This window comes from Staurois parvus, unplaced genomic scaffold (assembly GCF_062004578.1).
Source record: "Staurois parvus isolate SC_StPar_1 unplaced genomic scaffold, SC_StPar_1.0 ptg000090l, whole genome shotgun sequence".
Classification (NCBI taxonomy): Eukaryota; Metazoa; Chordata; class Amphibia; order Anura; family Ranidae; genus Staurois; species Staurois parvus.
This window is the reverse complement of record NW_028317886.1, coordinates 14,119,461-14,263,639: the sequence shown is the minus strand read 5'-3', so window position 1 is coordinate 14,263,639 and position 144,179 is coordinate 14,119,461. Positions and strand designations below refer to the sequence as shown.

At 41.5% G+C, this 144,179-nt stretch overlaps 1 protein-coding gene across 1 annotated transcript; it reads right to left on the bottom strand.

Moving 5' to 3' along the window:
- Positions 1-35,620: 35,620 nt before the first annotated feature.
- PLRG1 (pleiotropic regulator 1) lies at positions 35,621-112,987 on the bottom strand. The gene is made up of 15 exons (XM_089670432.1): positions 112,883-112,987; positions 78,865-78,971; positions 75,873-76,006; positions 72,681-72,734; positions 69,970-70,063; positions 64,120-64,210; positions 61,739-61,840; positions 60,569-60,661; positions 59,377-59,526; positions 49,122-49,223; positions 48,904-49,006; positions 44,640-44,748; positions 41,604-41,743; positions 41,300-41,493; positions 35,621-36,217 (listed from the first exon to the last, which is right to left on the bottom strand). Exons 1-15 carry the CDS (start codon positions 112,910-112,912, stop codon positions 36,158-36,160), a joined length of 1,563 nt encoding a protein of 520 aa, XP_089526558.1. The 5' UTR covers positions 112,913-112,987; the 3' UTR covers positions 35,621-36,157.
- Positions 112,988-144,179: the final 31,192 nt, after the last annotated feature.

The window sequence follows — 144,179 nt, the reverse complement described above, 5'->3', positions numbered from 1 at the left end:
GAATTCGGAAGCTACAAGCATTTCATCACTTCAGTTTCGCAGGATATAAACAGTGCCATTTGTAAATTGGGAAAGCATCTGATCACACCGATTTTGGTTTGATTAGATAATGTAAGGGCAGAGGAGATATCTAGAGTCTGATAGACCCCAGATTTCTCAAAAAAGAATATATGACAATGCCCATTGAAGTTATAGGGGTTATTTGCATTCCCTGTTATAGCAATAAAGTGATAAAAAAAAAATGAAAGGCACAAGCCTTGACCCTATGCCGTTATGTAAACAGCGGTTGCACCATGCATGTGAGGTATTGCCGTGAACCTCAGATCAAGGGCAGTAATTCTAACACTAGACCTCCTCTGTAAATCTAAAATGGTAGCTTTTAAAGGCTTTTAAAGCTCTGCCTATGGATATTAAAAATGTTTGCAGTTTGTCACCATTACACGGGGCATGCGCAGTTTTAAAGCATGTCATGTTTGGTATCTATTTACTCGGCATACCATTATCTTTTATATTTTATCAAACAATTGGCCAATATATTGTGTTTTTGTGCATTAAAAGTAAAAAAAGTGCATTTTTTTTTTTAATTTGCTTTTGAAAAATTGCTGCGCGAGTACTATGCGCCATAAAAAATTGTAGTACCCACCATTTTATTCACTAGGGTGTCTGCTTTAAAACAATATATAATGTTTGGGGGTTTAAATTCATTTCCTAGCAAAAAATACTGATTTTTTTCATGTGAACAAAAAGGCTTGGTCTTCAGGTGGTTAGAAGAGAGAATGATGTGTGGCATAAACTTCTAATGCTGGGCATAAAACGCCCCCACCCCCCAAAACGACCCCTTTTTGGAAAGTAGTCACCCCAAACTATTTGCTGAGAGGAATGTTGATTCAATAGAAGAATTTATTTTTTTACCACAAGTTTTTGGAAAATGTCAAAATTAAATATTTTTTTTTTTACACAAAATTGTCACTTAAATGATTTACTGCTCACACATGCCATGGTTATATGTGGAATTACTCACCAAAATACATTTTGCTACTTCTCCCGAGTATGGGGGTACCACATGTGAGAGACTTTTTGGCAGTCTAGCCAAGTACAGGACCCCAAAATCCAATAAGCACCTTCAGGCTTTTAAAGGGCTTTATTTTCTCATTACACTTCCTGACTACTTCTACTGAGTATGGGGATACCACATGTGTGAGACTTTTTGGGAGCCTAGCCACATACAGGAGCCTGAAATCCAATGACCACTTTGAAAGCCTGAAGGTGCGTAACGTCCTCATTACACTTCCTCACTACCTATCACAGTTTCGGAAGGCCCTGAAATGCCAGGATAGCACCTAACCCACCCCAAATTACCCTTTTTTGGAAAGTAGACGCCCTAAAGAATTTGATAAAAAGCACGGTAAGTATTTTGCAGATCTCATTTGTTGCCACAAGTTTTTGGAAAATGAAGAAAAAAAACAAAAACATTTTTTCAATTTTTTTTATATTTCAAAACCTTGTGAGAAAAAATGAGACCTGCAAAATACTCACCATGCCTCTTTTTAAATTCCTTGGGGTGTCTACTTTCCAGAAAGGGGTCATTTGGGTCTATCCTGGCATGTCAGGGTCTTCGAAACTGTGATAGGTAGTGAGGAAGTGTAATGAGGAAGTTACACACCTTCAGGCTTTCAAAGTGGTCATTGGATTTCAGGCTCCTGTATGTGGCTAGGCTCCCAAAAAGTCTCACACATGTGGTATCCCCATACTCAGTAGAAGTAGCAGAATGTATTTTGGGGTGTAATTCCACATATACCCATGGCTTGTGCGAGAAATAAATCATTTAAATGACAACTTTGTGTAAAAAAAAAAAAGTTTTTGTCATTTTCCAGAAACTTATGGAAAAAAAATAAATCTTCCATGGACTCAATATGTCTCTCAGCAGATAGCTTAGGGTGTCTAATTTCCGAAAAAGGGTCATTTGAGGGTGTTTGTACTATCCTGGTATTTTAGCACCTCAAGAAATGTGATGGGCAGTCAGAAAGTAAAAGCTGTGTAAATTCCATTATCTATACCATAGTTTGTAGACGCTATAACGTTCACAAAAAGCAATCAATATACACTTATTGGGATTTTTTTAACCAAAAACATGTAGCAGAATACATTTTGGCCTAAATTTATGATGAAATTTTAGTTTTTTTAGATATTTTTTATGACCAAAATGAGAAAATATTGTTTTTTTCAAAAATAATTTTTTCCTTTAAAACTTTTTCTGGTTATAGCGCCAAAAATAAAAAGTGCACAGGTGATCAAATACCACCAAAAGAATGCTCTATTTGTGGTAAAAAAAAGGACATAAATTTCATTTATGTACCATATTGCATGACCGCGCAATTGTCCGTTAAACTAGCGCAGCGCTGTATAGCAAAAAAATGGCGTAAATTGCAGTATCTATACCATAGTTTGTAGACGCTATAACTTTCACACAAAGCAATCAATATACACTTATTGGGATTTTTTTTACCAAAAACATGTAGCAGAATACATTTTGGCCTAAATTTATAACTAACTTTGAGTTTACTATATATTTTTTATAGCTGAAAGTAAAATATATTGTTTTTCTTCAAAATATTTGGTCTTTTTTTGTTTATAGCGTAAAAAATAAAAAGCGCACAGGTGATCAAATACCACCGAAAGAAAGCTCTATTTGTGTGAAAAAAAGGACATAAATTTTGTTTAGGTGCAGCATTGCATGACCGCGCAATTATCAGTTGAATTAGTGCAGTGCCGAGTAGCAAGAAGAGGCCTGGTCATTAAGGGGGGTAAATCCTCAGGAGCTCAAGTGGTTAAAAAGCCAGTTATAGACCTGGGTAGGTGACCAGTTTTTTCTTTGAATAGTGGTACATATCTGCCTTTAACTTAAAGCGGTATTAAACCCAAAAACAAAACGTAACATATTGCAGCTTACCAATCCTTAAATATGTTGGCTGCATTAGTTTTCTTTTTTGGGGTTTATTTTTTCTTTTATTTACACCTGGTGATCCAGCCAGCAACACACATCCGATCTTAGAGTCACTCTACTGTAGATGGTGGAACAGCAATGCATCTTTGGAGAGCAGCATTGACAGCAGGGTAGTGTTAGATGCACCAGCAGAGGTAGATGGACTCAACTAATGAATTGAAGCTGAACTCCAGCTATCATTTTTTATGCAGTTACAGCAATTTTTTTTCTAAGGTTTTTAAGGTTAATGTGCAACTATACCTAATAGAGAGAAAGAACTGCTTCCCAAAACAGTTACATTTGGAAATGATTGGTCATCCTATTGCTGTGACCACTACTTTTCTTTGTGCACATCTTTCAGATTATTTTCCCATCATAATTACTTTTTTGCAGGTAGGCTTTATTTCCCTTTATAAGTAATATTTCTCTTCTCTTGCTTGTCAAACTCCCTTCCACTTTTTCAAGTATCACGTCAGATTTCATGCCTATAGAGCTACATACTTGCTGCAAAAGTCATCTATCACTCTCTTAGCATGGTTCTCAGTTGGTGCATAAATACAGTTAAGGCATTAATCTGTTTTAGCTGAATTATCCAATTATTTATTTTGTTGCTGTGGCAGCAGGAATTATATGAACATTCTGAATGGGATTGTCTTATAAAAGGGCATTGACATAAAAAAACAGCATGTAATTCAGTCTCAGAAAACACACTAAAGCAATTGTAACCTGAACTGTAGCTGATAACTGCTGTGGAACTTCTTCATTTGGTACTGCTGTATTAACCTTCTGAAGTGTGGACAGGGTTATAATGAATATTCATTAATCCAGAAGTGCATGGGGCAGGCATCTTGGCTGCCTCTGATTCAATCCTGGAGGTGAATGACTAATGAAACAGAGCAACGTGTGTGGGTCTGCAGGCTGATGAGTAAAGGGGAGAGGACTGTCTTGAAGCAACCATGTGTGTAGGGAAAATAATGTGCTACTGCTGATTTCTGAATGGATCCCTGCCATAGCTAACCACAATTTAGATGAGAACTCAGAGAAGCAAAGAGACAGAGTACTTTCTCCCTGGGAGGATGTGAGGTGTGATTTGGATGCTGGTCAACGGTGGCCAGTGGGATAAAACTGAGACTGTTATTAGAAGTTGTAACTGTCTTTATATAGTATACTGTTGCTAGGTAAATGCAGTTCAGTTCTGTTAATTACTGGTAGTCAGAATACTGAAGGTGTTTAACCAAACCTCTCAGAGTAATGTTATTGTCTTATTGATTGTTTGTATAAGTACATTTGCTAATCCTCTCTCCTTTTAGGCTGTGTTTAACCTCAGCAACCTGAACCCGGCCCATCTCCACCCGGCAGCTGACCGTCCGTACGACAGTATCCTTCCACTGTCATGCCCTGACCTGGCCACTACTGCGTACAACGACTCACTGTTGGCTGCCCTCGACTCCCTGGCACCCCTGACCACGCGTAACATCAGACCCCGACCGCTTCAACCTTGGCAGAACGACCATACAAAATGTCTCAAATGACGCAGTCGCGTGCTGGAGCGATTATGGCGCAAAACCAGATCCCCTCGTTCGTTCTCCCACTACAAATCCGCCTTCCTCACCTACAGCACCTCCCTCCACGCCGCCAAGCAAGCCTATTTCATAACCCTCATCAACATCCTCTCCACCTGTCCTCGCCGGCTCTTCTCCACTTTCAAATCCCTGCTCTCTCCCCCCCCACCTCCACTCAGTACCTCACTCACCACCCACGAGATTGCCAATCATTTCCAAAACAAGATTGACGCAATCCGTAAGGACATTGTCAATTCACAATCTACCTCTCCACCTAGCCCCCCTCCCTCCATCACCCCCTCAACTCTCCCCTCCTCTGACCTTGTAACCGCACTGCCCCCCACCATACCTAACGACCTGCACGCTATCACCTCCCCAACGCTCCGCTCCTTCAGCCCTGCTAATACTGAGGAGGTCACTAAGGTCTTCACTGAAGCCCTCCTCACCACTTGCCCCCTGGACCCTATCCCCTCACAACTCCTTCAGTCACCCCCTCCTCCATCATTTGCTCCCTCACCCGCATCTTCAATCTCTCCCTCTCTACTGGCACATTCGCCTCCCCCCTAAAGCACGCACACATCACCCCCATACTCAAAAAACCCTCCCTTGACCCCACTGACCTAAACAACCTTAGACCCATCTCCCTGCTACCATCACTTCCAAGCTCCTTGAGCGCTTAGCCTACAATCGCCTAAGCACCCACCTCACTGATAACAACCTCCTTGATCCACTACAGTCTGGCTTCCGTCCCCTACACTCCACCGAAACTGCCCTACTTGAAATCACTAATAACCTGCTAACCGCCAAAGCTAATGGCCACTACTCCGTCCTCCTGCTCCTCGACCTCTCCGCGGCCTTCGACACAGTCGACCACCCCTTCCTCCTTACCAAACTGCACTCCTTTGGCATCAGGGATTCTGCTCTCTCCTTGTTCTCCTCCTACCTATCCCAACGCTTCTTCAGCGTCACCTATAATCCTGCCACCTCCCCCTCTCTCCCCCTCTCTGTTGGTGTTCCGCAAGGCTCTGTCCTTGGACCCCTCCTCTTCTCCATCTACACCTCCTCCCTTGGCAAACTGATACACTCCCACGGCTTCAACTATCACTTCTATGCCGACGACACACAAATTTACCTCTTCACCCCTCCCCTCTCTCTCCGCCCGCATCGCCCACCTCCTGAACGACATTTCAGACTGGATGTCTCATCATCTCACGTCTGGACTACTGCAACTCCCTTCTTACTGGCCTACCCAAACAAACGCTATCCCCACTCCAGTCTATCCTGAACTCAGCGGCTAGACTCATCCACCTCACCAACCGCTCTACATCTGCCACCCCCCTCTGCCAATCCCTTCACTGGCTCCCGATTGCCCAACGCATTCAATTCAAATTACTAACTCTGACCTACAAAGCCATTCACAACACCGCCCCAAACTACGTAACTGACCTGATACCCAAATACCACCCTACCCGTGCCCTTCGCTCCTCACAGGACCTCCTACTCTCTAGCTCCCTGGTCTCCTCCTCCCACGCCCGACTCCAGGACTCCTCCAGGACTTCCCCCATCCTCTGGAACTCCCTACACCAATCCATCAGACTGTCACCTACCCTCCTCACCTTCAGGCGCACCCTGAAAACCCATCTCTTCAGGGAAGCCTACCCCACCCTGACCTAACAATTAACCTCCTCCACTCCTACTGCCACTCCATCCCCCACAGCCATCTCCTCCTGTGCCACTATCCCCTGCCTCCTAGATTGTAAGCTCGAAAGAGTAGGGCCCTCGAACCCCTTGTGTATTGTATTGTTACTGTATTGTCTCATGTTCTGTCCCCCTCGCTATTGTACAGCGCTGTGCTGGGTGCACAAGGTGTGTCAGCTTCAAGTGTGCAGAGAAATCACAAAACAGTTCAGCAGCCCCCTGTAGGGGTAGCACTACACAAATATGTTTTTGTTGGAGTTTAACTCTATCTAGCAAATAATTGTGGTATGAAACAAATATGAACAAATTTTCTTTCACCCTTCCATGAAAAAAGAAGAACCCCTGATTATCTCTAAAATAATTTGTAACTAACCCATGTAGTTAGTGTCTATTATTGTTTATTCCATATTTAATAAAATCAAAATTTGCTTTTAATTTTTGATTCAACAAATAAAACTAGCGTAGAAAAAATAAATTAGGTTCATTAAAGGAGATGTATGGCCAAAGTAGGACCTCATTTGGCCCTACTCCCCAGGGGTTCACACGAGTGCACTTCATTCTCTGACCTGTTTTCAGTTGACAGCACAGGCTAAAGTCTGCTGTCGGCGGATGTCACTCAGTTTGTCTAGGCTCTGAAAAGATCCTGACTTTAAAGTCGGGATCCATTCAGATTCTTTACCAGCAGCTGGCTACACCCGCTCCAGCCCCCTCCATAGTCCAGCACTCCATCGAGCACTGGAGGAGAACAATGGAGAGCAGGTGTCTGACAGTCACTGGCTCTCACTGGGAACTGAGCCATCAGCAGTCTTAGTTCTAGGTGTAGAGGTGGTGGGGGACAGATGCAGCATCGGATCGTGCTGCATCCACCTAGGTGAGTATGACTTTTTGTTTTTTTATATTCCAAACTTCTCTTTTAACCTAAAATTATATTCTAAACTTCTCTTTTAACCTAAAATTATATAACACAACCTTTAGAGGCAAGCACTACAAACACGCAGTTTCTTTAGCTCCCAGTGAGAGTTCCACAAATGCCAACAGGAGTTTGGCCCACTCTTCTTAAACAAATTGCATCAACTATCTCAGATTTGAAGGGTGCCTTCTCCAGACTGCATGTTTCAGCTCTTTCCATAGATCCCCTATAGGATTCAGTTCATAGGAGACCACTTCGCAATAGTGCAATATTTTTTTCTTATTCATTCTTGGGTGTTTACCTTTGGCATGGTGTTCTTTTGTTTGAAAGCTTAATTTTTCCATCTGTGAACATACAGCTAATGAGACTTGTCAAAAAGCTCCAGTTTTGGCTCATTTGTCCAAAGGACATCCTCCCAAAAGCCTTGTGCCATCATAGCAAATTCCATTCTGTCTTTTTTTATGTTTTTCTTTCAACTGGAGAGTCCTCTCGGGTCTCCTTCCTGTTGAGCCAATTGTCACTCAAAAATTGATGGATGATATGATCAGACACTGATGTACCTTGACCCTGGAGTTCAGGTTTTACCTTCTTGGAAGTTTTGTCTGTATCATCATCCATCTGTATGATTAATCTGGAGTCAATTGTTTTCTTTCAGCTCCTTCCAGGGAGGTTAACTACACTCCCATGGACCTAAAACTTCTTAATAATATTTGCAACTGTAGTCACAGGAACATCAAGCTGTTGGAGATGGTCTTTACATCTGACATGCTTGCCTACTTTTGTATTTTTGATCTCCTCAAACAACTCGCTGCTTTGCTTTCTATGGTCCATATTCAATGTAGTGCACATGATTATACCAAGCTGACTGCCTGGCTACAAGATTGAAGACATGTTATACTGATTGCAGAAAACAAATTGTTTAAAATATCACTATGATTTCATTATTTGTCATCCATTCTAGGCGTATCAACAAGTCTGCCCAGAATTTCTTTATAATAAAAAATATTTCTCCATACTTTTGCATTTACTGTATGACATACAAAAGGCATGCAGGCGTACAACATCATTTCTTTTAATTTTATCCCTATTCAGGGGGAATAAAGCATTGTTTCAATGAGTTGTAAAGGTACAAGCATATTAGTCCACATCTGTAATTCAGTGTTCCCCAGTTCCCCTTTTTTAAGTATTAACAATGCATGTATCTACAGTATCACATTGGAGCACAGCTGTAATTAGTAACATTTAAACCACCCACACTAATAGCATATCTAAATAATAGAGCTTTTAAACATACACTGATCACAAAATAAAGGTCTGCATTGAATCGTAAAGCCTAGTTTTAAACAAATAGAGCAATAAAATCAGGCTACCACAAAATACTGAGGTGAATATCCTACTGTTGATTTGCATTACTAAGCTTCAGCAGCTCCAGAAGAAAATTTCAATGCTCAATTAGGTTCTGCAACCAAAGACAGCTGAACTCTGTTTGAGAGCAACGTTCTCTATACAGTGGTATGACATATCCCCCATAGAGACGCTGCTACAGCTCTGCAATCAGTAGGTTGCAAGAGCAAGAAGATTTAAAGTAATGCTCTATTCAAAATGTAAAAATAGACAAAAAGTACTGGTCTTGTGTTTTTCACTCAGACATTGTTGTAGTAGTACACCAGTTCACTCTGCCACTCCATTGCCTTGTTACTGTACTTTTGTGCTCTGAAAACACCAGAGCAGATACTCCCAATCCTGCTCACTGTAAGTATTTGACTGCATCTATCTAAGCTTAGATCTTTCCAGCAGAACATATGACTTTATGTAAAAGAGTGTCAGTATTTTCTTATTTACCTGGTTCCCGTCTGGCCTATTGTACAATGACGGCCGGGCAGAATCGCTCTTATTCTGGGAGGACGTCATATGACGACCTCCCAATCTTGGCGCGCAACATGGTGATTGGTGTTAAGCTGTGTCCCTTGGACACAGTTCATCATGATCAGGGTAAAGAGCCAATGACGTTGGCTCTTTACCATGTGATCAGCTGTGTCTAATCACAGCTGATCCCATGTAAACAAATGCTGGTTATCAGCGTTTCCTTTCCTCAGCACTGTCACTGTCTGACATAAGGAAAGCTGATAACCAGCTTTCTTGTGACAGGGACATTTACACTGATAATTAGGGCACTGATAATCAGTGCTCACCAATGCAGCCCCATTAGTGCAGCATATCAATGCCCATCAGTGAAGCATATCAGTACCGAACAGTTCAGACTATCAGTGCCCATCAGTGCAGCCTCATCAGTACCTCTTCATCAGTGCCGCATCATCAGTGGCCATCAGTACCCTTCAGTGTCGCCTCATCAGTGGCCATCAGGGCAGCCTTATCAGTGCCCATCAGTGCAGCCTATCAGTGCCCATCAGTGCAGCCTCATTTTTTTGTAATGGTTCCTTACTATTTAGTCAGGCCTTGCTAGTTAATTACTTAAAAAAATGGCAGTGAACTCTGGTGATCTTTGATCTCTTTCATGCTGTTCAGGTAGATCTCCATCTCTTAAAGGTCACCTACCTCTTTTTTACACTCTGTCCTTGGAGAAAAGCATTGCAGAATCACACTGCTTAGGTACAGTAACTCAGTAAACTCAGAGGAACTGGGCCAGCCAGGCAGGGGCCCACCCAGGCCTGTCCTTGGCCCTCTGAGTTTCCTGTTCCACCTACACAGGGTGATGCAGCAAGCATGCAGTGGAAGCAGCAGGTGGTAGTGAGTAGCCCAACTTTTGCATCAGGGGCCAAAAGCTTCAAGCTACTGGAAAGTGCCCAGTACTTACCAACACTCCTTTTTTTCACCACCATTGGCTCCGGGTAGGGGAGCAAGCACCTGTACTCACAAGCACTATTTAGTAGACATGAGCACACTGCAGCTTGCTGCCCGGCTATCTCTCTGTATGGGTGCATGTGGGTTCCAGCTGGGAGCACACGCAAAAGGTGTCTCCATTGCACCCTGTAAGTGGATGGAGCCACCTAAAAACAGGATCCATTTTGAGATATAGAATGCAAAGTAATCAAGAGCTTAAAACAAAAACACACACAGCAAGGATGGTAGGTGCTAGGGTTTACAGCATTGTGGGGTTGATCTACTAAAACAGGAGACTCCAAAATCTGGTGCAGCTGTGTATGGTAGCCAATCAGCTTCTAACTTCAGCTTGTTAACTTAAGCTTTGACAACAAAATCTGGAAGCTGATTGGTTTCTATGTAGAGCTTCACCAAATTTTGCACTCCCCAGTTTTAGTAAATCAACCCCTATGTGTTTTTTTCATGTGTGGGTTTAATAACACTTTGAGATCTAAGCCCTAACTGGATAAAACGTATCTCAACTTAATTTTTTATCATCTTTATTTTTGCATCTTTGTGCTGCTGTTCTTATAAAGCCTCTTTTAGCCACTTCCAATCTCCATTTAGTGGTTTCAGCAGTGGCTGCGTATCATTGTTCCAGACCTTGTTTCTGATAGTGACAGCAGTGGGTCATGCCTGCACAATGTATGTTGGCTTGGCTTTTGGGTCTCCATTAGCAGTGCATGTGACAGGGTGACAATGAAGAATAAGCAATCATTTCACACCATACCAGCCTGGACACTGAGATTTGCTGGGCGACGTGTGATGGTGGTTGGGAGATGCTCCATTGCTGCTGTATAGAAAGGACAGCACTGGTCCAATATTTCTCTGGAATAATACTCCAGGCACTTTTTTTCTGTTGTACAGCAAATATTCTTTGATGCCTGGATTGGATGCCCCCCTCCGCCTCATGTGTACATGTCCCTGTTGGGTGTTGCTGACCTGGGCTCATGTCCTATTCCACTATTCGCCTCCCCCCCCCCCCCCCCCCCTTTTTCTTCCATGATTAAGCACCATCATTGGTTTCCAACATACCAGATCACCTAAGGATCCCCTGATGAAATACAACCTGTAAAACACGTTGGCATATAGCAGACTCTGATGTCCTATTCTAGTTTTCTGGAGCTTTATCTGTTGTTATGCATTTATATACGACCAGCTTGTTACATATGTAATCATATAGGAGGATGATAAAAGATGTCTGGTACTATGTACTGAGATTGTGGGGAACTTTGACACATACAGTACTTTTATTGTGTTTTTAATATATTTGTCACAATATAATATACTGTATGGGATTTATTGGCAGCACCTAAAAAGTCACATATCTCCATTTTCCTTTTAGGGATGTGGTGCTTATAATGCCCATTCATGTCAATCTCTCCAATAAACTAAACACTAATTTAAAGACACTATCCACCAGTTTTGTTACTATATGTGTCCTGCATGTCTATATAATATTTTGAATTGAAATAAATAAATAAAAATAAACATTGTTTATCCAAGGTGACAATGCAAGAGCACAACTGGAAGACTGTGATGAAGCATTGCCACCTTACATTTGGAAGGCAGAATCATCAGGTATTATTTTAATGAAACTGCAGATTTAGAAATTGTGAAGTTACATAAATGTGTAATTTTCTCTTATATAAGATTTTACTGACATATACTGTACATTAAGCTGAGAAGCATTTGTTCTGGACATCACGAATAGTGCACTGATTGCTTTCACCTCTTGCCTGGAATAGCTCTTTAAATAGCAAATATCGTTTATCTTTTTCATTAAAACAAAAGGTCTGATGATATGTATGTACGGCTGTACTAACAGGTAGCTAAAAAAAAAAGAAAGAAATTCAGAAAGTTAATTTGTCAGAAGAGCAGCTGCTAAGCAAATGATCAATAATTTAGTTTAGGACACTGCAGTAGATTTATTTTGCAGTAAATTGCCAGGTTTGGACTTGTTATAGATAGGTATTCTTTCTGCTGTTTCTGTATTCACAGCACTGCCTCTGAAACAACATGTTTTTGAGCAATGAAAACTTTATTTTCATGCACTTCTTAATGAAAAGGTAATCTGAATTAGAATGTGTGGAGACTGCAGTCATTAAACTTTGCACCAATCTTAAAAATATAAAAAGACACAAATTAGTGCAAATCTGTAATCCTTAGAGCAAATTTGCACTCCTAAGTGTATATGCAGTAAAGCATGCTTGTTTTACTCACTAAGGAACCTAAGGGGTTAATACCTCTACATTGTGTAAAAAGGCTGTTTGATCCTGTCTTCTCTGATCCTCCCCTTCTTCTACTGTCCCCAATCCATCTGCTAATAAAACAGAGCCTTGGGGGCAAGCTGTGCTTAGCTTGGTGTGTATTGTTAGTTTTTTTTTTCTTGGGAGAGTTCATGCGATCAGCACAGGGCCAATCAGCACTGTCCAGACTGTCCAGAAGGGAGAATGAAAACTCCTCCTACAAGCTTGAACTACTTCAGCTCCACCTCATAGCCGAAATACAAGGCGGCAGCTGCGTGCAATCTACATATATATATATATATATATATATATACATGATTTTTGCATTTCCGGGCAGGTGGCATGCACAAGGCGCGCACCATAGCCGCGCCGCCATTCGCAGCTGTCAATCACTGGGTCCCGCCCGGTGATTATTTGCCTGTGCCTGGTGATTGGCTATGATCCCTGGGGGGGTTGGAGAACTGTTCGTAAACAAAACAGTTCTCCTGCCTGTCAGCTCAGCACAGCCATGCAAAGCAGTGTGCTTACAGTGAAACATAAACACAGTTAACCCTTTGATCTCCCCATGTGTTAACCCCTTCCTGCCCAGTACCACTAGAACAGTATCAGTGCTTTTTATTAGCACTGATCACTGTATTGGTGTCACTGGGGATGTCAGTGACACCAAGTCAGTTCCCATCAGTGTCAGATTGCCCGCCTCAGTCCCGCAATAAGTTGCTGATCGCCACCATTACTAGTGAAAAAATTAAAAAAAAAAGGCCAGTAACAGTAATACCGCCATTTGTAAATGCTATAACTTTCACGTAAACCAATTACGTGACATGTAGAAGAAAACATTAATTAATTTTATTACTGGACATGTTTAATAGCAAAAAGTCACAAATATTGTTTTTTTTCTCAAATTTGTCGGGCTTTTTTTTTATAGCACAAAAAATAAAAAATATACAGGCAATCAAATACCACCAAAAGAAAGCTTTATTTGTGGGAAAAAAGGACGTAAATTTAATTTAGGTGCAGTGTTGCCTGACCGCACAATTGTGAGTTAAAGTAACACAGTGTCATAACGCAAAAAATGGTCTGGTCGAAAAGAGGTGTAATCCTCTGGAGTGAAGTGCTTAACCAGTGCTCTGATGAGAAAAGGTATTTAGCAGTTTATATTTACTAAAATAATTGTAATTCCATGTTGTGTGTACTGTGGGAGACCACATCTAGTGAATGCAGGGTCCTGGGTTTAGTAACACTTTAATACATCATTGAATGTATTTTTAAATGCAAGTAGAGCTGGAGTGTGAAAGAAAGAGGCAGTAAGAGCAGACAATCAGTTCATGTGCTAACAAGGAGCATGCTGATAGGAAGCAAAAGCAGAGTGACCGAGAGATGAGCTCATCACTGAGCCACTTCTCATTTCACGGTCTAGTAACAGGTTGGGACAATGAGGAAGGTTGAAAAATACTGGCTATCAGACTGAAGACATCAACTGTCACATAACATCCAACAATTACGCGTGTACTCAATTTCCAGTGATAAGTTCCCATTAGCATTCAAACTATACCCAAGGAGGTAAAAACCTACACAATTCCGTTTATTAGGGATTAGAAACCATTTTAGACATTTGGGGGAAAATAGTAAAGGATCAGGTTAGCAAAATAAAAACCCAGTACACGTCTCTTTGAGCAGCAAAGGGGAAGAGAGGAGTGTCCCTGGGTGACAGTCTCCATTTGAGGATTCAGTGGGGTATAGTTTAGGTGTCTGGTTGCATCCTTCCCGTCTGAGGGAGGGGTGTCTGTGGCTACCTGTTGCTTAGTAGTGATGCCAGGGCATCCAAGTGATTCTAAATTTCTCCTCCATATTGTGCTGTTTACACTGTCTGTTTATACTTTCTTGTTGTTACTCAAGTAATATTCCATAAAAGACATGGGTTCCATGCACTGCGCTGATGATGGCCAACACGTCTGAAACAACTGTATGAAGTTTGTATTAAATGGCTCTATGATATTAAGCTATATCTGTGCTGTAGACCAGTGGATTTGTAGGATTGCCTATATCAAAATTGAGCAAATGCAGGATTTTTTGTGAAAAAAAATAGGAGGTTTATTTTGACCACATACATTTTGGGGCTTATGAAGTCACTATCTCTATCCACAATTAGTGCAGTAAAATTTACATTTTTAGGTGACAAACTAGAGGTCTGCATTGGGAAAAAGTACTGCGGTTTTAGGCCAGGAGATGACAATGTATTTCCAGTACAACTCCTGTACTTTACTTATGTGCAGTAGTTTCCCATAATAAAGACCTGCCAGTGCCACGATCTCTTCCTGTAGAGGGTGACTGGTCCCCAGAAGATTGCAGCCTGTAGTGGGGGGGCCTGCACCCACAGTTCTCTTTCCTGCACAGGCTATGTACATTGATGCCACAGCTATGTTTATAAGGTAATATCAGGGTTTGCACAGATTTTTGATGCACACATTGTAAATTGTCACTATTGAATACTATATTTAAATGAAGTCCCAGGATCTAAACAAAGTTCTTAATGCAAAATTCTCAGGAGCTCAGTCTATTCTTAAACTCAGTATATTTGAAGGTATATTTTCTTGGATAAAAAACTAATATTAAGATGAAAAGACCTTGATGTTTAAACCCCAAGCAGCAGGCTATCTATAACCAATAAGTAAAGTAAAGCTGCAACTCTTTGAAAAAACATTGAAGTTCTTTTTTACAAAATACTTTGCTGTTTTAAACACAGGAGCTCACAATTCCCACAGTCAGTGTACTGAAGCTGAAACAAATGAGGCAAACTGCCAAAATACCTTGCATGTTTGATTAAAATATTTGATAACATTTTTGCATGGACTGTACCAAAAGCTGTATTTGAGGGGGAAAAATGAAGGCCTGTTTGACAGGATACCTTGCTGTATTACCTGAGCTAATACTATAGTTCCTCCTTTTCTTGGACCCTTGGAAGCTCCCTTAATCCCTCTAATACTTCATAGAATTTGTCTTTCAATCCATACTAGCCTCCACACTCATTTCCCAGAGGACAGCTAACTGGACTAAATTGCTAAACAGGGATTTCAAGGCTACTGGTGTTAACATCCAACTTATTGATCGTGTTGACCAGGTCGTTGTATTGTACTTTACTGTATGTGCAGTGAAGTGCTGGATGTTAGCCTGTTTCAGGTATCCCTTTAACTTTTATGTTTCCCTGCCCAGATCTGCAAGGCCAAATGGCTTAAGTGCTGGTTGGTAGAGCAACAGAATAAGGCAGCTTTGTTATGACTACTCTTCATGGGAGTTTTTTCAGCTCTTCACTGGATGAATTCATTTAGGGATGGTTCACACCAGATGCATTCTATTGTGTTTTCTGCAATAAAAATGCATGAACAGTGTTTAACATGGATTCCAATGGTCTTATATCATACCAGAGCGGTGAATTCCATCCATTCCATATTCCACTTTACAATTTCTTGTGCCCAAGCAATGTCAAACGAACCTGCTTATAGTTCCAAAACTCAAAGGCGGTATTTGCGTAAACTTCAATTTTATTACCTCATTTGTCCTGAAATGTTTCAGATGAAATGTATTTAATCAGTTGTTGACTCCCTTAACCGCAGACGTTACTTATCATTCATCAACATAAAGATGCAAATTTACACATTTCCATCTTTCTAATTTTTTCTATTAGTTTGTGGAGTGTTCACAAAGTCTTTGCACTGTGTTTGGTCTTCTTTCTCCCAGAGGCATTACAGCCATTGGATACCTGGATGATATGCTGCTGTCAGGCCTCTCTGAACTTGGATTTGAATGTGTCAACCACAATGCTGACCATGGAAGACTTCATTTGAAACCTCAACTCATCGCTGATTCTACCACATCACTTGGAGTTCTTTTGACCTTCTCTTGGATTTCTTTCAGCCCAAAGTCTTTTTGTGTCACTCTTACTGTGTCACACACAGGTGGAGCTTGAAGTATGTTGGGTGGATCCTGAAATTCAAGTGGTCATCCAGAGATTCTATCACATCACTTGGTGTTCTTGGACCTTCTCCTAGAAACCTTACAGGCCAAGGTCTTTCTGACCCAGGAGAAGTTGACAAAAATGCAGATTTAAGTTCTGCAGCTTTAGTACTGGCTGGTCATCTGGCCTGGGTTTAGTTGAACAATGTCATAGCTGTAGCTTACATCATTCATCATGGGACACCAGGAGTGTTGTGATGGTGACAGTGTCTATACTGTTCTAATTAGCATTTCATGTTCCAGCAATTTTGTGCATGCAGATGTTCTTAGCAAATAGTGTCTGGAATAGGGAAATGGTCTCTCCATCCAGTTATTTCAGGATTTATGTCTACATTGGGGAATGTGAGGCTGTGGACTGGCTAGCATCTTGTTTCAAAAAGAAGCTTGGAGCTTTGTTTCTGGCATATGTGACCTGGTGGCGGATTTAGCAGATTCCCTGGTTGCGCTGTGCGATCTGTATACCCTGATCTATGTCTTTTTTCCCTTGTCTGCTTTTCAGTCATTCATTGCTTCACAGTCTTTGCCTTTGTTGACCTGGCTGTTCAAACTCAGGACTAGAAAAACCAGTTGGTCCTTAGCACCATTAAAGGTCAGGTGTTTAATCCTTTGCACATTCATATTCCTTTGCCAGGGGTTACACATGTTGTCCCACCGCTAAGCCTCCAACTGTTGCGTAGTAGAAGTCATCTAGTATCGTTGGTGGTACAAAGATCTTCTTTTAAAGTCATTTGGGAAATATCTTTGAAGTTATTATCCCATGTACCTTTTTTAGGCCAACATTTTGGCCAGAAGGTTTTCTGAGTTCTCAGCTGTGTCTTGTAGGAAGCCACCTTTATTCTTACAAGTTTGGCCAACTGCACAAAAAATGTCAACCGTCCCAACCTATAACCAGACTTAGCAATAAGGTGCACATGGAATGGCAATGCACATCACAAACAAAGGATTTCCCAGCAGCATTTACCAGCCACCCTGCAAAACAACCAGTTTGGCCCTGTCTAACAGTTTGTGTTAAAAACAGTGTTTTGTTTGCACACTTTTGCAAATATATGCATAAGCCACAGTCCCTCATCAAGGGTCCTCTCTATACTGTGGAACTCTAAAATGTCTAGAGCCTCCATAGTAGGAGCACATATATCAATGGACAGGTTAAGGGCAGGTGTGCATGGAGGAGCCCATTCCTCTTTAAAAGGTACAGGGACGCACGTAATGCCCAGCTAAAGCAAAATGACAGCAAAGGCATCCAGTGCGTCTCTACATCCAAATTAGTCAACCGCACACAAAAAATGGCAGCTGTCTCAACCTATAACCAGCCTTAGAAGTAAAGTGCACATGGAAGGACAATGCACATCACAAACAAAGGATTTCCCAGCAGCATTTACCAGCCATGTATTTACAAATGTGTACAAACAAAACCCTCTGTTTTTAACGCAAAGTGTTAGACAGGGCCAAATTGGTTGTTTTGCAGAGTGGCTGATAAGCGCTGCTGGGAAATTCTTTGTGATGTGCATTGCCCTTCCATGTGCACCTCAGTGCAAAGGCTGGTTATAGGTTGTGACGTTTGCCATTTTTTGTGCAGCTAGCTAATTTGTAGTCATTTTGCAATAGCTGGGCATCACATGTACCTTTAAGGTGGGATGGGTTCCTCCAGGCACACCTGCCCTTAACCACTTGCCTACCGGGCACTTATACCCCCTTCCTGCCCAGGCCAATTTTCAGCTTTCAGGGCTGTTGCACTTTCAATGACAATTGTGCAGTAATGTGACACTGTACCCATATGAAATGTGTATAATTTTTTTCACACAAATAGAGCTTTCTTTGGTGGTATTTAATCGCCACTGGGTGTTTTATTTTTTGCGTTATAAACAAAAAAGAGCAAAAAATGTGAAAAAAAAAATTTTCTTTGTTTCTTTTATCAAATTTTGCAAACAGGTAATTTTTCTCCTTCATTGATGAGGCTGCACTGATGGGTGGCATGGATATACAACAATGATGGGCACTGATAGGTGACACTGCTGGGCAGCACTGATGGATGGCATTGATGGGGGGCACTGCTGGGCACTGATCATCAATGCCAATCTGTTTTCTGACAATTGCCGGTTATCGGCTGCACTTTCCTCATGCTGTGACAGAGTGAGGAAAGTGCAGCAGATAACTGGCAACTGCATTGTGTCATTGGACACAGCTGATCACATGGTAAAAGGCCGCTGTGATTGGCCTTTTAGCACATCACGTGATCAGCTGTGTCTGTAGGACACAGCGATCATGAAGATTGCCGGTTGCGTGCCGCTGGGGGTGCATGGGAAGGCACGTTTCGGGACGACGTCATACGATGCCCTCCCAGAATTGGACAACAGCGTTGTAGCCGTCGTTCGGCTATAGCACGGTTGGCAAGTGGTTAACCTATCCATTGATATAGTGCTGAGCATAAATGAGTACATTTCCAAAACTGAGTTGTATAGAATATTTATTTAGTTCATTCCATGAAAGTAAGGTTAATAACATAAATTAGATTACAAAATCTTCAGTTTTACTCAAATAAATTGATACAAAAATGAATACACTCCACAACAAAAAGTACTACATCTAGTATTTTTTATGACCTCCATGATTTGTAAGGATAGCACTAAGTCCTCTAAGCATGGAATGAACAAGATAGTGACATATTGCAACATCTATATTTTTCCATTCTTCAAGAACAACCTCTTTTAGAGCCTGGATACTGGATGGAGAGTGATGCTCAAGTTATCTCGTCAGAATTCCCCATAGGTGTTTGATTGGGTTCAGATCAGGAGACATACTTGGCTACTGAATCACTGTCACCCTGTTCTTCTTCAGAAATGCACAAGTAGCCTTAGATGTGTGTTTTGGATCATTGTTGTGTTAGAAAAGTGCACTCATGCAGCCCCACAGAAGGACACTACCACCATGTTTCACTGTAGGCACCATGCATTTTTCTTTGTACTCCTCACCTTTGCGACACTATACAGTTTTGAAGCCATCAGTTCCAAAAACATTTATTTTGGTCTCACTACTCCAGAGTATAGAGTCCCCGTAGTTTTCTTTTTTTAGCATGGGCCCTGGAAAATTCTAGGCAGGCTTTTTTGTGCATGGGCTTCTTTCGTAGACGACACCCATGCTTGCCATTCCTCTGCAGTGTATGCCATATTGTGTCACGGGAAACAATCACTCCCGTTTGACTTTCTACTTCTTTAGCTAACTGCAGTGAATTTGCATAGCAATTTTCTTCAACCCTTCTCATCAACAGACACTCTTGTCGAGGTGTTGACTGCCATGGATGGCCTTGACGTCTCTGTGAGATGGTTGCAGGTCCATCGTTGGTAAATTTTTGGATCACTTTTGCTACAGTATTCTGACTGATAAGTAAAGCTTTGCTGATCTTTTTGTAGCCTTCACCTTTGTTGTGTAAAGAAATTATTTTCTTTCTCAGGCTTTGTAACATTTCTCTTCCTTGTGGTATCATCGCTGACAGAATGAATTAGTATTCATTTTTGCAACATGGTCTTGAATGAATTTGTCAGGAAAAATACCTTTTTGTGAATGCAAATTAACAAACCTTGTGTGCAATTAATGGCCCCCATTTGTGGGAGTATTTTGTAGTATAGTGTACCATAGAAAATGTTGATTCTGAAAGGAAAGTAAAAGGTTTTCTGACAAATCTGTTGGGTTGTACTCATTTATACTGAGCACTGTATGTGCTTCTACTATGGAGGTTCTGGAAATTTTAGTTAGGTCCACAGTATACAGAGTACCCTTGACGTGGGCCTGTGGCTTAGCATTGTATTTGCAAATGTGTGTAAACAAACCCTGTTTTTAACGCAAACTGCTAGACAGGGTCAAATTGGTTGTTTTGCAGGCTGGCAAGTGTTGCTGGGAAATCCTTTGTTTGTGATGTGCACTGCCCCTTCCATGTGCACCTTACTGCTAAGGCTGGTTATAGGTTGAGACAGTTGCCATTTTTTGTGCAATTGGCTAATTTGGGTACAGGGACGTACTGGATGTCTTTGGTGACATTTTGCTACAGCTAGGCGTCACATGCATCCCTGTACCTTTTAACCTCTTCCCATCCACCCATTCTACATAGAAGGCTGACGAGAAGCAGCGCCGATTCAGGAATGTCAGCCCGCATCAATGGCTCATCGATCACAGGGCTCTGGGCTGTGTGTTCTGTGTGTCGCCCTGAAACAGGGGATCACATTACCGCTGTGTTTGGGCGATCACATTTTGTTTTACCATGTGATTGCTGTGACCAATCACAGCAGTTACATGGTAACTGCTGTGACCAATCACAGCAGCCACATAGTAAACAATGAAACTGAAAGTAAAGATCACTTCTTAGGCTGCTTGTACACTCACACACTGCAGTGCAAGCCACCCCAGTGCCCCAGTTTAGTGCCCCATGTGTCCCTGATCACTGCCCCACAATTCCTATATTAAATAATACAGCAAGCCCCTGGCAACTGTTCCAGTGCACACAAAACACCCCCATACACCACACCAATGTCCTGATCACCACCATACCCCAAACCAACACCCTGATCACCGTCATACACCATACCAGCACCCTGATCAGTGCCATACCCCATACCAGCATCCTGATCACGCCATACCCCATACCAGCGTCCTGATCACCCCATAACAGTGTCCTGATCACCACCATACCCCACACCAGCGTTTTGATCACCACCCATACCCTATACCAAAATCCTGCTCACTGCCATACCCCATGCCAGCATCCTGATAACTTCCATACCTCATGCTAATGTCCTGATCATCACCATACCCCATACCAGCATCCTGATCACTGCCATATACCATACCAACGTCTAGCATTTTAGAATCTCAACTGATCAATTATCAAATATATATCCCATAGTTTGTAGACTCTATAGCTATCACACTGACTAAATAATATAAATGGTTTGGGGTTATTTTTACCCCATAATTGTAGCAGAATACATTTTGGCCTAAATTTATGAAGAAAAACTAATTTGCTAAATTTTCTAAAAAAACCTAAGCAAAAAATTATTTTTTTGCCCCTAAATTTTCAGTATTTTTTCATTTATATAGCAAAAAAACCCCAGTGGTGATCAAATACCACCAAAAAAAAGCTGTAAAAAAAAAAAATATATATAAAAATTTCATATGAGTACAATGTTGCATTACTGAACAATTGTCACTCAAAGTGTGATAGTGCTGAAAATTGGCTTGAACTGGAAGGGGGTGAAAGTGTCCAGACTTGACGTGTTTAAGGATGGATGGGCTACTCTAGGCACACCTGCCCTTAACCTATCCATTGATATATAAGGCTAAAAATTTTTAGTGTTAGGTCCACAGCATACAAATACCCTTGACGCGTGACTGTGCACGTATTTGCAAATTAGTTGTTTTGCAGGCTGGCTGGTAAGTGCTGCTGGGAAATCCTTTGTGATAAAATACAAGATTGTCTCAAAACCAAGATACTTTTTTTTTTTAACCCAAAAGTGGTTTATTTGTCTTAATGATGATATTGTATTGCCTGCCATGGGCATGGCACTGCTTAACCCCAAAGTGATTCATCTCCATTGCCTGGTCTGTGGTGAAGGCCTTTGGGTTTTTCTTTTCTGCCAATGCCCTTTTAGGTAGACTTTCCCTTTTTGCCATACCAGATGGTCTTAACAAAGGTTCTCCCTCCAGATTCACTATTCCAAGTGGATTCCAAAGGTTATTTTGCAGCACTATGCATTTCTAGAGTGTCCATTTTCCTTCTTAAAGCCCATTCGACTAGGGCATAAGTATTTCTTGGAAGGTTTTTCATCACCAGATGTCAAATTGTAATGCTGCAACCTGGTCTTCTGCACAGACATTTTTTTACTACTTTTTTTTAGTTTTACCTAAGATTATACAAGTGGCTATCTAATGCCCTTTGGTTTTTTTGGCTGGGATGGATTGCCTCTGTTGTTTGAGTGCTCTTGTCCTTCAGATTGGACTGCCAGTAACTGGCAGTTTTTGGTAGAAATGATATTTCTACATGGCAAATCATTTACTAGCAGGTGTAGTAGAGTAATAGAAATCCAACAGACCCAACAGTCATGACATGCATGCTGCTGATTCTGTGTAATTGAATCACTAATTGAAAGGGGCATGTTCAAAATAATAGCAGTGCGGAGTTCTATTAGTGAGGTCATTCATTCTTTGAAAAACAGGTGGCAATTATTGCCCTTATTTAAGGAAGGAAGGCAGCAAATGTTGTACATGCTGGTTACAGTGCATTTCTCTCTGACATTCTGAGGAAAATGGGTCATTCCAGACATTGTTCAGAAGAACAGCGTACCTTGATTAAAAAGTTGATTGGAGAGGGGAAAACATATAAAGAAGTGCAGAAAATGATAGGCTGCTCAGCTAAAATGATCGCAAATGCTTTAAAATGGCAACCAAAACCTGAAAGACGTGGAAGAAAGCAAAAAACTACCATTTGAATGGATAGAAGATTAGCCAAAATGGCAAGGACTCAGCCAACAATCAGCTCCAGGAAGATGAAAGAAGGTGTAAAGTTACCTGTGAGTACTGTTACAATTAGAAGATGCCTTTGCGGGGGCTTCTTGCAGATAGCTTGGCTTCACAAAGTCCCACTGTTGAAAAAAAGACGTGCTGAAGAGGTTACAATTTGCCAAAGAGCACATTGACTGGTCTAAACAGAAATGGCGCAACATTTTGTGGACTGATGAAAGATTGTTCTTTTTGGGTCTAGTGGCCGAAAACAGTTTGTCAGACAATCCCCAAACACTGAATTCAAGCCACAGTACACTGTGAAGCATGGTTGCACAAGCATCATGATATGGGGATGTTTCTCATACTACGGTGTTGGGCCTATTTATCGCATACCAGGGATCATGGATCAGTTTGAATACATCAGAATACTTGAAGAGATCATGCTGCCTTATGCTGAAGAGGAAATGCCCTTGAAATGGGTGTTCCAACAAGACAATTTATTCACTTTTTTCAACACACTGCTATTATTTTGAACACAACTGTATATGCAGCCACTCAGAGTGTGGAACTTACCGCCAAGAGGCCACATATATGCAATCCTGTTAAAACTACTTACCATGCTGACAGTGTGCTCCCTGCACATTCCAAGCACAGTATCCGGTAGTGATCTATAAACTCTCGATGCATACTTGCAATTGGGAGCTTTATGATCATGTGACTGCTATGACAGCCAATCACAGCAGTCACACGACCTGAAGGCCTCCAGGATTACAGAACCCTTAAAGGGCCAGGAGGTGGTTGGCACCAAAGGGTTAAAGAGTAACTCCCTACCCGCGCCGGCAATCACCGGGTCCCGCCAGGTGAGTACAGAGCATCTCCGATGGGAAGGAGGACTGCTTTGTTTACTAACAGTCCTCCTCCCTGTCAGCTCGGGCACACTGCTCTGCATGGCTGTGCACAGCATAGCCATCCAGAGCAGTGTGCTTACAGTAAAGAACCAACACAGTGCCCCCCAGTAAAACACTCCCAGATCCCTTTGATCACACCTCATGTTAACCCCTTCCTGCCCAGTGCCATTAGTACAGTGTCAGTGCTTTTTATTAGCACCGATCACTGTATTGGTGTCACTGGGGATGTCAGCGATACCAATCAGTCCCCCCCCCCCCCCCAGTGTCAGAATGCCCGCCGCAGTCCCACTATAAGTCGCTGATCTACGCCATTAGTAGAAAAAAAATTTCCAGTATCTATACCGCCATTTGTAAACGCTATAACTTTCACGTAAACCAACTAATTTACACCTATTGGGATTTTGTTTTCTTTTCGCAAAGGCATGTAGCAGGATACATTTTGGCATAAATCTATGATGAAATTTGATATGTTTTTAATGTTTTTACTAGACACGTTTAATAGCAAAAAGTCAAAAATATAGTTTTTCTTCTCAAAAGTTTTTTTTTTATAGCGCAAAAAATAAAAAGCACACAGGCGGTCAAATACCACCGAAAGAAAGCTCTATTTGTGGGAAAAAAAAGGACGTAAATTTCATTTGGGTGCAGTGTTGCATGACTGCGCAATTATCAGTTAAATTAACGCAGCGCCGTAATGCAAAAAATGGCCTGGTCAGGAAGGGGGGTAAATCCTCAGGACATCAAGTACGTCCGATCGAATTGCAACAAGCTCAACGCCATCCATGACCTCTTTATCTCCCACTCCCTGAACCTCCTAGCGGACACTGAAACCTGGATCCAAGCCACTGACTCCACCTCCCCTGCGGCACTCTCCTATGGAGGCCTCGCCTGGACCCACTCACCCAGACCGAGCGGTCGTAGAGGTGGTGGGGTCGGCATGCTCCTGTCACCGCTGAGCACCTTCCAGGTCTTCCCAAACCCCCCCTTTCTATCCTTCTCCTCCTTCGAGGCCCACTGCATCCGGCTCTTCTCCCCCACCCCTCTGAGGATTGCAGTAATCTATCGGCCTCCTGGACCCGTATCCCGCTTCCTCGACGACTTTTCCGCCTGGCTACCCTTCTTCCTCTCCTCTGAGCTACCCACCATCATCCTTGGTGACTTCAATATCCCTATCAATGTCAACAACCCAGCTACATCCCAACTCCTCCACTTTACCTCTTCTTTCGCAGTCACACAGTCCTCCACCCACACCGACGGGAACACCCTGGACCTTTTTTTCTCTTATCTCTGCACCCTCCACAACTTCACTAACACCCCCTTCCCTCTCTCTGACCACAACCTCACTACGGTCTCCGTCTCCCCATCCTCTAACTCCCCCCCCCGAAAACGTCAAACCATCACCAGCCGCAACCTCCGCAACCTAAACCTGAACCCGGCCCCTCTCCACTCGGCAGCTGACCGTCTGTACGACAGTATCCTTCCACTGTCATGCCCTGACCTGCCCACTACTGTGTACAATGACTCCCTGTCAGCTGCCCTACTCCTTAGCACCCCTAAGCACGCGTAGCATTAGACCCCGACCGCTTCAACCCTAGCAGAACGACCACACTAAAAATCTCAAACAACGCAGTCGTACGCTGGAGCGATTATGGCGCAAAACAAGATCCCCTCGAGCATTCTCCCTCTACAAATCCACCTTCCTCACCTACACCTCCTCCCTCCACGCTGCCAAGCAAGCCTACTTCGTAACCCTCATTAACACCCTCTCCTCCTGTCCTCGCCGGCTCTTCTCCACTTTCAACTCCCTACTCTCTCCCCCCCACCCAGTACCTCACTCACCGCCCACAAGATTGCCAATCACTTCCAAAACAAGATTGAGTATTGGCAATGTCCTTACGGATTGCGTCAATCTACCTCCCCACCTAGCCTCCCTCCCATTACCCCATCAACTCTCCCCTCCTCTGACCTCACAACCGCCCTGCCCCCCACCACACCTAACATCCCGCACACTATAACCTCCCCAACACTTCGCTCCTGCAGCCCTACCACTGAGGAGGTCACTAAGGTCTTCTCAGAAGCCCGCCTCACCACTTGCCCCCTTGACCCTGTCCCCACACAACTCCTCCGGTCACCCTCCTCCTCCATCCTACGCTCCCTCACCCACATCTTCAATCTCTCCCTCTCTACTGGTGTATTCCCCTCCCCCCTAAAGCAAGTGCACCTCACCCCCATACTCAAAAAACCCTCCCTGGACCCCACCGACCTGAACAACCTTAGACCCATCTCCCTGCTGCCATTCTCGAGCGCTTAGTTTACAATCGCCTAGGCTCCCACCTCACTGACAACAACCTCCTCTACAGTCTGGCTTCCGTCCCCTACACTCCACCGAAACCGCCCTACTCAAAATTACTAACGACCTGCTAACCGCCAAAGCTGATGGCCACTACTCAGTCCTCCTACTCCTCGAGCTCTCCGCGGCCTTCGACACAGTTGACCACCCCCTCCTCCTTATTAAACTACACTCCCTTGGCATCAGAGACTCCGCTCTCTCCTGGCTTTCTTCCTATCTATCCCAACGCTCCTTCAGCATTACCTATAATGCTACCACCTCCCCCTCTCTGTTGGGGTCCCCCAAGGCTCTGTCCTCGGGCCCCTTCTTTCTCCATCTACACCTCCTCCCTCGGCAAACTGATACACTCCCACGGCTTCAACTATCACCTCTACGCCGATGACACGCAAATTTACCTCTCCACCCCTCACCCCTTCAGTCTCCACCCGTATCACCCACCTACTGAACGACATATCAGACTGGATGTCGCTCCATTTCCTCAAATTGAACCTTTCCAAAACCGAGCTCCTAGTTTTCCCCCCATCCTCTCCATCACGACCAACAACGCCACCATCAATCCCACCCCGCAAGCCAAAGTCCTAGGTGTCACCCTAGACTCAAACTTGTCCTTCCAACCCCATGTCCAAACGCTGGCAAATTCATGCAGGCTCCACCTCCGCAACATCTCCAAGATACGTACGTTCCTAACCCCAGACACTACTAAACAATTCGTTCACTCCCTTATTATCTCACGCCTGGACTACTGCAACTCCCTTCTCACCGGCCTACCCCAATACAGGCTATCCCCGCTTCAGTCTATCCTGAACTCAGCAGCCAGACTCATCCACCTTACCAACCGCTCCGCTTCTGCCACCCCCCTCTGTCATTCCCTCCACTGGCTTCCGATTGCCCAACGCATTAAATTCAAACTACTAACATTGACATACAAAGCCATTCATAACGCTGCCCCAAACTACCTCACTGACCTGATACCCAAATACCACCCAACCCGTACTCTTTGCTCCTCACAAGACCTCCTACTTTCTAGCTCCCTGGTCTCTTCCTCCCACGCCCGACTCCAGGACTTCCCCTATCCTCTGGAACTCTCTACCCCAATCCATCAGACTTTCACCTACCCTCCTTACCTTCAGGCGCACCCTGAAAACCCATCTCTTCAGGGAAGCCTACCCCACCCTCGCCTAACAGCCGATCTCCTCCACTCCTCCTACCACTCCATCCCCCACAGCCACTTCCTCCTGTATCCCTATCCCCTCCCTCCTAGATTGTAAGCTCAAAAGAGCAGGGCCCTCGAACCCCTCGTGTATTGTTTTGTTACTGTATTGTCTCATGTACTGTCCCCCTAGTGTACATTTTAGTAAATGTACAGCGCTGAGCAAACCTTCTGGTGCTATATACTGTATAATAATAATCAAGTGGTTAAATAGTCGTTTGTTTCCCCATGTCATTCGGATACTGATTCTGAATGGAAGTGACAGGTTCATTATAATCAGCTGTTGCACTCAGTATGCTGATGAGAAAAGCTGCAGGGTCTGCATCCCTTTAGAAGTAAATCAACCTTTAGGGAGTATATCACTAAACTTGATTTTTTTTTTTTCTTCGTTGCAGAGGGTGCCTACAATCTCACAAATGAAATTGGTGTAGGCGTTCTGTACAGCAAAGGTGTACAAAAGGCCTCCAGGTTGCCACATTGAAATGAGTTTTACAGAAAATTACAGTACTGCAAATTGAAATGGAAAGGTCATTTTTTTTTAAAACATTGAATTACAATATGGTTTGTGTAGCAATTGTATATGCTATATTATTTATTTTTTCCTATATTAAATTATTTTCCACAAAAGTTACCCTTTAACGTATCAAAATGTGTTAACCATAACAGACATCTTGTCACAAAGTCAGTGTTCAGACACTTGGACACACAGGAACTTTGTCCCAACTGCCTTAATATAACTAATTGACTGATTTCTTATTACAAGAAACCAAACGTTCTGGTGCATTGAATAATTTGCTATATTACGTACAGTGGGGATCGAAAGTTTGGGCACCCCAGCTAAAAATTTGTATTGTGCATAAAGAAGCCAAGGAAAGATGGAAAAATCTCCAAAAGGCATCAAATTACAGATTAGACATTCTTATATGTCAACAAAAGTTAGATTTTATTTCCATCATTTACACTTTCAAAATAACAGAAAACAAAAAAATGGCGTCTGCAAAAGTTTGGGCACCCTGCAGAGTTAATATCGCGTACTGCCCCCCTTTGCAAGTATCACAGCTTGTAAACGCTTTTTGTAGCCAGGTATCTTTACCCATTCTTCCTTACAAAAGTCTTCCAGTTCTTTGAGATTTCTGGGCTGTCTGTCACGCACTGCTCTTTTAAGGTCTATCCATAGATTTTCAATTATGTTGAGGTCAGGAGATTGTGAAGGCCATGGCAAAACCTTCAGTTTACGCCTCTTGATGTAATCCCCCGTGGATTTCGAGGTGTGTTTAGGATCATTATCCATTTGTAGAAGCCATCCTCTCTTTAACTTCAGCTTTTTCACAGATGGCATCAAGCTACAATCCAAAATTTGCTGAAATTTTATTGAATCCATTTTTCCTTCTACTCGTGAGATGTTTCCTGTGCCACTGGCTGCAACACAACCCCAAAGCATGATTGATCCAACCCCATGCTTAACAGTTGGACAGAGGTTCTTTTCATTAAATTCTGTGCCCCTTCTTCTCCAAACGTTCCTTTGCTCATCCCGGCCAAAAAGTTCAATTTTAACCTCATCGGTCCACAGAACTTGTTTCCAAAATGCATCAGGCTTGTCTATATGTTAGTTTGCAAAGTTCAAATGATGATTTTTGTGGTGAGGACGTAGAAGAGGTTTTCTTCTGATGACTCTTCCATGAAGACCATATTTGTACAAGTATCTCTTTATAGTGGAATAGTGTACCACAACTCCAGTGTCTGCCAGATCTTTCTGGAGGGATCGTGCAGTCAAACGTGGGTTTTGAATTGTTTTTCTCACAATCCTGCGAGCTGTTCTGTCTGATATTTTTCTTGGTCTTCCAGATCTTGCTTTAACTTCCACTGTTCCCGATGACTGCCATTTCTTAATTACATTCCGAACAGAGGATATTGACATCTGAAAACGCTTTGCTATCGTCTTATAGCCTTCTCCAGCTTTGTGAGCGTCAACTATTTTCAGTTTCAGTTTTCTAGACAACTGCTTAGAAGAACCCATGGTGCTGATTGTTGGGGCAAGGTCAGATGAGTCTGGGCATTTAAAACCTTTGAGCTTGACATCACCTGGTCTTCCCAGACGATGATTGAGAACAATCCATGACACTGGCAGGTCTCAGCTTTGCAAAGGGGGCAGTGCATGCTATAAATTCTGCAGGGTGCCCAAACTTTTGCAGATGGCATTTTTTTGTTTTCTGTTATTTTGAAAGTGTAAATGATGGAAATAAAATCTAACTTTTGTTGACATATTATAAGAATGTCTAATCTGTAATTTGATGCCTTTTGGAGATTTTTTCCATCTTTCCTTGGCTTCTTTATGCACATTAATACAAATTTTTAGCTGGGGTGCCCAAACTTTCGATCCCCACTGTATATAGCAAATTATTCAATGTGCCAGAAGAACATTTGGTTTCTTGGAGTGGGTTTTGAAAGCTGCAATCACTGGCCCTTAACACTGGGTGTATGCATAACTGCACCACAGCATTATGCTAAAAACTGCCTGAGATGGCAAGTTCACTTTAAAAGAAGAAAAAAAAAAAAAAAACTAGCGTTCACTCATTGGGGTCCTACCTTAAGCTCTGATGCTAGCTGTTCCAGTGCAGTAAATCCCTTTTTTAGAGTTTTTAGATAAGAGTAGGAAAGGGTTGGACCCCCTGTTAATTTATTTTTTTTAAAAGGGTCTGTGTGCATGCTGGGGAAATTCACCTATTTGTTCTGCTGACCATTGTCACCGAAACAGTAAGTGAGAGGAAATCCAAAATTATGAGTTGTCTTCCGAGCAAGCAGTGGAGGAAAAAAAAATCCCCCATTAGGGAAACCAGTTCATATGACACTTTAAAATGAGAATTCAGATCGCTTAGAGGATATTTCCTGTTGTGTCTTTTTAGGACAGCAAGTAGAGGAAAATTTCCCCAGTGGTACATGGACAGCCAAAAAACAAAAAAAAAACAAAAACAGGAAAGGGTTAAAACCCTCAACATATCTAAAACAAACAAAAAAAAAGGCTTTACACACACTTTTAAGCCAGAAGCAGCCATGCAAGCACCATTTTCAGAAAGTTAGGCATGCCAACCTCAATAGGTTTCCTTTGACATAGCATAAAGCACATTAAACATGTTTCATATTCCATGGGGATTTAATTAAGGTGACAGATACCTGTGTGGCATCTTCCTGACGCTCATTAGAACCAAAGAATAAGCATGGATACGCTGCAGCGCGTCTTCAACATTACAGACCAACTACAGCTGAATGTGAATAAACATTATTCTCTATACCATGACCTGGATAGATGACAACTTTCACAGACAACTAAAATATCAATTTCTGGTTTTCTTAGCCTTTGCCATTCACAAAATATTTCTGTGTGTTAATTATTCACAATAAGTGATATAATACCACTAATAAAAGTTACTCCCTGCCGCCTCACACTGCAGCCAACTCCAAAAAACATACATTACACCTCTGTCTTTTTTTCCCTCAGCATACATCACAGCTCGATGGAGTCAGGCTGCTTCTTTTATGAGCAATAAAATGTGATTGTCAGATCAGTAAATTGGTTGCACACTCTGGTAAGACATCTGTCTGTACTCAAACTGAATCTTCACTGGGATGCAGCCGAGACAAAAGGTATCTAGTAACAGAATAACACACTGCGCTTTATGTGGAAAGATCATTCAGAGATGGCAGAAATATTCAGGATATGGCAAGACAGATGAAAATCCAGGCACATCCGCAATAAAATCCAAGGAAATTTTATTTACAGATCCAACCACCTTTTTCTTTGCATACAAACTGCTTCAGATTACATTTACAAACATGTATCAAGTACTGCAAAGACTTCTGGGGATGAAATCACTATGATTAGTTTCAAAATAAACCAGAGTGTTGCAGAGGATGCATAAACATATCAAAAGTGTAATAAATGTGGTATTTAATGTCCTCTGATCTATGCAATTACACATTGTTTATCACAACCATTCATTTGTACATTTCTGAAACAAATCTTGAGAGGTGTATGTGTTTCAGTGATTTGTAATCTATACACTGCAAGTAAATGATTAATTATTTTGTTGTGTTCTGAGAGTGTTCCTTTATTCTCAATATATCATTGGACTGTGATTTTTTTTTTCTTTTGTCTGGAAGCCACTGAAATAATGGTAGCATCTGCTGACAACTAATCATTTAATGTTTTGCTATGTTTACCATGCTATGTACCCCCATTTGTCAATCATATTTTGTGAACAGGGACTGGATGACCTAGGCTCAATCCCACTGTCCAAAGAGATGATTACATTACAAGTGGATTTGTATCAGCTTCAGCATAGTTGCCACCTCTACTTAACATGATTATGAGGCATTCTTGTTTAATGCAAGATTCATTTATACGGATTTTAAACAGCATTTTGACATTCTGGCTTCAAAACTTTGAATCACCGACTAGGACTTAGGAGTACACATGCCTGACTTTTTTGATCTGCACACTTGTCCCAGGTCAGCAACTGAGAAAATAAGGAGGTCATTGGGACAACATAACAGCCAGGCATCCAGCATTTTCAACGTCAGGTTAGCAGTGAAAATATCCAATGCAACATGGATGAAAACATACTGAGTGCAACATGGATGCAGCTTGCTGACCTCATTATGAAAATGATGGTTATGTGGCTCTCTCTCTGGCTTTAATTCTGAGTTACCGACTTGACATGAACATGCTGATCGGACCTTATGATCTACATAGTTGTTTCAGATCAGCTTATCATTGACAGGCTGTCCTTGTTTCATATCCAAGAGTATATTCTGTTAGCAAGTAGTGTATATTTGCAGTAACAGAACAATCCTTGTTGTAAGCAGAATGAAAACATACACAGCTGCTAGAGATACAAATACAACCTTCAGTACAGTTTCTAAACTGTATACTTAAAAGAACCTGTAATGACAGAAATAATATAGTTACATTTGTGGACTTTAAAAGTGCAAACTTTGGACTGTAATTCTCAATCTGATTGTGCTCACCTAGTCATCAACTTGGAACTACTATGCCAGCAGTGAATTCTGAAAAGTCTGGTGGTAAGGTCAGCAATCTGCTAGGTAGTGACGCCTAAAGAAAGAAAACTGTTTCAGAGCTTGGACCTTTTCAGTACAGCAGTAAAGGCAGCTCCCAAACCTCACAGGCTATAGAAAGATGAGTATATGTTTAGGGCCCATTAGGACCTGGCACTCCTGAAATGAATGAGCTTCCAACGCATGAAAACAAAAGAAGAAAAACAAAAAAAGATTTTTTGACTTAATTGTAAAACCCCTTTCTTGGAGGGTTATATGTTCACACTTTCTGGTGATCAGACACTGGCAAAGCAGAGCTACAAGGACACCGAAATAACCCCACCTACTGTCAGCAATGCTATTATTTTGGCAAGCAGAGGATACAGTACATAGAGAGAGGGCAGGGTCATGTGTCCTGTACTATAGTCCAAGAAACAGATTTGATAGGCATATAAGACATGTAGTGCAGCGCTAAATCAATGTGACCTAAATCATTAATATCAGTAAAGCGCAATATAAATCACCATATAAAAATTAATTGTGGATAACGTCCGTACGACCATATATCAAAGTGGTAAATGTCCCACAGTGGTATGAATTATTCCAATATTAAAATGCAACAGGTGTATTAATAGGTGACTTCTCTTAATCCCAGTAGTAACTGTAGTCCGGTGACGTGCAAAAGGAAATGATAAAATTGCACACTCACCAGAGGCACAATATAAATGCGCATATAAATCAGATAAGCCCGAGGTTCCCTCAATTCTGTGATCCGGCGGCGTGATGTCTCAGCGTGCGGGGCTCCTCCTTTAAGAGACGTCAAGCCACCGGATCACAGAGGTCCAGCGGCCACCTTTGTTACTAGCTGGTTAGTGCACCCAGCAGCTTTTAGGCTGCATACCTATTTGCAGATTTCATTCCATGCTACCTATTTGCAGAAGTTTTACTCCATTACTGACCCATGAGTCTAATTTCAATGTGTGTTCATTTACCTTTTTCATTACTAAAACATTTTACATGCGAAATACTACATTATGGGCACCAATTTTTGCTCTGTACCGAGCACTTAATTCCCCAGGAACCCAAGGTGACCATCCCAGGGCCCAGAGGAGAGACATCTGTTGCAGACCCTCATCGCAGACCTAAAGGGGACCTCTAGACGTTAGAGAAGAGGTTGTTCCATTCCAGGCTGCATCTTTTTCCAGAATTGAGGGAACCTCAGGCTTATCTAATTTATATGCGCATTTATATTGCGCCACTGGTGAGTGTGCAATTTTATCATTTCCTTTCGCACGTCACCGGACTACAGTTACTACTGGGATTAAGAGAAGTCACCTGTTGAATACACCTGTTGAATTTTAATATTGGAATAATTCATACCACTGTGGGACATTTACCACTTTGATATATGGTCGTACGGACGTTATCCACAATTATTTTTTATATGGTGATTTATATTGTGTTTTACTGATATTAATGATTTAGGTCACGTTGATTTAGCGCTGCACTACATGTCTTATATGGTTTTATAGAAGGTTTTATGGTTTCCCTTTTTAGTGTTCTAGCTGCTACTTTGAATCTAAGCGCTCGCTGAATTTTATTTTTCTCAGATTTGATAGGCAAGTCAAAGATCCAGTTTTCCTTTCACATACAGTACAGGACACAAGCAGAGCCCTAGATAACAGGACATCCAAAAATAATAAGAAACCAGGGCTGGGCAACACCGCAAGCAAATGTTAATAGGGTCTCTTCGGTCATAGAAACCCTGACTGGACTACCTTAATGGATCACCACTGCCCTAGACCTGCACAGCAATCCACAGCCAATGCCACACATTACGCTGATGAAGTGTGCCAAATATAGAGTCAAGCACCTGTAATAACATTACAAGCTGACCTGCATCTTTCTTGCAGCAGGATCCAGGTACGATACTAGTGGTATGCAAAGGGTACAAATCCAGAACTTGTGCCATTAGTCTAGATGGCTGGAGAGCAGTTAGGTACCTGAAGAAAGAATGCACACAGGAAAATACCAAGTAAAAACCAGTAATCTCCCTCAATAAAGAAGAGACATCCATCACCTAAGGACACTAGGGAAAAAAAAAAAAAACCAAGACTGAAGAGTGGTAGGGGTTATATGGGAGTCCTTAGAGATCTGCTTCACCAGTGTCCAATCTCCTGAAGGTGGAAGCATATAACCCAGTTGTTCAAGTCTCTGTGTCCTGTATTATACAAGAATGAAAAGAGCAGCCATCATCTTCTTCAAAGCAGCATACCACAATTCACATTGTTACAATGCATTGCATGCACATGCATTTGAAGTAAGATAAGGTAATAGGTTAGGGCACTATTGACAATGAATGGCACTGCAACATGCTAATGCATGTAATATGCATGATCCAGCAACGCACTGTAAAGGGCTAAATGGGCTCTAATATTTACTATACCTACAATTGCTGTTAATTTTACTGAATAACTCACTAGTGAAGTAAGATCTAACATACGAGATTAGCTTTCAGATACTCCAAGCTCTTAGAAATTCTCTAAGAAATGATGCAGGAGCAGACAATTTATTCCAGGATAACAGTAATGAAGACCACGTGCCAGCTTTGCAGTCTTGATTGTGCGGCTTTCACTGGCATCCGCTGCCACACATTCTTCCACTTGGCTGATGGGAGCATAATTGGACTTGTGATATTCCCATTGATGTGCATGCTTCACAGACCTCAGTCTTAATCTATCCAAGTGCCTAAGCCGTAAATATCCTTTCTGGACTACTGAACAGAATTAACATTAAAAAAAAACAACTGTTTTGTTTAACGTTTTAAAGTCTAACCGCCTTTAGTGTTACATCATTTTCCATTTTTTAACATTGAGGTTTTGGCCAGGAGAACAGGAATCATTGATTGTTTCCTGTTCTATGACTTGAAGATATAATCTCACAAAGAATCCTGGCACTCTTCTACCAGCTACTGTCTCTTGTATTCAAATGCCTAAATATCTTAAAGGGGACCTTTAGTTTTTCATGAACACTGTAAAAGAATCTGAACCACATACTTAGCTAAAATAGAAGGAGACTCAAGCTAATACCCAGATTACAAGCATCAGCTGAACCTTCAACCTACTTTCACATGCGCTCTGCATACAAAATTCTCTGTCTTATATAATACACTCACAAACATTCATTATAATCAGACTGTAGGAGCTACAATATTATACAAAACATCCACTTAAGAATCAAAAAACTGTATTTGCAACTCACCTTAATACCTACAAATTCAAATACTCAACAGTGTATTAACATGTCAGCACCAAACTAGAGTTGTGTTCATATCTCTATTTTATTGGGATAGAGAGGGAAATATAAAACATTTACTGAGAAAACACCTGGGTGGCTGCAACCAAACACTGGCCTTCATCTTTTAAAATGGAAAAAGTAATCTCTTCACCTGCTGAAGCACAGTAATTCTGTACAATGGAGCAATATTTAAATATGCTGAAAACAAAGCATTGTATTAGAAGGATGGTTTACTTTGTATGCTTGTAAGCTTGCTTTGTTAATACGTTCTCTTTAATGAGCTCAGATCTTCAAAATCAAGAAAGGAAGAAGGACACAAGTTTTTCTTCGTAGATTGGGAGATTTTTGACTTTTATAAGGTTTCTTCATGGAAAAAAATTGTGACGGCTTCCAGGGATCACAGAACAAATAGCCATAACAGGATGTATTTTAATATAATGATGAAAGACAAAATCCGCAGCCAAAATTATGCTGAATGTTTGAAACAGAATCCATGCTTGTCAAACTGCGATAAACAAAAAAGTAAAATGTAAAAAAAAAAAAAAAAACAGATGCAGTTTATTAAAATCTTTTCCTTTTGATAATTTCAGGTTTCCAGCTCACTGGATGAGTTTCTTCAGTCTGAAAGAGAGAGAAACACAAGTTTTCAAGTTTTAACAAGAGCTTTAACAATGTTTAATTTACAAAGACTTTTTAATATTGTTAAAGGAAAAACATTGTGGGTGTCCCCTAGGCAAATGTTTCAAGCGTTTAAGCTCCTTAAGTGGACCTATCCATAAAATCAACACTTTGCATGAACAAACAGAATACTTTTCAGCATTAACAAAATCATATTATTTTAGGTATATGCATCTCTTATTTGCTATGAATAAGAAAACAATGGTCCTGCGCAACCTAAAGTCTAAGTAAAACAGATTGTATGCGCTCTTGATACCAGAAAAATTAAGAGTGCTTCACACCCTTAAGCCAGCCATAGATGGAGCGATTTTCTTTCTTGTGACCACGGGTTAATGTTGATGGGGAAATCACTCCCCCTTGTGTTCTCCCAGGAGGGGGAGAGCACAGTGATTACTGCTACACACACACCAATATCTCCAATCCAGAAGACTGTCATAACCGCAGAGAGTGGGGGAAATTCAATATTAATATCATGATGGTGGAATGCAACGTCAAACAGGCTCATCAAGCACACAGTTCCTTACCATTTTTTTTTTTTTTTTTTAGGATTTGTATAAGCTCATATAGTTGCGATGGTCATGTAGCCACAAACTTTTAGCCATATAGTAGAATTACAAACTACATACAGAAAACATTTTGGTAAATAAACAAATATTTTCATATCAGGCTTTTTCACATTAATAAAAAAAAAAGTCTACAGTATTCAAAGAAATTTAACACATCTGAAAACCATTTTATCATGATTTTCATTTTTATAAATGCTTACAGTTATATATTTATATTTAGGGTTTAGCCACTGGAAGGCATAGCTTTTTGTACATATGTTGAAGAAAGGAGTAATAGTAGGAATCAAGAATATACTATTCCACAAACCCTGGAGAAACTCTTGTAAGGTAGCAGCAGTCATTTTTAGGCCCACTGACTACCAGGTTCGTGGTAATTGTCCAGGTCTGGATTAAAAGGCTGATTATTTTGGGGAAGCCACCTCACTGAATTTCTACATTACATTATGGATCACAAACTACAGGAGGAGGTAGAGGTTTAGTGCTGATTATAGCATGCTAGGATTTTGTGCTCACATCATGCAACAGGCTGCGCATGAAATAATGCTTTGTAAGATCTTACGTATAAAAAGTGGCTAAAATGATTGCTTTCTGACATTTAAGGTTTCTAAGTATGAATTACAAATGTTCACGGAAATCATTTAGTCAGCTGGTTATAAAGCTGTTTCAATAATTTATCTGACTACTCGAATGAAAAACGTCCTCATTGTGATCTTTCTATCGGATGACAGCAGTGCTCCATAAATCTAATTAAAAAGAAAGACTGCTGAGCAGAGTCTCATTAGAGACCTGCAGATACACTAAGGACAAAAGTATGAGAGGTAATGAAGACATCCAGGTTAGAACAAAAAATTATTTTAAAAAGTTCAATACATGCCCTGATAAACAAAGATGTGCAGATCTCTCCCCACAGTAAATGCCTCAAATACTTATGCACTCCAGCGCAGGTCAAGTACAGGTAGATGCTTGTTTTTGTCTGGGGTACCAGTAAAATGGACTTTTAGTTACTTAAAGCAAAGCTTCACCCAAAAGGGGAAGTTCCGCTTTAAGGCCTCCTCTCCCACTCCTGCTAAAGAAATTGCACCTGGGGGGAGCAGGTACCTGATTTTGACAGGTACCCACTCCCACTTCGATCCACTGAAAGTGGAAATCCCACCCCTCCAGTCTTCTGGGACACATGACAGGTCCCAGAAGATTATGGGACTATACAGAAGGCACAGCGTGGTTCGCGCATGCGCAGTGGGTACCGCACGCTGTCACAGCCAGGTACCCACATTTAACATGCTGGGACAGAAGAACGGAGATAAAAACGGCTGGTGTGAACACCGCTGGATCATGGGACAGGTGAGGGACTGTTTATTAAAAGTCAGAAACTACAGTTTTTGTAGCAGTTGACTATTCATTTTTACACATGAGACTGGAGCTCCTCTTTAAATCCTTACTCCGTTCATGCTATAAGACTGATCCCTGTAGCCTCTTCTCTAAAGTGCTCCAGCAGTCACAGGTACTTTGACCAATAGCCCTGCATTGTAGGTAAGGATGCAGAGGGGCTGTTCATGACCCGGAGATTAGGGAGAAGAGGACAGTGCCAACTGCTGGGAGTGTGAAGGATTTGAAAAGTCCTTTTTTTACTGGTACCCTAAGCATAAATTAGCATCTAATCCATGCAGAGGAAAGGTGGGGCTGCAAGGGTGGCTTTAATACAGCCTGATGCAGACACGCTATCCCAATGCAAAACTGACACTTAAAGCGGAGTTCCACTCACACTGTCAAAAAATAAAAGTCAGCAGCTACAAAAACTGTAGCAGCTTACTTTTAAAAAAAAACAGCCACTTACCTGTCCCTTGGTCCTGCATTGTGTCCCTTGCAGCCCGTTTCACCGGCCGCCCTGTCAAATTTGGGTACCTGCTCCCCCCGCCCTCCAAAGATGCCAATGCTTAATCGGGAGCTGGGGAGCAGTCCTTAAAGCGGAAGTTCCCCTTTTGGGTGGAGCTCCGCTTTAAGTTTAGGCACCAGGACTGAAACATCATTCCTCGATATAAATGCTGAATACTGCTTTAAAGATTTTGCTCTTAATAGTTGGGTAGGTGGAACTAAAGATTAAGTAGCAGAAATTTTGGTGCCAAACACTTTAAAAGAAAAAAGCAGTGGTTAGCTTAACTTTACAGCATCCATCCAAACCTGAAATGCCAGAATTTACACTGATACTTTCATTAAAGCTGAATCCTGGAAAAGTACCTTCCTTGCAGTGGGGTGTGCCCACACTGCAAGGGTTAACTGCTTATTTATTTCGAGTGGGACCAAGTAACCAGTTTTGCTTACCTGATCCTCCATGCTGCTAGACTGGTCCCTTTCTTCTCCCCTGCACTCCAGCAGCTGGAGGTCTCCGAAGTCCTCAAGACCAATGCAGGGACCACAGCCCTGCATTGGACACAAGAACCCAGAGGAACAGTTCACTGCCAAAGCACAGGGAAACTCCACCAGCTGGTAAGCAGAGGTTCAGGTAGGTAAAAATGCTTTTTTTTGCCCCCCAGACTATGGTGATGCAAAGGGCTGTAAAGGGCACTGCTATGGGGGGGGGGGGGGGGGGGGGAGAGAGAAGAGGGCCACCTCCACCCCCATAGCAGTGTCCTCTACTGCTCTTTGCATCACAGAAAGAAAGAACAGGCAGGTTCATACCAAACCACTGCACTACAGACCACATCCACACCCTGCACAGTCTCATCAAGAACAATGTCCACAATACAAAATATAGAAAGATATTTGCCTGTTTTTTGGACTTTAAGAAGGCCTTTGACTATGTTTGGCACCCAGGCCTGTTCCTGAAACTATTAGAGTGGAATAGGAGGGAAAACATATGACGTCATCAAGAGTTCATATACCGAGAACAGCTGCAGTGCAAAAGGTGAACAGGAAAAGAACAGAGCACTTCTGCCAGGCCCGTGGAGTCAGACAGGGCTGCAGCCTAAGTCCAACCCTCTTCAACATCTACATCAATGAACTGGTTGCAGCTCTAGAATCCTCCCCAGCACCTGGACTTACTCTACGTGACACCGAGTTGAAGTTCCTGCTGTATGCGGATGATCTCTTACTACTGTCACCAACAAGGAAAGGCCTACAAGACCGCCTGGAAGTGCTGGAGAAATACAGTGCCATATGGGCACCACCTATCAATTCAAAGAAAACAAAAATCATGGTGTTCCAAAGGAAGAACACAAAACAAACTAGGAGCCCTTCCTTTACATTAAACAATGCACTCTTGATGAATCCCACAGCTACACATAACTTGGCCTAGATATTAGCTAATCGGGATGTTCCAAGCCAGCCATAGAGGCCCAAAGACAAGGCATGCAGAGCCTTCTACGCCATCAGGAGACAGCTGTACCACCTAAAACCACCAGTAAAAAAATGGCTTAAAATCTTTGATAGCATTAGCACCCCAATCCGTCTTTATGGCAGTGAAGTTTGGGGTTCTGTCACCTACCCAGACCAATCCAAATGGGACTCCATCCCGCCAGAAATATTTCACATGGAGATCTGCAAGCACCTCCTCCAAGTCCATCGGAGCACCTCCAACAGTGCTTGCCGGTCTGAGCTGGCAGATTTCCTTTGCTTCTCACAGTACAGAAGAGGGCGCTATCATACTGGGGCCATCTACAAAACAGCAGACCTAACTCATACCACCATAAGGCCCTACTGATCAATAAGGACCAGTCAAAGCTATGTGGCCTGCAACAACTCATCAGCATCTTGGGTATCCCAAATGCCCAACTATTTGGCCTGACAAAATCTCAAATAAAAAACATAATGAATGATTCCCAAGAAAAATAGGCTGCGAAATGGAGAAATGATATAGCAAACTCAAATAAACTGTTTACCAATCACTGCAGAGAGACTACAAACTGGCCCCATACCTGGAGGTGCCATAAGACCCCAAAGACAGACAGACCCTGAGCCGGTACAAACTGAGTGCCCATGACCTTGACATCGAATCCGGATGGCACAGACAGACCTATAAGCCCAGGGAGAGTAGACTGTGCCATCAATGTGACCAGGGAGTCCTGGAGGACGAGGACCATTTCCTACTACAGTGCTCCAAGTACTCATCAGTGAGGGACACTCACTTCCAGAGACTCTCCACTCTCATCATGGACTTCACTTCTATAGAAGAGAGGAGGAAACTCCAAGTTCTACTGGGAGAAGAGGAGCAAATGACGAAAATAGCTGCACAATATATGTGACAGCATGCCACAGACAGAGGGACATGAAAAACTGAGGACTTAAAAAAAAAAACTTTACATGGACCCTTCCCCCATCCCCCTTTATATTACCCCCCCCCCACCTTTTCCCATACAAACTGCTTTGAGAGAGAGAGAGAGAGAGAGAGAGAGAGACAGACAGACAGACAGAAAAGCAGCAAAATACGCTCAGCCAATTATTTTAAAAAAAGATTAACACATACCGCAGTGTCATCCTCTCTGTAGACTTTAATAGTTTTGTCTGCTTCGGCAGTGATCAATCTGCTCTCTGACTGGTCAAACGTGCATGCAAATATACCAGATTCACTGTCTAGAGAGCCTGGTTGGACAGCAGCGTGAATTCTCTGGAAATTGTAACCTGTCCTCCAGTCCCACAAATGCATTGTTCCATTATCAGCTGCAGAGCAAAAATGAAAGGTGTCAGACAGAAACCACACCTCGCACAGTCATTGACCACTAAAGTGTTTCTTATCTCTAAAGGAAAATCAGCAGAAACAAGTTTCTTACCTCCTGACACCAGTACACCATCAGAGTTCACTGCCAAAGTGTTGATTATAGCATTGTGGCCAGAAAGGTTTTGGATAAAATTTCCATCAGGGAATTTCCACTGCTTAATATTGTCCGGTGACCCAGATGCAAATGTGTACCTAGAATAAAAGCCAAGATGGTGAAGCGTGCAAACGTAACAGATAATTTTGGAATTGACTGTGCGGCACAAAACACAGTTGTGCTGACTTTAGCGACAAGATGAGAACTGCAGCAGTGGCACTTATTGTATCACGTAACTAGATTCTGTGAACGTAAATCTATTTTGGGCTCCTCTGAAGGCCAGTTGTCAGGATACTGCAGGAAAAAAAAATGTTTCAGTAAAGAAACCTATTACTGGTCTTTCAGCTATATTTCTTCTGCTTTTTTGCCTTTTAGTCACACTTCATTACAGCCCAGGCAAACAAAATATTCATTATGGACTACGAAGTACTCGATTCTCTGAAGCTCTATGATAATACTGGCCACAAAATTTTATTCCTTGGAAAAAAAGAAACCAACGCCATAATGTTTCACTAAACTTTCAGAGGGTCACTGAATACAAACTGGTGTAACAGAGTAATACATCCTGAACATTCCGAAGAATATCTATATAATAGGATATAAAGCGCTTGCCTTCTGATCTGTGCCGAAAGGTGGATGATGCATTGTTAAGGCTCCATGCACACTGGGTGTTTTAATAATTCTGATAACGTAGCTGTGTAAAGTCACATTAAAAACGTGAGCTTTTCAGCATTTTTGTATTAGTGTTTAGCACTGTTCTTTTTTTATACAAAAACAATTTTTTTTTTTTATTCAAAAAAAGTCCAAAAATGCTGGTTTGCCAAGATTTACCACGTTTTTCAGTTAGAGCATTTTTCTAGCTAAAAAACTCCTTCAGAAGCCCATTAGTCCTGGGTTTTTTTTCCAGCCAAAAAACATTGATTACAGTCTATGTGTGCACGGACACATAGGATAACATGATGGGGAGTTTACTAGCTATAGAAAAACGTCAAAAGCCAAAAACAGCAGCTATAAAAAAAAAAAGTCCAGTGTGCATGAGGAATTGCAGTTCTTTATACCAGGCTTGTAATGATTAGCATGAAAAGATACATTATGATCAACAGCTAAAAACATTTGTTTGTGAGAGAATGCTTGAAATTAACAGGCGCATATGTATCTGCATTGCACAACAGAAAACAAAAAAGCAACTAACACAAAAACAATTTCAAAAGCCCTGAATTTTACACATCTTTTCTTTATACAAAGTCAAAATTTGTTAAGCACATACAGACCCCATGGCTGAACAGCTCTTGAAAGTCAGCAAGGCAAGGTATAGTGCACAAGGAAGTGGGGTTTTAGGGCCACACAGTTATATATACAGTATCACGGAAGTGAGTACACCCCTCACATTTTTGCGAATATTTTTTTCTATCTTACTGTGACAACACTGAAGAAATGACACTTTGCTACAATGTAAAGTAGTGAGTGTACAGCTTGTATAACAGTGTAAATTTGCTGTCCCCTCAAAATAACCCAACACACAGCCATTAATGTCTAAACCGCTGGCAACAAAAGTGAGTACACCCCTAAGTGAAAATGTCCAAATTGGGCCCAAAGTGTCAATATTTTGTGTGGCCACCATTATTTTCCAGCCCTGCCTTAACCCTCTTGGGCATGCAGTTCACCAGAGCTTCACAGGTTACCACTGGAGTCCTCTTCCACTCCTCCATGACAACATCATGGAGCTGGTGGATGTTAGAGACCCAGTCTTCAAAGGGAGGGGATCATGCTCTGCTTCAGTATGTCACAGTACATGTTGGCATTCATGGTTCCCTCAACGAACTGTAGCTCTCCAGTGCCGGCAGCACTCATGCAGCCCCAGACCATGACACTCACACCACCATTCTTAACTGTAGGCAAGACACACTTGTCTTTGTACTCCTCACCTGTTGCTGCTACACACGCTTGACACCATCTGAACAAAATAAGTTTATCTTGGTCTCATCAGACCACAGGACATGGTTCCAGTAATCCATGTCCTTAGTCTGCTTGTCTTCAGCAAACTGTTTGCAGGCTTTCTTGTGCATCATCATTAGAAGAGGCTTCCTTCTGGGATGACAGCCATGCAGACCAATTTGATGCAGTGTATGGCGTATGGTCTGAGCACTGACAGGCTGACCCCTCCCCCCCCCCTTCAATCTCTGCAGCAATGCTGGCAGAACTCATACAGCTATTTCCCAAAGACAACCTCTGGATATGACACTGAGCATGTGCACTCAACTTCTTTGGTCAACCATGGCAAGACCTGTTCTGAGTGGAACCTGTCCTGTTAAACTGCTGTATGGTCTTGGCCACCATGCTGCAGCTCAGTTTCAGGGTCTTGGCAATCTTCTTACAGCCCAGGCCATCTTTGTTGAGCAACAATTCTTCTTTCAGATCCTCAGAATTCTTTGTCATGAGGTGCTGTTTTGAACTTCCAGTGACCAGTATGAAAGAATAAGAGCGTTAACACCAAATTTAACACACCTGCTCCCCATTCACACCTGAGACCTTGCAATACTAATGAGTCACATGACACCTGGAAGGGAAAATGGCTAATTGGACCCAATTTGGACATTTTCACTTAGGGGTGTACTCACTTTTGTTGCCAGCGGTTTAGACATTAATAGCTGTGTGTTGCGTTATTTTGAAGGGACAGCAAATTTACACTGTTATACGAGCTGTAAACTCACCACTTTACATAGTAGCAAAGTGTTATTTCTTCAGTGTTGTCACATGAAAAGATATAATAAAATATTTACAAAAATGTGAGGGATGTACTCACTTCTGTGTGATACTATATATAGGGGCCAAAAACCTGATGGTGAGAAAATTTTCATCCAAAGTGAAGAGCACTGTAAGTTGATAACAAAGGTGTTTTACTTAGAGGCTAGCAATAGGTAAAGTGAATTTCCACTATGACATTGTGAAGTAGGATATGTTGTACAAGATCGGATACTGAAGAATTACACTTACTGTCGTGGATGTAATACAACAGCTCTGACAGATTTTTTGTGGTTTGTCAAAGTGACACGAGTCTTTCCACCAACCATATCCCAAAGCCGAATGGTGGTATCGTGGCTTCCTGGAAAAAAAATGAAATAGAAGTGCAATAAGAAATCAAAGAAAAAGAAAAGGCCGAATACAAATTTCGCTTCTTTAAAAAAAAGAGGAAAACGGTAAAATCACAAGATTAAGTAAAAAAAACTTGTGACAAAATATTCAGTAGTAGAGATACACAATACATAAATAATTTAAAAGGTAGAGACACATTTACGCATATTTCCATTACCAGTCAAAATTGCCCCTTCCCCACACCCCAGCAATATCTTGTACATAAAAAAAATCAGAGATTTAGGAAAATGATGAGGCAACTCCTTAGAACTGCCCTGTATTGAAAGCTCTAAAACAGCCTGTGTTGGCCGTAGAGGTGCTCAGCCATAAATGAACTGCCATACAGCATTTAATTCATGTCAGATTGTCAGAACTGCCCTAGGCAACAAACATCCACCTTAAAAGATCCAGCACCTTTACTCATAAAGGAATACGTTTGCGTGTAAACTGTGATTAAATCCAGATAAAACTAGCAGACTCATTGAAGACGGCAGTGGAAAAAAGAAATAATGATGTGGAAAGTTCAATGCCCTATAGAAGCCAAAATTTCAGTTTACCATAGCTTGGTCAGTAAAAAGTAAAATCTGGTTGCTATGGGTTGCTGAACTTCATTATATATATATATATATATATATATATATATATATATATATATATATATATATCACCATTACTGCTCCTCACTATTTGTTACTAAAGTCCACATGTCTAAAAGAAGCTGGATTGCTTGCACGATAGACATGGGCATGTGATGGCTGGCCATTGAAATGCTGCAGAAACAGTAAAAAAAAAAAAACCTAACTACTTCACTACTGCCTTACATGTAGGGACAGTGGAGTGGTAAACATGTACTTCTGGAGTGCCGCTTATAGGGCTATTTTATAAACTTGCCTCCTGTCTTGTACATCTCATCTACATACTTTATCGGTGATCTGTAATTAACTCCTTCATCTTCCTTGTACTGCACCTCAACCCCCTCAATTCCATTCTCCCCCTGTACATTAACCCCTTCACTGACCCCATGTGTATGTCCTATACACTTCAATACCAGCATGTTTTTTCACTTACAAAACATTTCTGGCTAAAAAGAACACCTTTGTGTGTACTTTCCAAAAAAGGATCATTTGGGGTTTTTTTGGGCCTTAGATTTTTATTTGAAACATTTATAAGAGAAATTATGGAAAACCATTTTTTGATAAAAAAAAAAAAATCTAGTGGTTAATAAATACCACCAAATTACCTTCAAAAGAAAGCTATCTGTACCTAAATAGATTTTATGTCATTTTGCTAAGACAAAGTTGCATGGCGGAGTAATTTTTCAACTATTGCAGCATTGAAAATGAATAATGAAACAGGTGGAAAATGCTAGTACTCGTATGGTTAAATAAAGGCATTGTCTAATGAGAAGATTGAGAACTCCAAAAAACCTGTTCTGTTATCAGAAGCTACAAATATGTACAGCAGATGTAGAGCAGCTGAAATTAACAAAGACCAAACATGATGTGCCGGCAAACAGTGTCTACTGTTACAAAGCAGCAAGCTTTACAGTCAGCAGACTTCACACAGTAACACCTTCACAGGCGCACTGCATCAAAAGCTAAAGAAAGACTTGCACACAAATAAGCCTGGGTTAGCATTCCCTTTTACAAGAGTATTTATTGTACAATGTTTCTATTTCTTCGAGGTCAGCTTGCTTCCTTTTTTATCATTTGATTTGTTTTTTTGCTTTTTCAGTACAGGTATTAGCTGGACAGCAGCTAAATTTTGCCATAACCAATGACAATATTATGTGACTGTAATTTAGAAAGGCCATACATAGCTTCAGTCCTCAATTCCTTTAGTAGGAAAACTCCACTTTCCTTAACAAGCCTACAGGGCACTTATACCCCCTTCCTGCCCAGGCCAATTTCCAGCTTTTAGCGCTGTTGTACTTTGAATGACAATTGCGCGGTCATACAACACTGTACCCATATGAAATTTTTATCTTTTTTTTGTGACAGATAGAGCTTTATTTTGGTGGTATTTAATCAACTCTGGGTTTTTTATTTTTTTCTTAAACCAAAAACCACTGAAAATTTTGAAAAAAAAACCAAAACGTTTTTTCTTAGTTTTTGTTATAAAATTTTGTAAATAAGTGATTTTTCTCCTTCACTGATGTGCGCTAATGAGGCTGCAGAGATGGGCACTGATGGACACTGATAGGTGGCACTGACGAAGAGGCACTGATGGACATTGACAGGCATCACTGATGGGCACTGAAAGGCAGCACTGATATATGGCACTGATAGGCGGCACTGACTGGCACTGATGGGTGACACTGAAAGGCAGCTCAAATGGGCACTGATATGTGGCATTGATGTGCACTGGCAGGCACTGATATGTGGCACTGATGGGCACTGGCACGTGGCACTGATATGTGGCACTGGCACGTGGCACTGATGAGCACTGATGGACACTGACAGGTGGCACTGCTGGGGCTACACTGATCATCAGTGCTCTGATGATCAGTGTACATGTCCCCTCCGCGGAATGCCGATTACTAGCTCTCCTCTCCTCTCAAGCTGTCAGGGGACGAGGGCGCATTCTTTGAGGACGTCATATGACGCCCTCCCAGGACTGGAGAACTGCACTGTAGCCGTCATTCGGCTACAGTGCAGTTGGCAAGTGGATAAAGAATATGTAAACCCAACAGTTATTATTCCCGATATGTGCCTGCTGTTCCATATACTTGTATGAAAAAAGTATCCTGATCTCTTTGTATAGCTTTCTTTGTAGGAAATACCTGGCATTCCTGCCAATCTCCTCATGCTTTCCTATTAGAAACTGACCACATTCGGTAGCGTGATCAGTTTTCTGGCTGTGCTGGGAGCAAAACCAATGATCAGACATGTCCCCTGGAATGTTGTGGGGATGCTTTTCTTTAGCAGGGACAGGTAAGCTGGTCAGATTTAATGGGAAGATGGATGGAATCAAATACAGGACAATCTTAGAAAAAAAACTTTAAGAGTCTGCAAAAGACTCGAGACTGGGGCAGAGGTTCACCTTCCAGCAGAACAACGACCCTAAGCATAAAGCCAGTGCTACAATGGAATGGTTTAGATCAAATCATATTCATGCGTCGGAATACCCAGTCAAAGTCCAGACCTAAATCCAATTGAGAATCTGTGGCAAGACTTGAAAATTGCTGTTCACAGACGCTCTCCATCCAATCTGACAGAGCTTTAACTATTTTGCAAAGAAGAATGGGCAAAAATTTCACTCTCTAGATGTGCAAAGCTGGTAGACATACCCAAAAAGACTTGCATCTGTAATTGCAGCGAAAGGTGGTTCTACAAACTATTGACTCAGGGGGGCTGATTACAAATGCACGCCACACTTTTCAGATATTTGTAAAAAATCAGTACTGCTTTATTTGACAAAATGTCACATATAGACCATAATATTAAAAACCTATTTGGTATTTCATAGTCTATATGTGACATATGGTCAAATAAAGCAATATTGATTTTATTTATACTTGTACCTGGTCTTTGTGCCTATAAAGTCCATTTGTAGTATTTCTGCTTCTTCAGGCTAGTCAAAATTAGAATGTGGTACTGGTGTATATATTAGGAGTGACCCTTCACCCGAGGGCACCCCAACCCCCTTTTTATTCAACTATTTGCAAAAAATGTTGAAAACCATTTATCATTTTCCTTCCACTTCACAATTATGTACCACTTTGTGTTGGTCTTTCACATAAAATCCCAATAAAATACATTTACACTTTTGGTTGTAACATGACAAAATGTGGAAAATTTCAAGGGGTATGAATACTTTTTCAAGGCACTGTATGTGCCTCCCGGGCACCCAAAAAACACCTATTTGATGTTGTACTGGCCAAACTGCCCATATGCATAAGACCTTAAAGTTACTGCTGCACTGAAAATTCTGATTTTAAAGGATTATGGATTACATTTGTGATGCTACATTGTTAAAAATAGTTAAGCCTAAGCAAGTACCACAAAAAAAGCAAATATAATAAACTGAAGGTATGTAAATGAATGCTAAAATTTCAGAGTACCCATATAACTCCAATGAATAAGAACCTTCTCTTTACCAAATGAAGGTTTTTGCCATGACTTACCTGTAATGATCTGTGGTTCTGCAGCCTGGCACCTTACTGTTGCAACAGCATTTGTGTGTCCAACAAGAGTGTGAACCCCAGCTTTGGTTCTTATGTCCCAGATCTGTTCAGAATAGGAAAAATAGTAAGGTGATGATGTGCATTGCGACAATAAAAGGCATATCTGTGGTAACCACAATGTTGTCATTTAGTATAAAAGATAAGTATCCACTACTTACACGAGCAGTTGAGTCTCTGCTACAAGTCACAAGCACATCAATGGTGGGATGCAAATCCAAACCATACACTGCACTGAGGTGACCGTGGTAATGCCTTATGACCTAATATGAACAAAACAAAATACAGGATGATATTTGAAATCTGCTTGCGCTCCTATGTAAAAAACAATTAATACACGTGTGAAGCTGCTGACATCTGATCCAATACCCCAAGATCAAACGAAATGCAGAAGATAATATAGAATGATGTAGCGCTAAAACACACAATTATAGCATCAGTACCTTAGGACATATAGCATAATGATGGGATCCTGTATAAACGTGAAGAGGAAATACATATATGTGCGTGATGATACTAAACAAGATAAAGATGGAAAACAGATGTGCAACCCCTGCACATAGTGCACATATATAAATATAAAGTCCAGTGATCCTGTATCAATAATCTCCACTCAAACAGAGTCCATGGACTGTATGTGGGCCCACACACCACCACGTGCAATCCAAAACCAGCTGAAATGGCCTCTCACCTCCTCCCTGCGACCCTGCAGGGCCACAGAGCTTTAACAGATCCCCACTGAATCAAGGTATGCTTCCTCTTGAGTGGATGGCTTCTTTAGTGTATCCCCAGTATACAGCTTCCACCTCTCCTATAGTATCCTCCGAGGTAAGCTGAGCAGGATGGACCCCAGCTCAAGCCCCAATAGGATAAAGGAAGCAAAAGACATCCTCCTTAGTGTAAAACCGTTTTAATAAATGCCAGGAAATAAATGTATAGTACACTCACATTTGCCAGATGAAATGCAGGCTGTTTCCCATACCAGGACTGAGTCCTGATGAAGTCACGGGGTCACGTGACGCAACGCGTCGACGGCAATACGTGGTGACGCACTTCCGGCGCGGCGTGGCGCCATCTTGGTACACCTTTCAGCCACACGCTTACACCCATGGTATGGGAAACAGCCTGCATTTCATCTGGCAAATGTGAGTGTACTATACATTTATTTCCTGGCATTTATTAAAACGGTTTTACACTATGGAGGATGTCTTTTGCTTCCTTTATCCTATTGGGGCTTGAGCTGGGGTCCATCCTGCTCAGCTTACCTCGGAGGATACTACAGGAGAGGTGGAAGCTGTATACTGGGGATACACTAAAGAAGCCATCCACTCAAGAGGAAGCATACCTTGATTCAGTGGGGATCTGTTAAAGCTCTGTGGCCCTGCAGGGTCGCAGGGAGGAGGTGAGAGGCCATTTCAGCTGGTTTTGGATTGCACGTGGTGGTGTGTGGGCCCACATACAGTCCATGGACTCTGTTTGAGTGGAGATTATTGATACAGGATCACTGGACTTTATATTTATATATGTGCACTATGTGCAGGGGTTGCACATCTGTTTTCCATCTTTATCTTGTTTAGTATCATCACGCACATATATGTATTTCCTCTTCACGTTTATACAGGATCCCATCATTATGCTATATGTCCTAAGGTACTGATGCTATAAAACAAAATACAGGTTGATATATAAAATGCATGTAATTGTAAAGATCTGTTGGGTAAATTGGTTGCAATATTAAATGGAGGCATGTTTTCAAGTTACAAAATACAAAGGATACAGCTAACATGTCAAAGTGATCTATCATACATCACAAAGTGGTAGAGTCGTATCCCGGTTTTACAGTGAAATTGGCTTATTATTGTAAGCTACAGAGTTATTTTGGATAAAGCAGTGAATGTGACAAGTCCCCAATAAACATTTACTGCATGTGTATCTTCCCAGTGCATGTATTTTAAATCCGGTGGGGCTTTTGGATGTGACATCACAACGTTCAGCGAACTGTTGGCATCTGTGTTGTTTTTACTGTGAACGATGTTTATGCTGGTGTCGGCTCAGACACCATTTATTGTAAGTGCGATATGTTTTAAATAATTTCCTTTTTTTTACATTGCTACACTATTTTCTCCTCTCTTGCTTTCTGAGTCCATTCAGAGTTTGAGAAGATGTGTATGCCACTCTGAATTGTCCCATATATGCTGGTATTCATCTGCAGAGCATTGCTCCCAGAGTAGAAGCATTTGTGCTGGTTTAAAACCTGACCATCATGTTGCTCTGGTGAGTTTATTCAATTTATTTGGTGGTGGTGGATTTGAGCACGGTGTTTTGTGTTTTCACATGAAGATTAATTGAAGATTTTTAGCACATTTTTTTGGTGTTGGACATTTAACACTATATTTGATACAAAGGACTTTTTTGTGATTTAGATCAATTCAAAATAATAACATAATGTTTTGTTGTTGATGTTTAACTATCTTACTTGGTGATTAATAAGCGCAAACCTTTTTTTATTAATTTATATGCACACCTTGTGAGGGTTAGGTTATGCTGCTTTATATATTTTGATATACATATATCATTTATAATTTTTATTTAATTTTTCGAGTAGTTGAATATTTTTGGCGCTGTCCATATTCTGAATATTACATACAATATTTTAAATCCGTGACCGATTCACCTGCAGTAAATTTCTGATGAATCTCACGTTCACTGCTTTATAAAATATGCCATTGAAAGCTTGACATTTTTTACTCTTAAGAGATTAAAGCAGACCTTGCACCTGAAAAGTTCTGCTTTTTAAACATGGTCCCATTCCAACTTAGTACAAAACTCACTTAGAAGGCTATCCTGCACTGTTAAGATTTGGAGCACTCAGCATTCCCTGGGATCTCGATTGGGGAAAAACAGTGTCACCCCGTGCTACATGGAAACTGAGGAAATATATATTTTTGCTCCCTACAAGTGTTTTTTCTACATTTTATTTAGCATTTCAACAACAAGGAAATGCCTATTTAATGTATTTTTTAATATTCCTAATGTTTTAGCTATAGATTTATTCATGGTAGAAGTTGTGTCTTAAAAATTACAATATAGAGTATGTTTTTAAAACTGTGCAGTTTGAATATTACAAACATTTACTGCACGCGAATATTGGTGGACAATGTATTCTTTCAATCAATTTATTAGATAAGTTTGTTAAGTGCCACTTCACATATATGCAGATTTGAACCGCATCCGATCCGCATGACATGTGAAATAACGTTGCTTCCTATGGTGCCTGTTCACATATGTGCGGTGCACTGGCAGTGAGGATTCAGTGCGGATTAAAAAAGAGTTCCGTCTGATTTCTGAGCAGTGTGGTCCAGTTCATGAGCAGATTACAGGCTACTGATGTCTATGGGAACCGATTCTAAACCGCATGTCATCAGTTGTGAACAGGATTGCAGTTCAGGATCAGATTTCAGCACAGTTTGCTGAAATCCTGAGAGCCTGGTTACTATAAAGATGAGGAAAATAAGTTATTTCATACACAATCAAGTTTCAAAACCTCTCAAGTTTCAGGAGTTCCGAGTAGTTGTCATTCCTCAAAAGCATTGTAAATAATGTATAGCCTGCATATTGAAGATGGGCTTTGGTTTTTGTCCTTAAAGTATCTAGCATACATATTGTTGGCAATTTCACCTGAAAGGCTCCTGAAAGCTTCTGTTCCCAAATTGTCTATCAAACTGCTTTTCGAGAACATATGAAGTAAAATACATTGCTCATAAAAATTAAAGGAACACTTTGAAAACACATCAGATCTCAATGGGGAAAAATAGCATGCTGGATATATATACTGATATGGACTGGGTAATGTGTTAGGAATCTAAGAATGCCCCATTGTTTGATGGAAATGAAAATCAACCTACAGAGGGCTGAATTCAAAGACACCCCGAAAATCAAAGTGAAAAAATGATGCAGCACGCTAGTCCATTTTGCTGAAATTTCATTGCAGCAACTCAAAAGGGTACTCAGTAGTTTGTATGGCCCCCCCACGTGCCTGTATGCATGCATGACAACGTCGGGGCATGCTCCTAATGAGACGACAGATGGTGTCCTGGGGTATTTCCTCCCAGATGTGGGCCAGGGCATCACTGAGCTCCTGGACAGTCCGAGGTGCAACCTGGCGGAGTCGGATGGACTGAAACATGATATTCCAGAGGTGTTCTATTGAATTTAGATCAAGCAAGCATGGGGCCATTCAATGGTATCAAATTACTTTGTCCTCCATACTCTCGCCACAGGAGACTGGGCATTGTCATGCACCAGGAGGAACACAGGACCCACTGCACCAGCATAGGGTCTGACAATGGGTCCAAGAATTTCATACCGATACCTAATGGCAGTCAGGGTGCCATTGTCTAGACTGTAGAGGTCTGTGCGTCCCTCCATGGATATGTCTCCCCAGATCATCACTGACCCACCACCAAAATGGTCATGCTGAACGATGTTACAGGCAGCATAACATTCTCCATGGTTTTCCCAGACACTTTCCCATCTGTCACGTGTGCTCAGGGTGAACCTGCTCATCTGTGAAAAGCACAGGGCGCCAGTGGTGGACCTGCCAATTCTGGTGTTCAATGGCGAATGCCAATCAAGCTCTATAGTGCCTGTTTCTGATTGTTTGGTCAGAGACATTCACATCAGTGGCCTGCTGGAGGTCATTTTGTAGGGCGCTGGCAGTGCTCATCCTGTTCCTCCTTGCAAAAAGGAGCAGATACTGGTCCTACTGATGGGTTAAGGACCTTCTAAAGCCCTGTCCAACTCTCCTAGAGTAACTGCCTGTCTCCTGGAATCTCCTCCATGCTCTTGAGACTGTGCTGGGAGACACAGAAAACTTTTTAGCAATGACACGTATTGATATGCCATCCTGGAGGAGTTGGACTGCCTGTGCAACTTCTGCAGGGTCCAGGTATTTCCTCATGCTATCAGTAGTGACACTGACCCTAACCAAATACAAAACTAGTGAAAAACCGTAGAAAAGATGAGTAGGGAAAAAAATGTCAGTGGCCCCCACCTGTAAAACCATTCCTGTTTTGGTGGAGGTCGTCTCTTTGTTGCCCACCTAGTGCCCCTGTTAATGTAATTAACACTAAAGCAGCTGAAAATGATTAACAACCCCCTCTGCTACTTAACTGACCAGATCATTATCCCAGGAGTTTAACTGACTTGATGCTATACTCTGATTAAAAAGTGTTCCTTTAATTTTTTTGAGCTGTGTATTTCAAATCAGAATTATCTACTGAGGGGAATGTATTTAAACAGTAAAAGTTTGATGAGTGTCACATTTACTACTTTATAAACATGGACTAAAGCAGGTTCCACTGGGCTGCAGCCTTCTCCTGTCAGGCCCTGGTTTGCTGTCTTCAGTGACAGCTAAATTTTAGCTGTTGGAGCAGATGGGGACCATGACTCAGCAGGCGCCCATTGTTCTGTGCATTTTTTCTAGCCAGCTCTTCCTGCCCTGGGTGCCTAACAGTACCAGTGTGATGCACACCAGGATCCAGACTCCCTACTAGTACAGCAGATAGAGCTGGCTGGAGGATGCCTTGCAGCTTTCACCTTGTTCTGCGGGCCAGAGAATCATGAGAATATCAGGTCACGTGTCGGCTTACAAACCTGCTAGATCCGGTTGTCACTCTGCATCATAAACTAGGTGTAAATCACAAGCATTATTATCAAATCAAACCAATTCATATTAACATTGTTTTGATTTTGTTTAGTCAAAATTTCTATCAGGACTCTATTTCTATTTGACCCCAATGGGGAGGTTTCCTTCACTCCCCTTTCCGCAGCTCTCTTACCTCCTCTATGAAAATGTGTTTGTCTCTGTTTGTGTCTTCATTCAAAAGGTATGTCCTGACAGATTAGAAATAACCTGAAAGCTTCTCTACCCCTATTCTTTTTGATCCAAAAACAAAGTATTTTAGCTGGAAATGGGATTAACTTTACCTTTATACAACTACTATAAAAGGAGGGCAGCTGGAAGCTTGTGCTAGAGTTTCCAAAAGGTATTAGCCGGGAGGACAGCAAGTGTGGTGAGATACAGAAGCTAGTCCCCACACACCAAAGTGGTGTGCTGGTGACACTAGAATTTGCAATTTGATGAGCACTGTTTTCTTTTACCTTTGTGAGTATTTAATTTGGAATTGGAGCTGAATAAAGTGTTTTAAATGGAATCACACTATGTGGGATATTTTTCCCTTTGAGCTCCAGTGGAGATTTAAACATTTGCTGGCATTCGCACCCCCATAAGAAGCTTTCAACAGAGTGATTACCCTGCAACTGTTTTGCCAGTCAGTAAAATGAGAGGCAAAAGGAGTTGGTGAGTGTTGAACCATAAGGGGAGTGGATGTCACTACTCACAGTGGTGAAGTGGCTCCCACTGCTGTCAATCACAGTCAGTGAGAAGAGAGGGGGCAGGGATGAGCCATGGCTCCATGTGTGAATGGACACATGGAGCAGTGGGTGCCCCCATAGCAAGCTACTTGCTGCGGGGGCACCTGACAGGAGGGAGAGACCAGGAGAGCCTGCATGGGACCTAAGAAGAGGAGGATCCAGGCTGCTCTGTGCAAAACCACTGCACACAGCAGGTAAGTATAGACATGTTTGGTAATTTTTATTAAAAAATAAACCTTTAGAATCACTAAGTATTCAATGTAAAGGTGGATTGTTATTGTCACTTATCACTGGGTGATTTATAGCATCAATTGTTTTGGACGAACGTGCAGCCTGGAGAAAATGTTTGTTGTGTTTACTTTTATACAACCAACCAATTCGCTATCCCCAGCCCCCAACGCAAGCCTCTAACGAATCTGACTTAACTATCCCCCACCTAACCTAGACAATCCCCCTCTCCCCCTTCCCAATTCTTCCTAAACTATGAGGAAAGATCAGAGGAACTTAATGTATACTCTCTTGAGAATAGATTAAGTGGGGATATAATCAACATGTATAAATACATACAGTATCTCTCCCAAAAGTGAGTACACTCCTCACATATTTGTAAATATTTTATTCTATCTTTTCATGTGACAACACTGAAGAAATGACACTTTGCTACAATGTAAAGTAGTGAGTGTACAGCTTGTATAACAGTGTAAATTTGCTGTCCCCTCAAAATAACTCAACAGACAGCCATTAGTCTAAGTCTAAACCGCTGGCAACAAAAGTGAGTACACCCCTAAGTGAAAATGTCCAAACTGGGCCCAATTAGCCATTTTCCCTCCCCGGTGTCATGTGACTCGTTAGTGTTACAAGGTCTGAGGTGTGAATGGGGAGCAGGTGTGTTAAATTTGGTGTTATCGCTCTCACTCTCTCATAATGGTTACTGGAAGTTCAACATGGCACCTCATGGCAAAGAACTCTCTGAGGACCTATAAAAAAGAATTGTTGCTTTACATAAAGATGGCCTAGGCCAGGGGTCTGCAACCTTTAAGACATAAAGAGCCACTTGGACCCGTTTCCGAGAGGGAAAAAAAGACTGGGAGCCGCAAAACCATTGCAACATTTAAAACAAATCCGACACTGCATATATTGCAAAAAGCGCTCTGGTCATGAAGGGGGTTTAAGGGCCCAGTAAGCAAAGGGTTAATCAGGGCCACAGTGTATCGTCATAATCACAATCATAGCCTTAGGTCAGTGGTGGGCAACCTTTTTTTTCAACTGAGCCAAATCTCGCCAAAACCACGATTGAAATTTATTTTGAGAGCCACATTTTTAAAACTGAAAATACATCCCCCATATAGTAATTCATCCCCCATAGTAATTCATCCCCCATATAGTAATTCATCCCCCATATAGTAATTCATCCCCCATATAGTAATTCATCCTCCATAGTAATTCATCCCCCATATAGTAATTCATCCCCCAAAGTAATTCATCCCCCATATAGTAATTCATCCCCCCTATAGTAATTCATCCCCCACATAGTAATTCATCCCCCACATAGTAATTCATCCCCCACATAGTAATTCATCCCCCATATAGTAATTCATCCCCCATAGTAATTCATCCCCCATATAGTAATTCATCCCCCAAAGTAATTCATCCCCCATATAGTAATTCATCCCCCCTTTAGTAATTCATCCCCCCTTTAGTAATTCATCCCCCATATAGTAATTCATCCCCCCTATAGTAATTAATTCCCCATATTGTGTCAATTCACTTACCTTTGCTCCGCGCGTTCCTCTCGCCGTGTTCCCGCGCCGTTCCGGTCTTCAGGGCGGACTGTGAGAGGAGAGGAGTTCGTCACGCTGCCCCGCCTGCATCCTGACAGCCAATGTTTGCCACGCTCCGCGGGCCGGATTAAAAGGTCCGCCGGGCCGTAGTTTGCCCATTGCTGGGCTAGCTGCAGAGTCCTGACTTTTGGGGCGGCCGCCCGAGAGGAGGGAGGGGAGCGGGCGCCCGGTACACAGAAGAGCCGCATTAAAATGTGTAAAGAGCCGCGGCTTGCCGACCACTGAGCTACGGCAACCCTATTGCCTGTCACCTGGTGGGCAGTCTGCTCCGGAGCCGCAGCAAAGGTGAAAAAGAGCCGCATGTGGCTCTGGAGCCGCGGGTTGCCGACACCCGGCCTAGGCTATAAGAAGATTGCCAAGACCCTGAAACTGAGCTGCAGCACAGTGGCGAAGACCATTCAGCGGTTTAACAGGATAGGTTCCACTTAGAACAGGCCTCGCCATGGTTGGCCAAAGAAGTTGAGTGCATGTGTTCAGAGTCATATCCAGAGGTTGTCTTTGGGAAATAGACGTATGAGCGCTGCCAGCATTCCTGAAGAGGTTGAAGGGGTGGGGGGTCAGCCTGTCAGTGCTCAGACCATACGCCACACACTGCATCAAATTGGTCTGCATGGCTGTTGTCCCTAAAGATGATGCACAAGAAAGCCCACAAACAGTTTGCTGATGACAAGCAGACTAAGGACATCATGGTTTACTTGAATCATGTCCTGTGGTCTAATGAGACCAAGATAAACTTATTTGGTTCAGATAGTGTCAAGCGTGTGTGGCGACATCCAGGTGAGTACTACAGTCAAGCATGGTGGTGGGAGTGCCATAGTCTGGGGCTGCATGAGTGCTGCCGGTGCTGGGGAGCTACAGTTCATTGAGGGAACCATGAATGCCAACATGATAATGACCCCAAACACACCTCCAAGACGACCAACTGCCTTGCTTAAGAAGCTGAGGGTAAAGGTGATGGACTGGCCAGGCATGTCTCCAGACCTAAACCCTATGGAGCATCTGTGGGGCATCCTCAAACAGAAGGTGGAGGAGCGCAAGGTCTCTAACATCCACCAGCTCCGTGATGTCATCGTGGAGGAGTGGAAGAGGACTCCAGTGGCAACCTGTGAAGCTCTGGTGAACTCCATGCCCAAGATGGTTAAGGAAGTGCTGGAAAATAATGGTGGCCACACAAAATATTGACACTTTGGACCCAATTTGGACATTTTCACGTAGGGGTGTACTCACTTTTGTTGACAGCAGTTTAGACATTAATGGCTGTGTGTTGAGTTATTTTGAGGAGACAGCAAATTTATACTGTTATACAAGCTGTACACTCACTACTTTACATTCTAGCAAAGTGTCATTTCTTCAGTGTTGTCACATGAAAACATATAATAAAATATTTACAAAAATGTGAGGGGTGTACTCACTTCTGTGAGATACTGTAGGTGGTCCATACTGATTACTGAACTCTGTGTAGAGTTATTCATTTAAGGTCATCACAGAGGAAAAAGGGGGCACTCTAAGTCTGGGGAAAAAAAAAGACATTTAACCTCCAAATACAGAAAAGGCTTCTTCACAGGCCAGTTCAGTAGACTGTTTTTAAAAAAAGGCCTAAATTCTTTCCTAGATACATAAAATATAACTGAATACTAATATTTATAGGTAAAGTCGATTCAGGGCATATCTGATTGACTCTTTGGGGATCAGGAAGGATTGTTTTCCCCTGCTGGAGCAAATTGTATCATGCTTTATTGGGGGGGGGGGGGGTTGCCTTCCTCTGGATCAACTGTGGGTATAGGATTGTGTATTTATACAATTGTTTATAGTTTTTTTTCCCCTTCTATTGGTTGAACTTTATGGACTTGTGCCTTTTTTTAACCAGACTATATAACTGGCAGCCTCCTCTTGCCCAAAATATCCTCCAATGGTGACTCTGAAAGTAATTTTTGTTCACAGAAATAATTCTTAAATTAGCATCTCTTCTGAAGCTCTTAATTCATTCCGTTAAGTTAAATTTGTACAGTACCCAAGTATGTTCAGTTCAATAGCAAGAAGATAACTAAAGCAATGCTGATACACTTTTTCTAAATGTTAAACATAAACCATGGCAAAAGGAATCCTTAGCATAAAGCATTGTTTACAATATAATAAATACCTTATTGTATTCCAGATCCCAGCATTTCACCTGCTTGTCCTCACCACAAGAAAACAAATATGGACTCCTGGCGCTTACAATTACTCCCCGGACAGTGCTTATGTGTCCAGTTAAGGACAGCTTTAATTTACCGCTTGCCAGATCCCAGATCTCAAGAGAAGACAGAAGACACATTAAGTTCTGTGCAGCTCATTGTTAATATTTGAAATACTCTCCATAAACAAAGAATCTTATTAAAACTATGGCTCAAAATTCAATTCAGAATTATTCACTGTGCTAACAGGATCTTTCCCTGGCCTTCTTATACTGGACAGAGTTGTGCTGTTCGATTCAGGCACAGCAAGCAAAGCAAACTCCAGTGACTGCATCAGCAGATGTATCGAAAGGTTAAAAATAACTTGGTCATGTCTTAGGGTAGATTTAGACATGCGTCTAAATCACCCCTGCCTCTGAAGCCCGATCCACGTATGGATTGCGCTCCAGAGGTTACTAACTGGCAGAGAGGAAGCAATGCAATCTAACCTTTAACCCCTGTGTATGTCAAATTTATAACTTTCCATATGCTGGGACATGCACAGCATGAATGCACCCTTAACAAGTGTCAACTGACAAAAATGACAGTGTACTACTAAGGTCTGCACATTATCAAGATCCCAATTCAAAAAAGCACCCTGGGGATTAATTGATATTAGGGGGTGTGGCCAAAAAGCTTGTGGGAAATGTGTGTTGATGCCAAATCAGCAAGAACCAGAAATCCCAAGACATTTTTCCATCATTTTTAATCTGTCCTAAAAGTAGTTGTACTTAGTACTAGTTAGTTGTTTCTAATACAGTGATCACTGAGTATAAATGCTAAGTGTGTATGTATTCTACCTATATAATATTAAAATAGTACTTGTCATCAGTTACTTATGATACATTTACATACATGTAATATATTTAATGACAGTTATTATGACCAAACACTAAGATTCATTAAATCTAGGATGTTACTTTAACAGAAATTTACTTGTTGAGGGCATTGATTCTCACTTCCTAGCATGAAAAAGAAAATTACTTTTTCTTTACAGCACTAAAAAGCAGCTAAAACTGGCATGCAGAAAATTACAAAGACACAATGGGAGCACTAGAAATTATACCCTTCGGCACAATGAATCATAAAAGATCAGTTTCAATACTGCAGTCCTCTTACCTTAATTGTCCGGTCTGCTGAGCCTGTGACAAACCATTGGTTTCCAGGTTCAACTGCTATGCATCGCACCCACCCCAAGTGACCACTGATGACCTGTACAAAAAGCACACATTTTGTTTACATAAAAGCTAGATACATTTATTGTATTTCACAAAAATCTGAAAATTCTCCCTCAAATGGTAATCTGTATATCAAGGAATGTGATCAGCCTTTTCTGTTTAGCAACTACATAGATAAGCCGGGTAATCTTTTAGAGCAGGGGTGTCAAACTGGCGGCCCTCCAGCTGTTGTGAAACTACAAATCCCATCGTGCATCTGCCTTTGGGAGTCATGCTTGTAACTGTCTGTCTTGCAATGCCTCATGGGACTTGTAGTTTGGCAACAGCTGGAGGGCTGCCAGTTTGACTCACGTGTTTTAGAGTGTCTGCTGTTTCCAATCAGGCTAGACTTGATCCACTTTTGTACTAAGAGCAAGGGGCAATGTTATTTTCTTAAAAAGCAGGAGGCACAGTATGTATTTAATGCAATGAGCAAATATACCTGCTCCCTTGTAAATATAGTATATATATTTACTATATGGAAAAACAATGTTTAAAAAATGTTTTATTCCCCAGATATGGACAGAGGGCCAATTAGGCCAATATGCAGCCAAACTATAAATGTATTTAACTTGCATAAAGTTGTGCAAGTATGTTAGCTTGCATCAGTGCGGGATATTGAAACTATGGCTCTTAAGTAAGTAGGGTTTAGAAAACAAGAAAAGAGAGTACAACAAAGCAGGTTATGACGTCAATCAAATGGAATCAAAAATCTCTATTAATGTTTGTAACAAGAAAATGTTATGATGTATTTTTGTTCTAAACATTCAAATACATTTAGTTGTCATATCTCCAAGAACACACTACTAAATGATAGTGGAGACATTATTTACACTTTAATGTAAGATGTCTTCATGCTATAGAAGGGCTATAAAAAGTAAATGGTTGCCATTATTTGTTCATCTATTTATGGCGAATGCAATCAATCAATATTTGCAGTTATTGAACTATGTGAAAACAGTTATATAGCAAACGTGGTTGAAAAAAGTCACAGATCGATCAAGTTCAACCCCTATGTGTGCGCTTTATCTGTTTGAAAAACAATCCCTACAAGACATAAGCCAATACTCACTCTATACAGTTTCCATGGTGGGTGCCACTGTGGTTTTGGCATGGTTGGGGCTTTCTTTGCTAGTAATGCAGAGGCTTTTGTTCCACCAGATTCCATGGAAGCCTAGAACATAACCATAAAAATAAAAACTTAAATTTGAATATCACGAGCAAATATGAGGATGGTACTTCCGAATTCAACCTGGAACAGGTATGTAGATCAGGGAAAGCCAAAAAGCCTCATTTGCATACAAGTTATGGGATAGTGAAATTGAGCAAGAAGCTTGTATTTCAAGAAAATCAATTTGGCAGTCTGCATGTGTTCTTTAAGCAAACAAAAGTAGCTACTAAAAATTAACAAACTACAAAACCAGGCCCTTGGTGTAAAAAGGTTTATGCATACTGTAAAATCTTTTTATCGGAAGTCCACTGTGGGATACAGTGCTGATGAGGAGATTAAGTGGGAGTTTGGTTTCTAATCTGTACAAGATACTTCTCTACAAAAAGCAGGGCCATGAACTGACAGTGTAGGGGCTGCACAGCAAAGCAGAGAAGATGCTGATGCACTGGAAAAATGGGAACGTTTATGCATCCTTGATGTCCACAGAACCCAGAAAGTAAAAGACTTGGTGGATTCCACGCAGAATGTATTATTTTGAATCAAGACTTTCATAGCTTTGAGATCTAATATGAGGAAATTGTCCCCTTTGGGAACTGTAAACAGGCTGGGATAAAAACCTTAAAACCTCCCTGTCATATGAACTGGGGCAATGACAACTTGGCCCAGAAGACCTGAGAAGGCAAAATGGAGATCTGCTAATCTGTGCAGTGTCACAAGAAGGTTTGAGGAGAAAAACCAAGAAAGGGAAGAGAACTCCAATTTGTATACCAAATTGAAGTATACCACTTCCTGCACTAGTGTCTGAGAAGTGTCCACAAAGGTTAACAAACAGCCCCTAACTCTAGAAAGTGTGGGCACATCTTCATGCAGAGGAAGGCTTGTCTCAGGGGCAAAAAAGAGGGAGACAACTTTGCAGTCTGTTCCTCAGGTTTCTTCTGCTAAAGAAGATGGGTGTTCCTGCCTCTGGTATCATCCTTGATATGGTATCAATGGTAAATCTGACACTCCAAATGCAGATCAGGCGCTTCTTGGATGCAGTTTAAACACATTATGTGGTTTAAAGAGATATGCCAGGAAGCTTACAGCAAACTTTTACAACTGAAAGTTAAAGCTACAGCCAATTGCTCCATGCTTTCTATCAGCAATAATCCTTAGTAGTGATAACATCTATTTATGGGAATTTGCTCAGTCAGTCATTATCAGTCAGTAAGCTAATAACCATGGTGAATGAGGACCAGGCCCTGGTGGTGGAGAACAGAGCTCCAAAGAAAAATGCATCCTCTACCAGTATGATAGTAGCTTTGATAAGACAGGACACTGCTAGATCCAAAGTGGGGTAGACTGACTTTTTTTGCAAAATCTTCCCCAAATGGTTATAAGATTAATAAGCCTTTGCAGGCTTAGGGGCTCTAAAGTACTCAAGACTAGAAACGGTACTAGCAAAAGCAACAGGCTGATCATCTAGTTTCAGAGCGGTGCATACCACATTGATAACAAAACAGTCTCCTAACTTGAAAGTAATAGCAGTGGACTGCAACTCCTCAAGGGCAAGCTGATCAGGCAAGGACGACAGTGACTCAGAATCAGAATTTCCAAGGCTGAGAAGTCACCAAGGCTACATGTAAGAAACAGAAACTGCATGAGAAAATGTGGGGGCATGCTTGTGGCCCCTGTGGTCAGTGTCAGAATATAACTGGGTAATATGGGCCATAAAGTCGTGAATTACTGTAATGAAGGGCAGGAGGAATGGGCAGAGGAACCAGCTCCACTAATGGAGTTAAAAGACTCAGATGATAATTTGGACTCTAGAAACAGGGGGCAACAGCATTCCCAGATGTAGACATTGGCACCATCAGGAGGTGCACTGTAAGCAGCTCCAGACCATTAGCAGGGTGTGGGCTGGGGGCACTCATTACAGTTGGACTGCTTAAGTGTTTCTGCCTTTTTTCACAAACCAACAACCACTGTGACTGTGTTCACCCAATGGGGGTAGCCTTGACTCAGGTTATTTTTACCTAATTTCATCCATTCCCTTCAAAAACATGCTTACTATGAATTCAACTTAAAAAAAGAAAAAAAATACAATATATTCTGCATGTACTGATTACTGTAAAATTGAACAATTATAATTATCAGTGCAGTAGCCAGACTCCCAAGGGCTGGTGATGCTGCAATTTCTGAGAGAGCCATTGCAGAAATCCAGTGTTCATGTGTACATATCCCAACATTATTTCCATGCCACACAGTGTTTACCAATATATTACTGTCTAGACTAACTTTACCATTGATAGACCAGGGGGCTGTGAGCGCTCAGGAATTCCAGCTTGTCTGTAGATATCTCCAACACTAGCAGCTGTGCGCTGTGCATCTAACCTGTTTATAGGCATAAGATACAGATTTCCATCAAACATTTTTTTTAAATAAGTGTATACAAAATTATTCAGTTATTCCGTAATAAGTAGAACCAAAAATAAATAAATCTCCAACTATATATGGCAAATGCAACTGTATTATTAATCTGTTATCAATATTTGCAATGTCTGTTGAAGCGGGGCTTTAGTTATAATGAAACTGTATAGTGTTTAACTGCTAGCCTACAGGGCACTTATACCCCCTTCCTGCCCAGGCCAATTTCCAGCTCTCAGCGCTGTCACACTTTGAAGTGTGCACTGATGCACACTGTTAGGCGGCACTGATTGGCAACACTGATAGGTGGCACTGACTGGCACTGATGGGTGACACTGAAAGGCAGCACAGATGGGCACTGATATGTGGCACTGATAGGCACTGGCACGTGGCACTGTTCGGCACTGTTCAGCACTGACAGCTGGCACTGAAGGTGTGACAGGTAGCACTTCTGGGGCCACACTGATCATCAGGGCACACTGATCATCAGTGCCCCGATGATCAGTGTACATGTCCCCTCCGCGGAATGCCGATTACCGGCTCTCCTCTCCTCTCGAGCTGTCAGCGTGACAGCTCGTGAGGAGAGAAAAGCCGATAACAGGCATTTCCCTGTTTACATGTGATCAGCTGTGATTGGACACAGCTGATCACATGACCGAGCCGACATCTTCGGCTCTTTCCGTGGATCGGTATCCGCTGTGTCCGGTGAGGATGGGAGAACATCATAGGACGTCCTCCCAGAACGAGAGAACCACCTTGCGCCCGTCATTGGACTATATGGCAGGCGAGAGGTGGTTAAATATTACTATGCATAAATAAAGCCTAAAAAATGTATGGGTACCTGCCACATATTGCCTTTCATACTTTTTAAGCTCCACCTTTATTTATCTCGGCTTTCTGTTCCACTGACCTCAAGTTCTGCCTTCAGATGAGGCATGAGGGAGAAGCCAGTGCATACACATAATGTACAGTACAGTGGAGTCTGTTCATTTGCGTTTTTGAGTTCTCACTCTACAAACGTAACAACGTATGTTACTTATTGTGGCATCTCAGGGATGCCAGTAACAGATACATGGGGTAAATAAGCGGAGAGACATAAAACCATGAAAACACAACAGAGCACATCGTTTTGATACAGAATTTTGTTAACTGTAAAAAAAAAAAAAAAAAGGAATTTTGACTTACCTGCAAATTCCATATCTTGGAGTAGAGTACAGGACACAGGCAAAATATTTATAGAACGTGGGTTATAGGTCCAAATTTTCAGGTGATTGAACACTGGCAAAGCTTTCAAGGGATATGCCCCCTGGGTGCCTACCCTACCCTACTCCATGAGTCCTCAGTTGTGTGGCAAGGAATGTAGAGTAACCAAAGAATGGAAGGAAGACTTCATGTGTCCTGTACCAAGAAACGGAATTTACAGGCGAGTAAAAATTCCTCCTAATCGTACAGTACAGAACACAGGCAAAGTATTCACAGAACCAGGGACAAGCCCAAGCATGAATGAGAAGGATGAGCAACAACTAGGCAAACAGAACTGTGCCAAAATGCCCAACAACAAAGTACCTTGAAAAGAAAGCTGCAACTGCAGAAGACTGCATGTTCACTTGGTAGAATGGTAGAAGGTATAAACAGACAACAGCTTTGCAGCTTTACAAAATTCAGTTACAGAGGCCTGATACCAGAAAGCTCAAAAAAACTTTAACTGATCTGGTGGAATGGGTGCATAAAAGTGCAGGAAGAGATTTGTTCTCAAGAGTGTATACTCTAGCAAACAGATGTCTTATCCTTCAAGTAATGGTGAACTTGAAAGCAGGCTGTCCCTTGAGAGGCCATGAGAACAGAATAAATAGGGAATGCTTTGAAGTAGCCTCTAATAGCTCTGTCAATATCAAGGTAGTGAAGAGATTTCCTTTTGATGCTTTCAAGCAGGGCATACAACTGATAGGACTATGTCCTCACTGAGGTGGAAGCCTGATACCACCTTAAGAAGAAGGGATGGACTTGGACGTAAAACTACATTGTCACTGGATGGGGAACAGCTCCCTTCAAAAGACAGAAACTTTTTTTTTTTTTTTAACAAGGGAGTGCAAAGCCAGGGGTCTTTGCATGGACAAGGCCCAAACCTTACCATTCTGACTGCTTAAGGCCAAATTCTGGTCAAGAACTAGTTGAAGGGAGGCCAGAATATTCAAGGGAATAATCTCTGGGACTGAGTTGCCTGTGAAGGAATCAAGGATTTCCAGGAACAAAAGCACCCCCCCCCCTCCCATCTCTTAAAACCTGGGCTTCAACAGCCAAGCTGTTAAAGGCAAAGACTTAAACAGGGTGAAAAAGAGCACTGAGAGAGCAGGCCAGGGGTCATCAACTAGAAGTCTGAGTATGTTTGTGCACCAGGTTCTTCTGGGCTAGTTTGGTGCAATGAGAAGCACAATCTTCCTCTATTGCTTTGTCTTTTTGAGCAGACGAGGCAGATTTGCACTGGGAAAAAGTCATAGATTAATCTGAATTTAGACCAGGGAATTACTCTCTATTGTTATAAGCTCCATGTTTTTGATGGGAAGCTAGGCTTCCAAAAGGTGACCACGTTCTCTGGACCGTGAAGGACTGAAACACTCCTTCCCAGCATGAAACAATGGAATCTGTTATCACTTTGCAATCATAAGGAAGGAAAAATGTCCCTACTGCTAAGGCTGGGCTGGAGGTCCTTAAAGTTATGGAATACCTTGCTTGGTTGGTTGGAGAGGAACATGGCTAGGTCAAGAGAAGGAGCAGATTTATTACTATGAGATATTGTGTTGGAAAGGTGTTGAATGAATTTGAAGTTGAAGCCTGGGTAGGGAGGACAGGTGCTCCATGTTTGAGGAGGCAGAGGCTCCTGAGGAGGGGAGTTTTGGAATCTCTCTGTTGAAGTAAAACCTTCACTCTAGTGACATCTTTGATGACTTGGTCAAGTGCCTCCATAAAAAGGCATCCCGAAAGAGCAGAGCTGTATGGCGCATTTTGCAGGCAGCTTCAGCTGTCCAGGCTTTGTGCCATAAGATTCTGCACATGTTAAAAGGATTAGATTAGAGCCATTCTGGAGATTTGTCTTATGGCATGTTCAAGTGCTTCTACAAAAGAGCAGGGCAGAAGGCAATTGCTGCAAGTGATCCATTAAAGCACAGTCCTGAAATATAGGATCCTCTTGGATGTTCATTGCTCTAGTCAAGGTAGCTCTAGATTGACATTTCATTGATGAATTTGCAGCAATAGCTGGTTGCAGGGCTAGGCCTGCCAGAGTAAAGAGAGCCTTTAGAGGTGTCTCAAACTCGAATGCAAAATCCTTGCAAAAAGGTACACCTTCAGTCAGCACAGTGAGATTTTTTTTAAGACTAAGAGAAGAGGATTAATCACAAAAACAGACAAATTTTTAGTGAACGTATTTTCCACTGGATGAATTAAGTGAAAATCATTTCCAGAATAATCCAATCATTACAAATTGCCCATTCTATTTGTTCATGAACAGAGAATGTCTTGACAGCTTATGCAGGTCTCTTTGTACCCAAAGGGGCCTGGTGAGATGCAGGAGAATCAAGAACAACAGTGCCAATACTTTTGAGCAAGACAGCAGTGAGCTTCTCCACATTATCAAGCATGTTACGTGAAGCTCCTGATTCAGGTTTAAGAGTGTGTTGAGGAAGAAAGAAAAAACAAAAAACTTTTGCAGCCTCCTCTACTACTATTCTTGTCTGTGTCTGCTTGTCTAAGGCAGGCATTTCAGGATCTGGGACAGGTAGAGGCAGAGGAGTTGAGGAAGTGGCATGACATTTTGTAGCCCTAGACAAAGATGGCTGTATTAGGGATGTTAGCTGTCCGGGGTATTGTGACAGATGCAGAACATTTTGCTTTTATCAGGTAGGTCACTTGTTATGTGTCAGAGATAGAGATAGAATTGGATACAAAGAACAGTGTTAAAATTGGTTCCTGCAAGGAAAGCATGGTCACTTTGTAGTGTAATGTGTTGTGTGGCCCTCAGCAGAGAGAATGTTTGCTAGAGATTTAACCAGGTCTAATGCCACAGCTACAGGTGAGGTATTCCCCTGTGGGGTACTCACCGAGAAGGGTGCAAAATATAGGGTAAGCGTATCTGAAAGGAGCATGCAACAACCCAAACGTAGACCATCCTGTAACGAATCCATGTGGCAAAAGGACGGGAGTGAATGCCCAATGGCCAATCAGTGATCACATGATCGGGACCTCAGACAGAGGTCCCGTACAGCGATCGGTGTTCTGCTGTGTCTGGAGGACACAGCAGGCACCGGATCGCGGTGCATGCGCTCCCAGGGAGTGCGCACGGATGTTTATAAACGGTCACCTGCTCCTGCACTGCTCCCGTTTGGCCGTTTATGTACATGGGCAGGACTGGAAATGGTTAAAAGGGCTCCTAGTGGAAGTGGCGGTAAAGTGGGTGCAATGTGATGTCACACCTGATACAGGAGGTCTAGGTGATTTAATTTTAATTTGAAAAGTTTACACTACAAAGTCTATACATTCCAAACATAACTCCTGTTTTTATAACAACATTCAGGGGAACCTTGTCTTACCTGTCCACAACACTGGACAGCTTATAAAGCCCCTCATGGTGGGCATAACCCCAGAGGGGTTTTCAGGGTCTGGGTTCAATAGCGATGGACCATAATCCTGGACCTGTATAGTATTCTGCAACTGACTACCACATGTTGCACTGCCAAACAGGATCCAGTGTCCAGTGTATTGCTGATAATGATGTACTGCCTCTATTTTGATATTGGAAGGCCGTGAAAGAGATGACTGAAGAGTTGAAGAAAAGAAAGATAAAACAATAAAATAATCTACTAGTTAAGCTAAGAGTGATTTTGCCGCAATGGAGAAAAGGTCCATTACCTTAGGACACTAGAAAGAGAGAAACGGAGGATTCACAGAATGGGGTAGTGCTATAGGAGAGGTGTCCAGGGGGATGTCTTTGAAAGCTTTGCCTGTGTCCAATCACTTGAAATTAGGAGCCTATAATCCAGGGTCTATTAATAGCTTACCTGTGTTCTTTACTGTACAATTAAGATATTTACTTATGAAATTACAGTTTCTCTTTAGCTTTATTAAAAGGATAAGGGCAGGTAATATAACTGGATAACTAAACTGTCCACCAGCCTCTACAAAAATGTAATAACATTTCATAACGAGGATGCCTTGAAATACTTGATTGGAAGTGCTTAGCCAAATCTGTGAGCCATTTGTGCTAAATTCTTGCCCCAAAAATTAATAGGGTGAAGGAAAGTGAACTGCCATGGGGAATTATGATGGTCCACTGATACATGTATCAAGAAGCGGATAGGGAATACTGTTAATTGCTATTTCAGTTACTTAGTCCCACAGCGCATGTGCTGGGCTGTAGCTACACAACAGTGCTTGGATGGCTATTAGGACTAGCCAAGCAATTAAAAAAAAAAAAAAGTTTTCCGAAACAGCTTTCCTTATTCATTAGGAAAGCAATGAGTAAAATGGAAAATTACATAATAAACAGCAATTAATGAGCAATTTAACCTTTCAATGATCTGACTATAGTCACCAAATTATGGTTTCAGTTCAATACTATACCTCACTGCAATATTATATATATATATATATATATATTTTATTTTTTTTTCTTTTTTTTTTTTTGAGATAAGTCGAAGAAATTCCTCAATATAAGCTTCATAAACATGTACCTTGATTGTGAAGGTGGAAGTGCCAAAGCCAGAGACTGTGCGGCTGATTCACTAGGCATTCTCTGGATCTGAGTATCAGCTGTCAAAGCAAGACCTAGGAAAAGTGGGGATAACACACAACATTAAGAAAGCAGTCTGAAGATGGCTTTGCACACCACATGCGGAATACATTCTAGCTCTTACTGGTCTGTGTATCTGCAATTTTGGAAGTGTGGAATACAGTTAGGTCTATATATATTTGAACACAGGCACAATTTCAGTTTTTTTCAGGTATTTACCTAAACATATTCAGGCTATAGTTATATAATGGATATGGGCTGAAAGTGCACACTCTTAGGTTTAATTTGAGGGTATGTACATCCAAATTGGAGGAATGGTTTAGGAATTACAGCTCTTAAGAGTAGCCATCCTTCCTTTTTCAAGGAACCAAAAGTAATTGGACAATTGGATCAAAAGCGGTTTCATGGCCAGGTGTGGGCTACTCCATTATTTCTTCATCAATTAAGCAGGTAAAAGGTCTGGAGATGATTCTAAGTCTGGTATTTGCATTTGGAATCTATTGCTGTGAACTTACATCATGTGTTCAAAGGAGCTGTCCATGCAAGTGAAACAGGCCATTGTAAGGCTTCAAAAACTAAACAAATTCATTGATGATGTGAGAGAAGATAGAAGCAGCTGGATGAATTCTGCAGCTTTTAGAGATATACTGTCAGCCCAGACTCAGCCAAATGCAGCAAAGTTGATTGGACGAGGCTTCACAGTACAGATGGACAGTGATCCAAAACACACTGCAAAAGCAACCCAGGAGCTTTTGAAGGAAAAGAAGTGGAATATTCTGCAGTGGCCGAGTCAATCACCTGATTTCAACCCAATTGAGCATGCATTTCACTTGCTGAAAGCAAAACTAAAGGCAGAAAGGCCCACAAAGAACTGAAGATGCTTGCAGATAGAGCCTGTCAAAGCATCAGAAAATAGGGAAACCCAGTCTTTGGTAATGTCCATGGATTCCAAATTAAACCTGAGAGTGTGCACTTTCAGCCCACATCCATTATATAACTATAGCTTGAATATGTTTTGGTAACTACCTGAAAAAAACTAAAATTGTGCCAGTGTCCAAATATATATGGATCTAACTGTATGTACATTACATAGCAGTGCCTGGCATTTAGAATCATAGCTCCTGAGCATGGGAAGAAGCATACCCATATAAAAAGCAATTGTTTATAAAATTAGATTTATGAATAGGCAAATATATAGTACAGATAGGTACATCAACAGCTCACACTGAGATGAAGCACAAATATGATTGTTGAACAGATACATATCTGATTGTTGAACAATGTATGCATCAACCAGTTGAAATGACAAGAAATAACATTACTTTTGCCGATAGATATGCAGCACATATTTTAAGATGGCCTGACAATGTACATCTCTTTTTTTTACTAAACAATTTCAGTCAGCACTTTCCACTGATCTGCCATGCCAAGAGCAGGTGTAAACAGAGGCAAGCAGATCAAAAGTAGCAAGTATTAATGAGAAATACACTTCTAGTGAACAAAGAAAAGCAGTGGCTACTTGCAGATGATCATAAAATTTAGTTGACAAGTCTGGCTTAAATGGTCTGGATCAAGCATGGAGCAAGTGGAAAGTGAAGTTAAAATGATGTTAACTTGATATCTACACACCTATTCCAGGACATTGGTATAAAAGTATTATGGGATCACCGTGCCAACCAATCAGAAGAAGAGGTCAGCAATGGCAGTCAATTAGTGCCCTTATATTACAGGTATCCTTTAACCTCCTTGGCGGTATGATTCTTTCCGATTTTTTGTGCTGAAAGCGGTACCATTTTTTTGCATGGAAATATGTAGTTTTTTATTGTAGGCTGTAATTTTTAGGAATAACTCACTGAAATCTGTCCGAACAAGAGTCTAGTAAACATTCCGGATATGATAAAACTTGAAACACGAAATCATAAATTATAATTTAATAAATAATCATAAAATATAATAATATATTTAATTCAATAATATAATCAAACCAAAAACACTGAAATTTGAAATACAGAGGCAAATTCGCACATCGCTGAGCAAAGTCGCAAAATCGTTTTCAGTGTGATGATGAATTTCCCCACGAATCATTATCACTCATTTCTGCAAGTGGTTCTGATTTACTATCGCTGTTCTCTAGCTGGTCTAAAACCGCTTTTGACCTAAAGGGACGCTTTTTGGACGCCATGGACTTTTCTAAGTTTCCAGGCAGAAAGAACAGTCAAAATGCAGACAGGGCACAGGACAAAGCAGTAGGGACAAAATGTATGTGAAATGCATTGAAACAGCAATGTTTTACTATATAATAATCATTTTTTAAAAAATGAAATTTTTTTAAAATTTCAAATTTGCCGCCGGTTCCGGCGCCCGTACGTCCCGACGTCACAGGGACCGGAACACGGAAGCTGGATGCCGGCATCGGCCAGATGAGATGGCCGGGGACATTGTAGGGGACACATCGCGGGAGCAAATGACAAGGTAAGTGCTGCAGGGACTCGCTGAGCAACGCCGCATGGTAAACCCGAGTGTAGCTCGGGGTTACCGCTCTTGTTACTGAAATTTTACCCCGAGCTACACTCGGGAATACCGCCAAGGAGGTTAAAGAGAGCTAGAGAAATCCATGACATGTTTTATATTTAAATGAAATAGGTTAATTACCTGGGCCTGATGGATATGGGTGAGTTCCAGTTATCATGTATTCAGAATCCAGGCCTAATGAAATATAAAATTGCAATGAAAGAACACAACTATGCATTTCTAATCTCCTTCCAAAATAATATTATACCACTTGCTGTCCAGCCAATATTGACATTTTTCACATACATGTTAAAATCAGCATTGCTAGGAAATTACTTTGAATCCCCAAAATTACATATTTTATAAAAGCAGAGGACCTGGTGAATAAAATGGTGGCTGCAGTTTTTTGTGTCACACAATATTTGCACCGCCATTTATGAAAGGCAAATTGTCAGTCAAAAATACACTTAAATGCATTTTAGTGCATACAAACACAATATAATACTCAATTGTTTGGTAAAATATTCAAGATAATGTTGCACTAAGTAAATAGATACCAAACATATCAAGGTTTAAGATTCTGCACACCAGTGAAATGGGGACAAACTATGTTACCTAAAAATTGCTTTAAAAGCCTTTACAGGTTACCAGCTTATAGTTAAACATGAGCTTTGGTGCTAGAATTACAAATGTCATGCTGACGCTCACAGCGTTACCTCACATGTGGTGCAATCAATGTTTACATATGCGTGCGGGACATACGTGTGCTTTTTAAAAAATTTTATTGATTTATATTTTTACATTTTTTGTTCTCAATTAATTTCATTGCTATCACAAAAGGATGAACATCTCTTGTGATAGCTTGGGCAGTGACTGGTATTCTTTTTGAAGAGATCGGGGTATTAGACCCTGCCGTCAGAATACACTGATCAGCGCTGCAACCAATTGGCAGCATGCGCCGATCGAGTAAGAATTTACCAACGAGCCGGTTCATAAGAAGTTGATGAACTTCTCATGAACAGGAATGGTCATACATGAATCGAAATATGGCTAGTTCCTTCTGAATGGCAGTGGTTATGAAGGAAAATCATTTTTTTTTTAACTTAAAAGTGGGTGTAAACCCTTACATATACCCAGTAAAGTGACTGTCCTCAGATGAAACACAGAGATTAAACAAATCCTCCTATATACGTTGTACCTGTCTAGTTGCAGTTTGTCTGAGAGTTCAGAAAAAAGGGGTCAGAGAACTAAAATTACACTCTGCAGAGCTCAGTAAGGGAAACTCTGAGAGCAGTCTGTAGGGAAGAGACCCCCCTTCACACAGCACACAGGAACTGAGCTGAGGCTGTCAATCTGCTGGAGGTCCCTCCCCGTCACCATTCTTCTCTAGGTGGCAGAAAAATTTGTCAGAAGTGATTTGTGCCGAGAGCAGGTTAAGGAAGCAGCAGACAGAAATGACACTTAGTGTTCCTAATAGAGACAAGCACACAGTATACAGGGAATGGATTTGTTAAAGAGCAATTTCGTGCCTCCACCCCCCCAAAAAAAACGTTAAAGTCAGCAGCTAAAAACACTGTAGCTACTGACTTTTACTAGGGCATTTACCTGTACAGGCATCCAGCAGTGTCCTGTGCATGCGCGAAGCGTACTGCGCTTTCAGAATGGGACACAGTCTTCTGGGACCTGTGAAGTGTCCCACAATGCTGCAGGGAAATGGGGGGGGGGGGGGTAGGGGACCTACTACCAAAACCAGGTATCTACTTCCCCCAAAAGGTGCCAAATGTGGCAGGGAAGGCGGTAGACAAGTGGAGTTTCCCCTTTTGGGCGGAACTCTGCTTTACTATTTCATGTCAAGGTTTACAATCACTTTAATGCATTCTCTGCAGTAAAGTAAAAATGTTCCACTATCCGTTTCTTTCCCTCTCTCTCTCTAAATACTTAACTGGCTCCCTCTCAATCCAGTGCTGTGCCCTTCTGAAACAGCCTTGCTCTCTCCCTGGTCTCACAGGATAGAGTGAGAGCATCAGGAACCATTAGCCCCTGCAAATCAAATCCAGTGAAGGTGGAACCAGGGGGTGGAGGGGCGGGGTCAAGTCACATTGCACTGTGGGTTTCTATGGACACACACAGCCCGGCTTGGGAGAGAGCCCACATCTGTGCCCACACAGCAAGAGGCAGAAGAGGTAAGCGGCCGCTCTGTGCAATACAGAGCAGGTTTTTGTTTTTTTTACATCTAGGGAAAAAACCCAGCCTTTACAAACCGACACTTTTAATGTCTCAAAGACCAACTTTTGTATTTTGTGCTAAAAAGTTTACAGGAATAAAAAAAAAAAAAAAAAAAGTCCTGTTCTTTTTTACAACTGTTCAAATAGGTTTATTAAGTGTTCTTGCATAGCAAGAGCACTTATTGTTATCTCACAAGTATATTCTTATTATAGCTAAATTTGCCACGCTAACTCCTCCCACAGTTTTTACACTACAAAGACAAGTAATATATCAAAACGTGCGGATTGTTCCCGATCGGATTGCTATTACTTTGTGGAACGTTTCGCCGAATCGTTCACGAAATATCGCGGTTTTTGTGGTGAAATTTTCCCATAGGAATGCATTGAGCAGCAGAGCACAGCTAGAGTGTGCAAAGGAAAAATCAGAACATGATTTGTAAACTGCCATCACTCTGTCATTTTCAAGCCCACCTACACATATCTTATATCAAAACGTTCAGCTAACCCTGCTGTCACTAAAAATGTTCACGGCTAGGACATACTCCTGATAGTTTTCAGAATATGACCATTTGTTTGCAACTCACCCCTCCCATTGACTTTCATTGAAACTCCACTCTAGATACCTGAAATTTTAAGGGACGTTTTTAAACTGCGACTTCATTTTTTATCTTTCAGAGACATACTATACATCAAAATTTAGCCCTGCTTCTTGTGATTATCACAATATAAGGCTCTTTGCTGTAGCATTTATACTTTTTAAAACTACAAGTGTTTGAAGATGGCAATCGCCAGTGAAGTTGGCAAGTTTAAACACTGTTTAGAACAGACATGCTGACATTCCTGACTGAGTGAGTTGCTACAGCAACCAAACATGACTCACACGCAGCTGAGTCATTGAGGCTAACTGTGAACTCCAAAATACAAGCTGAAATGCATTTCTACCTCTGTCAGGCTTGCTATGTACACTGCTTACATTTCATGAATCATTTGGTAAGGGTTACTTGCAAGAACACTTTACACAATTTCCCCAGAAATTGTAGATTTTCTAGTTTACAAATACAACCACAAAGAACAAAAAAAATCAAGATGGTGAAAGCAGCCAACAAACCTTGATTAGTAGTATAGTGCTCATAAGCATCACCAATGGCAAGCTGAGCTTTTTCACGGGTTTCTTTAAGTGTGGGCATGTGTAGCACAGGGCCGTATTCAGTCCGTAATTTCACCGACATCTTTAGCTTGTGACTAGCAAGAAGGGAACAGAAAATCTAGATTAGCAGAAAACATTAAAGAGTATATCCAGCTGAAACACTTTTGTTTTTAATGTTTTGGATAGGGTGAAGGATTAAAACCAGCTTGATTTTAGTGCTGTCCCCTGCTCTGTTCAAGAGATTGCCCTTATTTACTATTGTGTTGACAACCTTTCTCCAGTCATGAAGCAAGAAAAATTCTGGAACAGGGACACAGACAGCAATACAAAGCTGACAAGTGTTCTAGCTTTCTCCAATTACAAAAAAAATAGTACATTTTATTTGGATCTATATTGCAGATAGAGATTCTATCTCACTTCCTACCTTATGAAACTATATTCACCATGGTAGTAAGGGGGTTGGTCATGCAGTTTACACTATACGACAACTTACCAAATGCAAAACCAATAACCCAGCTGTAATTTCACTGGAATGCTTTTGCAGTGATGCTGCCATCACTTTAATTGGTTTCCACATGAAAATGAGTGAAGGGAACATACCCCAGCCTTTATATAAAGTTGAGTAATTCTGCCATCTTAAACCAATCAGGAATGCAATTCTGCATAGCCAGTTTTGTGATTTACACACTTTGTTCACATTGCCTAACCAGACAGGTGACAAACAGTCTCTAATCAAGCAATTCATCCCTCTGGTTCAAGAATTGAGTTTTCTGTCACATATCCACCTCTAACCTCTTAAAATGTTACTAAACCCATAACCCTGCATTGACTATATCTGGTCTTCCACAGTACACAAACAATGGAAATGCAATTATTTTAGTAAATACAAACTGCTAAATATCTTTTCTAATCAGCAGTTAGAGCAGTCTTATTACTTCAATGTCCAGCAGAGCACCAGTTAAAGCTTGTAGGAGGAGTTTTCTTTTCGCCCTGATTGTCTTATCAGACAGCAGGACCCCTGACCCTCTGTCTGGACAGTGCTGTTTGGCCCTGTGTTGATCACATGCACTCTACGAAGATAAAAAAAACTCTCTACCAATACACAACAAACTGAGCACGTGCAGCTTGCTCCCAATACTTTGTTCTATGAGATGGATTGGGGACAGTAGAAAAAGGGGAGGATCAGAGAAGACAGGCTCAAACATCCTTTTTACAAAATGCAGAGCATTAACCCCTTAGGTTGCACAGTGCATATAACAAGCACGCTTTACTGCACACACAGACTGATTTTACTGTTGTGGGTTTAGTAACACTTTAATGGACAGAAAATCAGCAACCTTATCTCTGTCTACTTAGCAGGGAGCTGATCTAGAAACAGTAAAACAGATTTAGGAAACAGTAATGCTAAACTAGGGAGTAGCAGAGAGATTTATGTGTGAATCACAAGAATAACTGGCCAAAATGAAAGGTTCTTTGACAGGTAAAACACTAAGCAATTGAATTTAAAATGATGTATTTAGCAGTTTGCCTAGTGTTCCATATTCAGTCTGCTTCTATGTGTTTGGCTTTAGTAGTAGTGAATTTCAGTTGTGATGTGACATTGTAAAAATAGCTCTTGGAAAGATAATTGTGAAATAGTGACTTGAAGTCATGGCAAAAACAGTGGAAATGGCAGATTGTTACCCTTAATTACAGCCTATTTCAATCCATTATAATTAAAAGTCATTCTGCATTGTTACTAATGCAATGTCAATTACTTATTTTGACATTGGCTAGGTGCAAGCTGCACATGTGTATTGTTCTTGATCTGTTATATGTACTTCCACAAATGAAGCATCCAGTGGACTGGATAGTCTGATTTCATTCACTGGGTTTCATGAAAATGATCAGCATACGGTTTTTGCTCTGATCCTACACAGCAGGTACAAGTAACACCCTGTTTACTGCTCGACATTACTTGTTGCATATAAAAAGGAGAAAAAGATAACATGCCAGCAAAATGTAGGTAACTGAATTTTCCACATGCTGTTTAAAGGAGTCTTCAAACTATCAGAATTTAACCACTTTATGTAATTTTGTTTCCCAGAAATAGAGCTGTCTTTTGGTGGTATTTGATCACCAATGGGTTTATTTTGTGCACTATAAACAAAAAAGACAATTAAAAATAACAAAAGTATTTTTTACTTTCTTCTATGAAACATATCCAATAAGTAAAAAAAAACAAAAAAAAAATCATAAATTTAGGCCAATGTGTATTCTGCTACATATTTTTGGTAAAAAAAATCCCAAGAAGTGTATATTGATTGGTTTGCGCAACAGTTAAAGCATCTACAAACTATGGGATATATACTTGAATTTTTTTTTTTATGTTAGTAATGGCGGCAATCAGCTACTTATAGTGGGACTGCGATATTGCGGCAGACAATCTGACACTGACATGTTGTGGGAACCAGTGACACTAACAACAGTGATCAGGGCTAAAAATATACACGGTCACTGTACGAATGACATTGGCTTAGAATGGGTTAAACATCTAGGGTGATCAAAGGGTTAACTGTGTGCCTAGCCATTGTTTATATGTGTAGTATGTGGTGTTTTAACTACGGGATGCACTGCATTTTATTCCTTGCTTTGCAGGGAAACCAAATCTGGTACTTTGCCACTGACAGGACACAGCTCTGCCTTGTTTACATAGGAAGAGCTGTGCTGTGTCTCTCTCCTCGATGATCAGCGGGTGCTGCTGGTCATCCATTGGCTGGCAGCTATGACAAATCACAGCATAAGTGGTGCACTGGGGGCACACAAGCGCACACCCAACCTCTGCTCCCATGACTATTACAGCGACAATGCATTGTCTGCTCAGGCTCACCAGATATTTACTTACTAAAAACATCAAATAAAAGGACATAATTCACTAAAAAATAAATTAAAAAGAAAGCCACAAAAAACTTACCTTTCTTCATCTATAGGGATTCCTTTAGCATTGTCAGCCACAAACATGTCATGAGTCCTCTTCAGAGATCGGAACACTAGAGTGTGGACAGAGTGCTTCTGCACATCCTGAGAACAAAATAAGCACAACATTAAAGTGTCATTAAGCCTAATCATCAAAAGATGTCAGTGCTATATTGCATTGTGTTCAGACTCAGTCATAGATTAGATCATTTGTTTTCCGTAAACTGCAAAAAAATCCTGGTTGACCCCGCTGTTCACTGTCCCTCCCTCCTTGTCTATGTCCCCACTGCAGCCTGAGATTAAACTGCTGACATTCACTGAGCAAGCTCCAGTTTCTGTTCCCTTCTAAGCTGTTTATTTCCTCCTTTCTTATCTGTGCAGCCCATGTAACTATAGTCACACATTTGAGCATATACGCTGTGTGAAATGACAGTCCCCTCCCTCCCACCTCCTCGATGTCCTCGTATTGCTGAACACTATGGCAGAACTGTTATGGAGAGAAATATATATATTTTATCATTTTAATTTTGTATTATAGCAATTTTCTAACCAAGATATAGAGATGGCCCTATTAACATTTTGCAGATTTCAAACAGGTCCAGGGACAGTGTCAGCTTAAGCTTGAATACAGAAAAAAGCAGAAGCTTAACCAATTCATTCTGTAAACAAACTTGCTTTTTGGACAATGAAGTTCTGTTAGCTATACACACCTGAAATTTATCAGATCTTTTATTACTTTGAAAATGGGCTATCGTGATGAACCAACAAACATTATTTGACCAGATAGACAAGAAAGGAATCCTTGTATAGAGAGATGCCCATTGCATGGTGTTACTTATGGACACAACAATTAACAAGCCTGGCTGTCCTGTGAACTTTGTCTCAGCTTTGGGAAAGACAAACAAACACAGGAAAAGACACCACTCACAGAAATTAACTGCTTGCAAAAATATACTATTTCCCTAACACAAAGAATTTATATAAAATAAGTCAGTTCACAGACTCCATATCACAAGTCATAGGGTTAAGCCATCATGACACTGTGTAATATGAATATCTATCTATGCCTGCTTACAAGCAAATAGATTTTAAATTACTTTACCAAAGTCACTATAGTTATCATGGACCTATCCATAAATATATGGCTTTAAATTGTAATACAATGTAAGGTATATATGGTGATCAGCTACAACATTTTTTTATCATTAATATCTCCCATTACTACAAAAAGGTTTTCCCAATATGAACATGGTTTGTTTGAAATCCCCGTTGTTAAAAAAAAAACGAATCTGTATACTTAAACTACTAATTGATTATAGCTATTGTATTACATGTTTTTATCTTCTTTGCTCTGTTGGTGTACAACTATTATTTTAATTGTTATGTACCAATTTTTACCTGTTCATAGTTAAAAGCTTCCATTTAATTGCTGCTACCATAAAGTAGAAAATCATCAGACTCTCCAGGGCATTCTATATATTTTCTGAAATTGTTGCAATGAATTGGAAATACCTGGTGATCAGGCCAATTACCACAACTTTTTCATTCTTGGTGGTAATGTTCTGCACATGCCAAAGCTCATCACTACCAATCAATAGGAAGAACTGAGTATTTAAAGTGCTCATCCACTATATGTGATTAGTCTTAAGTTTTATCTTCACTGAAAATGAAAATAAAAGAAAAAAAAAGGGCTTTCAAAGTATGTGCTTTAAAAAAAAGAAACCTGGTTAAAGTGGTTCTAAAGATAAAAGGTTTTATTTTTTTTTTACCTTAATGCATTCTATTCAGTAAGGTAAAAAACAAAAACTTCTAAGTGCAGCTCCCCTCACCCAGCCCCCTAAATACTTACCTGAGCCTGATCTCGATCCAGCGATGTGCACAAGTGCAAAAGGATGTCTCAACTCCCTCCCTCATTTGCTCAGAGACAGCAGGAGCCTTTCAGGGGGTAGGGCTGAGCTGCACTTTTTGTGTGTCAATGTGTCACACACAGAGCCAGTTCAGGAGAAAGGCCGAATGAGTGTCCCTATTGCAAGTGGCTTACTGGTGGTCATTGGTGGTAGTGTCAGTGAAAGTGTTACCACCCCCCTCCTCAAAAACCCTCTTGTATTCTGATGGCAGTGAAAGTGTTAACCTCCAATTCCCCCCTGTAATGGTGGTCAAGGTGGTGAAAGTTAACCCCCTCTGCACTCTGGTGGTCACTGCAGTGACATTCAACCCCCACATACTGGTAGACATGGTAGTGAAAGATTTAAACTTCTTGTATTGGTAGCCATAGTAGTGAAAATGTTAACTTCCCCCCATACCACCTGTATTGTGGTAGTGAAAAGGTTAACCCCCACCCCACTGGTGTTCACTTACCCATCACGTTCCCACAATGCTCTTTCCCCAGGCTGAGATTTTGCTTGTACTGTGGGCAGAGATAACTTACCCAGAGTACAGTCTCTCTTTTATTGCCAGCGCTGGAACACAGAGAGCATTCTAGTACCCAATAGCCTGCAGGTTGCATGCAGAGGGCCCGGCAGGCCATGTGTTGGGCTCAAGGGCTGTAAAGTGTTCTAAGGCTTCATACCTAGGAAGGGAGGTTAGACCAAATCTACACATCCAAAATCCTATTATGTTTATAGGCAAGTTTACATCTGTACGTGACTATGCAAGTGTCCGTCTGCTGATCATCTGTGGTTCGGTGTGAATGGGTGTAAAGCCAGGGTATGCAGTCAAAACCCATGAAATAGGAAAGGTAACATTCCTGAAGCAAAGCAGAACCATCCAGTTATAAAAAAAGCTACAAGGCATGATGGCAAATACTAGTTTGTATGCATTCAGAAAGCGTGCTGGTAAGTAAAGAATGCCTGCAGAGAAGGAGATGAGATTCTGCACATTATTAGCAGTGTTGCTGGTTGGTGAGGCAATCCACATACTGCAGTTTAAATGTCTAGTTTTACGGAGAACTAATTATGACTACGGCCCCTAAAGTAGATCTTATTTACACTTTTAATAACGAATGCAATCTTCTTTTCATGCAAATTATATTCAAGCTGTAAATACATTTATTTTCAGCAGTAGAGAAAATACTTGAAACTGGAGCAGCGTGCATAATCAAATATAACAAATGTTTGCTACTTCCAAGGTTTATAGAAGATAGGTTATTCTCTTTTGCCTGCAGCAATCTCCTCCTGCTCCTACTGTCATTCTCTTCTCCACTGGACTCATCCTGTCATCCAAACTCTGCTCTTCTCACTTTTCATATGCTGAAATACAGTCACCCAAGCTGCGCTTTCCTATTCAAGATGCAAAACCTGAAGCTCAGGGCTACAAATGTTACCATTACATATTACACTTTACAAATAAACCAGATTAGGGTATCTAAATTGGGTTACTGGTGTACCACCTCAGCTGTGAACCACTGCATTAGTGACAGACAATACTGAGGGCAGGATACACTTGACAAGGGCTGTTCGTAGCTTTCTGAATGCATATTACAATCTGGCAAAGTCACCCTTTTTTTGCAGAGTATAAACATTTTCATCCACAGCTATATGGGAGAAAAAAAAAATCTCAATATGTGCCCCAAAATGAAGGCTTCCAAGACGCGAGTAGTAACACAGCTGAGAGGCTCTGAATGCTCAGAAGTCCTAGAGATGTTACTGACAGTCATCAGCCTACATTCTTATTATAGCCGAAGGCATAATGATTATTTTTGGTAGAAATACAGTGCCAAGCATATTTGGTTAAACCAACTGCATTTTTATTTACCTATTCAGTGATTATTTTGGGCCAACCCTTAAACTGTGAGCGGTCTGCTCCTCCTTTGAGCTGTTTGTGTGATGTGCAAGTACCCCACATATTTAATTCCCAGCACTTCAAAAATGCCATTCCCAAAAGCAAGGCTGATCAGATCACTTCCTGAGCATTCAGGAACACACCCACCAGAAGTGCAATCCTGGCAACCAATATACACACACAGCTTCCCCTGTGCAGGCATCACACATCATTGATGCATAATGAATATGCAGAGGAAGCCTGGGAACACAACCAACTGTCCCTTTAATCATAGAGACTAACCTCTGTGGGCTAAAGAAAATATATCACACAAAGTGATCCCAGCTACGGCACCACCTGCCTGGAGTTTGCATGTTCTCCCTGTGTCTGCATGGGTTTCCTCCGGGTACTCCGGTTTCCTCCCACACACCAAAGACATGGCGTGTGGGAGGAAGGTTAATTTGGTAGGTTAATTTGATCCTGTCTAAATTGGCCCTGGTATGTATGAATGTAAGTTAGGGACCTAAGATTGTACGACCATTGAGGGTTAGGGACTGATGTGAATGTACAATATATATGTAAAGCGCTGCATAAATTGATGGCGCTATATAAGTACCTGAAATAAATAAAGTGAGCCATAGTGCCGCACTGATTAGTGGCCATTGTGTTTCTGAAGGACAGTTTGTTAAAAACATTTCCATAGCTTCCAACATCAGCATCTTTTGAGTCTCTCAGCATTCAGTCACATGACATCTTGTTATTAAAAAAAAAAAAAAGACAATTTTGAGAAAAAAAAACAATATTTTTGACTTTATTAAACATGTTTAGTAAAAAAATTTTTAAAAATCTAATTTAGTCATAAATTTAGGCCAAAATGTATTCTGCTACATGTCTTTGCTACAAAAAAATCCCAATACGTATAAATTAATTGGTTTACATGAAAGTTATAGTGTTTACAAATGGCGGTATATATACTGGGATTTTTTTTTTCATTTTTACTAGTAATGACTGTGATCAGTGACTTATAGCGGGACTGTGGCAGGCATTGTGACACTGGGGGGGGGGGGGGGAACGGATTTGGTGTCACTGACATCCCCAGTGACACTAATACAGTGATCAGTGCTAATGAAAAGCACTGACACTGTACTAATGGCACTGGACAGGAAGGGGAAAACATGTGGGGGAAATTAAAGGGTTAACTGTGCGCAGTGTTACTGTAAGCTGTGTGTGTGCGCGCTTCACTGTAAGCACACTGCTGTGCATGGCTATGCTATGCAAATCCATGCATAGCAGTGTGCAGGAGCTGACAGTGGACGGTAATGCTCCTCGATCACCGGATTCCAGCGAGTAATCACCGACCGGTACCCGGTGATTTGCAGCCGAGGCCACGAATGGCGGTGTGGCTGGCGTGCTCCCCCTGCCCGGAAATGCAAAATCACACACACACACACACACACACACATATATATATATACACACATACACACACACATGATTATGTGCACCCCTGCCACCCTAAAGCGGTATATCTGCTATAGGGCGGCGGAAAAGCAGGTAAAGTGTTACTAAACCCACAACAGTAAAATCAGTCTGTATATGCAGTAAAGCATGCTGGCTATACTCACTGTGGAACCTAAGGGGTTAATCCTCTGCATTATATAAAAATACTGTTTGATTCTGACTTCTCTGATCCTCCTCTTCTTCCGGCCCCTCTTATCTCCTGATAAAACACATCGTGTGGAGACACTCTGCACATGCTCAGTTTGGTGTGTATTGCTAGAGGGTTTTTGTTTTCTTAGGATTGCGCATGTGATCAGCACAGGGCCAATCAGCACTGGTCAGACAGAAGTCAGTGGTTTTGTATCCTCCTAGTGCAGAAAGAAAACTCCTCCTATAAACTTTAACCAGTGCTCAGCTGGACACTGATAGAAGTCACAAGACTGCTCTGTTTATGAGAAAAGGTATTTAGCAGTTTATATTTACTAAAGTAATTGCATTTCCATGTAGTGTGTACTGTGGGAGAACAGATAGAGTGAATGCAGGGTCCTGGGTTTAGTAACACTTTAATATTGTTCATGTTTATCCAGTGTTCCTGAATTCAATTATTTTCCGATTACTAATTCCACTTGCTGCTAACTCTTACACGCAATGATGCACAAATAACAAAAAGGGGTACAGTAGATACTAACAACAGTCAATTTAGTCTATAGAGTAGAAGGTGTGCAAAGGGCAGCCAGCAATATATGGATTAAGGTAATGCTCTAGTATCAGTTTATACTATCAAGCAAGTTTCTAGTCGAACCAGGCCCCTATCTAATGCACATCCAGCTGCCTTTTATTCAACACAGTTTCTTGAAGGCTCTACATACAGTGAGGAACAGAAGTATTTGAACACCCTGCGATTTTGCAAGTTCTCTCACTTAGAAATCATGGAGGGGTCTGAAATTTACATTGTAGGTGCATTCCCACTCAGAGACCGAATTAGAAAAAAACAATTCAGGAAATCACATTGTATGATTTTTAAAGAATTTATTTGTCTTGCACTGCTGAACATAAATATTTGAACACCTGAGAAAATCAGTGTTAATATTTGGTACAGAAGCCTTTGTTTGCAATTACAGAGGTCAAACATTTCCTGTACTTGACCAGGTTTGCACACACTGCAACAGGGATTTTGGCCCACTCCTCCACACAGATCTCCTCTAGATCTGTCAGGTTTCGGGGCTGTCGCTGAGCAACACGGAGTTTCAGCTCCCTCCAAAGATGTTCTATTGGATTTAGGTCTGGAGACTGGCTAGGCCACTCCAGAACCTTGATATGCTTCTTACGGAGCCACTCCTTGGTTATCCTGGCTGTGTGCTTCGGGTCGTTGTCATGTTGGAAGACCCAGACACGACCCATCTTCAATGCTCTGACCGAGGGAAGGAGGTTGTTGCTCAAAATCTCACAATAAATGGCCCCATTACTCTCTCCTTAATACAGTGCAGTCGTCCTGTCCCCTTCTCAGTAAAGCACCCCCAAAGCATTATGTTACCACCCCCATGCTTCACAGTAGGGATGGCGTTCATGGGATGCAACTCATCCTTCTTTTTCCTCCAAACACAACGAGTGAAGTTTAGACCAAAAAGTTCTACTTTGGTCCCATCTGACCACATGACTTTCTCCCATGCCTCCTCTGGATCATCCAGATGGTCATTGGCAAACTTCAGACGGGCCTGGGCATGTGATGACTTGAGCAGGGGAACCTTCCGTGCAATGCATGATTTGAAACCATGACGGCGTAGTGTTCTACCGACAGTGACCTTTGAAACTGTGGTCCCAGCTCTCTTCATGTCATTGACCAGCTCCTCCCTTGTAGTTCTGGGCTGATTCCTCGCCTTTCTTATCATCAGTGATACCCCACAAGGTGAGATCTTGCATGGAGCCCCAGTCCGAGGGAGACTGACAGTCATCTTTAGCCTCTTCCATTTTCAAACAATTGCTCCAACAGTTGATCTATTTTCACCAAGCTGCTTGGCAATTGACCTGTAACCCTTTCCAGCCCTGTGGAGGTCCACAATTTTGTCTCTGGTGTCTTTTGACAGCTCTTTGGTTTTGTTCATGGTAGTAGTTGGCGTCTGACTGACTGTGGGGTGGAAAGGTGTCTTTAAAGAGCTCAGATAGGTGCTACTAAGTTAGATTAATGAGTGGAGTAGAGGTGGACTTTTTAAAGGCACAGTAACAGGTCTTTGAGAGCCAGAAGTCTTGCTGTTTCTTAGGTGTTCAAATACTTATGTTCAGCAGTGCAAGACAAATAAATTCTTTAAAAACCATACAATGTGATGTCCTGAATTTTTTTTTTAAATTCTGTCTCTCAGAGTGGGAATGCACCTACAATGTGAATTTCAGACCCCTCCATGATTTCTAAGTGGGAGAACTTGCAAAATCGCAGGGTGTTCAAATACTTCTGTTCCTCACTGTATCTGCTTTCATGCAGGTTCTCAAACATTGGGGTTATCCTTTGGTGGAAACCAAGAAATGTTATAGAATCATTCCTAGGAACTTGTGGTTCTTGCCTCAAATTTTAGAATTAAGTAGGGTAATCTTTAAACAGATTGTATTCTAAATGCCATGGCAAACAGAAGAATGATTTTAACTTACAGGCTTCCTTGAGCATGAATTGATGATGGTTATGAGAAGCACACGGAATGTTCAGGTAATATTAAAGGCAATTTTTTTTTAATAACAAACATGTTATACTTACCTCCTGCTCTGTGCAATGGTTTTGCACAGAGCAGCACCAATCCTCTTCTTCTCAAATACCCTGCCAGCACTCTTGGCCCCTCCCACCTGCCTAGTGCCTCCATAGCAAGCAGCTTGCTATGGGAGCAGTTGAGCAGGCTTGCTCCCGAGCCACTGCTCGGTGTGTGCATTAACACACAGAGCACGGCTCGACCCCATCCCCTGCTATCTCATGTGGCACTAGCGGGAACCAATGGCTCCTGCTGCTGTCTCAGCCAGTGAAAAGGAAGAGTCCCCAGAAAGTCGCTGCCCTCGTGCACATTAGTCAATCAATATGGGGCCCAGGTAAGTTTTAGGGGGGAGATGCAGCACACATGTGTTTTTTTTACCTTCATGCATAGAATGCAAGAAATAAAAAAAAAAAAAAAAAACACAACTTTGAGCCTTTACTGTACTTTAACAACAATGCATGAGCAAGTTTGGCTGAACATTTCCACCAAAACATTTGTTCTAATAACTGCATCACTGGGTCTAAAATGGTGTTTCTCAACCTTTTTTCAGTCAAGGCACCCCTTAAAAATGATGGACAGTCCCAAGGCAACCTTTAAAATTAAGGACAGTCTTAAGGCACCCAATTCTAAAATGGGGTGCATCAAGACTGTCCATAATTTTAAAAGGGCAAACCATTCTAAAATGTGAAAAGTTTTATATAAACACAGCAACATCCACACATGAAGGACACCAACAATAGAGGTGATTTATTCTTTCAAAGCAAATAAACGTTTGCACACTGGAACTGAGTAGTATTCCAGTGTTGCTCCTCTGCCTCAGTTTTTCTCCATCACTGAGCTAATGTGACCCCAGCACTGATGGAGAGGGGCTGGCGAGGGTCAAACTAGGATGCTGTGCAGGCAGCTGACATCCTCCTTATCAACTGATGATGTCATTAGTTGTCAGGAAGCCGGTAGCTAGAAGGTCGTAATGGTGCACAATGAAAACTAAAAGGCTGGCTTGTATACAAGTTTTGGGCGGTTTTTAGACATTTTGCCAAGGAACCCCTGAAGAAACCTTAAGGCACCCCAGGGTGTCTGGGCACCCTTGTTGAGAAAGGCTGGTCTAAAATAAAGCATGTACACCTATAATCAAAATGGAAAGGTTTTATTTTAAAGTATAATTTGCAGGGTAATGCGGGGGAAAGGGCCCAGCTGAGAAAAAATATAAACAGATTAAGCTTCAGCTTGAATATTATTTTCTTTGTTAAATTGTTACCATGTCATTCTATGAACTGCTTTGATAAACTCCCCCCCCCCTCCCTTTCCATATTATCAGACTGAAGGAAAGATGCAGAAAAAGCATGTTCCTTTTCATGCCCTGCAAAAAAATAATCACTGCATACATTGAATCTACAGCTAGCCAAAAAAGTAAAGTGTAAATACAACGATTTAGCAGATATAAATCTGTTATCACAAACAACAAATCATGTTTCCCAAGACAATATAGGAGAATCATGGCGAAAGGCCTTTTCTTTTGAATAATGATACTGGATGATGTGTATAGTATCGCAGCTCCGCTGTGTAAATCCTGCTTGTACTCAGAAATTTCCTTTATCAAACTGCTGTAGGCTTTCCAAAGCAGACAGTATTGGGATTAGCACAAAAGAATTGAAGTAATATTTAATCGGATGATGAATATTCTGCAATGTTCTCAGTCTCGGATTATGTATTATCTTGAAACATGCTGTGTGTGTGTGATCACTAATCATCTTACATCAATCTTGTTGCGCCTACAAATTTTTTCCAGAGACTAGTTATTGAACTGAGCGTACTATAAAACAAAGGATGAAAAACAAAGACTTCATTTTCCAAGCACAACATCCTTAACATGATGGGAAGGAAGGAGGGCATAGTTAATCCTATTTCATAACATCCCAAAAAGGAAACTTGAAAGCACAGTCAGAAATTCATATCTGCGAAGGTGAACAAGTGGTTTGGGATAGAATGTCTTCATTAGACAAGGTCAGGACTATAAAGTAAGATGTGAAACTCAAAGAATATTTTGCATTCTTTTTTTTTGGTCGTTCTGGTAGAGGTGGAGCTTAAAGTGGTTGTAAACCTCAGACAGGACATATGAACAAAGCATTTCCCATTATAGAGTGTACTTGTCTCAATTAAGAGCACTAAGTGCCATTTGTCTACTGCTTCGTTCCTCTGCTATCAGCATGAATCACTTCTGATAAGTTTTCCTGACACCAAAAGAAAAATGGTGACAGGGATGGCCTCCAGCAGATTGACAGCCTCAGCTCTGTTCCTGTGAGCTGTGTGGAAGGGGGTGTCTCTCTTCCCTCCAATCAGCTCTCAGAACTCTACTCACTGAGCTCTGCAGAGTGTAATTTCAGCTCTCCAACCATTTGTTTTTGTTTTTTTTTAACTCAGACATGCTGTATATATTTTGTATTTATAATGGCTTTAGAGAAGAAAAGACTACAGACAAACAGGTACAAGCTTATGTAGGATTTGTTTTATCTCAGTGTATCACCTGAGGGCAGTCACTTCATTGGGTATATACAGTTAGGTCCATATATATTTGGACACAGGCACAATTTTAGTTTTTTTCAGGTATTTACCAAAACATATTCAAGCTATAGTAATATAATGGATGTGGGCTGAAAGTGCACACTCTCAGGTTTAATTTGAGGGTATGTACGTCCAAATTGGAGGAAGGGTTTAGGAATTACAGCTCTTAAGACTAGCCATCCCCCCTTTTTCAAGGGACCAAAAGTAATTGGACAATTGAATCAAAAGGAGTTTCATGGCCAAGTGTGGGCTACTCTGTTATTTCTTCATCAATTAAGCAGGTAAAAGGTCTGGAGTTGATTCTAAGTCTGGTATTTGCATTTGGAATCTATTGCTGTGAACCTACATCATGAGTTCAAAGGAGTTGTCCATGCAAGTGAAACAGGCCATTGTAATGCTTCAAAAACATAACAAATCCATCAGAGAGATAGCAGCAAAGCTAGGAGTGGACAAATCAACAGTTTGGTGCATTCTGAGGAAAGAAGAATGCACTGGTGAGCTCAGCAACATAGAAAGGCAAGGACATCCATGGAAGACAACAGTGGTGGATGATTGCAGGATCCTCTCTATGGTAAAGAAAAACCCATTGACAACATCCAGACAAGTGAAGGACACTCTCCAGGAGGTGGGCGTATCATTGTCAAAGTCTACAATCAAGAGAAGACTTCTCAAGCGCAAATACAGAGGGTTCACCACAAGGTGCAAACCATTCATAAGCCCGAAGAAAAGAAAAGCCAAATTAGACTTTGCCACAAAACACCTAAAAAAGCCAGACCAGTTCTGGAAAAGCATTCTTTGGACAGATGAAACTAAGATTAATCTGTACCAGAATGACAGGAAGAAAAAAGTGTGGAGAAGGCTTGGAATTCAATGCATGGCTTCTAGTGGCACTGGGTCATTGCTGTTTATTGATGATGTGACAGAAGCAGCCAGATGATATCTGCAGTTTTTAGAGATATACTGTCAGTCCAGATTCAGCAAATGCAGCAAAGTTGATTGGAAGGCGCTTCACAGTACAGATGGACAATGATCCAAAACACACTGCAAAAGCAACCAAGGAGCTTTTGAAGGAAAAGAAGTGGAATATTCTGCAAAGGCCGAGTCAATCACCTGATCTCAACCCAATTGAGCATGCATTTCACTTGCTAAAGGCAAAACTAAAGGCAGAAAGACCCACAAAACGAAGAACAACTGAAGACAGCTGCAGTTAGAGCCTGGCAAAGCATCATAAAGGGGGAAACCCAGTCTTTGGTAATGTCCATGGGTTCCAGGCTTAAGACAGTCATTGCCAGTAAAGGATTCTCAACAAAATATTAAAAATTAACATTTTATTTATGATTATATTCAATTGTCCAATTACTTTTGGTCCCTTGAAAAAGGGGGATGGCTACTCTTAAGAGCTGTAATTCCTAAACCCTTCCTCCAATTTGGATGTACACACACCCACTTTTAAGTTAAAAAAAAACCCTATTTTTCTTAATAACCACTGCCTTTCAGAAGGAACTAGCCCTATGACCATTCCTGTTCATGAGAAGTTTGACTTTTTATGAACCAGCTTGTTCGTAAATTGTCACTCGATCGGCGCATGCAGCCAAGTGGTTGCAGCGCTGATCAGTGTATTCTGACGGCAGGGTCTAATACAGGGGTGGGCAAACTTTTTGACTTGAGGGCCGCAATGGGTTCATATATTGGACCCGGGGGCCGGACCAAGAGTAGATGAATGATGTGTCTGTGTCATCCATAGTAAGTATAGTAATATTCCCCCATAGTAAGCATAGTAATTAATCCCCCATATAGTAATTCATCCCCCATATAGTAATTCATCCCCCATAGTATATCATCCCCCATAGTAATTAATTCCCCATATAGTAATTAATCCCCCATAGTAATTAATCCCCCATATAGTAATTCATCCCCCATATAGTAATTCATCCCCCATATGGTAATTCATCCCCCATATGGTAATTCATCCCCCATATGGTAATTCATCCCCCATATAGTAATTCATCCCCCATATGGTAATTCATCCCCCATATAGTAATTCATCCCCCATAGTAATTCATACCCCATATAGTAATTCATCCCCCATAGTAATTCATACCCCATAGTAATTCATCCCCCATAGTAATTCATCCCCCATAGTAATTCATCCCCCATAGTAATTCATCCCCCATAGTAATTCATCCCCCATATAGTAATTCATTCCCCATATTAAGTCCCCAAGTCCCCCCTGTGTCAATTCACTTACCTTTGCTCCTGTCGCCGTTCCGGTGTAGCATGAAAATCTGTCTCCTATGAGGATCTGTCCCCCTCGACGTATCTGCGCATGTGCCAGTTTCAGGCATTAGCAGCCGATCGGCGATCTCCGGCACATGCGCAGATACGTCGAGGGGGACAGATCCTCATAGGAGACAGATTTTCATGCTACACGGCGGACTGTGAGAGGAGCCTAGCGGGAGCCTAGCTCCGCGGGCCGGATTAAAAGGTCCGCCGGGCCGTAGTTTGCCCATTGCTGGTCTAATACCACGATCTCTTCAAAAAGAATACCAGTCACTGCCCAAGCTATCACAAGAGATGTTGTTCATCCTTTTGTGATGGCAATGAAATTAACTGAGAACAAAAAATGTAAAAATATAAATCAATAAAATGTTTTAAAAAGCACACGTATGTCCCGCATGCATATGTAAACATTGATTGCACCACATGTGAGGAAACGCTGCGAGCGTCAGCATGATATTTGTAATTCTAGCACCAAAGCTCATGTTTAAATATAAACTGGTAACCTGTAAAGGCTTTTAAAGCAATTTTTAGGTAACATAGTTTGTCACCATTTCACTGGTGTGCAGAATTTTAAATCTTGATCTGTTTGGTATCTATTTACTTATTATTATCTTGGATATTTTACCAAACAATTGAGTATTGTATTGTGTTTGTATGCACTAAAATGCATTAAAGTGTATTTTTGACTGACAATTTGCCTTTATTAAATGGCGGTGCAAATATTGTGTGACATAAAAAAACTGCAACTACCATTTTATTCACCAGGTCCTCTGCTTTTATAAAATATGTAATCTTGGGGGGTTCGAAGTAATTTCCTAGCAATGCTGATTTTAACATACAGTGGGGCAAAAAAGTAATTAGTCAGCCACCAATTGTGCAAGTTCTCCCACTTAAAAAGATGAGAGAGGCCTGTAATTGGCATCATAGGTAGACCTCAACTATGAGAGAAAAAATGAGAAAACAAATCCAGACAATCACATTGGCTGATTTGGAAAGAATTTATTTGCAAATGTTGGTGGAAAATAAGTATTTGGTCACCTACAAACAAGCAAGATTTCTGGCTCTCACAGACCTGTACCTTCTTCTTCAAGAGGGTCCTCTGTCCTGCACTCATTACCTGTATCAATGGCACCTGTTTGAATTTGTTATCAGTATAAAAGACACCTGTCCACAACCTCAAACAGTCACACTCCAAACTCCACTATGGTGCAGACCAAAGAGCTGTCGAAGGACACCAGAAACAAAATTGTAGACCTGCACCAGGCTGGGAAGACTGAATCTGCAATAGGCAAGCAGCTTGGTGTGAACAAATCAACTGTGGGAGCAATAATTAGAAAATGGAAGACATACAAGACCACTGATAATCTCCCTCGATCACGCCAGATCTCACCCCGTGGGGTCAAAATGATCACAAGAACGGTGAGCAAAAATCCCAGGACCACACGGGCGGACCTAGTGAATGACCTGCAGAGAGCTGGGAACAACGTAACAAAGGCTACCATCAGTAACACACTACGCCGCCAGGGACTCAGATCCTGCAGTGTCAGACGTGTCCTCCTGCTTAAGCCAATACATGTCCGGGCCTGTCTGAAGTTTACTAGAGAGCATTTGGATGATCCAGAAGAGGACTGGGAGAATTTCATATGGTCAGATGAAACCAAAATAGAACTGTTTGGTAGAAACACAACTCGTCGTGTTTGGAGGAGAAAGAATGCTGAGTTGCATCCAAAGAACCGCATACCTACTGTGAAGCATGGGGGTGGCAACATCATGCTTTGGGGCTGTTTCTCTGCAAAGGGACCAGGGCGACTGATGCATGTACAGGACAGAATGAATGGAGCCATGTATCGTGAGATTTTGAGTGCAAACCTCCTTCCATCAGCAAGGGCATTGAAGATGAAATGTGGCTGGGTCTTCCAACATGACAATGATCCCAAACATACCGCCCGGGCAACGAAGGAGTGGCTTCGTAAGAAGCATTTCAAGGTCCTAGAGTGGCCTAGCCAGTCTCCAGATCTCAACCCCATAGAAAACCTTTGGAGGGAGTTGAAAGTCCGTGTTTCCCAGCGACAGCCCCCAAAACATCACTGCTCTAGAGGAGATCTGCATGGAGGAATGGGCCAACATACCAGCAACAGTGTGTGCCAACCTTGTGAAGACTTACAGGAAACGTTTGACCTCTGTCATTGCCAACAAAGGATATATAACAAAGTATTGAGATGAACTTTTGACATTGACCAAATACTTATTTTCCACCATAATTTGCAAATAAATTCTTTCCAAATCAGGCATTGTGATTGTCTGGATTTTTTTTTCTCATTTTGTCTCTCATAGTTGAGGTCTACCTATGATGCCAATTACAGGCCTCTCTCATCTTTTTAAGTGGGAGAACTTGCACAATTGGTGGCTGACTAAATACTTTTTTGCCCCACTGTATATGTGAAAAATGTCAATATTGGCTGGACAGCAAGTGGTATATTATTATTTTGGAAGGATATTAGAAATGCATATTTGTGTTCTGTGTTATTGCAATTTTATATTTCATTAGGCCTGGATTCTGAATACATAACTGGAACACACCCATATCCATCAGGCCCAAGTAATTAACCTATTTAATTTAAATATAAAAGAGTTACTCTTAAGAGCTGTAATTCCTAAACCCTTCCTTCAATTTGGATGTACATACCCTCAAATTAAACCTGAGAGTGTGCACTTTAAGCCCAGATCCATTATATAACTATAGCTTGGATATGTTTTGGTAAATACCTGAAAAAAAAAAAACTACAATTGTGCCTGTAAACAAATATATATGGACCTAACTGTATAAGGTTTTACAACCACTTTAAAGTAATACTAAAGGCTTGTGTTTTATATTTTTAAAATAACAGACATGTTATGCTTACTTGCTCTGTGCAATGGTTACCCACAGAACAGCCTCAATCATCTTCTTTTTGGCCCTCTCAGCGGTCCTGGCTCTCCCCCCTGCTGAGTGCCCCCAATAGCAAGCCTTTTGTTATGGGGGGGACTCAAGCATGCTCACTCCCGAGTCACGCTCCTGTGAATAGACATTGTCCATTCACACATGGTGTTGCTCGGCCCCCTTGCCCCCCCTCCTTCCCCCCTCCCCCAACGCTTTCTCCTCATTGGTTCACTGGCTGAGATAAACAGCAGCAGGAGCCAATTGCTCCCACTGCTGTGTGAGCCAATGACACATAGAAAAGTGACAACAGAAAAAAGACCAAGGTTGATCGAGTCTGTATATATACACATATTTTATTCTATTTTTTCCAAAATGTCCAAATTGGGTCTAGAGTGTCAATATTTTGTGTGGCCACCATTATTTTCCAGCACTGCCTTAACCCTCTTGGGCATGGAGTTCACCAGAGCTTCACAGGTTGCCACTGGAGCCCTCTTCCACTCCATGGAGCTGGTGGATGTTAGAGACCTTGCGCTCCTCCACCTTCCGTTTGAGGATGCCCCACAGATGCTCAGTAAATATATAAAAAAATCATTGCACCAGCAATTGCTGTTGCCATGCAGGTCTCCTGCAGGCCTGTCAGAATATCTGCTTGCTGTTAGGGATGTACAATCAAGCAGATGTACTGACAGGAAACTTCAATGAACTACCACAGTGCTCCACAGCGCCGTGGTAGTTCATTGATAACCACAAGACCACAGCCGCTAAGGCTGTCGGGACTTGTAGGCACTTCTTCACAGAACACTGTGAATGAGTGATGTGGCTGTGTGGACGGACCCCTGCATGGACGCGCTGTTTTCAAACCTGACAGATAGTAAGGGGAAACTTTCCCTCGTACTAGCTCTCAGAGGGAGGGGGAGCGGCGGGCGCGGCTATGGGAACATGTTAAAAAAGGGTGGAACATGTAACATGTTCCAAAAGGGGAACTTATTTAACTTTTTTGTCTATAGAGTACAGATCTACAGTCAGGTCCATAAATATTGGGACATGGACACAATTCTAACATTTTTGGCTCTATACACCACTACAATGGATTTGAAATGAAATGAACAAGATGTGCTTTAACTGCAGACTGTCAGCTTTAATTTGAGGGTATTTACATCCAAATCAGGTGAACGGTGTAGGAATTACAACAGTTTGCATATGTGCCTCCCACTTGTTAAGGGACCAAAAGTAATGGAACAGAATAATAATCATAAATCAAACTTTCACTTTTTAATACTTGGTTGCAAATCCTTTGCAGTCAATTACAGCCTGAAGTCTGGAATGCATAGACATCACCAGACGCTGGGTTTCATCCCTGGGGATGCTCTGCCAGGCCTCTACTGCAACGGTCTTCAGTTCCTGCTTGTTCTTGGGGCATTTTCCCTTCAGATTTGTCTTCAGCAAGTGAAATGCATGCTCAATCGGATTCAGGTCAGGTGATTGACTTGGCCATTGCATAATATTCCACTTCTTTCCCTTAAAAAACTCTTTGGTTGCTTTTGCAGTATCCTTTGGGTCATTGTCCATCTGCACTGTGAAGCGGCGTCCAATGAGTTCTGAAGCATTTGGCTGAATATGAGCAGATAATATTGCCCGAAACACTTCAGAATTCATCCTGCTGCTTTTGTCAGCAGTCACATCATCAATAAATACAAGAGAACCAGTTCCATTGGCAGCCATACATGCCCACGCCATGACCCTACCACCACCATGCTTCACTGATGAGGTGGTATGCTTAGGATAATGAGCAGTTCCTTTCCTTCTCCATACTCTTCTCTTCCCATCTCTCTGGTACAAGTTGATCTTGGTCTCATCTGTCCATAGGATGCTGTTCCAGAACTGTGAAGGCTTTTTTAGATGTCGTTTGGCAAACTCTAATCTGGCCTTCCTGTTTTTGAGGCTCACCAATGGTTTCCATCTTGTGGTGAACCCTCTGTATTCACTCTGGTGAAGTCTTCTCTTGATTGTTGACTTTGACACACATACACCTACCTCTTGGAAAGTGTTCTTGATCTGGCCAACTGTTGTGAAGGGTGTTTTCTTCACCAGGGAAAGAATTCTTCGGTCATCCACCACAGTTGTTTTCCGTGGTCTTCCGGGTCTTTTGGTGTTGCTGAGCTTACCGATGCGTTCCTTTTTTTTAAGAATGTTCCAAACAGTTGTTTTGCCCACGCCTAATGTTTTTGCTATCTCCCTCATGGGTTTTTTTGTTTTTTCAGCCTAATGATGGCTTGCTTCACTGATAGTGACAGCTCCTTGGATCTCATAAGAGTTGACAGCAACAGATTCCAAATGCAAATAGCAAACTTGAAATGAACTCTGGACCTTTTATCTGCTTATTGGAATTGGGATAATGAGGAAATAAACACACACCTGGCCATGGAACAGCTGAGAAGCCAATTGTCCTATTACTTTTGGTCCCTTAACAAGTGGGAGGCACATATGCAAACTGTTGTAATTCCTACACCGTTCACCTGATTTGGATGTAAATAGCCTCAAATTAAAGCTGACAGTCTGCAGTTAAAGCACATCTTGTTTCATTTCAAATCCATTGTGGTGGTGTATAGAGCCAAAAATGTTAGAATTGTGTCCATGTCCCAATATTTATGGACCTGACTGTATACTATATTGCCAAAAGTATTGGGATACCTGCCTTTACACGCACATAAATTTTAATGGCATCCCAGTCTTAGTCCATAGGGTTCAATATTGAGTTGACCCACCCTTTGCAGCTACAACAGCTTCAACTCTTCTGGGAAGGCTGTCCACAAGGTTTAGGAGTGTGTCTATGGGAATGTTTGACCATTCTTCCAGAAGCGCATTTGTGAGGTCAGGCACTAATGTCGGACAAGCAGGCCTGGCTGGCAGTCTCCGCTCTAATTCACCCCAAAGGTGTTCTATCGGGTTGAGGTCAGGACTCTGAAAGGACAGTCAAGTTCCTCCACCCCAAACTCACTCATCCATGTCTTTATGAACCTTGCTTTGTGCACTGGTATGCAGTCATGTTGGATTAGGAAGGGGCCATTCCCAAACTGTTCCCACAAAGTTGAGAGCATGAAATTGTCCAAAATGTCTTGCTATGCTGAAGCCTTAAGAGTTCCCTTCGATGAAACTAAGGGGCCAAGCCCAACCCCTGGAAAACAACCCCACGCCATAATCCCCCCTCCACCAAACTATACACTTGGCACAATGCAGTCAGGCAAGTACCAAACCCAAACATGTCCATCGGATTGCCAGGGAACACGTATCCACTGCCGACGTGCTTTTCACCACTGTATCAGAAGCATTGCACTTGGTGATGTAAGGCTTAGATGCAAGTCCTTGGCCATGGAAACCCTTTCCATGAAGCTCTTTACGCAGTGTTGTTGTGCTAATCTAAACACCACTCAAAGTTTGGAGGTCTTTAGCTACTGACTCTGCAGACAGTTAGCCATTTCTGCGCACTTTGGTATACACTGACCCCGCTCTGTCATTTTACGTGGCCTACCACTTTGTGGCTGAGTTGCTGTTGTTCCCAGTTGCTTCCACCTTGTTATAATACCACTAATAGCTGACCGTGGAATATTTAGTAGCAAGGAAATTTCAAGGATGGACTTATTGCATGGGTGGCAACCTATCACAGTACCATGCTTGAATTCACTGAGCTCCCGAGAGCGACCCATTCTTTTAAAAATGTTTGTAGATGCAGGCTGCATACCTAGGTGCTTGATTTTATACACCTGTGGCCAAGGAGGTGATTAAAACATCTGAATCCAATGATTTGGAGTGGTGTCCCAATACTTTTGGCAATATAGTGTGTGTATGTATATACACTGCTCCAAAAAATTAAAAGAACACTTTTTAATCAGAGTATAGCATCAAGTCAAATAAACTCCTGGAATATTGACATGGTCAGTTAAGTAGCAGAGAGGATTGTTAATCCGTTTTAGTTGCTTTGGTGTTAATGAAATTAACAGTTGCACTAGATGGGCAACAATGGGATGACCCTCAAAACAGGAATGGTTTTACAGTTGGAGGCCACTAACATTTTTTCCCTACTCTTCTTTTCTGACTGTTTTTCACTAGTTTTGCATTTGGCTAGGGTCAGTGTCACTACTGGTAGCATGAGGCGATACCTGGACCCTACAAAGGTTGCACAGGCAGTCCAACTCTTCCATGATGGCACATCAATACGTGCCATTGCCAGAAGGTTTGCTGTGTCTCCCAGCACAGTATCAAGAGCATGGAGGAGATTACAGGAGACAGGCAGTTACTCTAGGAGAGGTGGACAGGGCCGTAGAAGGTCCTTAACCCATTAGCAGGACTGGTATCTGCTCCTTTGTGCAAGGAGGAACAGGATGAGCATTGCCAGAGCCCTACAAAATGACCTCCAGCAAGCCACTGGTGTGAATGTCTCTGACCAAACAATCAGATACAGACTTCATGAGGGTGGCCTGAGGGCCCGACAACCTCTAGTGGGCCCTGTGCTCTCTGCCCAGCACCGTAGAGCTCTACTGGCATTTGCCATTGAGCACCAGAATTGGCAGGTCTGCCACTGGCGCTCTGTGCTTTTCACAGACGAAAGAAGGTTCACCCTGAGCACGTGACAGATGTGAAAGGGTCCGGAGAAGCCGTGGAGAATGTTATGCTGCCTTTACCATCGTTCAGCATGACCGTTTTGGTGGTGGGTCAGTTATGGTCTGGGGAGGCATATCCATGAAGGGATGCACAGACCTCTACAGGCTAGAAAATGACACCCTGACTACCATTAGGTATCGGGATGAAGTCCTTGGACCCATTGTCACACCCTATGCTGGTGCAGTGGGTCCTGGGTTCCTCCTGGTGCACGACAATGCCCAGCCTAATGTGGCGATAGTAGGCAGGCAGTTCCTGGAGGATGAAGGAATTTATACCATTGAATTGCCCCCATGCTCGCCTGAACTAAATCCAACAGAACACCTCTGGGATATCATGTTTCAGTCCATCCTACACCGCCAGGTTGCACCTCAGACTGTACAGGAGCTCAGTGATGCCCTGGTCCAGATCTGAAAGGAAATACACAAGGACACCATCCTTCATCTCATTAGGAGCATGCCTCAACGTTGTCAGGTATGCATACAATCACGTGGGGGCCATAGAAACTAATGAGTACCCTTTTGAGTTGCTGCAATTAAATTTCAGCAAACTGGACTAGCTGCATAATTTTTTCACTTTGATTTTCAGGGTGACATTGAATTCAGTCCTCGGAAGGTTGATAATTTTCATTTCCATCAAATGATGGGGCATCCTTATGTTCCTAACACATCACCCAGTCCATATCAGTATAAATATCCAACATGATATTTTTTCCCCATTGAGATCTGATGTGTTTTCAAAGTGTTCCTTTAATTTTTTTGAGCAGTGTATATATTATATATATATATACACACACACACACACATACTATAAGGGCACTCTTAAGGCGTCAGCATACCAAGACATTTTGGACAATTTCATGCTCCCAACTTTATGGGAACAGTTTGGGGATGGCCCCTTCCTGTTCCAACATGACTGTGTACCAGTGCACAAAGCAAAGTCCATAAAGACATGGATGAGCAAGTTTGGGGTGCAGGAACTTGACTGGCCTGCACAGAGTCCTGACCTCAACTCGATAGAACACCTTTAGGATGAATTAGAGTGGAGACTCTAGCCTGTGGGCTAAAAATATTATTAAAAAAAAAAAGAACAGATTCCTCTATCCACACTACAGTATATAGTGCAGATGAATAAATCCCCCTGCTGGGTTACTGTATTTTGACATCTGCCAGTGGTGGCTGTCACACTAACCAAACAGCAGTTGCATCTGATTGGACAGAGCAGCTGCTTCGTTGACATATTTCCACCCAGCTCCTTCGATTATTCAAATGACGGTGGATGGGAAGGAGCCCAACAAGGCCACCAGCTAAGTGAACTTTGACTGATTCCTCATTCAAACAGTGTAAGGCCAGCTTTAGGGTATACATACACTTTAAAGCTAATGGTTCAACATAATTACAGGCAACTAGCATTTTCAGCCTCCATTTCTCTTATGACAGATTTACTACATTCATACTCATATTAGCATATAATTATAAATAAATGTAAAATATAAATATAATTGAAAGTAAGAAATTATGCAAAAGCATACCTAACAAAAAAAACAAAGATCTGCTCCTGTATTCACAAGGTATGCATTTATTAGAACAGTATGATTTCTAGCCAGCGATTTGTAAGTGCTCAGCCTCTCCAGACAGTCAGATAGGAACATGATCTGAATTACTATGCAATATCTGAAGGCTTACTCTGCATACCAAATACACAGCAAACTACCTTTATCTTCTTCCCTAGGGCAGCATTCACTAATTGATCAATGCGCAAAGTAGTTTCAGATCATGTGCAGAATAAAATCACGACGACAACCCGCCAGTAATGCAGTAGAATAAAATTAAGTAAACCTAGGGAATAGAAGACTGATAGAAGGATATATATCACAGGTAACATAGCAGAAAATAAAACCACAGAAAGGACTCACAAAGTGCTGCAGTGTGGAACACGTAGGGGGCTAAAGCCTAAGTTTTGATCAAAAAACAATCAAAAACAGAAAAATCTGCACAAGGGACATAACTTACATTTAGTAATTTATTATTATCCCTGGGAAGATTCTTTAGGATAATTGTTCATGTGTCCAATCGCTCTGCCTCCACAATATTCTATTGTGGCAGGGTTTAATACAGCTAAAGAGTTTTCAGGAGCTCCACCATGCCTGTCCTTTCCTTCTACACCACCATTCATAAGCTATGAATTAGATCTCTGAAGGTAGGACGGGCAGATGATTGATAACTCTTCCCTTTCCATTCAAAGATCTGATGTCATTCATGTTGGGCCAATTTTTGTTTTTAATTTCAGCTACAAGGCCACAACATGTACAAGGCCAACAACACAGTAGCTATGATATGACATATGCAGTCCTCAACTCTCACATACACAGGCTATACTGTATATACAGTACAAGTATTGATAAGCCAAATGTACATGGGTTTGGCAAAAATGTGACTAACGTTCAGGTGCCTTATCTGAACCCCACTGAAGTCAAATGTTAAAAAAAACAGTAATTGCCAGTTCCTAAGATGTTTTCAAGGGATTGTCAATGGAGGCTGGGCATTGCCCTGGGAGACAAGTACCAAAGCAAAAAGGTTTTTTTTTAAAGAAAATTCCATGTGGCGAGGAGCAGAAATTTTAGTAATGCTTAAAATTAAACTTTCAAAATAAAATCCATGCCTGAGGGACACCCTACCCTGCTTGTGAAGTGGTGCATCTGTGCAATGTGTACAACTTACTACAGCAAGACTGACATTTACAAAAGGCATGCACCCCCTCCCCCCCCTTCCTTTTCCCTAATTCTTACCTAGCCCTTCAGGAATGAATGTTAAAGCAGTATTAACACACCTCCTCTATTAGAGTGTCTACACTCTGGATGAAGGACCACAGTGCCACCTTTGGACAGCAGCATTGTCATTCTGGGGGAGGGGAGTGTTAGATGTACTGGCAGTGTTAGATACACTAACACGGTGATCAGCAACTGGTAGACCGCGGACAAGTGATTGGTAGATCACAGTCTGGGCTTGCTGACCTGCCATCCCAGAGCATCAGACAAAGTGCAATGCAGAGGGGCTACTTGTAAAAGTTGGAGCTGTAGTAGGGAGCAAGGTCTGTATATGCTGATGCCTCCTCTGTATTGCTGGCTCCTGTCTCATGCAGAGTCATACCAACTGCACTCCATCTCTTATCCCGGCTTGCGGTCTCCAGAGTGGTGCCATCAGCAGTAAAGAAGAGGTCTTCATGTCAGTGTGAAGCAATATACTGGGCATAATACTATAGGGCTGCTTTCACAATGATGAGCTGCAGTTTACCACACGAGTGTACCTGCAACTTTCCTCGGTTTGCTGCGATTAGCCATAGTTATCAGGAGGAGAAAATCCCCTGCTAGCTGTCAAAGCAGGGAGGCACAGGGCCGGTTCATTAATAAAATGTTACACCCTAACATGTTCTAAATGGTAAACTTATCCTTTAAAGGACTTGTTAAAAACTCTGTGTGTGTACCCTTTACTCATACACAGTGTGCCAGGGTGTTCCAGATTTGACACCATTCATGAAGGTCCAGGTGTTTAATGGGGTTCCATTTCCGGTGTTCCATATAAGGTGAAGGGGTTGGCCACTGGTCCTCTAGCAAACACAGATAGTGGAGATATTGCCCTTCCAGTGGGGGTCAAATAGACAAATGTTCGAAGAGGGTGAAGTGTTGTTTTTTTTTTAAATCCTGGAAAATTGACAGCACTTCCTTCTGTGGTCACTAAGATGTGGTTGTGGGTAGGATAGCCTCCCTAAATATTTGAAAGCATCCCATACTTTTTGGTATTCTTGAGAATGGGGTTGTCTATGCATTTGCACTGAGATGGTAGCATCCATACCAATACACACAAAAGTGAAAAAGTATTTGCCCCTTTCATGATTTTAATTCTTTTTGCTTATCACACCTAAATGATTCAGATGAAACAAATTTTAATATTACACAAAGTTAAATGGAGTAAATACAAAATGCAGTTTTTAAATGATGATTTTATTTATTAAAGGATAAGTTCACCATTTGCACAAAAATATTAAATGCATATTTTTTTGCAGGTAAAAAATGTGCATTATTTTTGGCTGCAGGAGCCTGTAAAGCATTGCACCAGCGATCAGCAGAGCGGGAATCTTGTCGATTCAGGCAGGAGTCATATGACGTCCTCCAGGATCGCGGCTCTCGCATGCCCGCGGTGCCGAAATGTGTCACTGGCTGTCACTTGCCTGACAAAGGGCCCCGCGTGGCTCCAAAATGTTGCCACTGTTGATATTATGTGACCACTATATAAAGCTTCGGACCCTTTTGAAGATTCCTTGGTGTGATGGTGACACTTTTCTTTCTGGATTGTTTGCGGTTCCCAGCCCGTGGTCACCACAGCACCCAATCACCATTTACAGCCATTTGTAGGAATGTGTGCGTTGGGAAAACTACATTTTGATGTGTTACTGGCTGTGTCCCTTGGACACAGCCGATGACAGATCGGTGTACCAGCCTGTTGCCAGTATCATGTGACTGCTGTGCCCAACCACAGCAGGTCACAAGACAACTGTAAACAATGGATGGCTTTCTATCATGCCATGCATTGTATACAATTGTGTCACCAGCTGTGATTGGTCAAAATAATCACATGGTACAGATTAGGCCAATCACAGCCAATCTGTGTCATGTGATTAGCAGTGGCCATTCACAGCTAATCACAACAAAAAGAAAAAACTGCATGATCAATCACAGTGTGTTATGAAACAAAAAAATTTTTTGGTACTGTCACCAGTGTCCCTGATCATCACCACACCAATTATATGAGGACGCTGTGCAGCACTGGTGACTGTATGTAAAAAAAAAAAGATAGTGAAACATTTTTTTTTAATTTTTTAATTTCCAAAAATATGACAAAAAATTACAACTTCAAAAGAGTAAAAAAATCGCCATGCCTACTAAATACCTTGAACTGTCTACTTTGCAAAAAGGGCTCACTTGGGGGATGTCTGTACTGTTCTGACATTTTTGGGCCTCAAGAAATTAGATTGCCATCATTATTTCAGGATTGATTGATTTTCAGATATATATCATAGTCTGTGGACTCTAACTTTCATTTAGACTAAATAATAAATACTGATCTTGGCCTAAATTTATGAATAATTATTTATTTGCAAAACTTTATAAAAGAAATGAAGAAAAACATGTTTTTTTCAAAATATTTGGTCTTTTTCATTAATTTAGCAAAAAATAAAAAATCCAGTGGTGATTAAAGATCACCAAAAGAAAGGTCAAGTTGTGTGAACAAACTGATAAAAATTTAGTTTGGGTACAGCATTGTATGATTGCGCAATTGGAACTCAAAGTGTGAGAGTGCTAAAAGCTGAATACTGACCTGGGCAGGAAGGGGGTAAAAGTGCCTGATATTGAGGTGGTTAAATACTGACAGCTAGTATGGGGATGTCAGGAATGGACTTGCCAATAACGGTGGGACTCACCTGCCTTGTAGGCTGCAGTACCAGGGCTGGCCAGCGGGTGCTCTCAGCAATCAGAGACTCACCCCTGCAGTCAGCCAAAACACCTGAAGCTGATTGCAGGGGTTGTATTTAAGGAATGGCCAGACTCACAGTCAGGGCCTTGGTGTGTGTTTTTCCATGGGCCCCTGTATCTTGTAACCTGCATTCCTGTTCCTGTTTCTGCCTGACTTGTTGCCGACCCTGCCTGATCCTGACCTCTGCTGACTTCTCCTGTTTGATCCCTGGCTTGTGACCCTGACCATTCTCTCCGCCTGCTCCTCCTGTACCTACCTGCCCGATAGTTATCGACCCGGTCTGCCTGACTACGTTGTGCTCTATATGTGTATGTACCTGTGTATCTATATCGGTTTAGGTTTGGGTTTGTTTCACCTTGTTGTATGTATTTGTGTTAGCTTGGGGTTTGGTGCACTGCGTTTATATTTGTATTGTTAGTCTCAATAAATTATATTATTTACTATATCTGAAGCCTACGTTTCCTTGTCTCAGTCCACACACTTCTGGTCACACCCGCATCCCTGACATTACACCAAGGCCAATCCTGACCAGAAGTGGCTGCACAGGGAAGCCATCTTGGCTTATTGTTGCTGGGAAGGATGGATCTTGATGAGGTTGCGTATTTATATCTGCTAGTGTTTGATGACAGGGATTATGCTTATCAGACTCTGAAGGAGTATCCCAGGGATCAACTACTAGAGTGTATAAGGATCACTCATTGCCTAGTAGATCAGGGCACAGAATTCTCTGAGGTGCAGCCATTGATTCAGGTTTGTGCTGAGTTGGTTTCATCTGGTACCCCCGAATGCAGGGATGAATTTTTTCCGCCATTTAGTGCCGACCAGGCAGCATTGGGAACATGTTAAATGTTCCACCCTAAAAGCAGGTGGAACGTGTCACGTTTCCTAAGGTGAACTTATCCTTCAAGGGAAAAATGCTGTCCCAACCTGCATGGCCCTATGTGAAAAAGCAATTGCCGCCCCCTCCCCCATTGCTAAATCGTGAATGAACTGTGATTAGCCACTATTTTTGGAAGGCTGATTTAAATTTCATATGCCACTCCAAGGCCTGATTACTGCCAGACCTGTTAAATCAAGAAAATCACCTAAATATAAGCTGTTTGACAAAGTGAACCATGCTAAAATATCTCAAAAAGCAACACATCATGATGTGATCTAAAGAAATTCAAGGATAGATGAGAAACAAAGTCATTGACCTGTATCAGTCTTGAAAAAGTTACAAAGCCATTTCTAAGGCTTTGGGACTCCAGAGAACCAGTGGGAGCCATTATCCACAAATCGAGAACCTTTCCAGTAGTGGCCAGCCTATCAAAATTACTCAAAGAGTACAATGAAGACTCATCCAGGAGGTCATAAAAGAACCCAGAATAACATCCAAAGAACTACAGGCCTCATTGGCCTCAATTAAGATCAGTGTTTCAACAACAAAAAAGAGAAAGGCAAAAATGGCATCCATGGGAGAGTTCCAAGGCGAAATCCACTGCTGACCAAAGAACACAAAGGCTTGTCTCACATTTGCCTTGTGGGCTGATGAGACAAAAGTTGAACTTTTTGAAAGTTTTTAAAATTATGCTAAATACCATCTTTGCACAGCGCCAATCTGTAGTTACGTGTCCCCCCCACTGCTAGCTTGCATATTTCAGAAGGGAATCTTAGCCCCGCTCACTGTACTCCCTTAGATCAGGATGGAGAGCGGAGGGAGCAGTGCTGTGCAAAGAAGGTATTTAGGATTATAAATTGAAAAAAAAACTAAAACAAACCACACATCCTGACTTTACAACCACTTTAGGGTTTTGGAATGGCCTAGTCAAAGTCTGGACTTAAAGCAGAGCTCCAGTCAAAATTTTAAAAAATAAAAGTCAGCAGCTATAAAAACTGTAGCTGCTGACCTTTCAAAAACAGCCACTCACCTGTCCTTTGATCTCGCGGTGTCCTCACCGCAGCTGGATTCGATGGCAATCATGTGTCCCTGGTGCCGGCATCTTCAGTGTGGGCACCCAGCTGTGACAGCTTGAGGCTTCACAGCCAGGTGCCCACAGAGCATGGGCAAGTAGCACTGCGCTTTGTGAATGGTCCCCATAGTTTTCTGGGACCTGTCCCATGTCCCAGAAGACTAAGGGAAGGGAGGGAGGACAACTTTTGCTTCCGATCACCTAGGTGACTGCAGCGGAAGTGGAAGCAGGTACCTGTCAAATTCTGGTACCCCCTCTCCCCAAAGGTGCCAATCCTTAAAGGGGAGCGGGGGATGAGGCCTTAAAGCAGAACTTCCCCTTTTGGGTGAAGCTCCGCTTTAAATCAGATTGAGATGCTGTGGCATGACCTTTAACAAGATGTTCATGCTTGAAAACCATCCAATATGGCTGAATTAATAATTCTGCAAAGAAGAGCGAGTCAAAAGTGATGTGAAAGACTCATTGCCAGTTGTTGCAAATGCTTGATTGCCGTTCAGGGGTGGAATAACCAGTTATTAGATTTAGAGGGCAATTTTTTCTTTTTAAATCATTTAAAAACTGCATATTGTATTTACTTGGGTTATCTTTGTGCAATAACAAAATTTGTTTGATGACCTGAATCATTTACATGTAACAAATATGCAACCAACAAAAAAAATCAGGAAGGGGGTAAATACTTTTTCACAGCACAGTTTCAAGTGCAATATGGGAGGACTCCGCTGCTTCTAAGCTGGGGATGGTATGGCATCATAAGGAAGCAGAGGAGCTATTTGAGCCCCATAATAATAGAAATCCAGAGCCATACAAAGCAGCGTGCAGAAACTGACAGGGGAAAGATCTGCGTTGTTTTATACACAGGTCTTTCCCCCGTTGGAGATACTCGTCAATCACTGGGTGCCGGCAAGTAATCACCAGCGGTGTCATCGGTAATTGACAGTCAAGGCTGCAAATGGCAGCGTGGGTAAGGCGAACACGCACCCCCTTCCCAGAACTGCAACATCACGTATATATACACGTGATTTTGCGCACCAGTGTCACCCTGCAGCAGTATTTCTGCTATAGGGTGGCACAGAGAGGGAGGGGCCAGGAGTTCTGGCGGGGGACCCAAGAAGAGATCAGGGCTGCTCCGTGCAATACCACTGCACAGAGCAGGTAAATATAACATGTTTGTGGGTTTTTTTAATTGCCTTTAACCTCTTGCCAACCGTGCTATAGCCGCCCTCCCGCGCCCCCCCCAGCGATCTCAGTGATCGCTGTGTCCTACGGATACAGAGGATCACGTGATAAGGTAAAAGGCTAATTACAGTGGCCTTTTACCACGTGATCAGCTGTGTCCAATGACACAGCAGATCACCGAGTAAATACAAATGCCGATTAGCAGCAGCACTTTCCTCACGCTCTCACAGTGTGAGAAAAGTACTGCCGCTAACCGGCAATTGTCATAGAACAGATCGGCACTGATGATCAGTGTTTAGCAGTCTGCCCAGCAGTGCCACCCATCAGTGCTGCCCAGCAATGCCCCCCATCAGTGCCCACTGTTGCTGCATATCAGTGCAGCATCATCAGTGCCGCCTATCAGTGCCCATAAGTGTTGCCTATCCGTACCCATCAGTGCTGCCTATCTGTGCCCATCAGTGCTGCCTCATCAACGCACATCAATGAAGGAGAAAAATTACTTGTTTACTAAATTTTTTAATAGAAACAAAGAAAAACTTTTTTTTAAAATTTTTTTGTATTTTTTCATCTATAGCGCAAATAATAAAACATCCAGCAGTGATTAAATACCACCAAAAGTAAGCTCTATTTGTGTGAAAAAAATTATAAAAATTTCATATGGGTACAGTGTTGCATGACCGTGCAATTGTCATCCAAAGTGTGACAGCTCTGAAAGCTGAAAATTGGCCTGGGCATGAAGGGGGTAAAAGTGCCCAGTAGGCTAGTGGTTACTATCACCTTAACCCTATCCAATCTATATCATAAATTCAAAATTATTATTACTTATACAGTGCTGTCAATTTACATAGCACTTTACATATATATATATATATATATATATATATATTGTACAGTCACATCAGTCCCTAACTCTCAAGGAGCATACAATCTAAGGTCCATAACTCAAACTCATACATACACATACTAGGGCCAATTTAGACAGGAGCCAATTAACGTACCAGCATGTCTTTGGCGTGTGGGAGGAAACTGGAGTACCCAGAGGAAACCCACGCAGGCACAGGAAGAGTATGCAAACTCCAGGCAAATGGTGCCATGGTTGGGATTCGGACCAACAACCCCAGTGCTGCCAGGCAGAAGTGCTAAAAATGCAGCCACTGTGCTGCCCATGAATTGAAAAAAAAAAAAAAAAAGCATCAACAAATGTCAAAAAGCAAGTCAAAGTGAAAAGGAAAAGCTCACAGATGCATGAGAATGCAACGGTCAATAGGATGCATCCTCTATGAGGTTAGCTCCTGCATTAGCTGAAAGCTGCCTCCTCCATCTACCCCCTTACCCCCACTGCCATATTCTTCTGGTGCAGCAGGAGTTAATAGAGCCAACTGAGCTGTGCAAGGCACTCATCAAAAGTGTCCGCCCTCTCTGCCCCCCCCCCCCCCCTTCATTCATAAAAGCTGTACTAAAGCTTCTGTGAAAGAAAAGCAATCTATGAATGGAGGACGAGCAGATGAATGAATGAAAGGTCTGTCTCCTCTCCATTCATAAATCAGAATTTTGTCCAATGCAGACTGTAGCCATTCACAGCTTGATCACAACTTTATATAACACATAAAAAGGCCTATTAATGACAAACAGCACAGAGGAGTTCTTGTGACTTAAGTCCAGTGCAGGTGATAAGGAGAGTTTGCTCACATTAGTAGAGTGTACTCTCAACCACAGAGAATATGCAAAGCATCAGAATGTTTCAGAAATGGATAAATAACAGATTACTGGCTACAAACTGAAGTCTGTGGCATAAGAGTGGTAAAATGTGGCCTGTGCTGTGATACCTGGCACACCATTATCAGTCAGAGATCTACCTGTGTGTGACCAACCTTACACACAAAAACATAACACAGACCTCCACCCTTACCATGAAGTTGCCCTCCCCTGCCTAGTGTAAAGGATAAGTACCGCATGAAAGGTTTAGTTAAAGGGTTAAGTTCCGCATGAAGTTTCTAATTAAACTGTGAGAAGTCCATGGTATTCCATCCCACCCCATTTTTTCTCTCTCTCTTTTCTCCCCCTTCCGTAGTGTCTCCCACACCCTCCCTGGTTGCAACCATGCTAGGGAAGCCAGTCTTTAGGGAATCTGTTGACCTATGTAGTTGGGTACTGGAACTGGACTTCCCGTTGTATTCTAAACAGTTTTTGTTCTATTCAGTGACATTGTCTATCTGATACTCTGTGAACATTTATTAGCCCCTGCATGGGCGAACCTGGAGCTTATGTCCAGCTTTGAAAAAACTAAAAAAAAATTACTAAAAGAAAAAAAAAAAAAACAGTGAGCAGGCAGGCTCTTTGCTGCAGAGGGTACATGCAATGTCTCTTCTGCAATAACATAAAAGTACCTGCCTACTCATAGTCTTCCGTACAATGTACACTATATTGCCAAAAGCATTGGGACGCCTGCCTTTACACGTACATGAACTTTAATGACATCCCAGTCTTAGACTGTAGGGTTATAGGTAGGGTTATGGAGTGTGTCTATGGCAATGTTTGACCATTCTTCCAGAAGCGCATTTGTGAGGTCAGGCACTGATGTCAGATGAGAAGGCCTGGCTTGCAGTCTCCACACTAATTCATCCCAAAGGTGTTCTATCGGGTTGAGGTCAGGACTCTGAAGGCCAGTCAAGTTCCTCCACCCAAAACTCGCTCATCCATGTCTTTATGGACCTTGCTGTGTACTAGTGCGCAGTCATGTAGGAATAGGAAGGGGCCATCCCCAAACTGTTCACACAAAGTTGGGAGCATGAAATTGTCCAAAATGTCTTGGTATGCTGACGCCTTAAGTGTTCCCTTCCCTGGAACTAAGGGGCCAAGCTCAACCCCTGAAACACAACCCCACACCATAATCCCCCTCCACCAAACTTTACACTTGGCACAATGCAGTCAGGCAAGTACTGTTCTCCTGGCAACTGCCAAACCCAGACACGTCCATCGGATTGCCAGACAGAGATGTGTGATTGCTCACTCTAGAGAACACGGCTCTACTGCTCTAGAATCCAGTGGTGGCGTGCTTTACACCACTGCATCCAACGCTTTGCATTGCACTTGGTGATGTAAGGCTTGGATGCAGCTGCTCAGCCATGGAAACCCATTTCATGAAGCTCTCTATGTACTGTTGTGCTAATCTGAAGGCAATACAAGGTTTGGAGGTCTTTAACTATTGACTCTGCAAACAGATGGTGACTTCTGCACTTCAGCTTGCACTGAGCCTGCTCTGTCATTTTACGTGGCCTACCACTTCGTGGCTGAGTTGCTGTTGTTCCCAGTTGCATTCACTTTGTTATAATACCACCAACAGTTGAGTGTGGAATATTTAGTAGCAAGAAAATTTCACGGATGGACTTATTGCACAGGTGGCAACCTATCACGGTACCACGCTTGAATTCACTTGGCTCCCAAGAGCGATCCATTCTTTCACAAATGTTTGTAGAAGTAGTCTGAATGTCTAGATGCTTGATTTTATACACCTGTGGTGACTGGAACCCCTGAATCCAATGATTTGGAGGGGTATCCCAATACTTTTGGCAATATAGTGTATATTGAAATGCCCAGTTCAGTTCCCATTCTGACACTGAACCTGTGTGCTGGGATGACTGCACATGCCGGCCAATGCCAGCAAAGACAACAGTATCTCCGCACACAGAATAAGCCAGGCAGACCACTGAATGAGGGGTAAGCACTGCAGACTTGAACCACTTAAATACCAGCCACTTTCATCCCGTTCTTGTCCAAGGCAATTTTCAACTTTCAGCGCTGTTGCACTTTGAATGACAACTGCATGGTCATGTAACACTGTACCCATATGCAATTTTTATCATTTTTTCCACACCAATAGAGCTTTATTTTGGTGATATTTAATCACCACTGGGCTTATTATTTGCACTATAAACGAAAAAAAGACTGAAATTTTGAAAAAAATTAATTTTTCTTAGTTTCGGTTATAAAATTTTGCAAATAATTTTTCTTTTTCTTCACTAATGTGTGCTGATGAGGCAGCACTGAGGCTGCAGTGATAATCAGTGTAAACAATGTACTGTCAGACTGGCCAGCTATCGGCACTCCTTTCCTCACACAAAGACCACATGTGAGGAAAGGAAATGCCAATAACTGGCCAATCTATTTACATGTGACCAGCCGTGACTGGACACAGAGCATGTACGGGAGGTGTGCATGTGGCGGAAGTCCTCCTAGAACTGGAAAGCCATGCTGTAGCCATCTTTGGGCTATAGCGCAGCTGGCAAGTGGTTAAAAGGAGAGGTAAAGCCAAAGCTCCTTTGGCTGTACTTCTCCTGTGGATCACAGCAGTGCAGTCCGTTCTGCACTCCTGTGACCCATTTACAGCTAACAGCGGGCTGAAGCCCAGTCTGCTGACATCACTCAGCCAGTCCAGGCTGGGGAAAGATCTCGGTTTGGTTCAGAGCAGACAGCGGCGACTCACAGTCCCGCTCTCTGTTCAGAGAGGCTGTGAGTACTCATGTCATGTGATCGCTGAATTCTCACACAGATCAGGCAAGGGACTGATACTGCATCCATCTAGGCAAGTATGATTTAGGAACAGAAACCCCATACTTCTCTTTTTAGCTCTGAAAATGAAAGCTAGAAGCTGATTGGTTGTCATGTACAGGTGCTCCAGTTTTGAGACATTTCTATTTGGAAATTGGCTATTTACCATTCAAACGTCCATCCAATTCACTAACCTGAACTATGTACACGATTTATGGTGATCTCTGTCACACAACACACGTGGGATCTGGTACCCCTCTCCATCCCTCTGGACATGTCACATCATTTAATGAACACGCTGAGAGAAATGGTGAGGGAGCTCCAGACACTGGAACATTGATAGGAAAGCAGTGCTGGCACACACCCCTCAGACACCCAGCCACGGCGCTCTGCCGCTCACCTCCACTACGCCCCATTCCCGCTGAGACATCCCGGCCAAACACCACAGGAGCAACGAGAACCTGCGCCGCCGTACCGACACAAACCACACCGGATGTGACGTCCCAAGACGGAAGATGGTAAAAAAAACAACAGAGTTGCGATACGATAGAGGCCTCTCTACAGCGACCTCAGTGGCTGGAAGGGGAATGTGCATGTGTAACTCGCTGTATGCTGGATAGTTTCCTGGCTATTGTACTAATCCATTACATTAGTGTGTGCAGTGCCAAGTTTTTAAGGGGGCAAAAGGTGAAACTGCCCCCCCCGCACAGAAATGTATCTTGGGAAGCCATAGTTTGCAGTTCTCTGTAAGGTGTTGTGGGAATGCATATGTTCTTGTCAGGGGCGGACTGACCATTTGGAAACTCGGGCACTGCCCGAGGGCCCGGGGTCAGTAGGGGGCCCCATGAGATGCCCCTGGTACCTTTTTCATAGGCTTTTTTGAGTTTGGGCAAGGACACGGGCCCCATGATCCCCTATTGCCCGGGGGCCCCATGAGTTGTCAGTCTGCCTCTGGTTCTTGTGCACGTTGCATGAATGAATGACACAGACGTGGAAACAGAGACAATACCTCCTGCGCTCAGGGACCCAGATTGTGGGAAAGACCACTTATGGAAATTCCTCCACCAATGGATCAAAGCTTGTGCAGCTCTGAGCAAGGCTGGGGATTCCCGACCACTACTGCAAAGCAAAACAAAAACAAAGCACACCAACCTTGCACATTACCTCAATAAACTGTGATTTTATTAAAATGAGATATATACTCACAAACAAAGCAATAACACAAGCGTATCAAATCCTCAAAGGAGCATTGAAGTGCAAGACCAGTGCGAGTCACATCAAGAAACTTCTTCTAGAGGCAGGGGGAAACAATCAAACTCCCAGCCTGGGAATCCCTGGACAGACCAAAGCCTTGATTGCAGAAGGAGGCAAAAACTACATTTACCTAGCAGCCTAACTAGGAGGGTGCTACATCTTAATCATTCAGACTGCAATGAGCTCTATGAGGTTGATTTACTAAAGGCAAATAGGCTTTCACTTTGCAGGAGAATTGCCCCATAGCTTAGCCACTTCCAGTCCGGACACTTTGAACTTTATTGTAGCAAAAATGCTGCTTTTTGCTTTTAAAAAAGTCCCTGTCCTTTACCAAAAACACAGCAGCTCAAAAAAGCATAGATGTGAACGTGTCCTATAGGAAACCATGTTAAATGGACTGTAGTGCGTTTCTGCAAAAAGCATTAAAAAACGCATTGGTGTGAACGGAGCTGTAAGAGAGACATTTTAAGGCCCCGTCACACTATGACCTTTTTGTGCTTATTTGTGGGACCTATTGTGATATACACATAAGGCTGTCCATTCATTTTAATGGTCTGTTCTACATGCGACAAATGTGGCAACATAGCTCATGCACCTTTTGAGTTCCACATATTTTCACAGGAAAATCTCATGTCTATTTTCAGTGTGTTTAAAGTGGTGATAACAAAAAGTGGCACCACATGCACAATGGCATTTGTGCACATTCACAAAACAATATAATGTGAATGTAACCTAAGACCTCTTTCACACAGGGAATGTGATCATGTCCTCCTGTCAGTTTTTCTGGTTGACCTAATCAGAAAGTCCATGAATTCCTATGGACAGGCGGATATAAACAGACTTGTGTCCACTCATACCTGCCTACCTATGGGTTTGATCTGGTCTGCTACAAAAAAATAATGGGGATCTGTTCTCTTCTGTTTAGACGGATTGGATAGGAGAGCAGTCAAGGGTAAACGGACAGGGCCGTGGATAAGGGGGTACCACCAGTCCTCCTGTATGGGGCCCAGGCCAGCAGGGGGGCCCAGGCAGCTGGGTGAATCAGATTTGTGGGCAGGGAGGGTGACTGGCAAGGCAGGGGGTGGCAATTACTGGAACCGATCCCCTGTATGGCTCTCTGCAGCAGCTGAAAGCTGACTTCTTCTCCTCTCCATCCTGCTGGCTTTCACCTTTTGCAGTGAGAGCCATACATGGGATTGATTCCAATAATTTACCCTACCTTGCCGCACCTATCACCCTCCCCATGCACCATACATTTCCCTTCGTTGCTCAGGGCCCCTGTGTGCCCCCACCCCTGCAGTGCTGCTGGCTTCCCTCCTTTCCTTTCCACTGGCAACTGCAGTCATACAAAAGGTTCCTTCAGGATGGAGACTGAGGGAAGGGTCCGGTAAATATGTCACATTTACCAGCCCCTTACTTTCCTTTTTTTTGAGGGGGCCCTGTCCGGTTGACTGTATGGGGCCCCGTGGTTTCTAACATCAGCCTTGTCAACGGACAGCGGAGTCTATTTACTCTCAGCCGTCCATTGAGCAGAGCAGGCTCTGTCCTTGTCTACTCTGCAAAAACTGAGTGCATACGGATGGGTCATCTGCCTGCTCTTCCCATATCAGCAGGGGATTTGTGAGCTGATCCCAGCTGATCACAACAGAATCTGCCCCATCTAAAAAGGGGCCTAAAGCTCCATATACACATTGAGAATATCAGGCGAATGATCGTCCATTTTTTTAGCATGCTAGTCTCATATCAAAAGTGAAGAGGTTACTAAAGTTACATAAATTCTCGTACGACAGAATAAAAATTCGGAAGTGATGTAATGTATTTGTATTGTATTTTCAGATGAAAACTGTACTGGTTAAACAAAAATTATACACTCTGGTATTATATGGCAAAAATTTTCGTGCTTGTCCCTTTGAATAATTTCGGACGATTGCTGTGTACTAACAATCAGATTATCGTATGATCACTTTCAAAATGGCATTTCTCATAGGATTTTCTGTTTGTGTGTATGGGGCTTAAGAGAAATGTACAAAAGCTTTGTTTATTGCTTACATGATCTTTCATGCATACCCTCTAGACACAAGTTTAGTGCTGGTACAAAAAAATGTATTGTTTTATTATGTTGTTCTTGTTACACTCTCTCCTCTGAGATAATTGGGTTTTAAAGAGTTCTAGCCATGACAACATGAATCTTGAGAACCTGCACAATATGTTAAATTTGCAATGTTCTTTTATAAGTGCGTGTGTCTGTGTACATCAGCACACATGGTCAGGCAATTTATCCTAACAAAAATAACATCATGTTTCTGCATTGCTAATGTATTATAACCACAAAATATATGAAGGACAAAATAAAAGCTGACAACAGCAAAAATGAAAACCTGCAAGTTTCAGAAAGTGCTATAGACAGCATTTTTTTAGCACATTCTTTTGTGTGAAGTTATTATAACCTTGATGTTGAAAATACATTAAAATAGAAGTACAGCCAAAGTTTGTGGATCACAGGAGTGCAGTTCCTTCTGCAATCCTGTGAACCTTTTCAACCGAGAGTGGGTTAGAGTTCGCTGTCAGCTGATGTCACTCAGCCAGTCCAGGCTGTGGAAAGATCCCAACTTTAACCGCCATCCTATAGCAGAACTACTGTTACAGGGCGGCAGGGCTGCGCAAAATCACATATACAGTATATGTGAATTTGCATTCACGGGTAGTGGGCACTCGCGCACGCCACCCTACCCTCGCTGCCATTGGCGGCTACAGCTATTGATAACCGGAGATTCTCCACCGGCATTTGGTGATCGCCGAGGAACAGTGACAGGGGAGAGGTCTGTTTGTAAACAACACAGATCTCTCCTCTGTCAGCACAAAGAGGCTGCTTTGTATTCCTCTGCACAGCAGTCGCAATCCCGCAGTCCTGCAGTCATGCTATAGGTCGATGATCGCCATTATTAGCATAAAAAACAACAACAAATGCCAGTATATATATCGCCATTTGTAGACGCTATAACTTTCACGTAAACCAATTGATTTACATGTATTGGAATTTTTTTTAGCAAAGACATGTAGCAGAATACATTTTGGCCTAAATTTATGATGAAATCTAATTTTTACAATTTTTTACTGGATATGTTTTTTAGCAAAAAGTCAAAAGTATTGTTTTTTTTCCTCAAAATTGTAAGTCTGTTCTTGTTATAGCGCAAAAATAAAAACGCAGAGGCAATCAAATACCACTGAAAGAAAGCTATATTTGTGGGGAAAAAAAGGACATAAATATAAATATCTTTTGGGTGCAGCGTTGCATGATCACGCAATTGTTAATTAAAGTAACGCAGTGCCGTATCACAAAAAATGGCCTGGTCAGGAAGGAGGGTAAATCCTCTGGAGGGCAAGTGGTTAAAGTGGGGATCTACCCAGATGCCTGGACTGGCATCTGGCTCAGTTTGTCAATAAGCCACTGAGAGCCTGAGGGAGCTGCTCCCTCCCCCTCCACAGCCCAGTCCTCCAGTGAGTGCTGGGGGGGGGGGGGGCAGAGTAGACAGTGTTGACAGTTCCGGCTCTCTGCTCAGAACGGCAGGGAGAACTGAGTGATCAGCGGTGTTTGATGGCTCAGTTCTCACCCTTATAGCTGGCAGAGGACCACATAGGTAAGTATGATTTAAAAAAACATACTTTTCTTTTAACCATTTGCCGCCCGCCCTATGGCTGAATGGCGGGCGGCAAAAGTCATCAGCGTTCCAGGTGGACGCCATATGGCGTCCTCCCGCACATGCGCAGATTGCGCTCCTGCAGAGCGGTGCAGTGGCGCGATCTGTCACCGGCCGTGTACCTCGGACACGGCCGATGACAGATCTGAGTATCGGCCCCGTTGCCGGTACCATGTGACCTGCTGTGACCAATCACAGCAGGTCACATGACAGCTGTATATAATGGATGCTATAAGCAAATTGTGTAAAAAAAAAAAAAAATACTGATCACTTCCCCATAGTAGTACAATGTTACTATGGTAACATTTTACTACTTTGGTCATAGTGAAATATAAAAAAAAATCTTAAAAAAATTTTTTTTTAATAAAAAATAATAAAAAAATAAAATATATAATATATATGTATAATTTTTTTTTTTCATACTGTCACCAGTCAGTGTCCCTGATCACCGCCATGACAGTTATATGATGATGCTGTACTGCACTGGTGACAATATGTAAATTATGACAAAAAAAATACAGCTTCTAAAAAATTCGCCATGCCTCTTATGAAGTACATCGGACTGTCTACTTTGCAAAAAGGGGTCATTTGGGGGATATCTGTACTGTTCTGACATTCTTGGACCTCCAGAAATTAGATTGGCTGTCAGTACTTCAGGACTGATCAATATTCAGATCTATACCATAGTTTGTGAACTCTATAACTTTCCTACAAACTAAAAAATACATCCTAATTTGGGTTTGTAGCAGAATACATCTCGGCCTAAATTTATGAAGAACAATTATTTATTTGCAAACTTTTATAACAGAAACAAAGAAAAATTTTTGGTCTTTTTTTGTTAATTTAGCAAGAAATAAAAACCCCAGTGGTGATTAAATACCACCAAAAGAAAGCTCTAGTTGTGTGAAGAAAATGATAAAATTTTAGTTTGGGTACAATGTTGTATGACCGCGCAATTGTCATTCAAAGTGTGAGAGCGCTGAAACCTGAAAACTGGCCTGGGCAGGAAGTGGGTAAAATTGCCCGGTATTGAATTGGTTAAAGATTAACCAAAGTCAACTCTATCCGGTAAACAATGCAACTGTGCTGAATTGAAAAAAACTCAATTTAATTTACTTTTGCTACAATGAGCATAAAAAAATGTAACATGTTATACACAGGGAGCATATCACCTTCCCACTGTTTCATTAATTTCCTAGGCTTTGCCTAGTAAAGTACTTCTTAGGGAGGTTTTTGGTGCCTTTTACAACTAAAAAGAAGAAAATAGCCTAGACTGCACTATGGCCTCGTTCATACTGAAGTGTAACCCTGTGCAGGCAGTCCCACTGATGTCAACTGAGACCTAAACTTCTTTGTGTGTTGTTTTTTCCAAATTTTGGTAGCTCAGTCTATTCAGTCCTGGTTCATACTAGTACACAGTGAGGGAAACCCTTTATCTGTGCGCATTTCCCCCATCGTGTTCAAAATTCACTGTCCTTGTGATCTGCAGCGGGTGTCAGTGCAATGTTAGCTACATCCCAAATGCAGTTTGTAAACTGCACCAAATCGAATAGTACAAGACTACCATGTGTTCTGGTTCCAGTGAATTTCCAAAAGCAATGCATGTACTACTTCTGGTGCCATGCAGTGTGATTTGAGGTAGACATGTGCGATTTTTTTTGTTACAAATCAAAATTCAGATGAAATCACAATAATAACACATTTTAATAAATCTGAAATAAATTATAATGAAGACAACAAATTTGTTTGTATTCATTTGTATTGTTTGTTTGCAACTTAAGAGGGTTTTGTAAGTTCAATAATATGTGTCACACTGAATTTTTATGATTGGCCAAAGTCGCAGAACATCAAAGTCGCAAGCAAGCTATATTGATATCGTAAGCATGTAGTAAGGCATCCAAGTCGCATTGAAGTCACAAGTAAGTTGCAATACAAAGTAGCACATACGCTATATTGCAAAAAGTATTGGGACATCTGCCTCTACACGCACATGAACTTTAATGGCATCCCAGTCTAAGTCCATTGGGTTCAATATTGAGTTGGCTCGCCATTTGCAGCTATAACAGCTTCAACCCTTCTGGGAAAGCTGTCCACAAGGTTTAGGAGTGTGTCTATGGGAAGGTTTGACCATTCTTCCAGAAGCCCATTTGTGAGGTCAGGCACTGATATCGTACAAGAAGGCCTGGCTCACAGTTTCCGATCTAATTCATCCCAAAGGTGTTCGCTCATCCATGTCTTTATGGACCTTGCTTTGTGCACTGGTGCACAGTCATGTTGGAACAGGAAGGGGCAATCACCAAACTGTTCCCACAAAGTTGTAAGCATGAGATTGTCCAAAATGTATTGTATGCTGATGCCTTAAGAGTTCCCTTCACTGGAACTAGGGGGCCAAGCCCAACCCCTGAAAAACAACCCCACACCATAATCCCCTCTCCACCAAATTTTACACTTGGCACAATGCAGTCAGGAAAGTACCGTTCTCCTGGGAACGGCCAAACCCAGACATGTCCATCGGACTGCCAGACGGAGAAGGGTGATTGGTCACTCCAGAGAACACGTCTCCATTGCTCTAGAGTCCAGTGGCGGCGTGCTTTACACCACTTCATCCCACGCTTTGCATTGCACTTGGTGATGCAAGGCTTGGATGCAGCTGCTCGGCCATGGAAACCCATTCCATGAAGCTCTCTACGCACTGTTGTTGTGCTAATCTGAAGTCCACACGAAATTTGGAGGTCTATAGCTATTGACTATTTGACGACTTCTGGTCTTTAGCTACTGACTCTCTGCAGACAGTTGGCCACTTCTGCGCGCTTCAGCATGCGCTGACCCCCCTCTGTCATTTTACATGGCCTACCACTTTGTGGTTGAGTTGCTGTTGTTCCCAATTGCTTCCACTTTGTTATTATACCACTACCAGTTGGATGTGGAATATTTAGTAGCAAGGAAATTTCACGGATGGTGTGGCAACCTATCACGGTACCTCGCTTGAATTCACTGAGCTCCTGAGAGCAGTCTGCATGCCTAGGTGCTTGATTTTATACACTTGTGGCCATGGAGATGATTGGAACACCTGAATCCAATGATTTGGAGGCGTGTCCCAATACTTTTGGCAATATAGTGTATGAATGAATCTTCTGAAATAACTTCCGAAAATACCCTCCAATTCAAAGCAACGAATGTACAAAACAAATTTGAATATGTGAAAAAAATTCAGAAAATTAATCTTTCTAACCAAAGCTAAAAAAATATTTTCATCATGCACATTTCTAATTTGAGTCCATTCAGAAAGAATGGGCCTGTAAATCTGCTGGAATTTGACTGCTTTTAAAGATCTCTTGAAAGTTTATTTACATGTGCATTACTTGTTGCTCAACTGAAATGATATATTTTAGCACTAGGTGGCACTAGTTACCTACAATAGTACAACATTTTATAGATGGGGATTCACATTGTAAAAACAAGTTAAAAGCTGACTGCATACTTTCCAAGAGCTGACTAATTCTAAAGTCATTGCCGGATGATATAAATAATAGTAAGAACAAAACAGGGTTAGAACACCACAGCGTTATGTACAGTTATGCTGTTTGTTTTTGCTATTACTTTTCAGGGTTATATACAGTTGATGAGAAAAGCATTCATCACTACTGGTAACAATATTCAATAGTTTGGATTCTTAAGTCATAATTTAAGGTATATGTAAACCCAACATTTCACATTGTTGTCTTTGTATTGCTTCCTTTGTGTGAAACACCTTGTGTTCCTGCAAGTCCCTCTGCTTCCCTATTACTAGTACTTATGTGGCACTATCAATTTACACAGCACTTTACACACACACACATATATATATATTGTACATTCACATCAGTCCCTAACTCTTAAGGGGCGTACAATCTAAGGTCCCTAACTCACATTCATACATACACATACTAGGGCCAATTTAAACAGGAGTACCTGGAGGAAGCCCGAGTACCTGGAGGAAACTCATGCAGGCACAGGGAGAACATGCAAACTCCAGGTAGGTGGTGCCATGGTTGGGACTTGAACCAATGACCTTAGTACTGCACATTTAGCCACTGTGCTGCCCATAATAAACACTGACGACATGAAGCAGGAGAACACACTGTGGTCAGTTCTCTAGCGGTGCTGGGAACGTAGCCTACTCTCTTCCAATGATCAGACATTTCCTGACACCCCCCCTGCACAGCCATTCACTGGGAAGATCAGCTTGCTCCTGTTTCTCCTCCCCCAGCTCTCTAAGTTCCTTATGCAGCTGAGAACAGATAGTATGTGCTCACATAAAAAAGGGGAAAAAGATATTTATAATATTTTTTATATTTATACACATCTGTTTTGCCTTTCATTTCCATTTTTAAATGGAATAGGTTGTTTTATATGGTGTGGGTTTACAATCACTTTAAGTTCAGTAAACCATACAAAGTAATCAGAATTTACTCTGCTGAAGTCAGATCAGTTTATGATGAATGTATCAGTTTTTCTCAACTGTTTTCCAGTCGGGGCGCCCTTGAAAAGTAATTTCAGTCACAAGGCACCCCTGTTCAAGGTTTGGTTCACATTACTGTGTGTCGCGGAACGCACGCCAAATCGTGCTCATTCCTGGCGCGCAGACAAATGCTCTGCTCTTTAGGGGTACCCCATACATTGGCAAACGTGGGGTGTTTTTGGTGTGGTTTTAAAAAAAAGGGTCAGGGATGACTTTCCCTGCATTTCTGCGGGTAAGGCAGACCATTGAAATGAATGTGCTGCCCTACACACAGCCACACAGATGTGAACCAAGGGTTTGTTCACTTGTGAGGTTGGAGGGAAGTAAAACCACACAATTGATCTGCTTTTACCACCCCCAACTGCTCCCCCTTTAGCTGCGGAAGCAGCAGCTGGGGGTATACACATGCTGTGGCCCCAATGTAAGTATACCTCAAGGTGAATAGGGTTGAACTACAACCACCCCGCAACTGTGCACGCGGTTGTGGTGTGGTGATGCTGCATTTATGGGGTGAACACATTTGGTGAGAAGGCAACTTGTTGCCTCTTTACCACCTTTCAAATGCCTCTGAAAAGTGATCTGAGCATGGATTGCTTTTCAGAGAAGCAGTAGTCCTTGCTGCTATTATGAACAAGTCCTAAAAAAGCAGTTCTGAAAGGACAAGAATGGGGGGTTAGGATTAAAAATAGCATACATGCACACACGTATAAAAACAAACACACACATTAAAACACACACATACAAATGCATGTACACACACACATACAAACACATGTATGCACACAAACACATTTACATATAAACACATGTACATACACACATACAGACATATGTACACACACACACACGTACACACACAGATACATGTATACAAAAACACTTGTACACACACACACAGACACATATATACACACACAGACACATGTACACTTATACATACACACTGACACATGTACACACACACACAGACACATATATACACACACAGACACATGTAGATTTACACATACACACAGACACATGTACACATACACAGACAGACACATGTACACTTACACATACACACACATACATGTATACACATAGACACGTGTACACACACAGACACATGTACACTTACACATACACACAGACACATGTACATATAGACACATGTACACTTACACATACACACACACATACATGTATACACATAGACACATGTACACACACATACAGACACATGTACACACAGACACATGCACACACATACAAACACATCTATACAGCCCTATAAAAAGTTACAGTACCTTAAAGCGAAGTTCAGCTTGTGAATGGTCCTGTAGTCTTCTGGGACCTGTCACATGTCCCAGAAGACTACAGGGAGGGAGGGAGGGGGGAGGACAACTTGCAATTACCTAGGCGATCGCAGCAGAAGTGGGAGTGGGTGCCTGTCAAATTTGGGTACCCGCTCTCCCCCTGCTCCCCAAAGGTGCCAATCCCAATCCTTATAGGGGAGCGGGGGACAAAACGACTTAAAGCCGAACTTCCCCTTTTGGGTGGCACTCCCCCTCCCTTTGCTTTCACTTTGTTTAGCAATCTGATGGCTCCCAGTGCCGGTGATCAGGACGCTGGTATGGCATATGGCAGGGATCAGGGCACTGGTATGAGGTACGGCGGGGATCAGGACGCTGCTATGGCATATGGCAGGGATCAGGGCACTGGTATGAGGTACGGCGGTGATCAGAACGCTGGTATGGCGGTGATTAGAACATTGGTATGGTGTATGGCCATGTTATTGTGTGCACTGGGACAGGTGACAGGGCTGGCTGGATTGTTTATTATAGACTACAATGGGCAGTGATCAGGGACACTGGGGTAGCTGGCACTCCATTTTGTGAGTGTACTTGCAGTCTGACAGGCTGCTGTACACTCACAAACTGCTGCATCACTTCTCTCTGCTTTCACACCGAGAGCAGAGAGAAAATATCTTAACTTTCAATTTCAATGTTTACCACGTGAGTGCTGTGATTGGTCACAGTAGTCACGGGCTCACGGGTGCACACTCTGTGAGTAGCGCAGGAGTTATCGATGCAGGCTAACATACAGGTACATTAGCCCGCATCAGTAAAGCTTCCCATCCACCCATTGCCTATAGACCGCGGACAGGAAGGTTAATGGCACTGGTGATGTCAGTGGCAGTTAGTTCCCATAAAGTATCAGTTAGTGTCAGATTGGCCGCCGCACTACTGCAGTCCTGTTATAAGTCACTGATCACCGCCTTTACTAGTATAAATAAATAAATAAAAATTCCAGTATATAACTCATAGTTCGTAGACGCTATAACTTTGACACAAACCAATCAATGTGTACTTATATTTTTCTTTACCAAAGACATACATTTTGGCCAAAATTTATTAAAATATTAAATTTTTTTTTTTATGGGATGTTTTATAGTAGAAATTAAAAAATATTGTTTTTCTCTTTCAAAATGTGTTGGTCTTTTTTCTTTGATATGATAAAAAATAAAAAAAAAACCAGGGCTCTATTTGCTCTAAAATTGAATGGTCATGGAGGGGGATAAATCTTCAGGAGGGAAAGTGGTTTTTAAAAGGAGTAGGCTAAAAATAATTGAAAGAAAATGTGGAAAAAAATATATGATTTTACATTTTGATGGAAGTGGTCTTTTATACATTCACTTAATTTTTTGTATCACCAGTCACATCCAGTCCGGTTTGAATGTTATTGGTGGCTATAATTTCCTCTTCTTCATAAACAATCAGAAGTTAACAATTCATCAAATAACAAACAAAAGGGCAGACAAAAAGGATTTCCCAGCTAGCCTGCAAAAAAAAGATTTAAAAAAATGCACCGTCTAACAATTTGCTCTAAAAACAGAGGTATTAGTTGCCCATTGGCAAAAATATATGTAAAAGCCTTATTGTCTCATCAAGGCTACTCTATACAGTAAAATAAAAAATAAAAGAATAGAATAGAAAAGAATAGAGGAAAAAAGAACAGAATAGAAAATAAAAGAATAGAACAGAATACAGTAGAAAATATTATAGTAATACAGAACAAAATAAAGAAAAGAAAATATAGGAATAGAAAAGAATAGAATCCATTAGAATAGAATAGAAAATGTTTAGAAGAGAAAATCAAAGAATAGAATAGAAAAGAATAGAAAAGATTAAAATAGAAAATAAAGGAATAGAAAAGAATAGAATCAATTACAATAAAATAGGAAAGATTAGAATAGAAAATCAAAGAATATAATAGAAAATAATAGAGTAAAACAGAGTAAAATAGAACAGAAAATAAAGGAATAGAATAGAATCAAATATAATAGAATAGAAAAAAATAATAGAATAGAAAATAAAAGAATAGAATATAAAAGATTAGAATAGAGAATCAAAGAATAGAATAGTATAGAAAAACAATACAATAGAATAAAATAGAATATAACTGCCTTCCAAAATTCAAAGAGAATACATTAGAATAGAATATAAAAGAATAAAATAGATTCGAAAAGACTAAAATACTTCACAAAACAATTGTCAGCTGCGCTATGGTGACATGAGTAATGATCAACAAAAGCACTGTGAAAATTTTGCTGAAATAGAAATTTCCAATATGGTCACACAACTCTTCAAATAGCCTTTATATCTTCAAAAACACATAAGAATTGGGGATTATGGATTGTAACGTTAGAATTATTATTGAATCCATTAGAATTGTTTTAGAATCCATTGGAATTATTTTCAAATCTGTTAGAAGTTTTTTTCAAATCCATTAGAATTCTTTTCAAATCTGTTTGAATTATTTTCGAGTCCATTAAAATTATTTTCAAATCCGTTCGAAATTTCAAACTTGGATGAATTCGAAAAAACTAAACAAATTCCGAAATACAAATTAAACAAATTTAACTAATCCAACAAAACTAAATTTGTCAAATACAAATCAAAACAAAACACATTTTTTCATTTTTCACATGTCTAGCTCTAACCTTGGAGAATCTCCATGTTGAAGCATATATAGCAATGGATATGTTAGAGTTACACCTGGTGGCAGTCAAAAGGGTTTTTATTACCATTGCAAAAGAATTTGTGTTGCAGACAATTGTTCACGAGTCTAGTCTAGATCACAGTTACAGTTTTGGTTGTGTTCATTAATTTATTATCCTAGATGGACATGAAACCTTATTTTATTAAGTTTATGTTTGTTTCACTCCCTAGGGAAGACTTACTATAGGTGTATGGGCTGTTCACTTTGTCAACTAAACTGTAGTAAATACCGTGTTACTTTGAATACCCAATCATGTGTTAGCAAAAAGCCTGTGGTTTTAATTTCCCTTGCACATGATTGGGTATACAAGATCACTCTATTTACAAACATTCAATTTGCAAAGTGAACATTTGGATGTGGAAAATGGGTTGCTTATTACTCTGTTTTACAAATCCATACTTGATTTATGCCGGCTTTTTTAGGTTACTCTGCCACATCTCCTAGGGTTATGAACTTAGACAATGATTGCACAAGTAATCTTTGTACCAACATTTGTCCTTCATATGATTGTGAACCAAGCAGAGTGCATTGACCTGGTGACCAAATAGAAGGATACAAGCAAATATTGCACCAATTTAGTAAATAAATTTAAAATGAATAAATTAAGACATAACCCTCTTTTACTCAAATTGGTATTATTTATAAAAATGATGCTGCATGAGCCAAGGATTTGTGATCGGAATGCCCATATGGAAGAAAATATATTTGAAATATATTTAAAAAATATTCTTCCCAAATATATTGCCATATATTTAAAATGCTACAATTTTGGTCATATTCAATATATTTCAAAATACATTTCAATAAATATATATACATTTTTGGAATGCATTTACAAATATATGTAAAAATATATGTTAAAATTAATTTTTTATATGTTAAAAAAAATCTGAAGAATATATTTAAAAAAAATATTTTTAAAAATATATTCTTCAGATTTTTTTAACATATAAAAAAGTCATTGTAACATATATTTTTACATATATTTGTAAATGCATTCTAAAAATATAGATTTGTATTTTTAAAGACACCAAGTATATTTGAAATGTATTTTTTAAGAATATTTTTCATATATTTTGTAATAAAAGCGCATTTCAACATGCAATATGTATATATATATATATATATATATATATATATATATAAATATATACATATATATATATATAGAGAGAGAGAGAGATATATATATATTGAAATATATTTTTAAATTTATTGAATATGGCCAAAATTGTAGCATTTCAAATATATGGCAATATATTTGGGAAGAATATTTTTAAAATACATTTCAAATGTATTTTTCTTCCATGTTATGAGATAATTAAGAAAATAAGTCATTTATAAACATACATACGCCTAGTGCTCAACATGATATATTTGATTTTTTTTTAGCTGCATGTATTGTATGCAGGGGCGGACTGACCATTTGGAAACTCGGGCACTGCCCGAGGGCCCGGGGTCAGTAGGGGGCCCCATGAGATGCCCCTGGTACCTTTTTCATAGGCTTTTTTGAGTTTGGGCAAGGACACAGGGGCCCCATGATCCCCTATTGCCCGGGGGCCCCATGAGTTGTCAGTCCGCCCCTGATTGTATGTGTTATTATGTCATATGTGCCAAAATGCTCTGGCTGGCCTCTGAGTTCTTTGGTACACATATGCAAAAAGTTTTGGAACTTCCATACCAGTTGTCTTTGCGCATGCATGTGAAAAAACGCACATGCACAGATGTGCAGGAGAGCAGTCGGGACTTGAAGTCCTACGGCACATCTGTTCATGTGCAAAATCCAAGAGGAGGGAGTATGGGGACACAGACTTTATCCTCACCTAGACTAGAAATGTGGAAGATCATGTAAAGGATAAGTTCACTTAACCTTCCTAGCTGTAATCTTGAGTGTGGCTCGGGGTTAATTTACAGTACCAAAAGCGGTAACCCCAAGCCACACTCTGGGTTACACTGTAGTGCTTCTCCTGTGATCCACTGATCCTTACCTTGTCCTGCGATCCCCCACTGTCCTCCCGCTGTGTCCTCCAGCCGATGCCGGCTTCCGTCTTCCAGGTTCCCTTCCCTGCAAACATCGGTAAACAGGGGGGTGGAACCGGTGGGAGATTCAAAAAAGTAAAAACATGACATACATTGCAATCTGTTAGGATTACATTACTGTATCAAACCATTTCACCTCAGTTTTGTCCCTAGTGCTTTGTCCTGTGCCCTGCCTGCACTTTTACCGTTCTTTCTGCTTGGAAACTTGAGAACGTCCATGGCATCCAAAAAGCATCCCTTTACGTCAAAAACGGTTTTAGACCAGCTAGAGAACAGCGATAGTGAACTAAAATCACTTGCAGAATTAAGCGATAGTGATTCGTGGGGAAATTCGTCATCAGACACTGAAAACGATTTTGTGGCTTTGCTCAGTGATGTGCAAACTTGGTGTTCTATTTCAAATTTCAGTGTTTTTGGTTTGATTACATTATTGAATTAAATGTGTTATTATTATATTATTATTTTTTATAATTATTTATTATATTATAATTTATGATTTTGTGTTTCATACTTTATCATACCCGGGATGTTTACTAGACTCTTGTTTGGACAGATTTAAGTGAGTTATTCCTAAGAATTGTAGGCCTATAATATAAAATAACAAATTTCCATGCAAAACAATGTACCACTTTGACATTCAAAAATATTGATTAGTTAGACTGCCAAGGAGGTAAAAAAAAAGAAAAAGATAAATGCACATTTTTTTGCATTTAAAAAATATGCATTTTATAATTTTTTTTTGTTAGGAGCCTGTAAAGCATTGCACTTTTGATCAGTAGATCGTAGGTGTAATGCCATGGTTCTACAGACTGTCTGTGTAGTTGTCTGTCCCTGCCTCCATTTCAGGCAGGCAGTTAGGCTAAGTTCACACGTACAAAAAATGGCCACTGCCCTAATCTATAACTGGCCTTCACAGCAAGGAGCAAATGGAAGGGAGACGCATGTCAAACAAAAAAAAAGAGAAAAATTCCCAGCTCAGCCTGCCACCCAGCCCTGCAAACAAACTGAATTAACCTGTCTAACAGTATGCGTTAAAAACAGGGGTTTAGTTAAGTTCACACCTAAGCGTTTTGCGATATGCAGAAACACACTACAGTCCAGGTCACATTATTGCCTATGGGTGAAGTTCACACCTCCTCGTTTTCAACCAATGCAATCTTTGAAAAGGGTCAGGACTTTTTTAAACGCAAAACAGATTGCATGTAATCTGTTTTTGACGCAGTTATGGCGCATTTTGCATTTTTAATCTGCAAAAAAAAAAACCCATAAAAATGCAAAACATGTCAAAAACGCAAAATGTACTGCAAAAAGCACTGCAGAAAAGAATCAAACGCAAACTGCATAGGTCTGAACCTAGCCCAACACAATGACAGGAAGCTCAATGAACTACCAAGAGAGCTCAACAATGCTTCATTGAGAACTATAAGCTGACAGCTGCAAAGGCTGCTGGAACTTGTGGTTTTCCCATTCACAGAATATTGTGAATGAATGGTGCGGCCGGGCGAGTGGAGCTCCACTTGGCCATTTTTTTACAGATTGTGACAGCCAGTGGGGAGAGACGATCCCCCGCTGGGTGTGAAAATGGTGGATCAGGGGGAGCAGGCCAGTGCATCTGTAACATGTTACACCTTGAATATGGATTAACATGTAAAATGTTGTAACGTAAAATGTTACAAAAGGTGAACTTACCTGGTTGTAAACATCAGACATGAAATATGAATAAAGCATATCCTTCTATAGTGTGTACTTCAGTCTAGAGCACTAAGTGTCATTTCTGTCTGCTGCCTCCTTCCTCTGCTATCAGCATGAGTCACTTCGGACAAGTTTTCCTGATGCCAAAAGAAAAATGATGACGGGAGGGAGCTCCAGCTGATTGACAGCCTCAGCTCTGTTCCTGTGAGCTGCGTGGAGGGGGGTGTGTCCCTTCTCCCCAATCAGCTCTCAGAGCTCTCCTCACTGAGCTCTGCAGAGTGTAACTTCGGCTCTCTTCCCCCTTTTTTCTGGAAGCTCAGACAAGCTTTAAAAATTCTGGACAGATGTAGAGAAGAGAAGACTGCAAATAGATAGGTACAACTTATGTAGGAGGATTTGTTTCATCTCTGTGTATCAGGCCAGTCACTTCACTGGGTATGTAAGGGTATACAACCACTTTAAATAAAAAAATAATAATAGCAATATCCAAATGTAAGGGGGGGGGTGGAGTCAAGGCAAAATTAAAGTTAGTTTAGGGTGAAGGTCTGCTTTCACATTGAATGCAACTTTTTGCTGCATGCAACAAGGAAACATTTTCTCAGTTTCCTCTCTCCCTGTGATCGGACTATAACATTGTAACTTTGTAGCATGTCAAAGGTGAGCTACAGCACAAGGACATGGTAGCCAAGAACTGCACAAGCACCATGATTTACATCTCTTGGGCAGCATCTAAGGCCAGAAAGTAGTCTGGGTAGAAACTAAGATGAAGGCATTGTCAGCGGGAGTACTGTGATCTCTGTGAGATGTAATGCATATCTGCAAGTGCTACACTCACACATTTCTTAGCACTTACAGTGGCTATAAAAAGTCTACACACCCTTGTTGAAATGTCTGGTTTCTTTGATGTAAAAAAAACGAGACAAAGATAAATCATTTCAGAACTTTTTCCACCTTTAATGTAACCTATAAACTGTACAACTCAGTTGAACAACAAACTGATATATTTTAGGTGGAGGGAAGTACAAATAAAAAACTAAAATAATATGGTTGCTTACATGTGCACACCCTTAAACTAATACTTTGTTGAAGCACCTTTTGATTTTATTCCAGCACTCAGTCTCTTGGGGTATGAGTCTATCAGCATGACACATCTTGACTTGTCAATATCCGCCAACTCTTCCTTGCAAAATCATTCCACATCTGTCAGATTGCGAGGGCATCTCCTGTGCACAGCTCTCTTCAGATCACCCCACAGATTTTCAATCGGATTCAGGTCTGAGCTCTGGCTGGGCTATTCCAAAACTTTAATCTTCTTCTGGTGAAGCCATTCCTTTGTTGATTTGGATGTATGCTTTGGGTCGTTGTCATGCTGAAAGATGAAATTCCTCTTCATGTTCAGCTTTCTAGCAAAAGCCTGAAGGTTTTGTGCCAATATTGACTGGTATTTGGAACTATTCATAATTCCCTCTACCTTGATTAATGCCCCAGTTCCAGCTGAAGAAAAAAAGCCCCAAAGCATGATGCTGCCACCACCATGCTTCACTGTGGGTATGGTGTTCTTTTGGTGGTGTGCAGTATTGTTTTTACGCCAAACATATCTTTTGGAATTATGGCCAAAAAGTTCAACCTTGGTTTCATCAGAGCACAACACATTTTCCCACATGCTTTTGGGAGACTTCAGATGTGTTTTTGCAAAATTTAGCCAGGCTTGGATGTTTTTCTTCGTAAGAAGGCTTCTTGCCACTCTACCCTATAGCCCAGACATATGAAGAATATGGGAGATTGTTGTCACATATACCACACAGCCAGTACTTGCCAAATATTTCTGCAGCTCCTTTAATGTTGCTGTAGGCCTCTTGGCAGCCTTCTAGTTTTCTTCTCATCTTTTCATCAGTTTTTGAGGGATGTCCAGTTCTTGGTAATGTCACTGTTGCACCATATTTTCTCCACTTGATGATGACTGTCTTCACTGTGTTCCATGGTATTTCTAATGCCTTGGATAATTCTTTTGTACCCTTCTCCTGACTGATACCTTTTAAAAATTAGATCCCTCTGATGCTTTGGAAGCTCTCTGCAGACTATGGCTTTTGCTGTAGGATGCGACTAAGAAAATGGCAGGCAAGACCTCCACATTATTTTAATTTTTTATGTTTACTTCCCCCCCTAAAAGATTTCCGTTTGTTTTTCAATTGAGTTGTACAGTTTATAGGTCACATTAAAGGTGGAAAAGGTTCTGAAATGATTTATCTTTCTCACATTTTTTTTTATCACAGAAACCTGACATTTTAACAGGGATGTAACCTAATAAATTAAAATATGTTATGCTAGGTCATACCTCCCAACTTTGGAACTTCAGAATGAGGGACACTTGAGGAAGGAAGAGACCTGCGCCAAGCATATGGAACCATTGCAAAAATGGGTGTGGCCAAATGCTTAACAGTGGGAGGGGCCTACGAGGTTTGGTTAAACTACTATGTGATTACTGTGTCCTGCAGTGGCTAGGGGTCAGCAGGAGGAACCAGGGCGGTCAGTGGTGCGGCACACTATTTCACACACCAGAGAAGTCGAATACTACCAATGTTGGGAGCTCTGCAAGAGAAGGAAGTTGGAGAACACCATTCACTAGACATGTAAATACATGCCTTCTTCTTTCGCAGGCTTATGATACTTGGATTCTCTTCCGCTGCCTTCTCAGTAGGAAATTTTCACAGATAGGAAGCACACTTAAACCTTTATGGATAGTATTGGGAGTTATCATGGACAGTGATCAATAGAAATCAGCTTTTGTTCATACTAAAGCATCACTGGGCTCCATTCACTATTGCATGTGATGCTGAAAAGGTCAATTCAATATCACCTTAGCTGTATTTACCTCAAAACTCCCCAGTAAATACAGCAAAAAATAGTGTTAAAGTCAATTCACAAAAGGTAATAAATAATTAAATGCACAATTTAAATAAGTAAGGGTATAGTTATGCAGTATTTTACGAATATAAGCATATAAAAGCCAATTTGGAGTAGTCTCTACCTTTTTGGATCAGTTCTCTCCACAGAAATGCATAGAAACATAAATATGGAAAAAAACAGAATAATTGGGATTGATTTACTGAAAGTATAATTAAAGGCAATGTTTTTAAGTTTTGGACAGAGTGGAGATGGATTAGAACATCTGTGCCCCATTATGGAGATTCACTTTCTCTATTTGTCCTGTTTACCATTATCATTGAAAGTGAAAGTAAAAGAAAATCCCACATTTTGGGTTGTCTCCAGAAAAGTTGCAGAAGGGAAATCTTCCAATGGTGATCTGAGGTTCCCAAGATATTCCGTTCATTTATATGCTTTGGCTCTGGGACAGGAAGTGAAGGTAAATCTCCCCATTAAGACACAAATGGCAAAAACAACTATCCAAAATGAAAACACATTGTGCCTATAGTTCTACTTTAAGGCAAATAGACTGTGCACATTTCAAGATGCTCCATAGCATAGTACATTGGGTAAAGCTTCAATTTACAAAGGATACCCAATCACATGCAAGGCAATTTTAAAAAGCTGCATTTTTGCATGTAGAAGATTGGATGATGGATGTCAGCAGAGCTTCTCCTCATTTTCTAAGCTCTAGAGCAACTGCACTTAAAAATTTCTCAGAGTATATGCCTTTAGTAAATCCACCCAGTGGGCTCCATTCACAAAACGGTATCTAAAGCTTTAAAAAATGCGGTAAAATACCGCTTAGCATTTTTCAAAACGTTTTTGGGCATTCACAAGAAAATACTGTATGCAGCAGACAGAAATGACGCTTAGTGCTCTAGACTGAAGTACACACTATAGAAGGATATGCTTTATTCATATTTCATGTCTGAGGTTTACAACCAGGTAAGTTCACCTTTTGTAACATGTTATATGTTAAACCATATTCAGGGTGTAACATGTTACAGATGCACTCGCCCTCTCCCCCCGATCCACCGTTTTCACACCTAGCGGGGGATCTTCTCTCCCCACTGGCTGTCACAATCTGTAAAAAAGTGGCCAAGTGGAGCTCCACTCGCCTGGCAGCACCATTCATTCACAATATTCTGTGAATGGGAAAACTACAAGTTCCGGCAGCCTTTGCAGCTGTCAGCTTGTAGTTCTCAATGAACTACCAGAGCACTTTTGAGCTCTCTAGGTAGTTCATTGAGTTTCCTGTCATTGAGTATGTATGTCAGGAAACCATGCAGTATTTTATCACATAGTTACATATTTAGTCTGGCTGAAAAAAGGCAAACGTCCATCCAGTTCAACCATCAAAAAAAAAAAAAAAAAGTTATAATCCTATACCCACAGTTGATCCAGATGAAGGCAAAAAATTCCCAGCAAAGCATGATCCAATTTGCTCCTGCGGGGAAAAAAATTCCTTCCTGATCCCCCGAGAGGCAATCAGATATTCCCTGGATCAATCTCATCGCAAGATCATGCGATATCCAGTTGGATGGATACAGTGGAGAAAAACTAGAACCCCTGTCCGTCTTTATTGCTAATAAAGAGGTCAAATGTTTTAAACCGTAAAAATATGGTAACTCACTAAGTCAGTGTTGACCCTGCAGCATATGTATTAATAAAAAAGAAAACAGGTGACTAGAATACCTGACTTCACAGGACACACGTGGTGTATCAAAAACAACTAAGTTAAATTAAATAAATACAAAATATCTTTATACATGTCAAATATTGAATGAGAATAGTATAAAAAAAAATCACACATATATATATAAATACCCTTCTACAACGTTGTCTTTTTATTGGTGGGAGAAGGGTATTTATATATATGTGTGATTTCTTTATACTATTTTCATTCAATATATTTTGTATTTATTTAAAGTATAGCTAAAGGAAAAGCTTTTTTTTTCGTTTTTGGATAGTGTAGAGAGGTATTAGAACACCTATTAGGTTTTTATTGCGGTCTGTGCCCCCATTAGAGAGATTCACCTAAAACCCAGATGTGGAAATATGGAAATCATTGGGGTGATTTACTTAACATATAACTAAAAGAGAAACTTTTTTTTAGTTATGGAGTGGAGGTGGATTAGAACACCTGCCAGGTTTATATTTTTGTTTCTGCTCTCGTTAGAGAGATTCACCCTCTCTTTTTGGGTTGTCCTCATCAAAGTAATAGAGGGGAAATTTTTCAATTCTGGTGACCTGGGAGACCCCAAGAGATTCCCTTAATTACGAGATTACCTCTCACTTCTTGCTTTGGCAATGGAACAGGAAGTGAAGGTAAATTTCCCCAATGGGATACAGATGGCAAAGAAAAAACAAATTCTAATTCTCTATTACTCTATCCAAAATGAAAAATAAAATTTTGCATTTACGTACACTTTCAAGAGGAACTCTTGAGAACTTTCCAGTCTCAGGAATCCACTGCTAAAAATTACTATGTCTACAACTTATGATATATTAGTGTGATGGTCAGTGGGAAGAATTACCCTCTTATACTGTATATCTACCAAAAGATCAATGATGTCAGTGGGAACTTGGCAGGAGGAAGATATCTATAATTAATATTGTGAAAAGTAAAGTATCCCCACTACATGTATGACATACATTCTAGCAAGGGATTAGACCATTGTTATGTGCATGTACATTTTATTATGTTTGAAGTGATTAGGAGGTGTATGCAGCAAATGATGCTTAAGCTTGTATATACACAAAAAAGTCTCTGAAAATCTGGTGAAATGATATAAGAAAATAGATTATACTAAACATAATGGGGTGGATCTACTAAAAGTAATGGAGAGGATTTACTAAAGGCAAATAAACTGGGCACTTTCCCAGTGAAGCTGCTCTAGAGCTTAGTAAATGAGGGGAAGCTTTGCTGACTTCCATTATCCAATCACGTGCAAGCAAAAATGCTGTTTTTTTCCCCTGCATGTCATTGAGTATTCTTTGCAAACTGAAGCTTTACCTCTTTTACTAAGCTGCGGAGCAACTTGCAGGAGCAAAGTGTACAGTCTATATGCTCTAAAGCAGAACTATAGACAATAGGCAACACTTTTTTTTTTTTTATATTTTGGATAGCTAGAACAGGAAGTGAGAGGGAATCCCGACAAATTAAGGGAATCCCTTGGGGCCCACCAGGTCACCAGAGCCAGTGTCCCAAAATTTCCCCTCTATCGCTGGGGTTTTATTTTACTTTCACTTTCAATGATAATGGTAAACAAGACAAATAGAGAGCGAGAATCTCCCTAATGGGAGCACGGGCAACAATAAAAACGTGACAGGTGTTCTAATCCACCTCCACTCCATCCAAAATTTAAAAAATTTCTCCTTTAGTTATACTTTAACCACTTGCCTACTGGGCAGTTATACCCCCTACCTGCCCAGGCCAATTTTCAGCTTTCAGCGCTGTCGCACTTTGAATGACAATTGCGCGGTCATGCAACATTGTACCCATATGAAATTTTTATAATTTTCTCACACGAATGACAGAATCTCTCCCCTGTCCTGCCCTGACCTGACCACTTCTGTCTACAACAGTTCACTTTTATCCACACTAGACTCACTTGCTCCTGTAACTACACGAAGCATCAGGCCCCAACCATTACAACCTCGGAAGACTGACAACACCAGAAATCGTAAGAGACATAGTTGTGCGCTGGAGCAACTGTGGCGTAAAACCAAATCTCAGCAAGCATTCACCCTATATAAATCTGCTTTCTTAACCACTTGCCTACCGGGTACTTCTACCCCTTTCCTGCCCAGGACAATTTTCAGCTTTCAGTCCTGTCGCACTTTGAATGACAATTGCGCGGCCATGCAACATTGTACCCATATGAAATTTTTTAAATTTTTTTCACACAAATAGAGATTTCTTTTGGTGGTATTTAATAACCTCTGGGTGTTTTATTTTTTGCGCTATAAACAAAAAAAAGCAAAAAAATTTGAAAAAAAAGTTTTTCTTTGTTTCTAATATAAAATTTTGCAAACAGGTAATTTTTCTCCTTCATTGATGTGCATTGATGAGGCTGCACTAATAGGCAGCACTGATGGGCACTGATAGGCAGCACTGATAGGCAGCATTGATGAGCTGGCACTGATGAAGCGGCACTGATGATGCTGCCCGGATATGCAATATTGATGGGCACTGATAGGTGGCATTTATGGGCACTGATAGGCAGCACTGACTGACGGCACTGACTGACAGCACTGCTGGGCACTGACCAGCAGCACTGCTGGGTACTGATGGGTGGCACTGATGGGCAGCAGTGATGGGGGGCACTGATGGGAGAGGCACTGCTGGGCACTGGTGGGTGGCACTACTAGGCACTGATGGGCACAGGTGGGTGGCACTGATGGACACAGGTCAGTGGCACTGCTGGGCACTTGTGGGCGCCACTGCTGGGCACAGTTGGGCAGCACTGGTAGCTGGCACTGCTGGGCACTGATCATCTGGGCACTGATGATCAGTTCATATTCATCTCTCCCACTTCCCATTCCTAGGATCAGAGCTATAGTCTCAGACCGAATCTTCACATCTGACACTTCTGGGTGTTGTGAATGCCTGCGTCCCCTGATGTGTACTTTGGTTTTTCTGGTTAGTTCCTACACCATTATAGTGTTCTGTAGTGATGTAGGGGTCAGTGGATGGAGCCACACGCAGGCATCTGACACACTCAAAAGTGTTGAATGTAAACTTCTTTTACAGGTGGTACTTTTAAAGTCATTTATATCTGTGCCAAAATTGCGTTTTAGACAGTAAGTTGCAGAAAGAAACTCAAATGCTCATTGATAGCTATTAGTTACATTTCTCTTTTGCCCTGTGGACCATTTTATTAAAGTAAGATATGAGGGTTTCCATTGATGAGCTCAAAAATGTTATATGTCTGGCTGTTCGTTTTTTTTTTTTCTTTAATTCTTTATTTAAAGGATTGCATTATCCAACATACAGTGGGGCAAAAAAGTATTTAATCAGCCACCAATTGTGCAAGTTCTCCCACTTAAAAAGATGAGAGAGGCCTGTAATTGGCATCATAGGTAGACCTCAACTATGAGAGACAAAATGAGAAAAAAAATCCAGACAATCACATTGGCTGATTTGGAAAGAATTTATTTGCATATTATGGTGGAAAATAAGTATTTGGTCAATATCAAAAGTTCATCTCAATACTTTGTTATATATCCTTTGTTGGCAATGACAGAGGTCAAACGTTTCCTGTAAGTCTTCACAAGGTTGGCACACACTGTTGCTGGTATGTTGGCCCATTCCTCCATGCAGATCTCCTCTAGAGCAGTGATGTTTTGGGGCTGTTGCTGGGCAACACGGACTTTCAACTCCCTCCAAAGGTTTTCTATGGGGTTGAGATCTGGAGACTGGCTAGGCCACTCCATGACCTTGAAATGCTTCTTACGAAGCCACTCATTTGTTGCCTGGGTGGTATGTTTGGGATCATTGTCATGTTGGAAGACCCAGCCACGTTTCATCTTCAATGCCCTTGCTGATGGAAGGAGGTTTGCACTCAAAATCTCACGATACATGGTCCCATTCATTCTGTCCTGTACATGGATCAGTTGTCCTGGTCCCTTTGTGGAGAAACAGCCCCAAAGCATGATGTTGCCACCCCCATGCTTCACAGTAGGTTCTATTTTGGTTTCATCTGACCATATGACATTCTCCCAATCCTCTTCTGGATCATCCAAATGCTCGCTAGCAAACTTCAGACGGGCCCAGACATGTACTGGCTTAAGCAGGGGGACACGTCTGGCACTGCAGGATCTGAGTCCCTGGCGGCGTAGTGTGTTACTGATGGTAGCCTTTGTTGTGTTGGTCCCAGCTCTCTGCAGGTCATTCACTAGGTCCCCCCGTGTGGTCCTGGGACCGTTCTTGTGATCATTTTGACCCCACGGGGTGAGATCTTGCGTGGAGCCCCAGATCGAGGGAGATTATCAGTGGTCTTGTATGTCTTCCATTTTCTAATTATTGCTCCAACAGTTGATTTGTTCACACCAAGCTGCTTGCCTATTGCAGATTCAGTCTACCCAGCCTGGTGCAGGTCTACAATTTTGTTTCTGGTGTCCTTCGACAGCTCTTTGGTCTTCACCATAGTGGAGTTTGGAGTGTGACTGTTTGAGGTTGTGGACAGGTGTCTTTTATACTGATAACAAGTTCAAACAGGTGCCATTGATACAGGTAATGAGTGCAGGACAGAGGAGCCTCTTAAAGAAGAAGGTACAGGTCTGTGAGAGCCAGAAATCTTGCTTGTTTGTAGGTGACCAAATACTTATTTTCCACCATAATTTGCAAATAAATTCTTTCCAAATCAGCCAATGTGATTGTCTGGATTTTTTTTCTCATTTTGTCTCTCATAGTTGAGGTCTACCTATGATGCCAATTACAGGCCTCACTCATCTTTTTAAGTGGGAGAACTTGCACAATTGGTGGCTGACTAAACACTTTTTTGCCCCACTGTAAGAAAAACATGGTGACACACAAGTGTAAAGCCAACAGAAAAACAAGAAAATTTACACATATTACATATTACAAGGAACATCGTAAATGCCATACCTATTATGCACAGATGTAAACAGATACAAATTGCAAGATCAGATAAGACCGCTCCTGTAACATATATAAGTTTGTTCCTGTAAGTCAAATATGAACGTATACAGCTAAGGGCGTGCATATCCCTACCAAAGGTGTTTTGATGTCTGGCTGTTCTGCGCAGCCTTTGGGCTCGAAGGCTAAGGGCCCATTTACACCATTGCATTGCAGTAATGTGCTAATGCAACCCCACAGCACCCACATTGCTGCACACCTCAGTACATGGTACCTACTGTGCATTGCAGTGCAACATGTTGAAAAAATGGTGCCTATCTGTTATTTGTGTGTTCTGGTGTGCTGGAGGCCTGTTTAAATTAATGTGCAGCCTTAACGCAATGCATGTCAATATGCAACTTAATGAGCATGTGTTAACACAAAGCACAGAAGTGTGAAGACGTGACTTAACCTCCAGGGCTTTTTTTCAGTGTGAACGTGGGGGAATGCAGTTCTGGCACCTTCAGCACTGCATGTATGTAATGGTAAGGGGTGCTGGGTTGTGCTGGAAGGTCTATTGATGTTGGCTGCTGGGGGATCTATTGTCACTGGTGGGGATGTAATATTGTGTGGTGATCCATTGTTTCTGGGGCGCTCTGTTGTTGCTGCTAGGGGTCAATTGTTTCTGGAAGGGATCTACTGTTGAGTGAGGGGTTGGCTGCTGGGAGATCTGTTGTTACTGCTGGGAGTCTATTGTTGTTGGAGCGGTGTTTTGTTGCGGGGGTCCATGATTACTGGGGGGGTGGAGTCTATTGTGGGTGGCTGCGGGGGATCCATTTTACTGCTTTTCTTGTCATCATTAAGCACTTTCCCTCCAGAGGATTTACCCCCCTTCCTGACCAGGCCATTTTTTGCGATATGGTGCTGCGTTACTTTAACTGACAATTGTGCGGTCATGCAACGCTGTACATAAATTAAATATTTACTCTTTTTACGACAAATAGAGCTTTCTTTTGGTGGTATTTGATTACCTATTAGTTTTTTATTTTTTTGCGCTATAAACGAAAAAAGACCAACAGTTTTGAAAAAAAAACTATAATTTTTACTTTTTGGCAGCACGGGTAGGGCGGCTCGTGTGCCCCCTACCCAGAAATGCAATATCACATATACAGTATATACAGTATTTCACGGAAGTGAGTACACCCTTCACATTTTTGTAAATATTTTATTATATCTTTTCATGTGACAACACTGAAGAAATGACACTTTGCTGCAATGTAAAGTAGTGAGTGTACAGCTTGTATAACAGTGTAAATTTGATGTCCCCTCAAAATAACTCAACATATAGCTCAGGGGCGGACTGACCATTCAAGCACTCAGGCACTGCCCGAGGGCCCAGGGTTAGTAAGGGGCCCCATGAGATGCCCCTGGTACCTTTCATTGGATTTTTCATAGGCTTTTTTGGGTGTGGGCGAGGACACAGGGGCCCCATGATCCCCTATTCCCCAGGGGCCCCATGAATTGTCAGTCTGCCCCTGATACAGCTAGTAATGTCTAAACCACTGGCAACAAAAGTGAGTACACCCCTAAGTGAAAATGTCCAAATTGGGTCCAAAGTATCAATATTTTGTGTTGCCACCATTATTTTCCAGCACTGCCTTAACCCTCTTGGGCATGGAGTTCACCAGAGCTTCGCAGCTTGCCACTGGAGTCCTCTTCCACTCCTCCATGATGACATCACGGAGCTGGTGGATGTTAGAGACCTTGCGCTCCTCCACCTTCTGTTTGAGAATGCCCCACAGATGGTCAATAGTGTTTAGGTCTAGAGACATGCTTGGCCAGTCCATCACCTTTACCCTCAGCTTCTTTAGCAAGGTAGTGGTCATCTTGGAGGTGTGTTTGGGGTCGTTATCAAGTTGGAATATTGCCCTGCGGCCCAGTCTCTGAAGGGAGGGGATCATGCTCTGCTTCAGTATGTCACAGTACATGTTGGCATTCATGGTTCCCTCAATGAACTGTAGCTCCCCAGTTCCGGCAGCACTCATGCAGCCCCAGACCATGACACTCCCACCACCATGCTTGACTGTAGATAAGACACACTTGTCTTGTACTCCTCACCTGGTTGCCGCCATACACACTTGACACCATCTGAACCAAATAAGTTTATCTTGGTCTCATCAGACCACAGGACATGGTTCCAGTAATCCATGTCCTTAGTCTGCTTGTCTTCAGCAAACTGTTTGCAGGCTTTCTTGTGCATCATCTTTAAAAGAGGCTGCCTTCTGGGACGGCAGCCATTCAGACCAATTTGATGCAGTGTGCGGCGTATGGTCTGAGTACTGACAGGCTGCACCCCCACCCCTTCAACCTCTGCAGCAATGCTGGCAGCACTCATACGTCTATTTCCCAAAGACAACCTCTGGATATGACGCTGAGCATGTGCACTCAACTTCTTTGGTTGACCATGGCGAGGTCTGTTCTGAGTTGAACCTGTCCTGCTTAACCGCTCTATGGTCTTGGCCACTGTGCTGCAGGTCAGTTTCAGGGTCTTGGCAATCTTCTTATAGCCTTGGCCATCTTTATGTAGAGCAACAATTCTTTTTTTCAGATCCTGAGAGAGTTCTTTGCCATGAGGTGCCATGTTGAACTTCCAGTATGAGAGAGTGAGAGCGATAGCACCAAATTTAACACACCTGCTACCCATTCACACCTGAGACCTTGTAACACTAACGAGTCACATGACACCAGGGAGGGAAAATGGCTAATTGGGCCCAATTTGGACATTTTCACTTAGGGGTGTACTCACTTTTGTTGCCAGCGGTTTAGACATTAATAGCTGTGTGTTGAATTATTTTGAGGGGACAGCAAATTTACACTGTTATACAAGCTGTACACTCACTACTTTATATTGTAGCAAAGTATCATTTCTTCAGTGTTGTCACATGAAAAGATATAATAAAATATTTACAAAAATGTGAGGGGTGTGCTCACTTCTGGGAGATACTGTATATATGTGATTTTGTGCAGCACTGCCGCCCTGTAGCAGTAGTTCTACTATAGGGCAGCAGGGAAGCAGTTAACAATTTCCATGCAAATTACAAGTATGCAGATTAGGACAATTACAAAGATTTTGAAACAAGAGGGTCAGCATGGCAATCAGACAACTGGCATTTGCAGAATTAGAAATCAGTACAGGCAGCCTCCATGTTTCTATGGGGAAAGATGTTTTTAAAAATAAATATGCTTAATTGTTGTCATGCTGAATCTTGTTACTATGCAGACCGTAATGTAAGATATCCTAATATATTAACGTCCATGGGTTCAAATGTTATCAGCTTGTTATTTCTAAACCCCTCTAAGACCTTTGCACCAGTTCAGTTTGGTTAGTAAATTTGCTTTGGGAAATAATTGCTGGCGTAACGGTCTCTCTGTTCTAGATATAAGATAATCCTCTGCCCGATATCCTGTGTGCTTGTGTGTGAGTGTCTGTTTTCCTTTGCCTTGTTGTTGGCCAAGATGGTCATTTCTCGTATGCACGCGGCACTATAGGTTTATGACTTTTTGCCCCTTGGAGTAGGCGACAGACTTCCAGGGGCACCTTAGTGTTTCCTGTTATCACCGGCGGTGTCAGAATGTGAACTTTAGCACTCATTCACAAAGCCAGGTTGCAGAGATGAACAATAAATAAAATATGAAGACCCATCAGAGGATCAAATATATGCATCACATGTTTTGAAAAGTTGAATCCTTAAAATCTTTGATTAGCGAGCAAAAATTATATAACGCTTAAAGCAGAACTACGCTTCACCTGAGCAATACAAACAAAGAACAATATTTAAAAAGACGATTTAATGCATATCAGTATTCAAAGCTAACTCATCCATCCATGTCTCCATGCTTTATTTTGCTGAAAAATCACTTTGAAAAGCATCCGCTAGCTGTGCAGGGGCAGACTGACAACTCATGGGGCCCCCGGGCAATAGGGGATCATGGGGCCCCTGTGTCCTTGCCCAAACTCAAAAAAGCCTATGAAAAAGGTACCAGGGGCATCTCATGGGGCCCCCTACTGACCCTGGGCCCTTGGGCAGTGCCCAAGTTTCCAAATGGTCAGTCTGCCCCTGTAGCTGTGACCATCTTGAGTCAGGGCAGGTGATTCATAGGTGATTCCTTGATTGTAAGCTCCAAGGAGCAGGGACCTCCTAACCCTCTTGTATTGAACTGTATTGTTGCTGTATTGTCTCCAGTTATATTGTAAAGCGCTGAGCAAACTGTTGGCGCTATATAAATCCTGTATAATAATATATTAATAATAATTTAGCATTTACTTTCTAGAATGCATCTGCCCTCAGTTCAAGCAGGAGGGTGTGCTGAGAAAACCCTCCTCCCCTCCTAAAATCACCTGGAATGAATGATGTCATTTGCCTAGGCCTGAAAACCAGGAAGCAACTTATGAAATGTATTAAAACAAGTAAATATGATATATTTTCTATTTACTAATTCTAGCAGCGTAAGTATTAAAAATAGTCCATATTGATTGACTTTCTGCTTTTTCTGTATTGATCAATAGCACAGCACTCCACTTTTATCACTTGTAAATACTAAACTTTATTGTCAATGTAAGCAGGTTTGTCCTCTGTTCCATCTGACACTTCCCATAGTGTTCCATATTACTAGTTTGAGTTGGAAGAGTAAATTTTGTTTTTTTGGCATATTAAAGATCGGCAATGCAACACTTTTAGTAAGAGTAACAATCTTTACTGCAATAATAAGACATATCAAATACTTTGTCACAGTTAGGGCTCATTCACATGCGATGTAGAGGGGTGGAAAGTAAAAGGGATTTGAGCTGTGGTTTTGCCACTCCCCAACCATTCACCTGTACACTAACATACAGTCATTCACAGCTGTACACATGCTGTGGACACAGCAAAACTGATACTGCATGTTAATGCAGTTC

Excerpts from the sequence above, each read along its gene's own strand:
- PLRG1 (XM_089670432.1), bottom strand. The coding sequence starts at position 112,912 with ATGTCTCAGCGGGAATGGGGCGTAGTGGAG. Across the intron at positions 72,735-75,872 it reads GCACTATACTACTAATCAAG|GCCTGGATTCTGAATACATG; the intron begins GTTTGTTGGCTG and ends ATATTTCATTAG. Across the intron at positions 70,064-72,680 it reads CCCATATCCATCAGGCCCAG|GTCTTGCTTTGACAGCTGAT; the intron begins GTAATTAACCTA and ends CACTTTTCCTAG.